Source organism: Panicum hallii, chromosome 5 (genome assembly GCF_002211085.1).
Source record: "Panicum hallii strain FIL2 chromosome 5, PHallii_v3.1, whole genome shotgun sequence".
Classification (NCBI taxonomy): Eukaryota; Viridiplantae; Streptophyta; class Magnoliopsida; order Poales; family Poaceae; genus Panicum; species Panicum hallii.
In genome coordinates, this window is record NC_038046.1 from 5847127 (window position 1) to 5968870 (window position 121744).

The 121744-nt window shown below is 48.2% G+C and overlaps 19 protein-coding genes, 1 long non-coding RNA gene and 2 other non-coding genes across 26 annotated transcripts; 11 read left to right on the forward strand and 11 right to left on the reverse strand.

Annotated features, from left to right (window-relative positions):
* The first annotated feature begins 4024 nt into the window (after positions 1–4024).
* Positions 4025–11050, forward strand: LOC112893817 (ribonuclease II, chloroplastic/mitochondrial). Of its 2 annotated transcripts, XR_003228916.1 has the most exons (15): positions 4025–4381; positions 5258–5417; positions 5565–5678; positions 5761–5838; positions 5919–6047; positions 6723–6941; positions 7200–7382; positions 7471–7533; positions 7649–7755; positions 7843–7992; positions 8138–8297; positions 8673–9068; positions 9329–9553; positions 10349–10681; positions 10770–11050. XR_003228916.1 is itself a non-coding variant. In XM_025961317.1 (14 exons), exons 1-14 carry the CDS (start codon positions 4158–4160, stop codon positions 10487–10489), a joined length of 2349 nt encoding a protein of 782 aa, XP_025817102.1. In that variant the 5' UTR covers positions 4025–4157; the 3' UTR covers positions 10490–11050. The 2 variants fall into 2 exon arrangements, 1 of the variants encoding a protein (XP_025817102.1); XM_025961317.1 differs by having other exon boundaries at positions 10349–11050.
* Positions 11051–11479: 429 nt separating this feature from the next.
* LOC112891697 (triosephosphate isomerase, cytosolic-like) lies at positions 11480–17750 on the reverse strand. The gene is made up of 14 exons (XM_025958627.1): positions 17548–17750; positions 17366–17441; positions 17105–17228; positions 16385–16469; positions 15574–15706; positions 15038–15132; positions 14810–14888; positions 14541–14623; positions 14292–14344; positions 14030–14072; positions 12515–12698; positions 12346–12411; positions 12113–12251; positions 11480–11983 (listed from the first exon to the last, which is right to left on the reverse strand). Exons 1-14 carry the CDS (start codon positions 17587–17589, stop codon positions 11683–11685), a joined length of 1503 nt encoding a protein of 500 aa, XP_025814412.1. The 5' UTR covers positions 17590–17750; the 3' UTR covers positions 11480–11682.
* Positions 17751–18160: 410 nt separating this feature from the next.
* LOC112893818 (transcription factor MYB3R-2-like) lies at positions 18161–25121 on the reverse strand. Its single transcript, XM_025961319.1, has 9 exons — positions 24871–25121; positions 24588–24774; positions 22856–22907; positions 22530–22587; positions 21673–21767; positions 21462–21565; positions 20737–20865; positions 18922–20060; positions 18161–18711 (listed from the first exon to the last, which is right to left on the reverse strand). Exons 2-8 carry the CDS (start codon positions 24749–24751, stop codon positions 18965–18967), a joined length of 1698 nt encoding a protein of 565 aa, XP_025817104.1. The 5' UTR covers positions 24752–24774; positions 24871–25121; the 3' UTR covers positions 18161–18711; positions 18922–18964.
* A 1018-nt stretch (positions 25122–26139) lies between these two features.
* On the reverse strand, positions 26140–30701 carry LOC112894358 (pentatricopeptide repeat-containing protein At4g11690-like). The gene is made up of 3 exons (XM_025962042.1): positions 30590–30701; positions 26445–28429; positions 26140–26336 (listed from the first exon to the last, which is right to left on the reverse strand). Exon 2 carries the CDS (start codon positions 27956–27958, stop codon positions 26690–26692), a length of 1269 nt encoding a protein of 422 aa, XP_025817827.1. The 5' UTR covers positions 27959–28429; positions 30590–30701; the 3' UTR covers positions 26140–26336; positions 26445–26689.
* Positions 29214–29286, reverse strand: TRNAK-CUU. Its single transcript has one exon. It is a non-coding gene; the product is annotated as a tRNA-Lys (tRNA).
* A 1028-nt stretch (positions 30702–31729) lies between the features above and the next one.
* LOC112893436 (protein ESMERALDA 1-like) lies at positions 31730–37748 on the forward strand. Of its 2 annotated transcripts, none has more exons than XM_025960762.1 (13): positions 31730–32461; positions 33718–33787; positions 34303–34370; positions 34485–34573; positions 34847–35044; positions 35153–35357; positions 35584–35751; positions 35870–36037; positions 36120–36310; positions 36429–37115; positions 37211–37293; positions 37383–37438; positions 37526–37748. In XM_025960762.1, exons 1-10 carry the CDS (start codon positions 32093–32095, stop codon positions 36589–36591), a joined length of 1689 nt encoding a protein of 562 aa, XP_025816547.1. In that variant the 5' UTR covers positions 31730–32092; the 3' UTR covers positions 36592–37115; positions 37211–37293; positions 37383–37438; positions 37526–37748. The 2 variants fall into 2 exon arrangements, with proteins under 2 accessions (XP_025816547.1, XP_025816546.1); XM_025960761.1 differs by having other exon boundaries at positions 37216–37293.
* Positions 37749–37900: 152 nt separating this feature from the next.
* Positions 37901–39942, forward strand: LOC112893437 (fasciclin-like arabinogalactan protein 4). Its single transcript, XM_025960764.1, has one exon. It carries the CDS (start codon positions 38403–38405, stop codon positions 39687–39689), a length of 1287 nt encoding a protein of 428 aa, XP_025816549.1. The 5' UTR covers positions 37901–38402; the 3' UTR covers positions 39690–39942.
* A 3382-nt stretch (positions 39943–43324) lies between these two features.
* Positions 43325–45304, reverse strand: LOC112894131 (epsin-3-like). The gene is made up of 3 exons (XM_025961747.1): positions 44523–45304; positions 44141–44425; positions 43325–44060 (listed from the first exon to the last, which is right to left on the reverse strand). Exons 1-3 carry the CDS (start codon positions 44627–44629, stop codon positions 43598–43600), a joined length of 855 nt encoding a protein of 284 aa, XP_025817532.1. The 5' UTR covers positions 44630–45304; the 3' UTR covers positions 43325–43597.
* Positions 45305–47791: 2487 nt separating this feature from the next.
* LOC112895872 lies at positions 47792–48739 on the forward strand. Its single transcript, XM_025963871.1, has 3 exons — positions 47792–47890; positions 48010–48156; positions 48285–48739. The coding sequence occupies exons 1-3, from the start codon at positions 47879–47881 to the stop codon at positions 48543–48545; spliced, it is 420 nt and encodes a 139-aa protein (XP_025819656.1). The 5' UTR covers positions 47792–47878; the 3' UTR covers positions 48546–48739.
* Positions 48740–51749: 3010 nt separating this feature from the next.
* Positions 51750–53993, forward strand: LOC112893836 (60S ribosomal protein L36-3). Its single transcript, XM_025961339.1, has 4 exons — positions 51750–51808; positions 51908–52036; positions 53042–53241; positions 53756–53993. The coding sequence occupies exons 2-4, from the start codon at positions 51935–51937 to the stop codon at positions 53784–53786; spliced, it is 333 nt and encodes a 110-aa protein (XP_025817124.1). The 5' UTR covers positions 51750–51808; positions 51908–51934; the 3' UTR covers positions 53787–53993.
* A 4291-nt stretch (positions 53994–58284) lies between these two features.
* LOC112891701 (WUSCHEL-related homeobox 5-like) lies at positions 58285–60535 on the forward strand. The gene is made up of 2 exons (XM_025958628.1): positions 58285–58792; positions 60051–60535. The coding sequence occupies exons 1-2, from the start codon at positions 58285–58287 to the stop codon at positions 60533–60535; spliced, it is 993 nt and encodes a 330-aa protein (XP_025814413.1).
* A 12827-nt stretch (positions 60536–73362) lies between these two features.
* Positions 73363–75691, forward strand: LOC112891619. Its single transcript, XM_025958525.1, has one exon. It carries the CDS (start codon positions 73854–73856, stop codon positions 75405–75407), a length of 1554 nt encoding a protein of 517 aa, XP_025814310.1. The 5' UTR covers positions 73363–73853; the 3' UTR covers positions 75408–75691.
* Positions 75692–76223: 532 nt separating this feature from the next.
* LOC112891618 (heat shock 70 kDa protein) lies at positions 76224–79126 on the reverse strand. The gene is made up of 2 exons (XM_025958524.1): positions 78776–79126; positions 76224–78238 (listed from the first exon to the last, which is right to left on the reverse strand). Exons 1-2 carry the CDS (start codon positions 78984–78986, stop codon positions 76503–76505), a joined length of 1947 nt encoding a protein of 648 aa, XP_025814309.1. The 5' UTR covers positions 78987–79126; the 3' UTR covers positions 76224–76502.
* A 2293-nt stretch (positions 79127–81419) lies between these two features.
* On the forward strand, positions 81420–82477 carry LOC112894540 (osmotin-like protein). Its single transcript, XM_025962287.1, has one exon. It carries the CDS (start codon positions 81460–81462, stop codon positions 82204–82206), a length of 747 nt encoding a protein of 248 aa, XP_025818072.1. The 5' UTR covers positions 81420–81459; the 3' UTR covers positions 82207–82477.
* Positions 82478–87505: 5028 nt separating this feature from the next.
* On the forward strand, positions 87506–91703 carry LOC112892077 (ubiquitin-conjugating enzyme E2 7-like). 2 transcript variants are annotated; one of them, XM_025959151.1, is made up of 6 exons: positions 87506–87754; positions 87870–87972; positions 89792–89889; positions 89983–90083; positions 90654–90731; positions 91255–91703. In XM_025959151.1, the coding sequence occupies exons 1-6, from the start codon at positions 87703–87705 to the stop codon at positions 91330–91332; spliced, it is 510 nt and encodes a 169-aa protein (XP_025814936.1). In that variant the 5' UTR covers positions 87506–87702; the 3' UTR covers positions 91333–91703. The 2 variants fall into 2 exon arrangements, with proteins under 2 accessions (XP_025814936.1, XP_025814937.1); XM_025959152.1 differs by lacking the exons at positions 87506–87754; positions 87870–87972 and adding an exon at positions 87979–88138.
* Positions 91704–95045: 3342 nt separating this feature from the next.
* Positions 95046–97241, reverse strand: LOC112892078. Its single transcript, XR_003228659.1, has 2 exons — positions 96930–97241; positions 95046–95460 (listed from the first exon to the last, which is right to left on the reverse strand). It is a non-coding gene; the product is annotated as an uncharacterized LOC112892078 (long non-coding RNA).
* Positions 95568–95640, reverse strand: TRNAR-CCG. The gene has a single exon. It is a non-coding gene; the product is annotated as a tRNA-Arg (tRNA).
* Positions 97242–100472: 3231 nt separating the features above from the next.
* On the forward strand, positions 100473–101127 carry LOC112895714 (histone H2B.11). The gene has a single exon (XM_025963708.1). The coding sequence runs from the start codon at positions 100569–100571 to the stop codon at positions 100986–100988; it is 420 nt and encodes a 139-aa protein (XP_025819493.1). The 5' UTR covers positions 100473–100568; the 3' UTR covers positions 100989–101127.
* Positions 101128–101271: 144 nt separating this feature from the next.
* On the reverse strand, positions 101272–103222 carry LOC112895712 (pentatricopeptide repeat-containing protein At5g42450, mitochondrial). The gene has a single exon (XM_025963707.1). The coding sequence runs from the start codon at positions 103220–103222 to the stop codon at positions 101843–101845; it is 1380 nt and encodes a 459-aa protein (XP_025819492.1). The 3' UTR covers positions 101272–101842.
* A 563-nt stretch (positions 103223–103785) lies between these two features.
* On the reverse strand, positions 103786–106310 carry LOC112893854 (50S ribosomal protein L17-like). 2 transcript variants are annotated; one of them, XM_025961371.1, is made up of 6 exons: positions 106155–106310; positions 106017–106071; positions 105842–105892; positions 105065–105150; positions 104638–104715; positions 103786–104084 (listed from the first exon to the last, which is right to left on the reverse strand). In XM_025961371.1, the coding sequence occupies exons 1-6, from the start codon at positions 106208–106210 to the stop codon at positions 103931–103933; spliced, it is 480 nt and encodes a 159-aa protein (XP_025817156.1). In that variant the 5' UTR covers positions 106211–106310; the 3' UTR covers positions 103786–103930. The 2 variants fall into 2 exon arrangements, with proteins under 2 accessions (XP_025817156.1, XP_025817155.1); XM_025961370.1 differs by having other exon boundaries at positions 105059–105150; positions 106155–106308.
* Positions 106311–108327: 2017 nt separating this feature from the next.
* Positions 108328–111347, forward strand: LOC112894057 (protein UPSTREAM OF FLC-like). Its single transcript, XM_025961630.1, has 4 exons — positions 108328–109018; positions 109130–109199; positions 109284–110081; positions 110928–111347. The coding sequence occupies exons 1-4, from the start codon at positions 108781–108783 to the stop codon at positions 111055–111057; spliced, it is 1236 nt and encodes a 411-aa protein (XP_025817415.1). The 5' UTR covers positions 108328–108780; the 3' UTR covers positions 111058–111347.
* Positions 111348–118379: 7032 nt separating this feature from the next.
* On the reverse strand, positions 118380–119846 carry LOC112893793 (oxygen-evolving enhancer protein 1, chloroplastic). Its single transcript, XM_025961290.1, has 2 exons — positions 119523–119846; positions 118380–119405 (listed from the first exon to the last, which is right to left on the reverse strand). The coding sequence occupies exons 1-2, from the start codon at positions 119760–119762 to the stop codon at positions 118647–118649; spliced, it is 999 nt and encodes a 332-aa protein (XP_025817075.1). The 5' UTR covers positions 119763–119846; the 3' UTR covers positions 118380–118646.
* Positions 119847–121744: the final 1898 nt, after the last annotated feature.

The window sequence follows — 121744 nt, forward strand, 5'->3', positions numbered from 1 at the left end:
TGACTCGCTTGACAGCCCGGCTACCTTGAAAATGATTTATGTTGGCATCGGTTTAGGATCAGTGACGGCGTGTGGGTCCCGCGGGTCAGCGTGTGGGATCGCTCGAATCGCACGTGCATTACTGCCCCCGCATCTCCATTCCACGGCTACCTCCCTCAGAAAATATAATCCCGACGACTCTGGCTCTCCGCGCGGAAATTTCATCGTTCCCGGAGCCGGCCGGAACTGGTGGGCATGGGCATCGTTAGCGTGCTTGCCGAGAAAGATCTGGCCCGATTCTTTTCACCTGTGTGATCGCCTGATTGGCGCGGGGTGCAGGCGGGGGGCCACCGGCGCAAGGACCGGGTCCGCCGGCGCGCGGACCCGGCTACCTTGGCCGCCAAGTTCTCGGCGGCCCGGCGAGCCACGTGGTGGTCCCGGGCTATCCACGCCGCCTCCACAGGCGGGCGCGGGGCCAGCGTGTGGCCGGGTGGCGGTCGACACGTCGGCGGGTGGGCGTGCGCCGCAGGGCCCTCGCCACGTCGTCCTACCCCCCTCATCGCTTGCGCAGCACCGGCAGCACGCTGGTGTCCGGAGACCAGCATAACGTGACAGCCTTTTGCTGCAGAAGAACGTGGCATGCAACATCCGGGGTACTAGCAGACAGAGAGAGGCAAGGATAAGGATAAGCCATGATTAGCAACTAGCAAGGGAGATACATGCATATATAATCTTCACGTATTAACATAGTATATGTTGAGGCTTTGACCCTTTCGTCGCGTAATCTTGCTAGAGATTGTGGTCACTTGATTAGTTGTACGATCCGAGCTGCACCACATGCATAAGCATGCAGGTGCAGGTGCGGTGGGCCCGCCAAGGATTCCGAGTTCTGAAGGTTCCAGTGCATTGGACACTGCTAGAAACGAGTCACACATCTGGCCTGGCTGGTGGAATCCTTTTCTGGTGAGCTGAGCTCCGCGATATGCGGTCGCCATGTATTCAACGATCTCGCTAATTGTGTTTATCGAAACAGGATCTGGCCTGAACATTTAGAGGTTCCATACAAAATCATCAGATTAAAATGCGAAGTTAATCTCGGTAATTCAATACAGTACATCCATGAACTAGCTGAGCCGGCAGAAGAGGGGAAAAGGACTCTTTAGCTACCTGGACCACTGGCTCCACTTCGCAAGATACAAAGTAGTTACAGTAGGGTAAATGGACAAGGAAAAGCACAGATAATGTTTTTCATCACAAACATGTCGAGGTTTTGTCGGGTCACTGCATCTCGCCGCGAAAAGAATTGCGTGGACAGCGACTGCGAGTGCCGATTGGCCAGTCGAATTAATATCGTGGAGCCGAGAAAGGTAAAGATCATGGTGCCCACTGCCAGCCATCGCCGTCGCAGTGCAGGGAGCAAAACGTCAATCTACATGCCTTCTCTAGCTGTACTCTTCTCACCCAGGCATCGGCCCACCGCGTAAAATACGTTGGGTTAATTAACGTGCATGATGGCAGGCCGAGGCGAATTGGCGATTTGGCGAGACGAATATATGTGATGGTCTGATGGAGCACACATCCCCCAAATGATCCTGCCCGGCGTGCCGTGTTTGTCGCCGTCTCACAAAGTGAAGCCCTCGTCGTCGCATCAGGTTGTATCATGCATGTCCCCTCTCGCCTTTTTCTGCCAACCTTTTCCGACCTCTGAGTTGTTTATTTGATGATCGTAACTATTGCAGCATCAGCCATGATAGCTAGGTTTGATCACCTGGAGCCAGAGTAGTACAGCTGTATATAGAGAAAATGAAATTGCTCAGACTTAATTATCTAATTGAATTTGCTCCCTGCAGTATTTTTTTTTTGTTTTTCCGAGTTTTCTCCCTGCAGTATCTCGTGGTCATCCTGAAGCTGCTACAACAGGTGCACACACAGCACGGAAGGAATCGAATATTGCGCGGCACGTGGCTAATAAGTTCATTCAGCTTGTTTTTGTTGGTAAATAAAAGTCGCTGTCATGGTCAGTGCAGTGCGAATGCATGGCTACTACTTTCCCAATTAACACACGTAATTAATTTACTCTTAGCAAACCTCGACTAGCACTCGTACAGCTTCCCGGTATCATGGTCAAAACAGTAGTCTCGTACCTCCACGCACGTCCCAGGAAACCTCCCGGACGGGTAAACAAACATTTCCAGCACCATTATGCAGTTATGCACCTAACCAAACGTCAGATCACCAGCGCTGCGCGCGTACCCGTTGTAATGATGACGCTAATAACCACTGACCGTCAAGCGACAAAGCACCCGTTCGGGAATTTGTCGTATATAATTGGAGGCACCAAACAGCGTCCAGGTTCATTGTATTCGTACGGCACAAGCATTTGAGGAGCACTGCGATCCTTTTTTGGTAGGGGTGAGTAGTAGCGCATTGACCCGAGAGCTGCGTGCACGCAGGTGTCGCGTTTGACTTGCTTCGCCTGCTGCCTCGAGTCTCCCCGGAGGAGTTGCCCAGCCCGTAGTCCGATCCTGATCCTAGTGGATAACCTAAAAATATTCTCTGCTGTCTCGATTTCACACATTGTTGGCCTTGACCATGTCACGCATACAAAGTAGATGAGGAGTACGTTCATCGGAACATGGCACCTGCAGCTAGCCTCACTTTCCTCCATGAGCTCGCTATTGAAGAAGGTGGTATCTGTTGGCGTGGTGATCTTTGTACAGTTTTTTTCCCTTTCTAGCCTTCCCTTTTTTTAATATAGCGGACAGCTCCTCTGCCGGGTCCTTGAAAAAAGAAAAGAAAATAAGGTAGCACACACAGCAAATTATGCATGCTTGTGGGCATCAATAAGCTGCCCAAAATTGCACTGTTCAGTGCATGCAGCCATCACGAAAGTACGGGGTTATTACAGACCAGAGTCCAAAGAGTGCAGAGAGTTAGAACTGGAAACAATTCATCTAGAACAACAAGAAGCTGGGCCGGTGCCCTCCCCTCCTGGACGCAATGGTACCATTAGACCACATGTTGGGCTTCTAGAATGTCGTCTGCGTGTTGCCCGGAACTGAAGCGAGTGAGCCCGTGCATAGCTCTCACATTAATTGCGCATGGCCATGCATGCAGTGAACAAGAGATCGATTCGGTATGTGCTGCCCCGAAGCGAGAGGGACATGTGCGTGTGCGTGCTTCGATCCAGAAGCAGCGGGCCACTGAAAGGGAACCGTTGCCTGAAAGCCAACCAACAGGCACTGTATTTCTATCAACGCATGGTTACACCCGAGGCTTCGAGATTTTGCTCTCGTTGTCGAGTGGAGTGGTGATTTTGTTTAGTAGAGTTCAAGTGAAGTTGTGTGGCCGTGTTGATATTCTAATCCAACCAGCCGGTGTTATCTTTATTGTTGTTTGTTGTACCCAGTCTAGATGTTATTTTTTCTTTTTAATATAATCAGCAGCTCTCCTAATTTTTTTTAAAAAAGGCACTGTATTCGTTCTGACACGGGAAATTTGACACGTCCGCGAAGCCAGAGCACGGCATGAAACGCTTGGCCAGTATCAATCTGAGCTTCATGGATGGAATTTAACTAGAGGATTAATAATATATTCATGTGATATTAACAGTTTAGCACTCCTCGTACTCGAGTGCCCGTCCATCCGCGAAACGGTGTGGTGGCACGGCACATAGACGCAAACTTTGTATTGTTCCTTTTCCTTCTTTCCTCCTGGCAGTCCTCTTTTTTTAAGGATTTTTGTATATATAAAGAAAGAGAAATGACTAAGGAGCAAATGATGTTTTTGACATTTTGTATGCGCGCCTCTCTGCGTTCCAAGCGTAATCGTATTTTTTAGGGGGGATGCCATCGTATGGCTAACGAGTTACAGCCCATATAAGGCCTAATTATCTCTCTTCATGTTAAGCCCAAACACAAGGCGATCATGCCGCACAACACTCCTCCAAAGGCTTCAGGCCCATGTGAAAAACCCAAGGCCCACATAGAAATCGCCTCGCGGTGTCGGGATTTTTCCGCCTCTCTTCCTCGCTGCCGTCGCTACCTCATCAGCACCTCTCCACCTCCCGGTTCATCCTCGCCTTCCACTAGCGGCCGCGGGGGCTCGTCGTCCCTTATCGCCAGCCAAAACCCCTCCCGGAGTTTTGCGCTCCACGAACTAAACCTCCCCGCGGGTCGATGGGGCCGTCGCCCATGGTGGCGCGGGCGGCGGGCGGGTGCTCATCGGCGGCGCTCGCGTTCTTCGGCTTCCGCCCCCTCCGCCGCGCCGTCCGCCCGGCCGCCGCTTTCTCCTGGAGCCAGTCCTCCCCTTACGGCGGCTGCAGGAGCCGCCTGGCGCACAGCCTGGTGGATTCTATCCTGGATGAGCTCCGCTCCCGGCGGCGCGTCCGGGTCTCGGCAAAGTAATGCACGCTTCACACTTGACCCTCCCATAAGTCGCTACTGTTATATTTTGAGCCAGTGCGTTGCTTAGACTGCTTGTGCCACTAGCAACTGAATTCCGCTGAACTTAGGAGCGAGGGCTTGCATTATTACTTATGACAAAACTTATGAGCGATCTATTCATTCAGTTTCTTATTACTTGAAAATGGGTAATGGAAATAACTTATTGAAATTTTTTTGTGGGGAAATAAAATGACTGTTGGACTTTGAACCCTTGAATTTCTGGAGCAAACAATCTTGAGCGACTGCACGAGATAGTCAGATAGACTCCTGATTTACCCCCTACGTAGGTGCATGTTGAACTCGTGGTCAACTGTTGCATCATGATATAATTACTCTTGGGTCTAATTCAAAAAATTATGCAGCAGCATGCCATTTTATAATTTATCCATGATCAGAAACATTTTTTTTAGATAATGGATGACCAAACAGCATATAAAGATGTGTGTCACTGAGCTTAAATGTTGCCATTTCTATATTTCTTGGGAATTAATACTACAGCAGTTTATGTAACGAACTAGAATAGCAGTGGATTGTTGCTCTATTGTACTGTGGTTGCAGCGGATGCTCTAGATAGATGTATTTTGCCCAATTCATACTGTATTTTTGGAATATGTTTAGTTGAACGTTCAGCTAGCTAATCCAATATCACTAGCATTTTTTGTGGGTAATACCATGATGCTACTCATTACATGGTGTTTTCATTCTGCAAGATGTTTATGATAATTTCTGAAATGGTGTATATGTCTATTAAATTTGTCACTACTACTAATCATTTCCTCTAATGATAAAAAGTGCATGGAAACTTACTGTTGGAATTCCTTATTTCTCTTCAGGATAGGATTGCAGGGCACAAAAGAACTGTCTGACAATAAGATAGATAAGAGAGCATTACAGAAAGGGTTGCTGCTTGAATTTCAGAAAGATTCAGAGAGATCTTTGCTTGCAGTTGTTGAACGGCCTGATGGAAAGAAAAACTGGATGGTGACTGATCAGGTCCTTTATGAATGGAGAACTATAATTTATCCAGTTGATTAACCAGTCTAGTTTATTTATACCTGGGCATACATCCTTCAATATTTTTCTTCAAACAGAGAGATATTATGGATTCTCCAGTGACATGTCTGTTTTACTTTTGTACAGAACGGTATCTTGTCTTCGATAAAGCCCCAGCAGGTTACATATGTTGTCCCTGGTATCATGAATTTTGACTCTTCAAGAATTGATGAATTTCTTAAAAAAGCGCAAGATCTTTTGGTAAGTACTGCTGCATGAGCTGAACACATTGCTGCGTACTATCTGTAGTGTTCATCAGGATGATCATACTATTTGTTAACAGGACCCAACGGTTTTGGAGTGTGCTTGGATGGAGCTTTCTGAGAAGGATAAATCAATAACGGTCGAGGAGTTTGCTGAGGTGAGGTTTCTAATTTCTATTTTTTCAGCTTCCTATTTTCCCTATTGCTATTCATATTTGATTCTTTGTGATTTTCTCAGATAGTGTATGGTAACAAGGAGTCTCTGGAAAGCTACTGTGCACATTTCTTGTTATCAAGGGATATAGTCTATTTTTTCAAGGTAGAGAGCAGAGATTATTCCATGTACCAACCTCGCTCACCTCCTCAGGTATATTTTCTAGCTACTTACATCATGTCAACATTTAGATGACTTGGCAAGTAAGATGGTGCATATTCTTTAGTAGCACCATCTCAGAGTGCTGTGACCAATTGATCTTTTGTGATCAGTTGCAGCTCCGGATTTTTAAGTCTGTTGGGCCACCTATAGTGCAGTCAATTTCTATATAGAGTTTAGTTCTTTTTTTTGTTTATCTAGTTACTTTATGCAATGGGTCTTTCTTTTGTTTTTTGCAAAAACATTGTGGGGTCAATTTGACCCCAGAATGCTCTACTCTGGCTGAATAAAGTGGACAAGTCCTTTTACCCTTGCCAGTTCCCTTCCACTTTTTAACTTACTATATGTGTTCATATGTTGAGTACCATGGTTTGTACGAGTACAATAAGGCTGTGTGACTAGCATTTTGGTCTCTTTATATTGTTTATATTGGTTTTGCCCATCTGTTTCCAGTAATACTCCTTGGAAGAACATATTTTGCTGCCAATGTGTTTGTTCTCATCTTTTTCATCTGGATTCACAAGTAACAGCCATGTGACGTTTGACATTGTAATCGGGCATGTTTTATCAGATATCTATTTTGTTTATGTGTATTTAGATTACTCTTATCGATTAATTTCTCCATCATTATATTGGATGGTAGACTTATTTTCTTTTATCTGGTAGTAGGTAGAGGAACTTCTACGACGGAAACATGCTAAAGAGGAAGCCGAGAAGGAACTGGAAGAATTTGTCCACTTACTCAAGTCTGCCAAAGCATTGCCTATGGAGTCCAAGCCTCCTAAAAGTTCATGGTTGGTTGATGAGAAAGTCAGGCAAAAAATCGAGGCTCTTCAAGCATACACAGTTGATGCATGCGACGATGAACAAAGAAGACTAGCAGGAAATGTAATATATCATATTCCACTTTCCAATTTTTCCATACGCAAGTATCGTATTTATGTCTGCAATTCGTTTACACTACCCATTGTTCTGTTGGGTGTCCCTTAGCCTTATTTATTATAATATTAGCTTAAATATTTGTTCCTTCATAAAAATTCGTACTCCGAATATTTTTTTTAATTTAACACCATTTTTCATTGAAGGAAATTGTTAAGTTTCCCTTCTTGCTGAAGTTTGTAAGTGTGGTTTCTAATGTAATGGCAGATTCTCAAAGCTATGGGGTTCACAAGGACGTCATCAGCTGCTTTAAAGCTCCTTATAAATGTCGGTTACTTCCCTGTGCATGTCAACCTTGATCTTTTTAAGTACGATGTTCGTATCACGTACACCGAGGAAGTTTTGTCTGCTGCGGAGGAGCTTTTGGTGGACAGACCTGATTCAGACATGGTATATTTAGTTTAATGCCGGATGCCGTGCTCTTTGTCTGCATATATACATATATACATGCCTACATCTCTGGTGTTTTATCTTCCAGAATATCAGGAAGGATCTTTCGACTTTGAAGGTGTACGCCATTGATGTAGATGAGGCTGATGAAGTATGTTTCTATTTGTTTTGCCATTGAATCTTTCACAGAGAATGAATGATACCTATATTTATTGTTAGTTCCCACAAATAAATCCATTAAACAATCAGAATTCTTGGTGATTCAGCTTGATGACGCATTGAGCGCAATCAGGCTCCCTGATGGTAGGATAAAGGTCTGGATACATGTTGCTGATCCAACGTGCTTGATCAAACCTCGGAGCATCATTGATAGGTCATTGTCGCCATGTCAAGTCTCCTGTTCTTTCCTTTGTATCATTGCATCTGTTATTTATTAGAAAATCATGTTTATTCTTCACAGGGAGGCAATGCACAGAGGAACCTCAATCTTTCTACCAACTGCTACGTTTCCGATGTTCCCAGAGAGGCTTGCCATGAATGCTATGAGCTTGCAGCAGGGTAAACAATGCAAATCTGTAAGCGTATCTGTGACTTTGCACCCAGATGGGAGGTAATATTCCACTATTTTCCCTTGCTGATTTCTGAGCCAATTCTTTCTTTTCTTGTTTTGTTTGAGATTGGATTTTCTTTGTTTTGTAAAGAATTTCATAAGAGCGTAGCACGTTCATTCACATTCCTGTTTGTTTGGTGCATAGTATTGCAGAATATACTCTAGAGAATTCAGTCATCAAACCTACCTACATGTTGACATACGAGAGTGCAACTGAATTGCTTTACATGAACCTGGAAGAAGAGGAAGAACTAAGGATTCTCCAAGAAGCTGCTTCCATCCGTGCACAGTGGCGTCGTAGCCAGGTACATCCAAAATCAGTTTTTTCTATTTGCTCTCTATATTCACCATGGCACAAGTCACGTGTGATATGCAAATGAAAACCCATTTAACATGACGTCAATAATGTTTACACAACCTCCTCGATACATGTTTTTTTTTGGGGGTGGGGGGGAGCAAACAAAAATTTACTCTTATGCATTTCATCAGCTGACAATAAGGTATATTGGAAAGTAAATCCCTAAAAATTGGGCCGACATCTTCCATTGTCCATTGATGGTATTTATGTTCTTATTTTGTTTCTCACTTCAGCTTGCATGCCACTCTTATCAAAAGTATGTTTTTTTGGGAGACCACCTCCTGCATTTCCCTTCCAAAATTTGACAGTCTTAAGTCTGCAGGGTTCAATAGACACTGCAATGATAGAGCCACGTATCAAGGTGTCAAATCCTGATGATCCTGAACCGAATATTAATCTATATGTTGAAGACCAAGCCAATCCGGCAATGCAGCTTGTATCTGAAATGATGATACTTTGTGGCGAGGCAGTGGCTGCTTTTGGTGCTGATAACAATCTCCCTTTGCCATACAGAGGTCACCCCCAGTCTAACACGGCAGTGTCAGCATTTTCTCATCTACCAGATGGGCCTGCAAGGAGCTTTGCCAATATCAGTGCGCTCCGCGCTGCAGAAATGGATTATCAAAAACCTGTACCACATGGTGTACTTGGTATTCCAGGCTACGTGCAGTTCACCTCTCCTATTCGAAGATATGTTGATTTGCTAGCTCATTACCAGGTAAATACGCTAATACTATTCTTATGGGTCAAAGAAAAGTTGCATAGTACACAAGAAATTTGGAAATTGTCCATTTATATTTTCATGTCGCCAGATTTCTTAGTGTGTTTTTAATTTCTCATTGTTTAATTATGTTTTGGTGTTGCCAGATTTTTTAATGTGTTCTCAATTTTTCATTATTTAATCATTGTACCTTCATCAGAAGAAGAATATGTCTACGTCAACTTGATTTCAAATACTGACAAGGAGTTACACTGTAGGTAAAAGCTTTTCTTAGAGGTGATTCTCCACCATATTCAGCTGGTGACCTAGAAGGAATGACATTTATTGCGAGCATGCATGTTAAAGTAGCTAGGAGGCTTCATAGCAACAGCTTACGGTACTGGTTGTTGGAATACTTGAGGAGACAGCCAAAGGGGAGGAAGTACAAAGCACTGATTCTTAAGTTTGTTAAGGATCGTATGGCAGCTCTGCTTTTGGTGGAGGTAGATCAACATTCTCCCTACGATAAAATTTTATTCATTGGTTCAGATTTTCATATAGTTAGCTTTCGCTGTGATAGTATATGTAGTAGTAGCTTTGGTATGTGTGCATATGTTCCAAATAACTCGTATAAGTCCTAAATTACTCCAATTATTTACCGGTCTAGCCGATCCCAGATGATATATGTTGCTTCTACCCGATTCATGACATTTACTTAGTTCCAAAAACCTGGTTCCTGACTGGTCTGGGACAAATCGGTATGGGTTACAAGCCATGGGACAAAAACACATGCTGTGGAATAGGAAAAGGTCATGGTGTATCCGTTGGTAGTATTCAGTCAGTGTACTCAGTACAGAGTTGAACCAATACTACTGTTATTTAGTCCATTCTGATTTTGACGGTATGGATTTTTTATCTTCACTGTTTCTTACAACTACTTAAGCAAGCTAGTCAAACTTATCCAAACTGGCTAAAGGGAAGGAAATGACACCTTCTCCTGATAGAACTAAATGAAGATAGCCAGTTTGAGTAGCTCTAGAGAGATCCAACTTGTGAGTTCTAGAGGTTCATCTCCTTTTCGGAGTCCTAGATGTTCTGGGCAGCTATTGAGAGAATAAGGTTTTACTTGCAGTGGCAGTTACTGGATCCCTTTGCTAGCCTAATAAGCCATCAATTGTGTTCCTTAGACTTGTAATGCGAATCATTGGTAACATCTGCTTCTATTTGCTTTCCATCTCCCTCTTTAAGTATCTTTCTCATATCATTCTTCCAATGCTGATGGCTAATGCCACCAACAGGTTGGGATGCAAGTTACAACAATAGTCTCGCGTGGGAAAGTGGGAGATGAAGTTAGTGTTGCTGTGGACACGGCTCATCCGCGTGACGATATCTTATCAATCAGAGAGGTTATTGAGGATACCGATGATACTGAGGAGTAAATGCAGGCAAATCTCAATCCTCGCACTCCGGATTTGCAGCAACCTGCAGGTACTGAGATGCAATGTTACAGTCGTCTGTTCCTCTGCTGTGACTGCAGTTACATTTTGGTGCCGGTAATCCTCCGAAAGACCATACCCTTGAGCTCGTCGGTCCAGTTAGTGTAGCATGGATACAAATGGTAAATTGCAAGGGTATGGTATCAGTACCAGTAGTAATTCATTTCAAGCATAGATGGACAGCATTGATAAAGAGGCTAACAGTTCGTTTCTCTCGAGCTAGGTTCTGTGACACCCAGGGTCCCAAATGCTGATAAATAGGGAATTTTGTATAGCTGCAATGTCGGCAACTTCATTTCTTGCGGGATTTCTACTGATATCTCTAAACCACTGAGATGTATACTCGATGTATAGGATAGTAATAAAATTTCCTTAGATCAGCTCTGAAGTATTTAATTGCAATGTACTCTCAAACACTGTACGCCATTGTGTTAAGATGATCGAACTGATGTTTCAATTTATCTAGGAGTATTGGTGTAATCAACGGTCAGATTTTTTTTCCTCTCCAGGATTCTTCCTCCGCGGAGTTATGTTCTGAGTGTAGGCGTTGTAAATCTTTGCTGCATTTTGATTCCGGTGCTATCGCTGCCGATGATTCCGGCGATGTGGTCTGGTAATTCGGTGGTTCTAGAGCATCAGTGCTGGAAACGTTCTTGAAGTTGGGTTGGACTTCGGAGAAGTTCCGGGCAGCTACAGCCGGCCGAGGCGCGCGAGGCGTGATGCTTCGCTTCGGTCCGCCGCGCTCAACGTCGCTGGTGGATCTGTTTGTCCGAGATGGAACGACCGGGCGGCACGGGGCACACCTGCCGCGTGAGCAGCGCTGGACAGATCGAAATCACGGTAAAAAAAAAAGTGAGAGGTTGGGCGGTTAACTGATCACCCCAACCTAACAGTTGGTCCATCACCCCCATCGAATCAATTAAACACACAAAAAGAAAGAATTGGTCAATCAACAACGGCTAATCTCAAGAGTCATACAGACTTGACGGCTTGAAGCATACTTGATTACACATACGTCTAACCAGCCAATGATAATGCGCGCATGAACCCCATCACAATCTTGGGCACAAACTTCTGCCAGTATAGACAAAAACTACACCCGACCTGAATTACTACAAACCAACCAAAGAACTTCCTCAGAGTTCACCGCACCTACTCGTTGAAGCTTCTGTGCCTCCAGCCTCCAATCTCCTCATCATCTTCCTCAACCTGAAACCAGGCATCGGCTTGCATGTAAAATCCACGGGGCGAAGCCCAAACCAATGACGCCACGATGCGTGATACTGTGTAGTACGTACCTGGGCGGCGGTGAAGGTGATGCCGACCTTGATCTCGCCGTGGTACGTGCTGTCGGCGAGGACCACGGTGTGCTTCGCCGCGTTCATGTGGTACGAGCCGTGCTCCGCGCCCAGGCTGATGATGTCCGTCACGTCAATCCTGCAACGCGGAGGGTCATCAGATCATCGGTTAGTGCGGCTGCGGTCAACTGTTCTGTTCCGGCTGGCGGAGCAGTTTGTTGGGAGGACGATCGGTGGTTGACAGGGCAGCAGAGCAGCAGGCACTCACGTCGCCTCGCCGAGGAAGTCGTCGCTGGAGAAGTGGTCGTGGTCCATGATCCGGAGGATGAGCTTGTGCTGCGCACTGGACGCGGAGGAGTTGATCTGGAACTTGAACACCTCGTTCCAGCACGGGTTCCTCCCCTGGTCTGCAATACGTACCATACTCGTGAGCAACTAAGCATGCTCTGAAAGGGGGAAAATTTAGCAGGAACAAAAAAAGAATCTGTAGCAGGAGCCGACCTCGGGCGACGCTGCTCTTGCGCTCCTGGCTCCGGTACTGCACGATCACGTAGGGGTCGATCTTCCCTGCAGGCAGGAGCGGCGACGCCAACACTACACACCGTCAGACCAGATCACTCGCCGTGAAATTCGCCGAAAAACACAAGGACGAAGTGACCCCTGCACGCACCTAAGAAATCGCTGCCGGAGAGGCCCCTGGCGTCGACGAGGTGCACCTCCAGGACGCCCTTCCCCATGCTCCCTCCCTCCGCCTTGTTCCGCTTGGCCTCAGCCCAAGCAGGGTCTCTTCTTCCTCTAGGGGAGTTGCGGCCAAGACGTCCTCTTCGTAATTTCCCTTCCGGCGTTGGCGAGGGCTACAGATACCTGACCGGTGGCGTGCGCGCGCGCGTATTTATCTACCGGCGCCTCGCTCCCGCTGCGTTGGCTGGCTGAGTCCAGGTCAGACCTCTGAACCGGTCGCCGGGGCCAAGAGAATAGAGAACGCACGCCTTTAACTATTTTTCTTCCGGTCTCCTTCCTCCGTCCCAGTCTCATCCCACGCAAAGACGCCTCCTCGCCCGTTTGCTATGCCAGCTCGGCGGCCTCTTCCGCACGAGCAAAATCGCCGCGCCTTGTCGTCTTCGTGGAAGCGGCGCGACGGCTCCCCCAACTACCCACGAGTAAGTACAGCGGGCCAGCGTGGGCCCGCGCCATGTGGTCCCTCAATGTGTTACACTTTTTTTTGTCTTTTTTTTAAAAGTTTTTTTTTTGTCTTTCAGTTGATGTTGCGTTGATCCCCTCCCCTGTGGGCTTGTGATCACAAGCTGCTGACTTTTTCAGATGATTCCTCTCGCGTCGCCCTCCTGTGAGCTCGTGATCACTGCTGACTTGTCAGACGACGCCTTCTCTGATCTGCAAAACGCGGCCCGTACCAAGTACGCGCACACAGGAGAGCTGATCGACGAAGACCTCTACTTTGGTTTGTACTTCGGGTTTGGGATTCTGGAGCGGTTTGATCGTTTCTACACGGGCAACTCGTGTGCTCCTTCCTATGCGTCTCTTGATCTTTTGGCTACTTGCTAGCTATGGACGCCCATCAACTCCCAGCGCGTCTAGATCTTTTTCTTTTGAGATCCCCAGTGTAAACTACCGCCTCCGTGCACAAAAGAATGCAACCTTCATTTCCCGAAGATATATTTATGGTGCAAAATAAGTATTATTAGATTAATCATGAAATATATTTTCATACTAAATCTATTTAAAAATATAAATATTTATAAATTTATTGTGGACCGAGGGAGTAGATCAAAGAGTGATCAATGGGACCGTCTGGGAAGACTCCAGTTAACGGAGACTGACCGGACCAGTGGCTCTCAAGTCTCAGGTCATGGATTTCAGCATTTCAGATTCTCCGGTGTGGCGTTTGCGTCCGACTTCAGCCTGATTTGCTTTTTTTTTTTGTCGCTGGTTTCGTGCCTTACGGTTTACCAGCAACTGACGAGGACCTGTGGAGATCAAGCACATACTAATATATCCCAGTGCCAAGTTTAAAAATCTTTGTTTCAGATCGGAATACCAGTCGCTAGCAGGTAGTGCGTAGTAGCCGGTTGCTGACTTTATTCGTGACTAGGTATTGAAATTGCTTACTCACAACTCGGTACTGGATATATTTACAACTTGGTACCGGATATATTTAGACGCATACTTGGAGCAGTGATGTAGAGTTGAAGGTGATAGCATGAAAGATGCTTTTGTAATAGACAAACATGAAGTTTAGTAACAGACGTCTTCCATTTTGTGCATAGACGCACGGGTTCCGTTTATCCAATTATCATCGGAGACGAGGAAAGGCAAGAGTAGGCATGCTACACAAACGACGCAAACTGGAGCTAGAATAACAGAACAAGCTGGTAAAATGGCATCAGCAGCATTCACTCATTACAGAATCTGGCAACGTTCAGAAACACTAAGCAGATGAAGACTTGACAGTCGCAGCCTTGATGATGTCCACGAACTCGGGCTGCAAAAGGGAAAAAATAGGGGTCAGAATTGTGAAGCTATATCAAGATATATAGCATGATGCCTCGGTGAACTCTATGACCAAAATATTTCGAATCCTAGCAGTAACAAGAATAGGTATAGCCACGGGTTTGTTTTGTATAACTACTTGGATTTCGTTATATATATTTTTCACTAAGAAGGCACGGGGATAGTACCTTCAGTGAGGCTCCGCCAACAAGGAATCCATCAACATCTGGTTGAGCTGCAAGCTCTTTGCAGTTAGCTCCATTCACAGACCCTGGACACATACAAGATACAGAAAGGGGTTAGCCCTATTTCGGAGCAATAAGAAGCTAATTTGATTTGTATACACCATAAATCAACAAATATTCATTTTCCCAGTTATAATCAAAAGTCTTTATAGAACTTCCAACATATTGTAGCAGTAGGTATGGAAGATAACAAGTGGTTCCTGTGGTGCTACCTCCATAAATTATCCTGGTCGACTCAGCAACTGCAGGACTAACATTAGAGTGGAGCCACTTTCTCAGACCATCATGAACCTACAATATCATGCGCATTTTAAAGTTTATCAAGGCAGAATAAAGTATCATTGAAATTGATTTGTCAAGCAACAATAATTATCAGGTACAAATGGGAGACACTGTTGTCAAGCAACAGCATATCAACGATCTTGTTTAAGAAGTTATACCTCCTGAGCCTGGGCAGGGGTTGCAACCTTGCCGGTCCCAATAGCCCAAACTGGCTCATAGGCCAATACAACGTTTGTCCAATCCGATATCTTCTCTGAAAAACAGAGAAACACAGTAAACAGTGAGATAGGAGAAAACAGAAGGCCTTTGTTTTTGTATGATGACATAAAATTCAAAGCAGCAACCTAAAAGACCATATGATGCTCAAAAAGGATTCAACTAATAATGGTAATCTGTGTTTACTTAGGTAAAAAACAAGCATAGAAGTAATTTAACATATGTGTCTTGTACAAGACAGTTCCGTTTGAAAATGACAATAGCTTTCAGACTTACCCTATTTCATTTCTATTTCACAAGATTTTCTGGCTATACAATGTAAAAGCAATAAAAAAATGGAGGAGCATTTGCATACTGGAACCTAAATTGAACAGCAACAGGAGTTGATGGAAAACATAAAATGTTCTGAAAGCAGGGAGGCAAATGCTTGTTTCATATAATGTGCTTAAATAATATAATAGTAGAAGGTAAAAGTTACCAGCAATAGCCTTTGTTTGTGCAGCAACAACATCCATTGTTGTTCCTGCTTCCCTCTGCTCAAGGGTCTCGCCTATGCAAGCAATTACCTTGAGACCTTGGGAGAGTGCATATGCAACTTTATCGGCGACGAGCTGTCATGATTCGAAGAAAGTTGATATTACTAAAGATAAAATGTCGGTTTAGATAGCTTGATGAAGGAACACAATTAATAAGCCTAATAGCAAGAAAACTCAAATTCTGTAATATTGCAACTGGTTGGTTAGCAACCCAGCTATTATGATAGTTTAGGAGATCCACAGAGTTAGTGAATTATCAGAATATAATCACATGATTTCGCAACATTGCACAATGGTAAAAGGAATAATTAAACTTGACTCCTACGGCCTATGATATCAAAATATAACAAGTTGGGAATTTAACAATGCATGGCCCTAACAACAGCCACTGTCTCACCAAACACAAATCTGGTAGACTTATCAATAAGTTTTGGGACCTAAATGTTGTTATGTATGCAAACTAATTTCAACTGTTAAGTGAGACAATCAAATCTGGCATGAAATGCTAACATCTTTCTAACACAATTCCAGTATTTTTTTTTCTATGAAACAATGCCACTAATTTCCAATACAACTTTTTCCTAGCATATAGTAAAATAACACAGGAATGTTGCAACAAATGTATCAGACCACAGTCTTTTCCAAGCAGCCAGCAGAATAACAAAGGAATGTGGGTTGCCAGTACAAGAGATAAATCAGACCAGATCAACTAAATAAATTCAACAGCAGACTTAGAATTCAAAATGCACTCACATCATTGGATTCACCCATCAGAGCTCTTCGCTCAGAGTGCCCCAAGATGACCCACGGCACCTGCAGGTTTACCAGCATCTCAGCACTGCATCAAGAAAACTGACACATATTAGCAAATTGGAAGCAATACTTCACTGACAATTCATTTGGTTAGTTGGATTAATGAAATGGGTGACTCCAACACACTATCATGATAGCACTGCAAACCTCAATGATAACCACAGAGACTTCTATTTGCCTTAGCAGCAGCCTTTTTAGTACTCGACATTGCTAAATATTCCAGGATCCAATCGATGACCAAAAGTACAGAGACTCCGTGCAATTACTAGTATCAAATTTGAAACCACTGAAGATCCATCACTCAAAGGAATACATATGTTTGATTAAGCATACCATCCTTATCCCTAGTGAGGTTTGCAGGTTTACAGACTATCATGATAGCACTGCAACACATGATAGTGTGTTGGAGTCACCCATCCTTGTCACTCAAACGGTAGCCCATTTCTGCCATAATCAGGCCACATTTACAGAAACTGAAACCAAACGAGCTACAAGGACTGAAAGGTGAGACCTGTACCTCTATACTCCGGAATTACACCCCCACACTAATATAGATGCTCCTGACCCAATCTGTCAGAGCAGACAAGCGCTTCATTCTACCGAATCTACCACAACGCTAACCATAACACATCAAAATTCAAAACAAGAGGGAGAAGCAACCTGATCTCGCCGGTGAAGGCACCGCCCTTGCGCACCCAACAGTTCTGCGCGGCGACGGCGAAGTCCAGGCGCAGCAGCCCCTTGACCTGGGGCAGGAACACGAACGGCGGGCTCACCACCACTTCTGCGGGCGTCACCGGAAACCAACCAAACCCGGAGATCAGCACACAGATCGATCCAGCCAAAACCAAACCCCCAGTCGAAACGGCCCCGCGGTTGCAGGCGCGGGGAGCTGGGATCACGAGAACTGAGACGACTCACCGACGACGTCCTCCGAGGGCACCTCAGCTTCGTTGAGCACGGTCACGATCTTCTTCACGTCCTCGCCGGTGCCGTTCTGCGCGCGGGGGAGCGGATGCCGTCCGAGATCAAACCAAAAGCCAAGCCAAGCCAAGCTCCGGCGTAACGAGACGTCGGATTCGAATCGAGAGGCGGGTACTTACGCATTTCCAGTTGCCGCCGACGAAGAACTTCCTGGGAGCCATGGCCCGTCGTGCGCGAGGCGTAGCAGCGGCGATGGGGACAGTGGAGTTTGGTTTGGTGTTGGTGCGTGCGTGAGGCGAACTGATTCGAGACGGGGCGGTTATATCGAGGGTGGCGGCGAACAACAGGTGGCAGTGGCTGGGCTTCTTGCGGCGGAAGAAAGAAAGAAGCTTTGGGCTTTGCGGCGTTTTCTTGCTGGACGATGCTGCGGGCGCCTATGGGTTAGAGCAGAAGCCGCGGAGCCAATCAGCCAACCCGGTTTGGAGCACGCGCAGCCGGGGTTTCGGCTCGAACCACACGGCCCCTGTGACCAAAGACTCGAGTCCAAGAGGCAGGCGCCTCCGTTTTACAGAGTAGCACACAAATCCATCCAGAGGATACGAGTATAGATGTGTCAAATTTTCAATTGACGTCACACGAAGTAAAACGCAGATCAAAATTCGATATGCACTCAAGTAAACCAACTGAAATCGTGTTTACATAACTATAATCTTATTACCAAACTAGGCATGGTAGATTCAGAGATAAGTAGCAAACAGTTCGCAGCAGAGAACCACGGAATAAGATGCTGTCAACCATGAAACAAAGCCTGCTGCCTGTCATAAATAGTTTCTTGACAAACCCTTGCCAGAATTCCAGAATTTAGCCCACAAATCAGGCTTTATTATTACAAAGAGCAGACCCTTGCTGTTTCGCAACAAGCGGAACGCACAGTTTGAAAGAAACAAACAAAAAGGATTTGACATTCCAATGGGGAAGCTCTTATTCAGCTATATGTTTTTTTTTTCCTAAAGCTATGTTTTCTTGTTTGTACACAGCTGTGGGCTTCTACAAACTGAACTCCTAGCTGTTAAGTTCACAAAATGCTGCAAACAACGTAATCTTCTATGGAGTGTGTCGTTTCAATTTAGACAGTATTTTGTACACCCTGGTTACAAGAGATGACAGGGTAATCGATGGCCCTTGTGTACTCAGTACGTCATTTCGATTGTTGGAGGCTCTTTTCTCCACTGGTGATGTTTGATTTGCATTTTGGCTTGAACTGGGACATTTTTGTGAAGCATGTTAGTTCGGAAAGCAACTTCCATATGTCCAATCGTGCCTTGTAAGATTGAGATTGGTTCCTGAAAGGCAAAGATGAATCAATCATGGAAAAAATGTGGTAGTTCTATGCGGAACTAGGTATCTTTATTTCAAAGAAGCAAAACACCCATTTTCGAGTTGGGGAGAACTAAAGCTGAGTGCCTGGACACTTGATCAGGAAAATGAATTCTACATGCTGAATAGAAAACACACCAAATCAAACAGACAAAAAGATGTTCAAGATAGCATACCTGCAAATTAAGGAATTAGGTTACATCCAAATCGCTGTATGTGCTACGTCCTATTAGAATTTGCGCCTTGAGAATTATGGCAAGGAGAGTTCAGGATTTCAGAACCAGAAGTATCCAATCCATCTGCTGAAAAATCTAGCTGTTTCTCAACTGATTTTATGGCAACCATTCTTTTTGATCTGATCTGATACGGCGGTGAAGCATCAGAGGTCCTTACAGATGTCAATAACCCATCATCAAGAGGGCCCAATGACAAAAATGATGCAGTTTTAAATGACCGTGGAGTATTTGCAGTAGCTCCCTTCCCATTAGGAGTGAAAAAGTTGTCTGAAGTAGGTGTTGATTTATCACGTTTTCTTTTCCTTAATATTGAAGGAGTGCATGGAAAGCTGTCAGCAGCAGTTTTCAAAATTGAATCGACAGTAAGTGGACTTGATACTTTGCCGATAGTTGGAGATGGGGAAGTATAACCATCAGGTGACATAAGCCCATCCCTGCTATGCTGTGTTGTTTGATGTGCACCATGATGTTCAGAATGGAGTGAGGCACTGATTGGGGCAACTTCTTCCACATTAGGAATCTGATAACAAAGAGGACCAAGGGTAGAATACAACTCATTCTTCAAAGATGGTTTGGTACCACTTTTGGCTGGAGCAGATTCTGATTGAATGGTACAGCCCTCCCCCACAGGATCAGGTATGGAGCTAACCTCAGTACCCTTCTCATGCTTCTCATGAATGGAATTAATTTCTAGGCCCTTGTCACGGACAGAGTCACTTTCCAGACCTTGTACCGCTAAAGTAACAGCAGAACCATCAACTAGTGATGAGTATGAAGCCTGCACAGTTGGTATAGAAAGAGAAAGGAGACCACCAGAGGAGTCCTCAACAGATTTCAAATTGTATGCCTGCAAAAGTGGTCCCATAATGGAGCGATGAGCTCTTCCAGGGACATCTTTTGAACCGATGTTGGGCATTTTGTTCAGATCAAGATGGCTGCCAATAGCTACAGGCCTCATTTGATCCTTGAAATCATCATGGGCAAGCAGGTTTGGAGCTGCGAGAACACTGTTGGCACCGTAGACATCTAGCTTCTTTCTCAAAGAACTGTTCCAATGATTCTTTATAGAATTATCAGTCCTGGAAGGAAAGAAATAATATCATCAGTACGGTTCCAGAATCCAGAGACCCGGATTCGGACAAAGTGCAGAGGGGGGAAAGAGAGCAAAGGTTCTGTAGAACTTTGAAAATCAAATAATGGATATGGCAATAGTGGATTGACGACAGAAAGCAATAATGCCTAAAATTCCAAGAAATATAATGGAATTCACATGACTCTCGGAGCATCCTGATATCTTCATAGCACGCTATTCATTATTCAAATCTAGCATCACATGGTACTTATAGTATGATGATGATTTCATAACTCATTTCCTTTTGATCTAAACAAACAGGAACCAACAAGCAATGCTTGTGAACGTCGAACTCAAAAAAAGGAGACCTCTTTGGGCTCATTTATACTGTGCAACTCCACTAAAATGATCCAGTGGTTTACAATTTATACGACTAATAAAATTCAGAGTACACTCCAAAAATAAGCTACCATGGCACTGTTATGTCTTCTTTAAAGTAAAAAACTGATGACTCATGAAGTTATTCCACGTTTTAACAAGTTAGGTATCTAAACTATTGCAAAAACAGCAATTATAAGTATTCAACATCATTCACAAGGTCTACTGACAGGAGCAAAGTGTTTTTGTATAAGCTAAACGGATGAAGAAGGAAATTTTCAAGAGGGAAGTAAGCTGTCAAGTACCTTCCAGGAAGAGCTTTTGCTATTTCTGCCCACTTATTTCCATACACTCGATGAGCATTAATGAGTGCCCTTTCCTCCTCAGGAGTCCATGCATCTTTCCTTATTTCAGGATTCAGATGATTATGCCACCTACAATTTCAATAGTTTAGAACAAGGCTCATAAGCATGTTATGCATCGTACCGTATCAAGCTTGGGTACAAACATGCAATGTATGAAACAGGCAATAGGACTTTTTAACAAAAGGGGACTGCCTGACCTATGTTTGTAAGCCAATGATCACAGATAAAGGGGGAGGGTGCTAATAGCAACCTGTTCCAGACAACGACCATAGAACAACTAAAGCTAAAAGAAAAGGGAGCACAACATAACAGAAAGACAGACAGATTACGAGGACCAATTTCGCTATCATTTTTCACACTGCACCAATTTTACCCAACATTATGACAAACACTCCTTAAATCATCCAGAACCTTGCATAGAAGTAACCAGGCTACAAAACTGACTATTTCAATTTACTCCTTCCAATCAAACATCTGACATTCTCAGAGGTATGCAGTTAAATTTTAAAACTTCAAGCATAGGTATTTATATGAACATTTTTATTGGGCATATGAATGACGAAAGCGCATCTGTTTCGATAAGCACCTCTATATATCTATTGGAAGGTGTATTAAGAATGATACATATAACCTTGCGAACAGTATGTACATGATCGGATGAATACCTCTCTCGGCATTGCTTGCCTATGCGGCCAGGCAGTGACTTCGCTATGATAGACCATTTTGTTGGTCCATACTTGCGCACAAGGTCGATGATTTTGTCATCTTCCTGTAGAAAAGGACAGATATAACATCTTCTTCTAGAAATTTGGCGTGGATAAAAAATGCAGCAGTTTCTTTTTCTCTGAAAGTGAAATCAAAACTGCAGTTACAAACCTCTTGAGTCCAAGGGCCTTTGATAAGCTCAGGATTAAGAACCTTTTGCCAGCGATGCAAACATTGTACCTCTGTCCTATCATGGAAGAATTCAGCTGCATAAATAGAAATAGATAACTTTTGTGAGTTCACGATCCAGCAAAGAACATATAATAGAAAACTTCTAGAAAAGTTTGACATTTGTTTGTCTAGGCAAACAAGACATGCGCACGCATACCAGCTACCACCCATGGAAAATGGAAAATAGAGATACTGCCATTGTTCAGCATTGCTAGGCCTAATACAAGAGCACCAACAAATGCTCTTACTTCTTATTAACCCTTTTTTCCTCAGTTGTTATTTGTAGACACACAGATATATATATATATATATATATATATGCAAAAATTGGGCTAAATTTAATCAACAATATGCTCAATCAAATTTAGCTCCTTAGTGCAAGTGCCTGTGGAGTTTCAACATGGCAGGAGAGCACCTTTGCCGTACCACACATATCCTCAGGTCTCCACGAGAACTGTTCACATTCCCAGTTTTTCCATGTCTAAAGTCACTGCAGCATTTCATGATTCATGCTCATTTCTAGATTCAAGGTTTGAAGTCTAAAGCCATGTAAACAGCTAGCAGTTATTCCACCTGACCACCTCTACTAGTAGAAAGGTACAAAAGCATAGGCTGCAGTGTTTGATACAAATGTTTCTTCAATAGGAAATAGACAGCTAATTAGAGAACGAGACATGCCTCCCTATTTGATGGGCACTTGGCTTAAAGATATATCATAGAATTATACAACACTACAGCAGACAATGCCAAGACAAATAAGAATAAATATTGATTGTACAGTGGAAAGAAGAGGCAACCTATTTTTTTCCAGTTTCTACCCTTGAAAGTTTCGACTGCCTTCCGCAATGTTTCATCCTGTTGGCATATGTGAAGTCAATTAGTAACAGTTCATAACTATGTAAATAAAGAAAAGAGAAACGTCTAGCAAAAGAAATATCAACAGATCAGGACACGGACAATGAGGAAAATACAAATGATAAATAGAACAGCAAAAGGAACTCTTGCATGGTGCATTATGACACCAATGTGTATGTTCATGACATTCGTATGACCTTCAGCATATTAGCAGGTCAATATGTCATAGACTCTTTAATCTTTACAACAAAGAATGTAAGATATAGACCTCTTCTGGTGTCCAGCCACCCTTAGCTCTTCTTATCGGCCCACTTGTTCGCCTAACATATTGAAGAATTTATATTAGCTAAAAGAGGAGTACATTTATCAACCAGAAGTTACTGATAAAGCGCAGATATAAAAAACTAGCTGACTAGCATAAATACAGGTTTTTCTCTTTCTTTACCGGAAACAGGGGCATATATCAGGAATAATTAGAAACACTAACTAGTCTGTGAGGCATTTAATTCTCACAAAAGATGTACTCAAATACACGAAAATTCACACCTAAATGGTCAACCTTAATGTGCCATAATTTGTGTCACCACTAGTTAAACACCAAAGAGCGGAAAAATCCCAACATAGTACGTGTATGCTGCAATTACTGAAAAGTACTGCAGCATGCAACACATTTCACTCAGGAAAAGATCGGCAACAAGGTACTGCTAACAAAACAAGTAAACCCCCACAGATTTGTTAAGTACAGCTACTAACACCCAACCAATAAGATTTACACCAATGAAACGGCTCACTTATTACACAAACAACTGTCAAGTCCAGCCACTGTTCGTCACTAAAAAATGCTCATTCACTCTTCCTGGCACCATCCCTCATAAAGGGAATGTTTGAGCGGAGCAGCCATAGCCATTCCCAATTCTTTTAGGTTGGATTTGAGACATCCAAACAAGCAATAAAGGAAAAGGTAATAATATTGAGGAACAACTGACTGAGCAAACAAGGAACAAAATTTCACATAGCAGATAGTGGGCCATAGTGGATTAGCTTCAGTGCAGGGACAGTGTTCAGCATGACCCAAAGAATCAGTACAGTATGCATTCGGAATATCAACATTTAACATAACAACTATGTAGAATTATATATTTAGGAGAAAAAGTTGAAATACTGCTGCTGCCACAAACTCAGCCATTGCAAATGTTACATCATACACTACCATCACTACAGTATCCCCCATTTTTAACCACTTTGCTGCTCAGTACACCACTCAGACCCCACTAGCACTACAGTAGGTGCTCTACTAATAGTACCTTAAAAAGGACCAAATTTATACAATGCAGAAGTTATGAAAACAATGACTTGACCATGTCTCTATCTCCAACACTGCAAAATGACCATACTAAGCTGCTAAACCCTCAATAATAATGAAATAGCATGACAAACACCACCTTTGACATCAATACAACTTCTACTGCACGCACACAAAAAACTGAGCACATCAATCACAGCAGTTCAAATACCATAAACAACTAAGCACTGCAATCAACAGCAGCCTATGACATTGAACTAACCATCAGAGCACACTGAAACATCATCAGCACTACAAATTCAACACGCAGTTTATTTATGTTCCATAAACTCGTATAAATTTAGCATGCCACTCATCACAAATTTCACAAGGCAAGCAAACTGTAACGCCTCCGATAAGACAAAGGCCCACTTTTCTCATCTCAACAACCACAACAACACAAGTCCCATGCTCCAATAAGACAACATTCTTTTCCGAATTACAAGCCAAACGCTCATCACATCATGGACCCGGCAAATCACCACAGAGAGAACCAAAAAACCACCGATCCATCCATAAATAAAAGGTCTCCATAACACCCACCACTATAGGGCACAACCAGAGCAAGCATCCAAAGAAGGTAAGGTAAACGGTACTACCCAACGGCTAAGAGCCCAGATCCCTCCCCGGATATGACCAACTAAGGGCAAGGCCTCACCTCAGACCGGAGATGGAATTCCCCGAGCTTGATACCGGCGGCGACGCCCCGGCCTGGCCTCCGCCGCCACAGCTGCTGCCATCCGACACAGAAGAGCTCGACGCCGCCAGGGGCTGCCGATTCTCCACGCACCCCTCCTGCACCACCTCCGCCATCGCCCCCATCACCTCCTCATCACCGGGACAACCTAAAACCGGAAAATCACCACCAGAATAACCAGACTTCAGATCAAATCCCCCAGGGCAACCACCCCCCAAACAGATCGAACGAAACGCCGACTCACGAATCTAGCGGATCCCAGATCGAGCGACCAGGGGATCGAATTGGGGCTCCGGGCGGCGAATCGATCGGCGGCGAGGGGAGGCGGGAGATGGCGCGAAGCGAGGGAGGCGAGGCCCGAAACCCTAGGAGGGTATAAAAGAGCAAGCTTTTCGCTGCCTCTCTCTACGGCTTCGGTTGGGTGTCGGGGGAGTTGAAGGGGAGACGCCAGAGGATGCTTTCAAAAAACCTCGCCCGTTGAAGGCCAGGGGAAGAGGAGGAGGAACAGGGGAAATAAATTACTACCCGCCTCCTTTTCCGAATCGGCCCCCAAAGTGTGAGGTTATTACCAATCCATTTCGGCGATGAAAGGGGGGAGAGGCATGTCCAACTTAATAAACGTCATAACTGCTGGTTAAAAAATCAGCTGAGTCGCTTTCACGGTTTCACTAGATCAACAGGGGTTTAAAACGTGCGATCACATTTCGTCTGCGACGCCCGCTTGCGCTCTCCTTTCATGCAATTTGTCTGAGCAAGGGGGTGGAATATGTAAACGGGGGCAAAGCGGCTCGGGGACGGAACGAAACGTATGACGGACGCCACGGCCGTGTGACGGAGGGGCTGACGGCGGCGTCGGGCGCCGAGCCAGCCTGTATCACGGAAACCCGCGGTTTGTTGCGCTCGCTAACGCCGCCCGGTTACCGTTGCGGGCCGGGAGTTTGAACCCCTAACGGCTCCCCATCTCCTGTGCGCTGGTGCGGCGGGACGAGCGGGGCCCGCCGCATCCGGCCGTCCTGATCCTTTCTCGGTTCTCCTGCGCCGTCCGATCTCGATCTAGGGTGCGCGGTAGTTGCGCGGTCGTCGTCCCAAAACCAAACTACGGTAGCTTCTCCGGAACCGGAATACATCCGGTCTCGTCAAGATCTTCCGTCAGCACGACATGAATGATAGTAAACTGTGATAAAGAATCATACTACTAACAACTTTTTCACCAATGAATGAACTGTTACATGATACTGTATCCATCGATCAGACGTGGACACGTGGTGGAGTCGTCTCTCGTTTCTTGAAACAGATGAAGCACCGGAGCATTCAGCAACTGGCAACTGCAAACATGAAGAACAAACTAAAGACAAACCTAGTACTACATTTGCTTGAAGTAACACGAATGTTTTTAAGAACCGTACGCAAATGAATAATCTTGTGCTAGACATGCCGCTGCTCAATTTTTTTTTATTTGCTTGTTTTGTTAGACCTGTTTGAGCAAACTCATATCACGCAACACACAGCAATCTGAAAGGCTATATATTCTAGTTAATCACATGGATAGTAGGAGTTCCATTAAGGTGAAAATACTGTATGTACAGGAAATAGTTGCGTTTTCTGTTGTCCCGAGGGAATGACATGCAGTTAACAAAAACTGAAAGATGGTTGGCAGCCATTGACTATAGCAGGAACTCATCCAGCATATCCGTGGACCATGCTTGACCTCTGATGAACAAGGGGGAAATCAGAGTTGACTAACTTGGTACTTCCAGAACGAATCAACAGACTGTACATGAACAATATTGACTTTTGAAAGGGGAAAAAGGTACTGACCTTTGTCTTGCAGGGAAATGTCTCAGCACGTGGATCTTCATCTTTCACGGCTGTACAAATAGAGCCAACCACTCTCCCCCGTCGTGAAGGAGCTGTTCAATAAAGGACCAAAATGTTGCTAGAAGAAAGATTTCAGTACACCTTCCCATGTAGGGGGTGCTCTTTTGGGTATCACCTTTCCCACTGCATGATAACTATAGTAACATATGACCTGGCAGATAACAGAAACTGCGTGCCTGACTACTTTAAGTAAAAGGGACATCTGTAGAATCGCCCAATCTTGCCTTAGCATCCAATAATGCTCTGTGGATGGATTCACTTGTTTGCAGACCAGCGCTCGCCATGTCATCAATCAAAGCCTCCGCCTCCTGGCACTTTCCTTCATTGCAGAGAAGACGGATCGTCAGGCAATAGCTAGCAACATTTGGAACCAAGCCAATCCTCCTCATTTCCATGATCAGCCTCAGGGCTTTATATGAGCTTCCTTCACGCCCATAGCCATAGATCATCATGTCATATATCACATTATTTGGCTTGACACCTTTCAAGTCCATTGACTGGAACAGCTTCCTGGCTTCCATCATCTTCCCTTCCATGCAGAGTGCATGCAAGATAACACCATAACTCTGCACATCCACCTCCAAACCAGTCCTCTCCATCTCTGAAAGCATCTCGAATGCACTCGTCATTTCATTTTCCTTGGCAAATGCATCAATGAGTATGGTGTACGTCACTTTTGTAGGCGCTAAACCACGCTCCTTCATGTCCGAGAAAGCTCTGATCGCCCGGGCCATATCTCTAACACGACAGAAACCAGCAATGAGCGCATTGTATGTCACTGCACTAGGTAGGAACCCTGCTGCCTTCATCTGGTTGAAGAAATGCAAAGCATTGGACATCTTCCCAGCTTTTCCATAGCCATCGACAAGAAGGTTGAACGTCACCATGCTTGGACGGATACCCTCCCTTCTCATCGCTTCCAGTAGCTGGACGGCATCCTTCAGCTTGCCGTGCCTGCATAACCCAGCAATGAGGGTGTTGTAGCTGACAACATTGCGCACGACGTCCTTCACAGGCATTTCATCGAACAGGAGACGGGCGCGCTCGAACTCCCCGGTCCTGCACCACTCCCCGATCAAGCAGTTGTAGGTGTAGAGGTTGGGTTCGACTCCGCCTCTCCTCATCTCCTCAAACAAGGCGAAACCCAATTCTCTGTGCCCGTGAACGAAGTAGCCGTGGATCAGCGCGGTGTACGTGACCTCGTTAGGGGTCACGCCCAGGCGCGGCATTACGTCGAACACCCTCCGGGCCTCCACCACGTCGCCGCTCCTGCAGCAGCCGTGGACGAGCGCGGTGCACGCGGCCACGTCCAACGCCGCGTCGCCTAACTTCGCCCCGCGGGCGAGCACCGCCAGGGCCGACCGCAGCTCGGCGGCGGCGCAGAGCCGGCGCACGGCCACGGCCGTGGTCGCCGCCATCAGAGTCCGCGTGAAACCTTCAAAGCCTTTTCTCATCCTTTCCCTGCCGTTTTCCGGGGTCAGGACTATTCACCGGCCACGAGCTGGGGTCACGAATTCCGCGAAACCGTCGACGGTAGACAAGCCAACCCCAATCGCGTTGGCCGAAGAAACAAGAAAGGTAGAGCTTGTGACGTGAAGTTCAGCATAGTTTCGCCCTTGGCTTGTATGGTGCGGCGAGTGGCCTTTGTTTGGAATTGCCGAATTGGGAATCAAGCTTTGTACGTCCCTCGCTCAGCACACCAGAAGAGCCATACTACACGATGACACGAGCATCTCTTTCCCGCCCCCGCCGTGCAGCAGCAGTGCCCAGTTGAAGCAGCCTGATGCACTCTAGCCTGTCCTTGCCAAGATCCTGCTTTCTTTCAGTTTGTTTTCTCGATTTCAGTGTGTTCCTCTGTATGACCCACCAGGCACCAGTTCGCCAACCGGGATTTCAGCGTGTCGGTGCCTCGCATTCCCCTGTACCTGACGCCAAAGAACCTGCATTAGTTTCGAATGTTTCTCGTCAGTCATCGGCGGTCAGCTTCAATTCAACAATTGACCACTTCGGTTCAGATGATCGTCGGTAAGTAGTGAAATCAGTCACTGACTTACCTAGTTAGCGCGAGGTTACAGTTACAGTCTTACAGAAGACAAAAAAGATGTCGGCAGTGCCTCCGGCTACTGCTTAACAAGCTTGTGCAGTTGCAAAGCAGTGCTAAAATGGAAAGGACACCTGCTGGCATCACCAGAACTCCAATCATGTCAATGACGGTGATTCAGAGTAGCACATCGCCATCGCCTGGACCCGGGAAGCCGGTCCCAGGTCATACCAGTAAACAGGAGTGCCCTCCTGTGCCGTTCATCTGCAGACGCGTCCAGTCAGTCCAGCTCCTTCACCCTCACCTATCCCTGTCGATCTTGGTCGCTGCATCAGAACCTCGGCTTACCTGCAATCTCACTCTCACTCCAGAACTCAAGTTCCAGAAGCTGTGAGTGCGCTCGTTGGCAATGGCGGGCAGGTGAGTGCGCTTAACCTTTTTTGCTAAATGCGCTTTTGTATCTCTCCGATGATTGCTAGATTCAGCCATTCAGGTGTCATGTCCGGTGCTAATGTGCTATCCGAGTAAAGTCTGTAATTATAGCCTTTAAAAAAGAAGTTGGGCCTAGCGTGATCCACTTACTTTGATAACAGTCATTAGTAATTTATCTGGTACATACTATAAACAGGAAAAAAAGAAAAAGAAAAGAAAGACAAAAAAAATTGAATCGCCCACCGTGGGGCTCGAACCCACGACCACAAGGTTAAGAGCCTTGCGCTCTACCGACTGAGCTAGACGGGCCTGCATTTCCATGTCCCGAGATATCTTTTAACACTTGTACTATACTGACTGAGCTCGACAGGCTTATAGTTCCACGTTCCAATATAGCTTATATACCAGAAATAAAACCGCGTTTGCCGAATTAACTAATTCCTTGATCATCATCAGCTCATCTAAAGGAACAAAAATGACTGAGCTAGTGAGCTCCATAATAATACTTTTAGTTTACCACTGAACGACCGTGAAATTGAAATGGCTACTAGCGCCGGCCCGGACATCCGATCATCGGATGCTCCGTTGTAATATCAAAACAAAATATCTAAAATATAAAAATTATAAGATTGCAATATTAAAAAAATACGAAAAAATAGTTCAATGTAAACATTGTATCCTGAGGAAAAAAATTTCCGGCGCAACATTGAAAGCATGTTTCATGCAATATTTTCAAACAAAATCATCATATGATAGATTGAGATTAAGCACGATGAAATATTAAAACACAAATGCTGCAACATCAAATATTTAATAGATGAAAAACCAAAAGCGATCTGTTGCAATATTCGCACACACATATATAGTGTTTTGCAACATCAAAAAATATGCTGCTGCAACACTATAGGTGCCTAATGCAACATGGATGTCGAGAAGTACAGAGCCTTTCTTCCAACTTGAGACCGCGGCTGTCCTCGCGCACCGCTTCCCCAAGCTCCTGCGCCTCCATGGAGGTCCTCCCTGCCGTCCCCGCGCCCCTGCCCCCGCCGTACGACCGTCGCGCACTGCCCAGGGCCGGGCTTGCCGCCGCCGGCCTCGGGCTGACGTGCCGCATGAGGCTCATCCGAGGAGAGCTAGACACGGAGGGGCGGCGTAGCTAGGCAGGGCTTCGGATGAGGACAACGTGGACAGATAGACGAGCGTGGGAAGAAGCGGCGGACAGAGCTGCCGGCAGCAGCAGCGAGGTGAGTGCTGCACGGGGAGCGCCGCCTACCTCGCACCGCCTCCAAGCTCACCATCCTCCTGGCAGCTCACCGGAGCACCGCCACCGCTACATTGCCTCCGCATACCTCCGAGCTTGCAGGAGCGAGGCTGCGTGCCGCCCTCCCGCCAGCTCGCCGGAGCGCCGCCACCCTCCAATTCTCCATGGCAGGGGGAGGGAGAGAGAGAGAGAGGGGTAGAGAGAATAGGATCGGAGTGGATAAGGTGGTGGATGTATAAGCCTGACGTTGCGGGATCTGTATCCGATTTTTTCACTAGACATCTATCGTACGAGTTCTAGCATTATCGAAATTGAAAACGATGAACCGAGTATAAGTCGCCACGCACTGACCTGAATATGGCGAAATGGAAGATAGAAAGAGTAAAAAAGATCTATTTGCTTCACCCTTGTACACGAAAGCACATTCTGGAAAAAAATGTGATGCTGGTCAGGACAAACTAGCACATCCACGAAACTTCGACACGAGGAAAGAGATCAATCCAAGAACCTTACCTGCCTGAAGTGTTCTCCACGGCATTCAGAACGAAGGAAAAAGCGCGCCTTTTGGCTGCTCGGGCACTACACGTTACACGCTCCACGTGTGCCATTTGACTTCCAGACCTACGTGGCAGGCCCAAATCCCATCTTTTTATATCCGTGTTAAGTACAGTCCATATGCTGCACTGCTGCAGCAAGTATCTTTACACGACGTCAGGTCGTCATCACGCTACACAGATTTGCGAGATACCATGGCGCTTTTTAAGAGCTAAATTTTAGTCTCGTCACATCAAAGAGAATATCGCTATTTAGAAGTATTAAATAAATTCTGTATATAAAACTTTTTCACAAATGGATGCTAATTCGCGAGATGAATTTAACGAGTCTAATTAATTTATAATTTGCAACGGTGATACTATAGTAACCATCCAACATATCTTATTAGATTCGTCTCGCGAATTAGTCATGAAATTCTACAATTAGTTTTATAATTAAATTTTATTTCATACTTCTAAATAATAAGATATTTTTTATGTGACATGACTACCCCTATATTAGTACATTGCATCGTGAGCACATGTGGCGGCGTGACGTGATGAACCAGTTACCAGTCACCATCAAACCATCAATGAGTGAGGAATGATCGCCCATGGCGAGCCATCAACGTGGACGGAGAGTCGAAGACGAACGACCATTCCAACTTCCATCTTCCATGCCGTCTCTCACCTGCCAACTATCGGCTATCGCATTCAGCATCTATGAGTCTATGACCGCGATACCGCGGGTGTTCCCATCACGCACGTCCAGAGGCGAGCGAGATCGCAGCGCATCTACTCCCAGACCCAACTGTCCGCCACCCACGCGAGAGTAGGCGGCTCCCCAAACCCAAACGCTAAACCCTTCCAAATCCACATCATTCTGTCCACGCTACCCGAACCAGCAGACCAAAAGGCCAAATCCCCGGTCAGCGCCGCACCCACGCCTCAAAAGCACAAAATTTGAGAAATCAAACGCACCGAAACCACCCCCAGTCCACCACCCCACCCGCACTAGCCAGCACGGAGCCACCACCCCACGGGCCACGGTCCACCCGAGAGCGATCGAGTCGAGCCCTGAGCCCGCACGGCGCACGCGGACGCGGTCACGCGCCGCGCACATGCGCCCCCGCCCTCCCTCCGCACAAGCGCAGCGCCGCCGCCCCACCGCCGCCGCCGGTTCCCTTAGTTTCTCGCGCTCCACGGCGCCGCGGAAGCGCGATCACGCGGGGGAAGCCCCGGCTCGAGCTCTGGACTGCAGCTCCGAGCCTGAAAGGCGCGCGCTCACTCGTACCAGGAGGTCCCGGGCCCGGAGGCTTCGATGCAGAACCACGCGTACAGCCGGCTGGGCAGCTCCGGGGGCGGCGCGGCCGTGCCGTCGCCGCCGTCTTCGCCGTGGCGGGCGCTGGGGAGGAGGGCCTCGGCGAAGGGAGGATGGTCCGCGCGGGCCGGCGCGGGCGCCGCGCGGAGGGCGGCGCGGGCGGTGCTCGCGGCGCTGCTGCGGCGGCAGGCGGTGTTCCTCTTCGCGCCGCTGCTGTACGTCGCGGCGATGCTGCTCTACATGGGGTCCATCTCGCTCGACAGCGTGCCCCGCATCATCTCGCGGCCCGCGCCCGGGTCGATGTACCGCAGCCCGCAGCTCTACGCCCGCCTCCGCGCCGACATGGACGCCGATAACGCCACCGACGCGGTAAGTGGCTCCTCCTGCACATCTGCATCCCAGTCTATTGGACTGGGAATTATGTGTCTGATGGAAGTATTTGGTCGTTCTGGGTGATTGGCGGGTTTAACGCGTGCTCTGGTTTCCTTAGTTCTGGTGTTCCGTACTTGGATCATTTGGTGCCGTTTAAGATTCAGTGTGTCAGCTGATCGAGCAGGGACAGTGAATGCGTGGTGGTGGATGGTGGTCAGTACATGTTCAGATTATTTTAGTGACGTCCGATTTGGTCGAAGTTTTGGGTTAAGTTATCTTCTAGTTGTTAGAGAATGGCAGTAAACTCATAGAAATATGTGTGGTGTACCGATTTTATATTTAGCGAGCTAGTTCATGCATGTGTGTAGCGAATGACAGGACCAAATTGACGGCGTTTCACCAGTTAATACCTGCTTCAGCTTGTGGGAGTCATGGAATATTATTCAGTCAGCAGACAATGGTTGGCCTGGTCAGAATCAGATAGGTGGATTTGGGGAATTTTGTCAGATCAACTTGTGTCACCATTAATGTGTGAGGGGTGTTCACATATTGCCTAGTGAGTGTCTGTTCTTCAAATCGTAAGATATGTATGTTTTCTGTTTACATATTACTTGAGTGGAGTTTGTGCAGTACATCCATTTGCATTTTATTAGTCCATACTTTTTTTCAAGTTATAACACCCTCAATGCATGACTTTGTTCTCAATGAATTGCCAACTTCATTCTACTGGAAAACAGAACAAGTTTTCTGAGATGACTGTTCAAATAAATCGAATAACCTCCTGTCCTTCTCAACATGGTATCTTAGGATAACTCTATGATAAACATAGACTAATTTCCCAGTGCTCAAGGTGGCCTATGTCTATAGCTGGTAATAACATATGCATCTTCCTGGCCTGTTATATCAATACTTTTGCGCCTAACTCTCTCGGTAAGATGGTATATGCAACCTACATACAGCATGTACAATATAGATAATTGTGTCTGCCCTTGTGGAATAGTTTAGTGTTGGGGCACTGGAATTTACTACCTGTTTGATTTGTTTTCATTACATATCTGGTTTTACAATGTTGTATATTAGAATTACATAATCATATTCTCTGTGGTAGAAAATTGTTGTTTGTTCCATTGGTTGAAATGTACCATTTTAACTTATCCTGTCCTTATTTGCATGGCTTCGTCTTAACTCGTAAGTTCAGTTATACACATTTGTATGCGTGGTTCATTCATAGTGATGTTCCTAACTTTTTGTAGCTAGCAACTGTATGGCGGCATGCTTACAAAGGTGGCATTTGGAGACCTTGCATCAGCAATAACACCAACGGTATGCTGTTTGTATTTTTTTTTCCGTCTTGCATCACAAGTTGCGAATGATTGTGGATATTTGTTATTTCTTATTGTAGTTTAGTCCTACTATCTATGGCTTCGATTTCGGAAGAAGCTAACTTGTTCCATTCCATTTTGAAGTTTTCTGGTTTGGGGTACCCAACTATTTTATTTCATGATGACTCAATTTGACAGATGTTATGTGTATTGTGAAGCGCCGAAGGGCATATGCATATGACACCTTTTACTAGCTTAGTTGCAGGCTTTATGGTTCCTAAAATTTCTTTTCACAAAAACATTCTCACCCCTAACTTCTGTATTACTAGTAGACATGGGCATTCCGGTCTAGGAATGGCCCGATGCCCAGGCTTCAGTTTCCTATCCTGTAATCTTGAGCATGGATTGGCCTTGGTATAGTTTATGATATATTTTGTGTACTTTAGGTTGCCACTTTTGTGTCATGCATTTTTATCTTGAGGGGAGTATCTAATGATTTTTTATTAATCATGGTAGGTTTGCCTGAATCAAATGGCTACATTTACGTTGAGGCAAATGGCGGTTTGAATCAACAACGAACATCGGTATATTTACCTTTCATCAGTGGTTCTTCATCACTATTACCCCTCTGTGGTTCAGGTTGTAATGTTTGCTGAATTCCTTCATATTTTTTTGAACTTTCAATTTTTTTTTTGCAGATCTGCAATGCAGTTGCTGTTGCTGGCTTTCTAAATGCAACTCTTGTAATCCCAAACTTCCACTATCACAGCATTTGGAGGGATCCTAGGTCTCTCTCGCTCCAATTTTTATGTGTCCATTTATTATCTCTATATATTTTTCATTGCATCAAGACCTTTGGTTAGTCTTGAATTTATCATCAAACAAGTCTATGTACTTATTGTTACATCTTGTATCTTAGGTATTTTCCTAAAAAGTCAGAATTCAACTGCATTAACACTAATTGTAGCAATTCAAATGACTAAAATCTCTAATTAATGCCACGTTTTTTTTGTGTGTACTACACCACAAATGAAGCTATTTACAATTTTTTTTTGTACAGCAAGTTTAGTGAGATTTATGATGAGGATCACTTTATCCAACGTTTGAAAAATGATGTCCGGGTGGTTGATAAGGTGCCTGCTTTCATAATGGAAAGGTTTGGTCACAATTTGAGTAATGCATTTAATTTCAAGATAAAGGCTTGGTCTCCTATCCAGTTCTACGAAGATGCTGTTCTCCCCAAGTTGATTGAAGAAAGGTGGGTTGAAGCCAATGCTGATTGCAGTTCTGAAGAACATCTGCTATTTTGTGATATTGCTAAGTAATATTTACTTATATGAGCTTTGAGTTTGTTTCTGAATTTCAGGCTCATAAGGATATCGCCTTTTGCGAATCGGCTGTCATTTGATGCCCCTCTGGCTGTTCAACGTCTCAGATGTGTAGCAAATTTTGAAGCCTTAAAATTTTCTAAACCAATCACAGCTATATCTAACACCTTAGTTTCTCGAATGAGAGAAAAAAGTGCTGAAAACAATGGGAAATACGTAGCAGTGCATCTCCGCTTTGAAGAGGTTAGTTTTCTATCCAATATTTATTCTCAGTTTGTTCCTGAACAACAAAACATCCCAATGTTGTTGAATAACCACCAGGAGTTTTCAGAACTGCTAGGTCCCAGACCCCTGGTTATCAGAAGTATAGCAAACAAACAAGTTCGCTTTTCTGTTTGTTTTCCTCATCCGTTGATATGCACATGGTGATTAGACAGGAGAATTCTCAGCAATTATAGTTCCTTTTCAGGATATGGTTGCCTTCTCTTGTTGTGTATTTGATGGAGGTGACAATGAGAAGAAGGAATTGGATGCAGCCAGAGAAAAAGGTTGGAGAGGGAAGTTTACAAGGCCAGGACGTGTAATAAGGCCTGGAGCAATCAGGATGAATGGGAAATGTCCACTGACACCTTTGGAGGTATGTCTGGTGTTTCTGCTTGGAAAGAAGCCTCAGGAATTCTACTATCGAGCAAATACAACAGTCATTGCTGAATAAATATGTCCTGAACCATTACATGCTTATGCTATTGATGCAGGTTGGATTAATGCTGCGTGGAATGGGTTTCAGCAATAATACTGCGATATATTTGGCTTCTGGAAGGATATATAAAGCAGAAAAGAACATGGCTCCTCTCCTTGAAATGTTCCCTCTCTTACAGACAAAAGAAACATTAGCATCGGATGAAGAACTTGCTCCATTCAAGGTATGTTATGTAGGATGGTTGTAATTTTTCTTATTTCCTGTCTTTTTAGGTATCTACTCTTTAAAATAGCTCCTGTCTGCAGAACTTCTCGTCAAGGATGGCAGCTATTGACTACAGTGTCTGTGTTCATAGTGAGGTTTTTGTGACTACCCAAGGCGGCAATTTTCCTCATTTTCTTATTGGCCATAGGAGATACTTGTATGGCGGCCATGCCAAAACGATTAAGCCTGATAAAAGAAGATTGGCCATACTCTTTGACAATCCACGTATCGGGTATGCCGTTACTGACATTTATTAGATATGTTTGATTGTCTTTTTTTCGATGCCCTTAATTCTTCACTTTTAAACATATATTTTTCATCTTGTCAAAGTTCTGATTTGGTTTGTGCAGGTGGAAGTCACTGAAACGACAATTGTTCAATATGAGAGCACATAGTGATGCCAAGGGCATTGAGATAAAAAGAGCAAATGAATCTGTTTACACCTTTCCATGCCCTGATTGCATGTGCCGTTCAAACAAATCAGAACATCCCAAATCTATCCAGGCCAGATAGCATCTAGTTGTATCTTGACATGATTGACTTACCCCAAGTTGTTCTTGGTGCCATGGCATCCTTGATTCCTTATTCTTTGCATGCCTTCTGGTGGTGAGATGTTCCGTATCCTCCAAGCATCCCTACTGAACCGTTGCTCATCCATTCCATCCTCCCTGGTGGCTTCTTGCTTGTATAGCCTTGAGCGACTGAGATATATCAGATTCTCTACATCTAATCCCTGGTGCTAACAATACACACTGATTCACTACAACAGATGTATGTAACAATGTCTAGGGCTACGTTAACTTAGTGCTAAACCACTCAGTGTAGTAGTAGTTCCCTTGTACAATGCTTAGGTGGGAAGCAATTGTCATACAAAATTTTGTAGCAAATATGATATTGTTCCTTTTGGTTAAATTTGTTGACCATTTCTCAGAATTCAGCTCTTGTCTCTTTGCTGCATCTTTCTAATGTATTCTTTGCGGTAACTTAGTTGGACACTAAGCAACTACTACCAGTTTAAAGATGGAAACAGCCTAAAGGTAAACTGTACTCTCAGATTCTAATTCTTGATGTTGCCACTCGAGAAGCAAGCAGGATGTGCTTACTGACCGCATTGTGCCCATGTTGCCCCTAGAGCAGCAAGCAGGATCTGTATAGTGACTGCATTGCTTCTCAGGCTGAGGGATTGTCTGAATGATTAAGCATATCACGGAAAAGGTATTGTGTTCCTCTTCATTTCTTTGTGCTTGTTAGTTGAGTTAATTGTGTGGAGAGACAAACCTTTTCACTGTAATGATCTGAAGCAGGGTTTACGATCGGGACTCTTCGCGTTTGCGTCACCCAGTACTTGGAAAGGAAGTTGGTGAGTAGCGAACAACTGCCTCGCGCCAACCTAGGTTTGTTTCTTGCTTGTTTTATTTTTTCTTGCGCTGATCCAATTTTTTGGCAGGTGCTTTTGCTACTGATAATCTCTCTCAAACCGAGCTCGATGTTACCGGTCATCCCAAAGCTGCAGACCCTGGAAAACCAGCTCGCAGGAGAAAAGGCTCTTGGGTCCCTGCTTTTTTGGACTCTAAGTTTCACCCTCTAAAGTAACCCTGCTCTAGCTATACTCACTGCCATGTTACTGTTCACGTGCTCCATTTCACAATTTGAAACCTATGGCATGGCAATGGGTCTCCTCTGTCCTTGGCATACACGACAGAGCGAACATATAGATATCAACGAGAACGTCAGAAATTCCTATAGATGGGATCAAAGCATTATTTTCTAGGTAAATGGGATATGGGGTCCCCATGCTTTAAGCTGGGTTCATTCTATGTAGTAGTGACATTTTGCTTTTTAGGTTGTATCACCAAATCTAGGGATGATATAAGCAATGAAAAATAGCGTTGCATAGTACTGGTACCACCGGCTTTAGAGCCTAGAATGACGACTCGGTGAGCGCCAATTTGTCGAAGAGAAGAACCAAGGCACACGTGACGCGACCAGCATATCATGGTACAAACTTTGCAAAAGCGCCTGGCGGGACGCGAGCTGGCGTAGCTGCTATAGTCCAAGCCACCTACTCACCCACGCCATCAATTCTCGCCGCTCCACGCAAAGGTCACGGTCACCCCATTCAGACACCAAAGAAGGCCGCAAGCAAGCTTAGCTAAACCGAAACCCACCGAACAGGAAAGGTGGGGACTGGGGAGGAAGAAGAAAACACCAAATTATTCCCCTCTCATCAGGGCAGGCAACCGCAGCGCCCCCCGTCCCTCTCCTCCCGTCGTCATCTATCTCCCACTCACTCCCCACTCTACCACTGCTCCTCCACTGGCGAGATGGGGAGAGGCTCGGGCGCCGCTCCCGTCTCGCCGCGCCTCGCGCTCGAGGTCGCGGTGCTGGCGCTGCTCGCGGCGGCGGCGGCGCTGCCTTCCCCGGCGGCCGGGGTCAACGTGACGGCCGTGCTCTCGGCGTTCCCCAACTTCGCCGACTTCGCGCGCCTGCTGGCGTCCACCCCCGTGGCCGGGGAGCTGACCGGGAGGTCGTCGCTGACGCTGCTGGCCGTGCCGAATGCCAACCTGCCGCAGTCGCCCTCGGCATTCGCGGCCGGCGCCGGCGCCGACATCGCCGACGTGCTGCGGTACCACGTCCTGCTCGAGTACCTCTCCCCTTCCGACCTCGCTCGCCTCCCCGCGTCCGGGAAGCTCGTGACGACGCTGTTCCAGACCACGGGCCGCGCGCCCTCCGACCTCGGCGCCGTCAACCTCACCGCGGGGGCAAACTCCACCGTCGTGGTCCGCTCGCCGGCGCCGTCCCCGGGCTCGAACGCCACCGTCCTCGGCGCCGTGACCGCGGTGCCCTACAACCTCAGCGTGCTCGCGGTGGGTGGCCTCATCGTCCCCTCCGGATTCGACCTCGCGGCCTCCGAGAGCCGTCCGCCGCCGCCGGTGAACATCACCCGGGTCCTCACCGATGCGCGGGGATTCAACGTGGCGGCCTCCATGCTGCAGGCTTCCGGTGTGGCGAGCGAGTTTGAGGCCGACGAGCACGGCGCTGGCATCACCGTCTTCGTCCCCACCGACGACGCCTTTGCCGGCCTCCCCGCCACCGACCGCCTCCAGTCCCTCCCCGCAGAGCGCAAGGCCGTTGTGCTCCGCTTCCACGTCCTGCACTCCTACTACCCGCTCGGCTCCCTCGAGTCCATCGTGAACCCCGTCCAGCCCACTCTCGCGACCGAGTACACCGAGGCTGGCCGCTTCACCCTAAACATAACCCGTGTCAATGGCTCCATCGCCATTGACACCGGCGTCGTGCAGGCATCCATCACCCGAACAGTGTTCGACCAAAACCCTGTGTCAGTCTTTGCCGTCTCCAAGGTTCTACTGCCCAAGGAAATGTTCAGCCGGGGGGATTCTGACAGCACTACCATGGCACCACCTTCAGCCGCGATGGCACCTGGCGACGCCGGGAATGAACAGACACCGCCGACAAGGCTTTCATCCCCGCCTGACCTGCACGGCGAGGATAGTGAGTCGTTAGCTGCTTTGATGACAGCAAAGGGGGCTTCTTGGTGGTGTATAGGATTGATGTATCTACAGCTGCATCTGTTACTCTCTCTGGTATGAGATCCAGGTGTGCTTGTTGCTTGCTTCGTTGTGCTCAGATTTTGTTCTTCTTACTGTCTAGAACGTCTACACCGGAAAATGGATGGGTTGGGGAGAGAATTCCGTAGCTGCAAAGTAGCAAACAGATTAGTTGCTTCACTTGATTATTCCCTTTTCTTTTCCTTCTGTCGTGTGGCAAAAGGGAAATAATATCATGTGTAGGAATCTATGCAGTCATTCTGTTCCACAATGAAATAGTATTTTCTATTCAGCATCTTCTCTTTTTGCTTGGGTTTGAACTCTACTTTGGAGGTTCAAATGGGGTGGCATTGTGGGGAATTTAGCATCTGGATTCGATCTGAGCGAGTGAATTCAATAGAACTGGCTGAGGGGATATACCACTATCATATAGATAAGTGGTTGTGGTGTCTCCTGCTCTGCCCAGGCTGAGGGTTCATGATCTCGCAATGTCATTGTTGTATGAAAACACATGATAGAACTATGGTACTCTGCCATGTTAGGTCATTTGACTCTAGTGGTAGAACTGAGGTCTCATGACTGACAAGTTAGTTGCAAGCTGAGGACCAAAGTGCCAAAGCTCCCTATGGAAACTTATTGGCAGCGGACAGTCTCTGATAGCAAAGAAATTTGGTGGGATAAATTTTGCATACACTTGTGGAAACACTTTAGGTGGATTTACTGAATCTCATCTCAAGATCAAGTACCTTGTTTGTGCCTTGGTTATTACTGATTTGCGTTTTATAGTAGAATATCATATATTTAGCAGCACGTTCCTCAAGTTGGAAAAAACATTTTTCTTTCTTTGTGGAGATTATAGACATTAAGTGGCTGAGCATAAAATATCCATTAGGCCGTAGTACCAACCAAATGGCTGTAGTACACACGGAGGGAGAGCATATCAGAATGAGAATTACTTGTTGATATGTCGTCACTACATGTAGTTCTTATGCTGATATTCCTGGAATTCTATGGTGCTGCAGTGTTCAGCATGAGCAGTTGTTTTCTTTGCAGGACCACTTGCTATGCATGATAATTCGTTTGTAGTTTCCCTGGAGAGGTGGCCCATGTTTTAGTTGATTAGTTACCAGGCTTGTTCCGTCATGTGCAGCTCATGCGTACTTTGCAGGAGTCATGACCTCAATGGGACCCATGGAATTATTACCCTGAGATAAGCAGATGTTGGTGATGCCTATGATTTTTTTTCTTTTCTCGAATATGCAGGAGAGGTGATGCCTATGATAGCTGACCACATTTGGTTCGTTCTTTGCAAACATGGGTCTGATCAATCAAGCATTGTTGCGTAATGAGATATGTTGTATACATGCCTTTGAAATAGTTGAAAACTGACTAAAACCTGACATCTGTAGCCAAAATCCCAAAAATATAGCATCTTTACTCAAGCAAATATTACAGAATCCTTTGGATCGTTTGATAAATTAACCTACCAGCTTGATTGCTACTATTCTGTGAGTGCACACCCTCTTTGCCACTCATAAAGGAGAGCAGAATAGCAGCTCTTTTCTGAGGTATTGGGATCACATTTGTCATTTAAGTGTTCCCTATGAACAGTAGAGTTTGGGTTGTTTTAACCAAAGAAATAGAATGAGGCACCTCTTTGAGACATGCAGAAAAAATAGCACCGGGGTGTTCGGGGCATCTAGGGTGTGTTCTGGAGCTTTAAGGCTTATTCATGTCAATGGTAGGTATAGATATATGATGAACAAGTGACAGATAATAACTGGCTTATGTTGGGGCTGCTCATTCAGAGCCTGCAGAAACGAAAAGGTCTACGCAAGAACTGTTTGTTGCATTTGCATCTATGTCATTCACACTCATAGGTCTTATCAGAAAGGGCTGCCTTACTGCAGCACGCTGTTAAAACCACCATTGTGATCTACTGCATGCACTGCACTGCACTGCTCATGTCAACTATTGTTGTACAGCGTACTGTTCAAATATAAATGATCTTCGTTAATACTGAAAAAGGAACTGGAATTTACCACTTGTTTTTTTTTCAGTATTTACATCTTCAGAATCTGACCATTTTCCCCATGTCTCTGTTGTAAGGCCTAGTCTCTCTCAAGTCTCAATCTGTTGTATTAATGCTAGATTAGCCGTGATTCTTCATCTGCTTTACGATATGCACATTGCACAATTTTGCATATGACATTAGTCTAGAATGTGAGCAAGGTCAATCTTCTGGAGATGAGAGTATGATACTTAACACAGTAGACTCAGTTAAAGGAGGCTAAATTTTGCATTAACATTTCTGTAAAATTGTATTTTCAAAGGACTTGGAAGATGTGAAAGGAGACATGCCACATGCTTAAAAATCTTGGGTAAAGCAACAGACTGGAGCAACTTCAAGTGATCCAAACTGGTAGGACAGGTTTGATGTCAGTGGAGACTTTTTGTTCGATGCAACTGTGGAAGTTAGCCTGTGGCTTTGTGATCACATGTTAGCCCTTCATGTATATTATTGTACTTTCTGTTTTCTGATATTATTAGCTACGTAAGAAGGTAAAAATAAAGAGGTACTAGTGAAGTACATAGCCATATGCTGCAATAACATAGGTAGCACCACCAGCTAGCTTCAGAGATTTGAGTTATTCCTTGCTATATGTATTGATCTGATAACCGGAGGAGGGAAATTTGACTAGCAGAAGCTGACAAGATAATTCTAGGATTTCTGGTTATTTTGACAGGTGAGTTACCCACTAGCCACTGGTTTTGAGGTCTCATCTATGGGCCCTTCCAGCACATCCCTTTTATTAACTTGTTATCTTTTTTCCCCCCTAGTGGAGACCGTGCTCTTTATAGGCTTGCTGGTACTAGATGTCGGATTATGCCAGTAATTCTGCTTTGATTCTGCTGTTAATTTGTATCTAGCAGACTAGCACCATCAGTGGTAGTTTGTACTCTGTACACAGCTTGGTCTAGAAAGAACTTGGTGCATGATTAGTTCTGCAGGCAATTATGCTATGCTCTGGTAGGAGACAGATGATTATAACCATAATAACAGGGTCAAAAAGAGGGTGCTCCACTGCCCACTGGTCCACTACCCCACGGTAGTAGTTTTTATGCTGCCTGAGGGATCTACTCATACGCCCTGCTATGCTACGCATGTGCATGTCCTTAGACCGCAGCTGGAGAGCCTTTGTGCTACAGCAAGGGCCCATCGTGTTTTTACTCACCATGATGACGGCCATGTGGTATGATCTGGTAGAGCGTATAGTTTACAACGCGTGGCTTAGGCAGTGTCTCTCGTACAGTTTAGGGATTGTGCTTTCGTTTAGGGATTGTGCTTTCGATGTGTTAATTCTGGAATACTGGCTCGACAGGGGCTGTGAAAGTGAAATGTGAACTGTTCCTGTTCCTGTATAGTTTCCCTTGCTTTCGTGAAAATAGATAGATTGGTCAACTAGGAACTGGGTCGGTGATACTTCTCCCTTGCTTTTCCTTCAGTGCGAACTGATCAGCAGGCTAGCTGCCTGATTGGACTCCAGCCAGCATATGGTTCAGACTTCAGTTTAGCCCAACTGCACTTGGGCAGGTCGCAGGAGGATTTCATTATCTCATTCTTGGAATCATCATAGACGTGGTCAATATTGCTGACTAATTAGATCTTTGTAATCACACAAAAACTAAGTGAAAGTTTTATAGAGCTTTGCTGGGGACTTGTCTGTATGTTCTCTCGTAGTACATCTTGGCATCAGAATTCAGAACTGGAAGGGTAGAAATTTACAAGGCTGGACAGCATCTCGTAGTACATATGAACATAAACCATGAGAACATAAACATCCAGGAGTAGTTCAGACAGACTTCAGAGTGCCCAAGCATTAAGCCGTGCCAGCAAACCACTGACAGAAGGGAGAAAGCCTAGTGCTCAGTTCAGCACACAGTTCGTTTCACTGGCTCAGGAGCAGCATCGCCTCTGGCGGTTGCTTGCCCAACCCGTGGAAGGGGTGGCGGTGGTGCGGCTCCTCCGGCTCCACTTCCCGTGCGACCCGCGGCGGCTCCGGCCTTGTCACCAGGTTCTCCTTGTCGCCCTCGTCGCCGTCCTCTCGCCTCCACCGCTCCTCGAACCGCGAGTTTCTCCGGGCGTAGCCGCGGCCGCCGTCGCAATCGCCGTCGTCGTGCCGCCACCGCTCCTCGTACTGCGAGTTGCTCCGGCCGTACCCGCGGCCGCCGTCGTCACCTGGCGGCTGCGCCACGGCGCGCGAGGCGCTGCTGAGGTTGAAGCTGCCGAAGCCCTTGATCTCACGCGCGATCTTGCGCGCCCGCTCCCGCTCCTCCTCCAGGAACGGGCCCCGCTCCAGCAGCCTGAGCACGCGCTCCGACTTGCTCTTCACCGTCAGGCCCCAGTTGAAGCTGCGGTGAGTTAGTTCGCGGATCGCTTCAGCGTCACAACGACAGCTACGAACGTGAGTGAGATTTGAGAAGACGGGTACCCTTTCTCGTCGATGTGCTGGAAGGTGGCCATCCGGGCGATGGCGTCCCTGTCCTTCTGGAACTCCGCCGCGACGCTCCGGGGCCCGTGCGTGAGGAGGTGCTCCAGGAGGAGGAGCGCCTTGTAGGCCTCCCGCCATTGGCACCGGTCGAAGCCCGCGAAGCGCCTGTGCAGGATGTCCGCGATCCTGACGTACTCGTCGATCTCGAACGCCTGCCGGGCGATGAGCCCCATCGTCTTGACGTTGGGCGGCGACGCGTCCCCGTTCGTCGCCTCCTCCGTCATCCTACACGCGCGCGCACAGGCGAAAGCGGTCATCAGACATCAGGGGAGAACGCCACGGATCGCGGGACACGGAGAGGGGGCTAAGGGAGCAAACTCACAGCTGCGTCGGGGTAACGTCGGTGAGCGCGAGCCGTGCGGAGCGGATCTTGCCGGTGAGGTAGGAGGACGCCTGCCGCCTGAGCTCGTGGAAGAAGGGCGCGTCCATGGCGCCGCGCTTCTCCTCTTGCCCCCCGATCGATTTCTGCCGCCGGGTTGGCGAGAAGAGACAAGGAGCGACGGAAAGACAAAGAGGTCGTCGTCGCCACCTATATCGGTGCGCGCGCCCGCCCGCCACCGCCGCGGCCGGCCAGCAACCACTCCGCGCAATCCCGCAAGCCAACAAGCGGTACGATGCCGGCGGAGCCGTTGGGTGCGCAACCAATCCACCGGGGTGACGCACGCTCAGGCGGGAGCGGGGCCGGGGGCGGAGCAGCCAGAGCAAGGAGGTGCCGCCGTGGACGCGCGCTCACTGGACGATGGATGGGCCAGCCGGGAGCGGGGCACTGGGCGGAGCAGCCAGAGCAAGGAGGTGCCGCCGTGGACCACGGTGTGCGCCTGTGCTGCTGCGCTCTGACTCCGATCCTCCTTTGAAACGTTCAAAAGGGGGGACGGGACGGGACGGATGGGCGATGGATGGGCCAGCCGGCCAGGGACGGCGGCGACCGTGACAGAACGTCAGCAGGGAGGACGGAGGACTGGATCACTGGAGGAGAGGCCGTGCGTTTGAATTTTGAATCCGCATTCCGTGGTGCCGCCGGACGGACAGGCAAGGACAGACACGGGGAGTAGGAGGGCTGCTGCCGCGATGGGGCGCGGCTGAGGTCACGTGGTGCGGCCTGCCGGCGCGTGGCGCCTCCGCCGTGTGCCGGCGGCTTCGATCGATGGGGCAGGTGGTGCTGCTGGCTCAATATATATTTGTTAGATCGTTCTGCGGCTGTCCGGCTTTGCCCGGCCCGCCGTATCTCGGCCGTATCGCATCGGCGACGTTGCGCATGTATTCCCCCCCCCCCCCCCTCACCCCACCACCACCACACACACACACCCATTTTTTTTAGGAAAAAAAGAATGTGCTGACGCTACGTTGCAGGATGATGACTACCATTTCCGTAGCGAGAGTGCGTGATTGCAATTGATGAATTGGCATCTAGAAGAACTTGCGGCGAGAGCCGTGGCGACGTGGTGGGCTCCGGACGTATCTAGGCCATGCCACGCAGGAACTCATCAGCACGTAGAAATGCAGGTCGACCTTTTGGACTCTTTGGTTTGGCGGTCAGGATCAGGACTCGTTCTCGCGTGCGGAAGTTAAGGTCGCCTTTGGAGCTTCCAAAGCATGCTGAATTCAGAAAAAGTTCCGCTAAACAGTTTTTTTGAGAGAAGTGATTCTATATTGATTCTATAAAATAATTTTATAAAATAAATTAAGAAGCTAAGAGCTGAAAAAAATAGTTTCTCCTGATTCACGTTTTCATATTGAATCTGTTTTTTATAAAGTTAAGATAAAATAGACATTTTAATTCTTGAACTGAGAGTCAAGTTCATCTTTCAATTTTCAGATCGGCCAATATAGTCCCTCAACTTTTATTTTTGACCAAACTCATTCTTATACAGATATTATACTCTATAATAACATAATATTTATGCAAAAAGTTCTCTCTGCTCTTGACTCCTTTCCTCTTCTAAATTTATTTAGGAGCTGAACATCACAAGTGTTTAATTTAAAACATAAAATAATTTTTTTACTAATGCAACATATTGTATTGTGAACGTATGGAGAGTAAAATTAAACCTACTTATTGCATAAATATGTACCATCATATAAAATATTATGGAAAGTTGAGCGAACAATGACATAAACAGTGAAAATTGAGGAGAGAAAAAAATCAAGGGTAAAAAGAATCTTTTGGATTTATCTAATATTATTATAAAGTATAATATCAGCATAAGCATGAGTTTGATTTCAAAATAAAAGTTTAGAGACTATATTTACCAATTTAAAAATTGAAGGACAAATTTAATCCTCAGAACAAAATTGAGGAATTAAAATATCTATTTTATCTAAAGTTAATTTAGAGAATTACAAAAGACATTTTCCTCGTAAAGAATCAGCAAAGAATCAGCTTCTATAAAATTAGAATAAGCTCTATCAAACTAGCGCTAACTGGGGTTGGCACCGCTGCGGACGGACGGGCTGCTAGCGGAATTCAATACAGTGCCCGCATAGGACGCCGTCCGGCCCAGAGATTTGCCGAGGTGAAGTTGATTAGCGACGAGGCGACGACGCTGTGCCGCCAGGCCGCAAAGGGGTACGGTGGCCGTGGCCCGTGCGGGTGGCAGGCAGAAATGACTCGGCGGCTTGCTCGAGCAGCGATGTGGCCTGATGGCCATCGTTCACCTTTACCAAGGGTGCGTTTGTTTTCGAATGGTTAAACAGTTATATTAAAGAAAATTTTATTATTCAGAAATATTGAATTAAATCTAATTATAAAGCTAATTGTAAAATCTTTGAGCTAATTTGCGAGACGAATCTAATAAGGTCTACTAATTCATAATTAGCGGATGTTTACTATAGTATTACTGTTACAAATTACGGATTAATTAGGCTTATTAAATTCGGCTCGTGAATTAGCACTTATATATGAAAAAGTTTTGTAAACATATTTTATTTAATATTTCTAAATATTAAGATTTTTTACGTGACGGGGTAAAGTTTAACCCTCTTGAACCAAAATGTATGTTTGTTTTGTTTCTACGGTTTTGCAAGAAAGCAAAGAGCTCGAGGTGGAAAAACATGCAAACCTGACTGACTGACTGACTGACTGCTCGCAAGCAGTCAAGCACACGATGCGATGCAGATGCAGCACAACGGCCTCCTCGCCATCTTTTCCCTTTCCGTGGTCTCCGTCTTGATCTCGAGCGCCCATTTGTCCGATTACGCCGTCAATGATTCCTACCGCCTTTCTAGGCTTTCCCCGGATTATCTTAACCCACGGGGGCCTCTCCAGTTTGGCTTCGTCCACGCCATGCTGTGCCGATGCGGCTTGCACGGAGCTCAGTGGCTCACCAGCCAGACGCCGAGTCGCCAGCACTGGTATGCAATGGTGCAAGCATACGACCGTCTCATCTCATGGGCTGGAGTCCATGTAGCAGCGGCCATTTCTATATCTCCCCGCACCTTTTAAGCCTCGGACAGATGCAAAAGGGGTCAATAATATTAGCTGAGCGATCAGTAGCTTTCTCACGTGATCTCCCCTTTCTCTTCTAGTTTTTTTTTACCCCGAAGGAAACAGCAGGAGCACTGCTATATCACTCTTCTAGCCTTCTCCATAAAACGGAACCTCCGGACATCTCTCCAGTCCTGTTCGGTTTACACACCTGCTCCATCCTGTGTTTCTCGGAGTCGGAACAGGGCCCAGTAATGGCGCATGAGGTGCGGTTGTCTAAGCTTTCTTGCGACCCCAATTTCTATCGATTTTTATGGTAGCATGTCCCATTTTTGCTTCGAATTGGTCACACAAGCTTGTGGTTATCTGCTGGGGGATATGACAGGACGGCTGGCCTCTCGGGCTGGGCGCTCTAAATGCACGAGCTGGAGCGCTCAGGGGCGTCGATCTGTCTGGCTCGGCCTCCTTCAGCACCACCTTCACCTCCTCTCACTCCGCGTCGTCCTTGCCTTCGACGGATTTCGACACAGAGGTCAGAAGCAACAACCAACAGTGGCGTCATAGGCGATTTTGGTATTGCACGCATGGCAGAGAATTGCAACATCTCCTCGCTTAACGATTCTTACGTTGTCTCTTGATTTTACTGTCTGTCGAGCGCAGTCGGCCTGGTCCTTGTCGCGCCGCCGCGGCGGCGGCGGCGGCGGCATGACGCTGGCGAGCCTGATCGGCCTCGTGGACGCCATGGAGAGCCGGCGCCGCCCGAGCGCGAGGGCGGGCAGGAGCGGCAGGCTCAGGGCGCTGCTGCTCTCGCTCTGCCTCCGGAGCCACCTGGACAACGGCAGCGGGGCGCCGTCGCTCCGCGAGTTCCTCGAGATGGAGAGGCGAGCCAGTGGCGCCACCAGCCATGCCCACGGGCTCTGACTGAAGTTGATTCACTTCGCTGGCACAATGCATAGCAAATGGCAGTAGCAACGGCGCGGGAATAAAATTTTCCTTTTTCTAACGGGAGTGTTGTTTTTCTTTCCGAGGATTCTGATGAGAGTGGATTGGTACTCCATCAGACGTTAGTGATTAGTGAACTGGTATTTCTTTGTGCAGAGACCAAACAGAACGAAAATTCACATGATTTGGATTGCTGTCTCCGTTAAAATCAGATCATCATTCTAGTGTTGTCTCTACACGGCTACAGGCATACTTCCTCACTTAAAAGATACTCCCTCCATCTCAAATTACAACAGTTCGTTTTAGCTTTTTAATATATAATTTTTGTTATGTAGCTAGATATATTGTACATCTAAATGCATAATTATAAAGATCCACAATAATTGAAAATCTCCCCACTTGAAAAATTCACACGTACCCCTCACACAAGGGCTCACTTGCCAGGCCGGTAGAAAAATTCCCGCGTACCCCTCACAGAAGGGTCCGCTTGCTATGCCGATAGATGCAAAAGTTTTTAGGCGTTGATGAAAACAGCTATTTCTAAAATCTTTCAGCCTTTTTGGCGCTTCTTTTTTCACCAGCGATTTCACTTACCCGCCCACCTATACCCAAGCTTATTTCCATATTTTGCTCCCCAAAATAGTTTCCATGTTGTCTCAAGCTTTCCCAAATATGTGCCAAGTTGGTCAGCAGGCGACGCTGCCGCTCCTTTCCATCTTTGCTGGCAGTCCTTTCCATTGAGATTGAAAGATTATACGTGATTGTTTAGCACATGGCCATAACCTCCGCCTCGCACTCACACTCCAGAGCTGTCCCCGCGCGCCGCCGTCGGTCTAGCCCTCTTCTTCGACGACCTCCTCACGCTGGCCCAGGCGCGGAGCTGGATCACTACGACAAGGCCGACGACGGCGTCGCGCTCGCCCTGCCCGAGCTGTCCATGTGCGCCGCCGCCGGTCTAGCCCTCTTCTTCGACGACCTCCCCATGCTAGCCCAGGCGCGGAGCTGGATCACTACGACAAGACCGATGACGGCGCCTCGGGGGTTCGGAATGCCCGCCCAGCCAAAATGGTTGCCATATTTGCGCGTTGGTTTCCCTTGTTGTGCGTTAATTTGCCTTGTCAAGCTTTCCCAAAATATTTTACAGCAGTCCTTTTCATTGAACAGGTAGCGACAATGGCGTCTCTTCGTTAGGTTCTGATTTCTCTGCCAAGTTGGTTAGGGTTTCCAGCTGGACGTTCGTGGACTGGTCATCCTCTGCAGAGCCTGGTATGGTCTTCTGATGGAAGTTTTCATTTAGAGTCCTCTTGCCAATGTTACTAACCAATCGAAGACGTGTAATGCAGCCGATCAAATACTGATCAAATCGGTAATGTGTAGCTATGAGTTTAATTTCTGAAGTTCATCTATTTCAAAAGCTTACTCATTTTTCATTTATAATGCGCCAAGTGAACAAAATATCGATCCATCTGAACAAAATCGTCTGAAGAGGCGTCAGAAATACACGAGCTTACCTGAGAAGGAAAAGGAAAGGAGACATGCCATGGCAAGAGAAAAATATAAATGTCGGAAGGCCAAAACTCAAAGTTTAGACTCTTCCGGGCCTAATACGAATGGTAATAATAGTAATGTTTTTTTTGTGATATATAATTCTATACTAATTGTAAAAGTAGGTGTTTATATTTTATTTTAAAAACTTGTTGCCAATCCTGGAAGTTGCTTGGCCTCCACGCCTGCCTCCGTTGCCATTAAAAATGATGACACCATTGCACAGACGGGTAACAACATATTTTAAAGAACCGAATATTTTAAAAACTGATTTTAACATGCTATCTATATGGGAGTGCAAGCTGTCTGTTGCTATATGGTGATTTCCAAAGTGTACTCTGTTTAAAATGTTCTCTAGATTATGTCTATTTATTACTTATAGTGAGGGTTTCCTCTACAATGAATTGATTACTCATGGGGAGTATTATTTTCCCTTTTAGTGACTTTTACCCCACCGTGCAGTCTTCTTCACCTTTATAAAGAGTATGCATTATGAGTGAGAAATTATTGTCATTGAAACGCAAGCATTGAGTTAATGCAATGTCTGTAAAGGTGATCTTGGACTATCTTTGCTGTGTATATATAAGTTCGTATTTTTATTTTATTTAAATAATATTTATTAATGATGGATTGGCACCGTTCAAAAGTGAAAAATATGCCACAATTGTGGTTTTTATATCATAAATGTTTTTACACATGTACATGTCGTACGTGCACCCTACTAGTAAAATATACGTATATAGAAAAGTTAAAATGAATTGCAATTTGGGACATGGGGAGTATAATGTGTCCTAAGTCCAACTACAGTGGCTGACAAAGATTATTAAAAATACACTAACACCTACAACATCAAATTAGTTCCATTCAAGCTACCAAAATATTTTGGATTGGAGGTATGCTAATTTATTAAAACAGAAAAAAAAAGTCAGCTCGTCTTGCGTTGATCGAGTGTCTAGGAAAATACACCGACACTTAGAATATCAATTAGTTTAATCACATCAATCATAAAATATTCCTTAATAGTGCATTTATTTTGATATTCTAGATCTTAATGTGTTTTTTAGAGACTCGATCAAGTTCGAAAAAATAGATTTCCAACTGATTAAAACGTCTTAAAATTTTCGAACGAAGGGTGGTGCACTATAAACCGTTATAGTTGCAAGTCATCAACAAATAAAAAGGTAAAAACTAGATTTTGGAGGCTATCTCTAGTCCTAGTTAGAACATCCAATGTATTATTTTCAGCTGAGAGCTTCCCTACTGCTAATGCTAGTTTACAGCTGTAGTTGAGAATCCTCCAACTGAATATTTTAAATTTTATATGGAAACTATAGTTCCTATTTACACATTTTAAACATTTTTGAAATTCAAACTAACTTCTCCTGTGAACTCCCCGCTGAGTTGAATGAAAGTGTATGAATTCCTAACTGATGGTTGCCCCTAGACTCTGTTTCAAAGAAATAAAATCTTTTTGGAAAAGACAAATCTCCACAAAGGAAAGTTCAAGCAAAAAAAGCAACATGCCAACATGGGCATATGCGAAACGAGCCCACCAAGCCCGGTCTGGCCCATTATTGCCCCAAGATGAAATCTCACCGCAAGGTTGCGCGCATATATAACACCACCCCTCTTGCCCTAGGATTTCTCGACGGACTCAGCCGGCGGCGTAGGGTTTTGCTTGCTCGCACCCATTCAAGGTTTCCTCATCTAGCGCCGCCTCCCATCCCAAGTCCCATTCCAAAACTACAAATCTCTCACCTCGTCTGATTTGGTTTGTTCCATCGCGTTCGTTGCAGGTCAGCGGAGCGAGCGCGAAGGCGGCCATGGCGCCGACGCTGGCCAAGTCAGGTCTCTTCGTCGGCATCAACAAGGGGCACATCGTCACCAAGCGCGAGCTGCCGCTTCGTCCGTCCGACCGCAAGGGAGTAAGAATCTCCGCTCCTAAAGTTCCGATCTCTCACTACTTTCGCTTGTGTAGATCTGTGTTGAATTACCCGTTATTACTGTGGCTTTTACGTTTGATTTGGTTGAGTACGTATCATAGCGATTTACTTGGTTTTGCTCGTTTGAAGCGAATGTTACTGTAGGCCTAACATCAATGGTTAGATTTTGAGCTGTTATGTCAGTGTGCATTGTGTGATCAATCGTTAGGTCAAATGGGAGTGTTGCTTTTGTGGATAAATGAAAAGATATAAGATTACCTTACTGTTACAAGTAATCCTCCTTTTTGAAAACAGTTTTGCTGTTTGTGTTTGTTGATCATCATGCCTCATCTCACCTTTGGCAATCTGGAGGTTTCATTACTCCAAGTTGCTAGTCCTGGAGGCAGATATTAAATCGGTGAGACATAACGTGGAAGCTTAATCACATTTTGATTTTGTTTCTAAAACTTCTCACTAAATGCATCTTTTCAGTTCATTGTCTTTGACACATGACAGAAGAACAACAAAAACCTTAGCTTACCATTATGGGCTATACAACTGAGGCATAATGCGAGTATACTGTTTAATGATCAGAATTTGTTGGTCTAATACATGTGTTGCTTTAGGCATGATAAAGCTATGGGTTTGAAACATTTCTAGACTTGTGGAAAAGATATCAGCATTGTTGTACAGTAACAAGCAGACCCACCATATATTGATTTTCATGCCTCATCTCACCTTTGGCAATCTAGGGATTTTATTACTTCAAGTTGCTAGTCCTGGAGGCAGATATCTATTGGTGAGACATAATGTTCAAGCTAAATCTCATTTTGGTTTTGTTTCTAAAACATCTCGCTGAATGCACCTTACTGCTTCAGTTGATGCTATTTTGATGAAATTTTTGAGGCCTTGCTGTTTTATTCTCCTATGTGCTGTTAAAGACTTCTTCCTGTTTTTATTTGTTTTGCATCCTGTTCTTATACATTTGTCTTGGTCCAATTATTTCAGAAAGCTACTAAGAGGGTGTCTTTCGTCAGAAGCTTGATTAGGGAGGTTGCTGGATTTGCCCCCTATGAGAAACGTATCACTGAGCTTCTGAAGGTTGGGAAGGACAAGCGTGCACTTAAGGTGGCCAAGAGAAAGCTTGGTACTCACAAGAGAGCAAAGAAGAAGAGAGAGGAGATGGCTGGTGTCATTAGGAAGATGAGGTGCGGCACATTCTCTTTGCCATTTTATACTGTGCTTCTATTTCATTCTGTTGTGTCATGAGTCTCCGATGAATTGTTTAGCACTTTTTAGGTAGCACACCAGTGACATGTTCTGTAGGCAATACCAATATATAAGACTGAGCATGCCATGGCATTCAAGCTGATAGCTGACTAACCACAGATTTATGTTTGAACTTTCAATTTCAGTTGTTTCCACCAATTATTTTTCAGTAAATGTTTTTATGTAAAGCAAAGTGAAGTGATTAAGTTTATTTTGTTTCTGGTGCTGTGGTGACTAAACACATTTGCTTTTCATGCAATGGTTAGATTTCCATATTGCAGTAACAAGGGGATATGCATACAGCTGTACTGGCTTGTTTACTTGTTATTGGCTCTTTTATACTTAATTATTGAATGCTGCTGAATTTTGCGATTGGAAATATGAAGATTCTCAAGATTCTTTCCATTTTCTCAATGGACATAAATAAGTTGAACCTCTTCTAATGGTTTGCAGGTCTGGTGGTGTTGCGGACAAGAAGAAATAGATTTTGCACAATCATGAACCTGTGGAATCCTTTGTTACGTGCTTCTTTAGTCCCAGCGAATAGAAATTTTCTAGCTTCGGCAACTGTTTTGGCCTCTAGAACAACCCAGGCTTGTTCTGAGTGTACCTATGAATCAGAAACTATTATCGCCACAAGGATTATTTGTTGAGTGCTCATATCAGTTTGGTGGAATTTCAGTTTATTCTATTGCTCGTGCATGCCAAATTGGTTGGAATTTACCGGCCACCCATTTGCCTGTTGCAATGTGGCACTTGTTGGTTGGCTAACTGCTGAATCATCTTGTGGTGCCGCTTGGTCATGTTTGTGCGGATCGCTTAGATGTCTGTCACTAGTACTAAGTGGTTTTCATACACGTATGTGCTAGACTTGTGGTTGGTTTCTTGGCCTAAGGTTGGCCGGGATCGAACTCAACCTAGGCTGACTCATGACTGTTCAAGCAATGCAATAGGGTCATGTTTGGTTTGCTTAATTGCTTGTATTAGTGAAGCCTGCTTGGGATTGATATTGTTTGCCTGCTCAGATTACTCACGCTAACTGCTCTTTCCTGTGGCCTAGCCGTGGGCCGTGGTTGCATATGAATGTGATCGTGTCCTATGCCCCGAGGCCCAGTTCGCGCAAAATCATCCCCCAAACTGTTGGGGCAAAATCGAATTCCCATGTCCCCAGGCCCAATTTGTATGGGTTTAGGTGGACCAAGGGCTTGATGATCTGGACCAAAATTTGAGCTGAGACTGGGAGAGGTGCCACTCTGGAAGTTACGTGGTTTTGGATATTCAAAATTTAAATACGGACCCTGAAAACTTGGTTGTACGTACGCTTCTCGTGTCCCTCCTCTCACCCATTCAGAATGTCTGCCCCAAGAGGCCCCCCTGTTCCACTGTGTTGTTTGATCCGACCGAGCCGTTCCTGGCCACGGGCCGGCCGCGGCACACGCACCATCGGCGCTCGCTGCACGCGTGTCCGGAATTTTAGGGTGTTGACCCGGACGCCTCTATCCTGTCATGTCGCCTCCCACCGTCGTCTAGCACACGGGCTTTGGATCTTACTGTTCCTGTCGCATACTACTCCTGAGCTGCAGGCGAATGGCTCGCCTGTTTACCTGGCCCGTGCTGTTCACGCCCGCCTAATCACACGGCGTCGCGTTTCCCAACCGGGGCAGGCAGGCACGCAGCGCAGGCAGCGTTTTCAATTCGGGTCGGCGAGGGCGATCCGATCCTTCCCTCCGTTCCTCGCCGCAAACCAGCAAATCTTTTGCTCGGATCTTGCCGTGACCCTGAGCAAAAAAGTCAATCCAATCCATGCCCTCTCCGGTCAGATCGGTGCGATGCATTGCGCACAGAAATTTTCGCTGCCCGGTGGCGATTGGCGTAGGCGCGGGTAGCCTCTAGCCCTCTACGGCAAGGCTAGGGCACGCCCACGCCATGGCACTTCCCAACGCGGCAAGCGACATTTTGCAGCGGCCACGGCCGCGGCTTGCGAGTTCTGAGGAGTAAATGGCATGGCGCGGCGCGGCGTCCTCCCGGCTCCCCTCGCTCAGATTACGGGGAAACGCGAAGCGAGATTCTCAATATCCGCCTGCCGAACCCCGTCTGGTCTGCCTCGCCGCGCATGCATGTCCCCAGCAAAACACAGGGCATGCAATGGCAATGCGACGCGAGGGGTCGCGTTTACTCCCAATCTGTGGCGCGTCTCCGTTTCCCGATGCGCCTTGCCGTTTCGATCCCTGCCTATGGCAGCCTGCCGAGCTAGCTCTGCCCCTACGGCTACGGGGGTTAAAGCCATGGGCGTCGCCTTGGCTCTGCCCCGGTGTAAATCGGCTGCTTGTCCCTGCTCCTCTGTTTCACTGTTTCTAAGCTGATTACCATGCGTACAGCGTGCAGACACGATCAATACGAGAGGATGGGATCTTTATGATGGGTTAACAGCGGAAGAAGAGTTTCCAAGGTCACCTGTCTCGGAGTGGTGAAAGTATTAGAAAACTTTTCTAGAATTGCATGTTTGCCATCAAATAGACTAAATATCTATGGTTATACTCCAAGGGAGTCTTTTACAAAGTAGTTCAAGCCCTTTTTTGGAATGCAGGAAAATATTTCAAATCCTTTGGAGTTCTTTCATCAAGATGATAGATAAGACACTCTAATAAGACCACAATTTGAAATCATGCTCAAAAAATTATCTTTCACATTTGTTGAGAATTCTGACTCCAAATTGCTGCATGATTTCAAAATTTTGGTAGCGTGGGTGGAAGTATTTTTTAATATATAAAGGACAAACTTCCATGAAAGATATTTCCATCTTTTCTGCGAACATTGATGTTAGTTGTTTCTGTTCAAGTTGTTGGCTTTTGCGGATCATTTTTCTTTGTGTATGGATCGGTGCAGGGGTTCCTTTTTGGTAGCTTGGTGAGGCCGTACCCTCGTCTTTTTTTCAGTTTTAGTGTGTAACCGATAACTCGACAATATAGCGTCGGTATCTAACTCTTATACTTTTCCATAAAAGCTGGCTGACTCTTTTTCAAAAAAAAACATGCCGCACATGTAAACCTTTTTTTAATAGAAACCATATAAGAAACGACAATTTAACCATATTTGTGAGAAAGGTCATGTGTGCTATACCGTTAGTTGAGTCTTTGTAGTAATATTGTTAAACTTTATAATCTATACACTAGAAATGTGTAAAAGTGGAGGCCTCCGGAATTGGGGTTCCTAGGCAGCTGCCCTCTTGCCCGCCGACCCGGATCTAAGGAGGATGGATCATCCTTGCGCCAGGATACTAGCACCACGTGGCTAACTAGAGTTTCGTAGGAAGGTCAAGTAGAGTTGGAGACCTAGTTTTTCTAAGTGGTGAGACTAAATTGTCTTTAAAACTTACGCCCCCATCAACATATAGCATACTAGTCGAACGACACATTGGAGAAGTATTAAGCTCTAATCTTTCACGGATCATTATTCGTGTGAAACCCGTTACGTGGAGCTACCGTTGTTTCAATAGTCATCATACCCAGGATGCATCAAAGATTAGTACAAAGTTGGGTTGCTCTTGTTCTTAATAGGTAAATGTAGTCTTGATCACATTCAGATCGAAGTATTTTGCGGGAACCGTAAGAGTCTTCACAAGCAGGGGCGGACCCAGGGGGCTAGAGCCCCTCTGGAGCTGCTGCACCAACAGAGATATCGGAAGGATAAGAGAGAGGAAAGAAGAAAAATTGAGAGATAGAGAAGGAAGAAGGAGCTCACCCCCCCCCCCTCCAAAAAAAAATGATTTGCTGCATCCGCCACTGTTCACAAGGATGTATTATTATATTATGTATGGTCTTGATTCATAATCAAGCGTCACAGTTGTAGCAAAACCATAGGTTTCAGTCGACGAGCGAGGAACAGCTAGCGTCCAGGCCATCGAACATAAGCCCATGTCTTTTTTTTGTTTGAAACACATATCTCGATCTCTACCGTGCACTGCAAATACGTTACGGTTAAAAAGGAATGCGACGGAACAACGCACACCAGTCAGCTCTTATTTAGCAAAAGCTGTACAGCGCCAGCAGCATGCTGGCTAGCGCGAGCGATCCATACACAAAACTGGCGCACGTCCTGGTGCCTGATGCGATTCATACTAGCTACCACGATCCCTTTGCCAAAACTGGCCGGGCACGCGAAGTCCCCGTACAAGCGAAACGCCCGGCGCTGGCACAAGCAAAGAATTTCCTTTCATTCCCGAGGCGCGCGCGGCGCGTCGAGCCATCGAGCACGACACTCGCCGCCGTCTCCGTCTCCCCCCGTCCAAGGCAGACGCTCCGGCGCGTGCATGCGCAGCCACCCCGGCCGGCCGGCTGCCATTGTTTTCAGTGCCCGCGCATCGAGGGCTCGAGGCCAGTCGAGCCACAAACACACACACGCACACGCCCCATCACTGCTCATTTCACGACGGGAAGTTCGTCGGGAACCGATCGACACGGGCCACGCCTGCCCCGTGCACCGTTACACATCCTCTCCTTGCTGGCAGGCTAGGGTTACCAGTTAAAAGCTGGGAAACGTGTACGCTCCGCTCGGCCGGTGGTGGCTGGCCGCGCGCGGCGGCGTGCACGCTTCCGTTCCGTGCACCGCCAGCCGGTCACACGACACCCCCGGATCGCCGCTGCGTGCGTCACCGCCCACGCACAGGGCGTAGCGGCCGGCCGGGGCGAGTACGCGCCTGATGGGCGTGCCGCCAGTGCTTATCGCGACATGGCTGCACGCCGGCACACGAGAGGGCTCCCGGCCCCACCGGCTTTGACCTGCAAGGCGACAGCCCACACCGAAACGCGGGTGCCGTTACAGCGCACGAGCACGCGCTCCGGCACACCCTCCCCTCGCGCTCTCATACTCTCATGCACGCTTTAAAACCCCCAGCACACCCCACGCAGCGCGGCCGCGCACACTCCTCCTCCTCCCCGAGAGCCGGCAGGTCTAGAGAGACAGTGAGAGAGAGATCCCTGGAGATGGAGGCGCCACAGCAAGGCGGCGGCGGCGCCCTCGGCCTGGAGGGCCCCGGCGGCGCGGGCGCGCCGCTCTCGCCGCCGCTGTCCCCGGCCTCCGCCGCGGCGGCGGCGCTGGCGAACTCGAGGTGGAACCCGACCAAGGAGCAGGTGGCGGTGCTGGAGGGGCTGTACGAGCACGGCCTGCGCACCCCCAGCGCGGAGCAGATCAAGCAGATCACGGCCCGGCTGCGGGAGCACGGCCACATCGAGGGCAAGAACGTCTTCTACTGGTTCCAGAACCACAAGGCCCGCCAGCGCCAGAAGCAGAAGCAGGACAGCTTCGCCTACTTCACCAGGCTCCTCCGCCGCCCGCCGCCGCTGCCCGTTCTCGTCAGCCCCCCCGGCCCGCCGTACCCTCACGGCCGCCTCCCCGTCCCGGCCGCGCCGGCGATGACGATGGCCCCCTCACCCGCGGCCGCCGCCGCCGCCGCCGCCGCTGCATGCAACACCAGCAACGGTGGCACGCATGGTACGTGCCACACACATCTTCATCGCCTCATGATTGATCTCTGCACTTCCTTGTACTTGCTCGCGTCGTACATCTCGATCCGATCGATCGATCTATTCGATTATTGCCTGAATGTTCGTGAGTCCTCCTAGTAGCTTTTTACCCATCGAGTTTAGCATCGGGATAGGATTAAAGGCTTGCCATTTCTTTCATGCCCGATTCATGGCTTTCACGCGAGAGTGGGGGGGTCAACGCTGACGTGGTGGCGTTCCACTGCTTCGTACCATGCTTACACCAACAGCAGTCCTTTTCTGGCTCTTTCCTTGTCAAAGGTTTTGTGAGCCTGCGTGGGTCGCATGACATGACACACCGGGCAATTGACGTGCATGCTCCTGCTGTGTGGGCCCACGGGTGCTGCAGGGCAACGATGCGAACAAAAAGGTCTACTAGCCACTGTACATGCCTTTCACTCTATCGTGTGCTGATCCACGGTGTACGTGCACGCGTTGCACGCACACGCGCTCGCCTCTTGTGCTCACGATACACAGCAGGCGTGCGCGTGACCTGTGACGAACTGTGCGCCTGTATGCTCACGATGTTAACGTTCCAGCCTCCCGCTGGTGTTCTCTTGCATGCTTGTTTCCTCTTCCCCCCTCTCTCGTACTCGTAGGACCTGTCCCTTAGTTTCTCCTCGCGATCCGAGCAGTGTGTGGTCAGTGGAGCACAGGGCGAAACCCTCGTAGTCAAGGACTCATGGTCACGCGATTTAACGTTGCCGGCCTGCCTATGGTAGCTTCCGCTGCTGCTACCCTTTTGTAGCTAGCTCCTTTCCATCCCGTGTCCCCTCGCCCGTGCTGCGCATGCTTGCCCCAGGTTTGAAGGAATTGAAGGCGTCCCTGGCCGCGCAGGCGCAGCGGCGGCCACCGAAGCGGCCAGACACGGCCTTCCACATCATTCTCCGTGGCTGCTCCCTTTCCCAACCCATCGATGCCTGTCAGCGAAACCCGTAATGGCCAGCATGCATTTCCCCGTAAAAGAAGTGATTGTGTATCTGCGCGTCTGGTTGCGTCTAGTCTGTTCTGTTCTGTTCATCACCTCGAATGATTTCGTGTAGGATCGCGTTGCTTTAAAATGGCAGCAATTAATTCCTTCTTTTTTCAGATTTTTACTGGTACCGATCAGATTTCGTGTAGCACGCCATGCCATTTCTTTTAAACGGCAAGGATTAACATGTTTGCTAATCTGTTGTCGGGTGGACCGACGTGCCGCTTTGCTGCAGTGATGTACAGGGCTCCATTCTACATGGCAGCTCCGCAGGCGCCCGCGGCGAACGCTGCCTACTACCACACGGTGCAGGAGCAGCAGCAGCAGCAGCCGTGGCCAGTCATGTACCCGAGGATGGCGGTCGCCCAGGACAAGATGATCCCTGCCGCGGCGATGCAGCACCAGCAGCCGCCGAGCCACCCGGGCGGCGCCGCGTACCAGGCCGCCGCGGCACCGGGCAACGCCCCGCTGCACGTGGTCCACCTCCCGGCGGCGGACGCCGGGGGCCCCAGCCGCGAGACGCTGCAGCTGTTCCCGCTGCAGCCCACCTTCCTGCTGCCCGACAAAGGGCGCCCCCCCACCGCCGCCGGCACGCCGGCGTCGACGGCGTCCGCTTCGTTCTCGGGGGAGTCCGAGAGCCCGGGGAGCCCGGACTCGAACGGCGACGCGCCCGCGGTGCCCTTCTACGACTTCTTCGGCCTCCAGTCCGGAGGCCGCTGATCTGGGAGGGAGACAGTGATCGGGGCTGAGGTCGAGCGAGAGATGCTGCACTGATCTTGGGTGGATGGAACCCGTTGCCTTTCGTTTTAAGTTTTACCAACTAGCGCGTGCTTCACCAACTTGAAGCCTCTCTCTCTCTCTCTCTCTCTCTCTCTCTCTCTCTCTCTCTCTCTCTGCGCTGTGGTGAACCAGAACAGCGTATTCTGTTAAGTTCCGTTAAAATTACAACTTATGCGTATCAAGTTGCCTCCATCGAACTAGAATGCGGTGTTACAATGCTGCTGCTCTCTCTCTCTCTCTCGCGCGCGCGCGCGCTCGCGTGTTGAGCTCCCTTTGATTTCGTGAGCTTGATATTGCTGTGAACATTGCTTCATTTTGCCTCTCGAAAACGATGGTGCATGCCACAGTGCTTGCTATTATGTCTGGTGCAGCCGTGCAGTCGAAAATGTTGACATTGCCATTCCGCCATTTGCCAAGGTGCTACCAGAGTACTAGTATATGACAAGCGAAAGAAAAAAAAGGAAGGTGAACTGTGGAACGATCTCAAGCCGTTGCTTTGTAATGGGCTAGGTTGGCGTGCCCAGCACAAGAAGCCCACCAGATCCCGCATTCCACGGCCCAGTCTCGCGCACCAGCCCGCAAGCCGCAACTGGAAGCCCACCAGATCCCGCATTCCACGGCCCAGGGCTAGCAGAAAAGCGTCAAAATGAATGCCCGTTTTGCAGGATTTTTTTTGAAAAAAGAGTTAAAAAATTAAATTCGAAAAAGGGGTGCCATTTTGGAAATTTTTGAAAAATGGGTACCTCCCGCCCGTTGAACGGGCGGGAGGCGTGGGGCCGGAAACATCCCGCCCATCCAACGGGCGGGAGGTTCCAAATTTTTTCTCAGGCCCCTCTCGAGAGCCTCTTCGCGAATAAGAAACTTTTCTTATTCGCGAAGAGGCCCCTAAGGCATCCCGCCTAGCCAACGGGCGGGAGGTGCTATTTTTTTTGAATTTATATTTTAGAAACTATTTAAAATTCATACTTTTTAAATACAAGATTTATTCGCCATACTCTTTTGTATACTTAAAAAATTTTAGTTCAATTTTACGAAGAAGATTACGGTATCTAAAACTTGTACGAAGATGGTTAAGCGATAATATTTTGCAACGTAGAATCCAAATATTACGATAGTACGATACATCAAGCCATTAAAAATAAAATAGTATGATAAAAAAACAGTTTATCAGGAGTCCACCGAATCAGGAGTATCTACTCCGCCTGTCCCGGTCCTCGTGCTCTCTTGGTCCTCCCTCCCCTAGTCCTAGGCCGTCGGCGTATGTGCCCCTCCGAGTACGTGAGTGCATCTGGAGCATGGTGAGGACGAGGCGCTGGCGTGAACGGGTCATCTTGGGACTGTGGAGGTGGAGCGTCATACGTCTGGGAGGGGCCAATGATGTCTGGCCCGGCGCCGCCGCCCTCCAACTCCGACAAACTGACGGAGCCGCCGTCCCAGTCCGGCACACTGAACAAACCACCGTGTGCAGGAGCTCCCATCGACCACGCATGTTGAGTATAGCCCATCTACCCCATTCGGCCCATAAATCACATTTCCTTCTCCGTAATATATACTAAAACTACCCTTCTCGGAAGATATATCTGTCAATTATTAATAAACTAGTTATACTATATATTAATACACAGCGACGCTAAGTTTCAGCGATTCCTAGATTATATTTTCCAGATTCTAAACTATTCACAATATAAATTATAATAAAAACTATTCAAAATATAACTACCCTAAGAAATATTTCTAAAAACAATTGAAAATACTAAAAACTATTCAAAATATAACTACCCTAAAAAATATTTCCTAGATTATAGCTATTTTCAAGTAATTATATGACTAGAACGAGAATATACCTCCAAACCGACGTGTGAACAGGGCTTCGCCGCTTCCTCTCCTCCCTTTCTTTTTTTTTCTAATTTTTGTTGAATAAAATAGGAATTTGGGAGGAGGGGGGCTTATATAGGGGCTTTTTTTTTCTGATTTTTGCTGAATAAAATAGGAATTTGGGGGCAGAGGGCTTATATAGGGGCTGCGGAACCTCCCGTCGGCCCAACAGGCGGGATGCCCCTCCGCAGTGTACGTGCCCTGGACCTCCCGCCCGTTGGGCGGGCGGGATGCCCCCGCGGCCGCATCAAGGGTCTTTTCGCGAATAAGAAACTTTTCTTATTCGCGAAGAGGCTCTCGGGAGGGGTCTGGGAAAAAATTTGGAACCTCCCGCCCGTTGGGTGGGCGGGAGGTTTCCGGCACCACGCCTCCCGCCCGTTGATCGGGCGGGAGGTACACATTTTTCGAAAATTTTCAAAACGGCACCCTTTTTCGAATTTAATTTTTTAACCCTTTTTTTTAAAAAACCGTTTTGCAGCCAAGGTAAAAGTTTATTCCAAGCACGAATGCACGATGGACGGACCGAACTAGCCCAGTAGCCTATTTTTAGGGCATTTTTTTGCAGCCGAGCCGAGGATAATTTCCTTCGGAGCCAAGAAGATTCTCCACGGCACGATAAGACCAAGAACAATAGTTTAGCCCGCTGCCGACTACAAGAGTTTGCTATGTCATCTAAAGTTAATATTGTAGTCAACAAATATAATAGATTGGCTATTATATTGGCTAAAAGAGTGTTACGTAATTAATATTAGACCCACTTGCATACTCTCATTCTCTCACCTCAGTCTGGGAATTTGTGCTGTAGCCAGTTATGAGCTGGCTACTATCTTACAGCCAGCTCCTTCTCTCTCTTCTCTCTTCTCTCCTCCACCTCAGCATAAATATAATAAAATAAGGCTTATAGCCAGCTGACTAGATCTTATAGATCTTATTGTACCTGCTCTAAGCGTATGGAGCATGGACAGAACGAGGTGGGTGAAAATGAAATCGTGGTAAAAGTGAGTAGTTACCAACATGGCAGTTGGTGAAGGCTCCAATGGAGGCGGCACCTGCTGTATGCGTCGTCTGATCTGCTACGTGCTGGACTCCCCAAGAGCCAGATTGACCCATGAGGTTCATGCTTGGTCCTGACCTCAAGAGGCTCCATGGGGCACGCTGCAATTCGCGAGACGTAGTAAACCACTTACTGGCAGATATCTTAGAATAGAGGCGGTTAAGGGCTCATCTTTGCAATCATGCAGGAATTTGTGGTCACAAACAAAACACTGTCATGATTGCAGGCACGCCGGCCTCAGCGTTTCTGCAAAGGCAAAGCCATGCAGAAACTACTGGGTTACCCGCTCAAAAAAAAAAGAGAAGAGAAACTACTGGGTTACTTGGATGCTAATCAGCGACGAATTATTTCTAGCGCAATTGCTAAATGAAAAGGTTACGGAAAAGTAAACGCTAAAACGAAAAAGGGAAACAGGTGATGCATGCAGAAAAGTAGCAGTATCACTTTCTTAAGCGTATCTTTCAGAACGTGCTGGGTTCCATACTTGATACTTGGCCCGTCCTTCATCCACTTCTCACAAGAAAAAAGATGGCACTCGCACCAGCCTATTTTGACGCGTTGCCGCGCGAGTTGTTGCCGCCTGCCGCCACCGATCGACCTGCTGCTAGCATCATCTATCACGTGTTTGTCAATGGTTTGGAGGTCATGTACATCCAAAACCAAAAGAATCAAAGCCTAGGCTTCAATGCTTCTTCACTGTGGTCATGGATCTGTCAAAACGGCTAGAGGAGGTAGCAGAGCTTTTGGGGACGGCGATGGGAACCTAACCATCCGTAATTGCTGCCCCTGACACGCAGGCTCAAAGTGACGCTAAACTAAGGCAAAGCAGAAAGGTCCCATCTTTCTCATCTGAAAGATTCAAAATGTAACATGCGTGGCCATTGTCTATTGGTTTACTCTTCACCATCTGTCAGACTGTCAGGTCATCTTTGAGGTGCCATGAAATTAGGCTTCTGTCTTTGAGGTTTAGGAGGGGAAGAAAGACTGAACTGAAGTCAGGTGCTTTTGAGCCTTTTCAGGATCAGGAGATGTACTGGACTAATAACTCACAACAAGCCAAAAGCAACTTCCTCTTTTCTTGCCACTTCTTTTTGCTAAGTCACTACATGAACTTTCTCGACAATTTTACCAAAACGCAAACAGGACTGAAGGTGTGTTTACATGGATCTAAGAAGATCCACATCAGGAAGAGGGCCGAGTGGACAGGTGGCCATCAGCTTTACTGAATTGCTGATAAAGTACCATCAGAGATTCCATCAGATCTCCATCATTTCTGGAGCTTTTGCACGCTAGGGCACTCCTTAATCATGTTACCAGATTAAAGGTTACCGGCTCAAGTTTGAACAAAATATACTATAATGTTTTATGTGCAATTCAGTGCTGCTATATTCTTGTGCTTTTCCTATTACAGCAAAACCGACCGTACACATCATTAGCATAGTTTTTCCTTGAAGCTGTCAGGAGTTAGTACTACAGAGTTGGGTAATAATATATCCGAACACTTTAAAAATACTTGCAAGGAAACTCAAGCGTGGTACGAACAGTCCTGCTAGCCATAGCACCAGCATATCAGATACCGAAATCCTCTCACATCGAGGAGCAGTTGATTTTCTAATCTGAAAAAGCCCAGTCTTATCAAGAGAAAAGGAAGAGCAGCGACAAGAGACGATCAGAGACTCCAGTAGGGGGATCACAAACCCTATCAGATCCAGAGGTTGTGATTATAGAACCGCAATAATTGTAGCCTAGCTAGCAGCCTACTAAATACCAGAGGCTGTTCTAATTCGCGGCACCTGAATGATGCAGAGAGGAGCAAAAGCAAAGCACGGGACAGCACCTGGAAATGGGAGGTGCTGTGCAAAAGAAAAGAATCTTTCCATGGCCACAACCGTGTGCAATGGCCCCCAATAATTCATGCTAAAAAAAACTACTCCCACCAGGAGCGCAAAGGCGAAAGATGGAGCGTGATCGCAACGAGACCTGGCCGTTCGTTTCCGATTTGGAAGTACGTGCGTTTCAGTATCAGCTTTTCCCGCGAAATCGTGTGGCATTTTAGCTCCTCGTTTGTTCCAAAATCCCAAGTGTGGTCGTGTCTGCTATTGATCTACTTGTGCAGCCTGGTTGGTCTGTGGTCTCTTTTTTTTTTTACCAAAAAGGAGAGGGCTAGCTATACGTGGGATCTGGTGATGGAATCTGATGCTGCTCGCATCAAACAAGCACACGGGATCTGAAACGCATCATGGAAGTGGCTCGCACATCAGTAGGCAGTAGTTGGCGCAGCTGTTCGAAAACGCGAAGTCGTCTTCCTCTTTCGTGCACAAACCAGTGCTCGGAAACTGCTCCGAACGCAGACAAATCGCAAGTGCAGCTGCCAGTGGCATTGAGAGAACCTATCACCAGCGTCGACCACCAGATCTGCACCGAAGGAAGAGCAGAAAACGAGCGCCAGATCACGGCGCCCCCGCTCGTATCCGGGGGAGCTCGCTTCTGAAGCTTCCATGCAGGAGGACCCATGCATCACGCTCGCACTTGGGCCGCCTCGGTGCTCCTCTCCTCGCGCAGGCAGGCACTGACAACCCCCACCACCCGGCCACCACCAATAATGCAGCTAGATTTCTATACCCTGCCTCGCCAGCACAGCGCGCGGGCCGGGAGCTCAGCGAGCCCGAGGAGAAGGAAGAAAAAGAGTAGGCGCGCCCGCGCACCGCGCTGCAGCCTCTCTGCGCCTGGCGGCGACGGCGAGGTCGCAGTCGCGACCGCATTTTCCTGACTGCCTCTTTCCCTTCGTTCGGTGCGGCGATCTGTATGGCCAGGAACGGGATATAAGGGGAGAAATTTGCATTTGCTCGCGCTTTCCGGCAACCACGATCAAGTGGACGGCGCGTGACTTCTCCTTCTCCGGCCATCATCCCCGTGGTGGAGGAATTGCTCGCCCCAGTTTGTTTCTCCAGCGAGCCCGTTGGTTTGGACTTGGGACGCACGCACGGATGGTCGTGCGCAGCTGCGAGTCGAGACGTGGAACTCGATTGGGAGGAGAGCTGGTTGGTCGCTTGATCGTTGGTAGCTCGACACGTTGGAACTTGGAAGCAAGCAAGCGCTCCACTTGCCGGCGCCAGTATCGGCGACCTCCGCTTTGTGCGTGTGATCCGAGAGTGAGCGCAGCGTGCCGTCCACTTGCGCGGCGGAACCGAGAATCTCGAGACATGCCGCTGTAAACAAGAGCAAGGTGCCAATTCTGTATGGGCAGGCTCACTGTCACTTTTTTTTTTCTACCGCTGGCCGCCGCCCCAAGTCTTAGACAATAACACGAGCTGTGATCGAGTAGTTTACATCTCGGCAACATGGTGAGCACTCGTCTTTAGAGGAGCACAAACCTTTTTTTTTTGGCTCACTGAACCCAAATGGCGCGCCTCCCCTAGATCCACCGTTCTGCCGAAGAACTGAAGAAGAAGTGTATTTGCTGTTCAGCTTGCAGTTGAAACCGCTTCAGCTCCTTGCATAATCACGCGTCTGGTATTGGTATGTTTAGCTGCCGTATTGACTGCATCACTGTATTGCTATTTGCACGCTACTATACTGTTTCCAAACCAGCCAGGAGAATCAATTGTCATACTGTCAACGTCCTTCCTTTTTTTCGCTGCCAAACATGATAACTACTGCTTCAGCCAGTAGTGCTTGTTTCCTTGCACCATCAGTGGAGGCATGATTATTTTCCTCTAGACACCTAGTAAAAAGCTTTGCCTCCAACCACTGGTTTTTATAGACACCTACTGGATGGATAGAGCGAGATCGATTCTTCAACCCCGGCCGGCATAATGCGCTCAATTATGAGCTTAAAATAATACTAGTCTCAGTACTAACTACATGGGGGTGATGAGCTCACTCACAGTACTTTTCCAATCCTGATTGGACGGTGAAAAGGCCTAACAGGGACCATCAAATCTTATTTAATTTGCTCATAAAAAGGTTTTTTAGTCTTTTTAGCATGATAATTGAAATGACTAATGATTTATCCCCGGTCGCACCACAAACGATCCAACCGCGCCGAGGCATCATGGAGCGACAGTTCACTCAGCTTGAGATGACATGCATAGTATTAAGAAGGTGCATGATTATTCTTATCATCTCCATAAAAAAACAAAGTACACATGAGGAGAACAAAAGGCATCATTATTCAGAAGAAAAATACTGGCAGGTGACGAAAGTCTGAAGCAAATTCGAAGCATCTTTTCCTACGTGACACATGTCCGCCTCTTGCTGAGCACACATCACACCACCTTTGTGTGTTTGGAATGGAAGACGTCGCCATCCAATCCAAGTGACATGCTCGAGTCTTTGGGGGCCATCATGCCCCCGGTAGTGCACCACGAGGAAGACTTTAAACCGTTCTCTACCCTGTATACAGAGAAGATTCCGTTCTGTACATGCTCTAGCAGCGTTCTCTGAATGGTTCTCTAAAATAGTTTTAGAGAACGCTACAAGTTTTCTCTATATATAGAGATTCTCTCTCCTCTTCACTATTTTTTCTTTACGTTTTAAACACTGGATTAAATAAAAATAAAATATATCCATAGCATTTGAGGTATGATAAATACGTACGTACAAAAATTTGGAACAAAATACGTTTCTAATATAGGGTTTAATGTATAGAGAACGAGATTTAGAGAACGTTGTTGGAGAGAAATGAGATATAGAGGAGAGAATCTTGTAGAAAAGTCTGTAAATGACGGATTCAGAGAACGACGGTCGGAGATAGCCTTATACTTGGCTAAACAAATGGCGTCCTTGGAATCTTGGGGGAGCAATAATGTAATCCAAAGTGTCATAAATTAATTGTGTTGTTAGCAAGGTCAGGGCCCGTCGCTGCCGTATATAGTTTCTACCAACCGCCATGATAAGAGAGGAGGAGAGGGCGCGATAGGTCGCTTTAGTTTTCCTCTGCTTGATAAATAAACCGGTAACGTGTAGCATCGGCTAAAGAGATAAGAGAAGGACCATACCGTGGGCTAGGTCAAAGATGGCACCTTCGGATCACACTGTTTTCAAACTTTGGTACCGGCCGGTGTACTATGGCCATGAGAGATCTTAACAACCGAGCAGCTTTTTTTTTTCTTTTTTAAGTTTGTTTCTTTACTGTAAAACCTGGCTTCGAAATACACGACTTCAATGAGCTTTATCATCAGGGGCTGAAGAATGGCCTGATCTCCGAATAAATAGATGGTTTTTTTTTCTCAGTTTCCAATATCTACCGTCTGAAGCTGCCATCAGTCTGGAGAATGGCCTGATTTCTCAGTTTCCGAATAAACAAATCACAAGTGCAGCTGCCATCTGCGTCGCGCCTAGGTCTCGCCAGAAACAAAGAAAACTGAAAAGCCTATGCCAGATCTGCACTGGAGGGAATAACAAAACCAGGAAGCCCAGATCAGAGATCACGGCGCCGCGCGCGCTCGTATCCGGGGGAGCTCCCACCTGACCTGAAGCTCCCGTCCAGCTGCAGGAGCACGACACCTCACGGTCGCGCTCCTGCCCGGTGCATGCGGTGCCCTGCAACCTCCCAGCATCCCAGGCACTGACAAAAACAACCACCACCCAATAATGCAGGTTTCTATACTAGTACTTTTTTTTTATTTCCCTGTCTCGGCAACAGATCGCGCACACTCGGCGAAAGTTCAGAGAAGGAAACACGCCGCCGGGCAGGCGGGCACCGGAGCGCACTGCCTTCGTCTGGTCGCGGTCGCGCTTGGCCGCGCCGTCGTCCGGCGGATCTGTTTGGACAGGACAGGAGGCACTTGCTCGCGCTCCGTCCAACGTGCTTCTTCGCTGATAGCTAGACCGGCACGTTGGGAGCAAAGCGTTCTAGTATATACGGCTAGCAGTACGTAATCTTTACACCTTTGGCTACGTGCTAATCAGTAATCAGGTAGTAGTATAAAAAAAAAATCTTATTTGCTCGATAATGTTCTTGCAAACTATTTCTAGGCATGACAATCGAGACGACTGCTAGCGATTTAAGCCCGGCCGCACGATAAACCATATCCAATCGTACCGTGACACGGACGAGCTAATAATTCACTCAACTTGAGATGACATGTAAGAAAGTTGCATGATTCCGATCTCCATCGACGAAGACTGCTCCACACAGCAAAGGGACAAAGAACAGTGGACAAGAAAAAGGGCATGCTACATTATTACTAGAAAAATAGTGGCAGCAATTGACCAAGCCTCAGGGGGATAAATCCAAGTGGTCTTTTCGTGACATGACACGTTGCCAATGCGCCTCCTTTCGGTGCCCACACCTCAACGTTTTAGTGCTGGAAATTGGAATGGAATGGAAACCATCCCCATCCAACTGATTCAAAGTGCCATGCCTGAATCAATGGGTGCCATGCACATAGTCCCAGCTGGTAATCCACCATCAGTACTTGTGAACTTGTGATAAAAAAAACTGTGCTTTGAAGCTTAGAAGAGCCATGATAAGCACGGTACATAATAAATTGTGTTGTTGGCTAGGTCAAGGACCAGCCCGTCCTGCATGCCATTCTTGATGTACCAACCACCTTGCATTGATAAGAGAGGGGCGGAGAGGCGATATAGGTTGGTTTAGTTTTGTTCTCTATTTGATAAAAGAAACCAAAACTGCCAGCTCTGCAGGCTGTAGAGACGAGAGAATGGCCTCCAGGTCAAATATGGACGCTTCTTTGTCACGCTGCTTCCAAACTTTGGCACGAGGGTTTGACCAAGAGAGATCCTCAGCTCGATCAACAACCGAGCAATTCCTTTCGTCTTCCTTGTACTGTCTTTTTTATATTTGTATACAAGATGGTTTATTGTCTTTTTTTTTTTGCAGTTACTTGCGTGATTGGGTGGAACACACTGACGTTGAAGAATAGTTTAGGAGCTAGCTAATAGCCGACTGAATCCATCACCCGTGGGCTTGGCACATAGGTTGCAACGGAAACCTTGGGCAGCCATCACATGAACCTGCGAGCTTATTATCATGGGGTAAAAAAAATATAATCTGCGGTCTTCATAAGAACGAGCCAACAATTCAGTGCAAAACTTTTGTGCAGATGCAGGCAACGCACAATGCGTGTTCAGCTTGGTGCCACCGGAGGTCCAGAGCAACCACACGGGGAATCCAGAGAAAAGGAGGAACGGTCCAGGCGGATTCACAACGATGTTTCGATCGCGGTGATTCGGTGACCAAGGCTAGACCGACGAGACGAGACACGCAGCTCGGCCGGGCGCGGCAAGCCGGAAAGTGATGGGTCGCGGCCGGAGTCACACGCTTCGCTTTGCTCTGCTCAAACAAAGCGACGCGGGGAGGGAGGGAGCGGGAGACAAGTATCGCGCACCTGACCCTCGAAATAGAAGCGGCGGGGGTGCGAGGGCCAGGCCCCGCTCGCAGCCTTGCACCAGAAAAAAAAAAGGGCACCTTCCAACGGCGGGCGACGCAAAGCTGTGCTTCTGTCTCGCCTTCCGGGCTTTTTTGCTTGGTGACGCCGTCCTCTCGGTCTCAGCCTCGAGCACAGCAGATACAATTGCTTCAGTTTAAAACCAAAAAACCGTAGGGAAAATGAAGGGCCAAAAGCAGCTGGATAATGCGACTGATCGCTTTTAGAATTAACCTCCGTTTAGGCTTGTCTTATCGATGCAGTTCGTTCGATGGCAAATGGCATGAGCCAGGCAGGACGATTCTCATTCTCCCAGCACTGGGATTGCTTTGATTTTTTACTAACAGTGGAGTTACTTGCATCTTAGGCTATCTCCAGCGATATCCTCTAAATCCCATCCCCTATTTCCATCCTCCATATCAATTTCATTCTCTATACCAAATTTAACTCCAACAACATCCTCTATTTTCATCCTCTATACCCCACAATCCTATTTTTCTATCATTTGTTCCAACGGCCGCTTTCCCCCAAGCGCAACGCCCGCGCCCTGCCCCTGCCGCCGCGCCTCCGCGCCCTTCCCGCGCCGCCCCTGCCCCGCCGCCCGCGCCCTGCCCCTGCCCGCCGCCCTCCGCGCCCTTCCCGCGCCGCCCTGCCCCCGCCCGCCGCGCCTCCGCGCGCCCCGCCGCCGCCCTCCGCGCCTCCTCCTCCACCGCCCGCCGCCGCCCTCTGCCCTCCGCCCTCCGCGCCTCCTCCTCCACCGCCTCCACCCTCCGCGCCTCCTCCTCCACCGCCGCCCGCCCTCCGCCGCCCTCCGCCCTCCGCGCCTCCTCCTCCACCGCCCGCCGCCGCCGCCCGCCGCCCTCTGCCCTCCGCCCTCCGCGCCTCCTCCTCCACCGCCCCCCGCCCTCCGCGCCTCCTCCTCCACCGCCGCCCGCCCTCCGCCGCCCGCCGCGCCTCCTCCTCCACCGCCGCCCGCCCTCCACCGCCCTCCGCTGCCCTCCTCCACTGCCGCCCGCCCTCCACCGCCCGCCCTCCGCCGCCCTCCGCGCCTCCTCCTCCACCGCCGCCCGCCCTCCGCCCCTCCTCCTCCACCGCCGCCCGCCCTCCGCCCCTCCTCCTCCCCCGCCCGCCGCCCGTGCTCCTGCCCCGCCGCCCGCGCTCCTGCCCCGCCGCGTCCGTCCCCCCGCCGCCGCTCCTCCGCGCCCCTCCTCCGCCCCTGCCGCGCGCCGTCCCGCCGCCCCGCCCCGCCGGCCGCTCCTCCGCCCCTGCCGCGCGCCCCGAGCCGCCGTCCCGCGCCGCCGTCCCGAGCCGCCGTCCCTGCGCCGCGATGGAGGACGCCGGTCCTTTCTCCCTCTGTGCGGGACGCAGACGGCTTCCTCTATTTTACCGCACGCTTTGGAGAACATCGTTGGAGCGTTCCCGTGCTACATTATCCCCCACTGTTACAGGACAGAACCATTTAGCGGTCCTCGCTGGAGACAGCCTTAGACAGTGCATGACGTACAGTTTGATTCCAGAACCATTTGCTTGTCCATTGAAGCCGGTGGAGAGCTTGCTGTGTTGAGCTGGGGCTAGGAGGAGGATAACTATCTTGCCAAAAAAAAAGATATACTAAAAGAATTGAGAGCTTGCTGATGTTATCATTTATCAAGTCATTGACGCACGCCTCGAGCAGATCCACTTGCCCCAGTTGAAACCCAAAAACCGTAGAGAAAATGAAGGGCCATATTAAAGCAGCTGGATAATGCTGGTCACTTTTTATAGGAACCGCTGAAACGTGAGAGATCAATTCATTCCATGGCATCTACTCCCATCATCGGAATTATTTGCATCTTAAAAGTTAAATGGCCTCTCTCTCTCTCTCTCTCTCTCTCTCTCTCTCTCTCTCTCTCGTTGATGCGTTCTGCTGGAACAGGCAGTAAACAGTACGTGCAAGTTTTATACCAGCAGTCCAGCACCATCCATTGGTAGTTTGAGATGCCTGGCCATTGCCTCCGGCGAAGAGCTTATACTGAGCTACGAGGATAACTGGATAACCATCTCGCCCAAAAAAGAAATATAAAAGAATTGATAGCTTACTGATGATATCAAGCCATCGCAAAGTCATCGACAGTGTGCCCCTTCTGTTTTTTATAGAACAGACAGTCTTATGACTTATTAGCACTTGCTGGCAGCCTGGCACTAGTGAACATGTTGGTTGATTTTTTTTTTTTTAGATCATCAGGTTCGATGTGTGATTCGCCGATTTTTTTTTTCCCACAAAAGAAAAATGCCAAAACGGGCGGACGGCGCACGGCGTGGTCGGCTTGGAGTTGGAGGCCGCGTGGCCTGCGTGTGCCCTAACGCCGTGGCCGTCCGTCAAAACGAACGGCGCCAGCGCAGCCCGGCCGGTCCTATCCGGTGGAGGGCTCGTCCGCGTCCCAGAGGCCATTAAAATCGGCCGCCCCCCGCAACCATCCCTTCCCCTTTCCCAACCTCCCGTCCCCCCCACCCCACCTCATGTCGTCGCCTTCCTCCCCGCGCTCCTGCACCCGCATCTCCTCCTCGCTCCCCGCCACGCCCAAGCATTGATGGCGAAGGCTGCTCTCTGATGGAGGTAACAGTTGGCTAGCCCACCACCGCGTTCCTTGGCCAGTTTAGAGGAGTCTAGTTCCGGTTCCTTCATCCCGACCCTGTGCGGCATTCTGTGCGTCGTGGATTTCGTGGGGGGCTGGGGGGGGGGGGGGGTGGCTGGGTGAAGATTTGAGGTGGAATCTGCGGGGGAATTGATGGTGGGGTTCATGGAATGGGTGCATGACTGGTTGCTGTGGGACGCCTTCTTGGAGTGCGGAGGGATCATGAGGCCGCCGATCAGATAGCGGCGGGAGAAGACAGGGAGGAGAGCAGGCGGAGGCCGCCATTAGCACCAACCACCCCGAGGCGCGAGTCACCAGCCATGGGGGAAGACCTCGTCACCACCCTGTCCATGGAGAACGGCGTGGGCGGCGGCCACCACGGCCCCTGCACGCTCCTCTCCATGGACCCGTCCGGCCACCTCGCCGCGCCGGACGACCGCGCCGTCGGCGTCATGGTACAGGCGCTCATCGGAGGGGGGGCCGCCGTCGGCGGGCGCGCCCACGCCGTGTCGCCCTCCGGCGCGCCTCCGCCGGACATCAACCAGCCGTGGCAGACGGACCTCTGCGGCATGCTCGACGTCAGCCTCGGCCCTCAGCTGTACAGCGCCGAGGCTATGCTCAGCTGCGTCGCTCCCAAAGCCGGGAGCCGGAAGGCCGCCAAGCGCGGGGACAGCATCTGGGGCGCCTGGTTCTTCTTCACCTTCTATTTCAAGCCCCTCCTGTCGGACAAGTGCAAGGACAAGGTCGTCCGGGACTCAAACGGCGTCTCGGGATTCGACAAATCTGACCTCCGACTAGATATGTTCCTGGTGCAGCACGACATGGAGAACATGTACATGTGGGTGTTCAAGGAGCGGCCGGAGAATGCCCTCGGGAAGATGCAACTGAGGAGCTACATGAACGGGCACTCCCGGCCTGGTGAGCCACAGTTCCCCTTCAGTGTCGACAGGGGATTTGTCCGGTCACACCGGATGCAGCGTAAGCACTACAGGGGCCTCTCAAACCCGCAATGTATTCATGGGATTGAGGTGGTCAGGTCACCAAATCTTGCAGGGCTCACCGAGGCAGACCTGAGGAGGTGGGCAGAGCTTACAGGGAGGGAGCTCAATTTCATAATCCCGCAGGAGGCCAGTGATTTTGGGACATGGAGGACCATGCCAAACTCAGAGCTTGAGCTTGAGAGGCCACACCCTGTGGTGAAGAGCAATGGTGCCCAAAACGCAAAGAAATCAGGCTTGAATTTGTCATCGCCGTCCAATCATTCAGGCGAAGATGGTATGGATCTGTCCCCAGTTAGCAGCAAGCGCAGGAAGGAATTATCCCCACAAGCCATGGATGAGGAGGTATTCTTGCCAGTGAATTCTTGCACTCAGAAGACACAACAAGATGTGGAGATGCATTCAGCAGTGCAATCTTCATGGCTCCACGAGTTCGCTGGGGTAATGAGAAATGCTTGTGGGCCAGTGACTGCTGCCAAGTCCATCTATGAGGATGATCAGGGCTACATGATAATGGTTAGCTTGCCATTTGTTGATCAGCAGAGGGTGAAGGTTTCGTGGAGGAACACACTGACTCGTGGCATTGTGAAGATCGTTTGTGTTAGTACTGCAAGGATGCAACACATAAGAAGACATGGTAGGATTTTCAAGCTTGCTGATCCATCTCCCGAGCATTGCCCTCCTGGGGATTTCATCCGTGAAATACCTCTTGCTACTCGCATTCCTGAAGATGCTAAATTGGAGGCATACTTCGATGAGGCTGCTTCAGTGCTTGAGATCATGGTCCCAAAACAAGGAAATGAACCTGAAGAGCATGAAGTTAGGGTCTCTCTGCGACCTCCTCACTTTGGAGCTAATGATCTACTTTTGACCTAAGCTGAGTAAGGTCTCTGCACATGTGGCACCTTGTTTGTAACCCCAGATTAATGCTGAATTGAGCTGAGAATCAAGGTTTCAGTATCCTGGTTCTCTGCCTATTCATTTTAGTGCCTGTGCTTTGTAAGTCTCTTCAGTAACAAAGACTTGGCTGAAGATTAGTTTGTTCTAGTTGTGTTATGGGTGTATTTTTAACCCTCATGTTTACAGTTGTGCTGGGATTGCTGATTTAGATTTTGTACTAAGTTCAGTTAAAATAAAATAAAATACCGAGTTGTTACCTATTTGCCTGTATCTCGGATTGTGACTTCCTGTTTGTACCAATCTCTACATCCAAATTTCACTACGTAGATTTCACATAAATTATGAAGGAAAAACACGGGCATTTTAGATTTGAATCAAACAGCTTAAACAGGGCATTCATTTTGGAAACTAGGGAGAGTCATTCAATCAAGCGCATGTAGAGGATATAGGACAGAGATACAAGACAGATTGTTGCTCTGACACTATTCGAGTGAGCAGTTCATATTCAGATTTCAAAAAAGAAAACGCTCATCTTGCAACTAGAACCCAGAGTTTACGAAATACTCTTCTACTATAATGATGAAGTGAACGAAAGAGTAGCCAGAAGTTAGCTGTAAGCTGAGCATGCGACGATCTGCACTGATGTCATAAAACATCAATTTTATCCTCAAATATTCACGATGGTTGAAATCCGTATTGGCTCTTCTGATCATGGCGATTGATAACTGTCACGCTTGCTGAAACAGCGCGAGAACTGAGGCAGACGGAGTACATGAGCACAGCGTTCTAATGTAAGGAAGAACGATTGCAGGGGATCTTACATTGCCAGCACAAAATTACAAAAAGAAAAGAAACGCTATGGAAGATTATGTAAAATGATTTAACCGAAGTTTAAAACCACATCACATCACTTCCAAAGGTTCTCCATCTCAAGACTTGACAAAACAAAGCTAAAAGACACGACGACATGACACCAGCATCGGGGATTCAGAGTTCAAGACTCCCTGAACACTCCTGCACCATCAGAGTTCAGACTTCCGGCCCTCCCGCGGGAAACACAAGCGACGTCACTTAGTCGACCTCCTCAATCTTAGGACCAGCACCGCTACCACCGGCCGGGGCATCCTCATCCATGCCAGCGGCACCGCCCATGCCCGCGCCAGCGCCCTGGTACATCTTCGCGATGATGGGATTGCAGATGCCCTCCAGCTCCTTCATTTTGTCCTCAAACTCGTCCACCTCAGCAAGCTGGTTGCTGTCCAGCCAGCTGATGGCACCATCGACGGCGTCCTCAATCTTCTTCTTGTCCTCCGGCGAGAGCTTGGAGGCGATCTTGTCGTCCTTGATGGTGTTCCTCATGTTGTAGGCGTAGTTCTCGAGGGAGTTCTTCGCGTCCACCTTCTTCTTGACTTCCTCGTCCTCCGCCTTGTACTTCTCAGCCTCTTGCACCATCTTCTCGATCTCCTCCTTGCTCAGCCGGCCCTTGTCGTTGGTGATCGTGATCTTGTTCTTCTGCCCTGTGGTCTTGTCCTCAGCAGAGACGTTGAGGATGCCGTTGGCGTCGATGTCGAAGGTGACAGTGATCTGGGGCACGCCGCGGGGAGCAGGAGGGATGCCGGAGAGCTCGAACTTGCCGAGGAGGTTGTTGTCCTTGGTCCTTGCGCGCTCGCCCTCGTACACCTGGATGAGGACGCCCGGCTGGTTGTCGGAGTAGGTGGAGAAGACCTGCTCCTTCTTGGTTGGGATGGTGGTGTTCCTCGGGATGAGCACAGTCATGACGCCACCGGCAGTCTCGAGGCCGAGGGACAGCGGCGTGACGTCGAGCAGGAGCAGGTCCTGCACCTTCTCGTTGCCCTCGCCGCTGAGGATGGCGGCCTGGACAGCGGCGCCGTACGCCACGGCCTCGTCGGGATTGATGCTCTTGCACAGCTCCTTGCCGTTGAAGAAGTCCTGCAGCAGCTGCTGTACCTTGGGGATGCGGGTAGAGCCACCAACGAGCACGACGTCGTGCACAGTGCTCTTGTCCATCTTGGCGTCGCGCAGGCACTTCTCCACGGGCTCCATGCACTTCCTGAACAAATCCATGTTCAGCTCCTCAAAGCGAGCCCTGGTGATGGTGGAGTAGAAGTCGATGCCCTCGAATAGGGAGTCGATCTCAATGGTAGTTTGGGCGGTTGACGACAGCGTGCGCTTGGCGCGCTCACACGCCGTGCGCAGCCGGCGCAGTGCACGGGGGTTTCCGCTGATGTCCTTCTTGTGCTTGCGCTTAAACTCTTGGACGAAGTGGTTCACCATGCGGTTGTCGAAGTCCTCACCTCCAAGGTGAGTGTCACCAGCAGTAGCCTTCACCTCGAAGATGCCCTCCTCAATGGTGAGCAGCGACACATCAAACGTGCCACCACCAAGGTCGAAGATAAGCACGTTCTTCTCGCCAGCGCTGCTGGCCTTCTTATCAAGACCGTAGGCAATAGCAGCAGCGGTGGGCTCGTTGATGATACGCATGACATTGAGGCCGGCAATGACACCGGCGTCCTTGGTGGCCTGCCTCTGCGAGTCGTTGAAGTAGGCCGGCACTGTCACCACAGCATTCTTGATTGTGGAGCCGAGATAGGCTTCAGCAATCTCCCTCATCTTGATGAGCACCATGGAGGAGATCTCCTCGGCGGCGAACTGCTTCTCCTCGCCCTTGTAGTTGACAACAATCATGGGCTTGTCACCGGGGCCAGGGATGACCTTGAACGGCCACAGCTTCATGTCACTCTGCACTGACGGGTCAGAGAACCTCCTGCCAATCAACCGCTTCGCGTCTGCATTACAAATAATTAACAAGATTGTGAGTTAAAGAGTGTCATTATTCAAAATATTGACAGAAAGCATAGGGCTACAACATGCTATCAGACTATCAGTTCACAGTGTTTCGATTACAGCAGAGAAAGAATAGCAACAAAAATGTACAAGAAGACGCAACAAAAATGTACATCAAAATAAGCTGAACAGACCAACCGACTATACTATTCACCTGGAGCATGAATTCCTACGGCTAAATTTAGCAGAAAATTTCTGAATCTGAATTTAACAGATGCTGAACATACTATTGAGCACCAAACTACATCTTAGCAGTGTATCTCCAAATTCTGCAATCCATTCGATAACCACAATTGTCGTGTGCCTATGTTGGTATCTATAAAGCACGGTATAATCAACACAGAGATAATACGAATCCAACTTCAGAGGTTAAACTAGATCGAACTAAACTAGTGACGCATGCTAGAGTTCGTAAGCATTCACAGAAACGCAGCACCAACAGATTAAAGGTGGCAGGAGCCGGAGCAGCGAGCACGTACCGAAGACGGTGTTGGTGGGGTTCATGGCGACCTGGTTCTTGGCGGCGTCGCCGATGAGCCGCTCGGTGTCGGTGAAGGCGACATAGGACGGCGTGGTGCGGTTCCCCTGGTCGTTGGCGATGATCTCCACCCGGTCGTGCTGCCACACGCCGACGCACGAGTAGGTGGTGCCGAGATCGATCCCGATCGCCGGACCCTCGCCCTTGGCCATTGCCACCGGATTCGCTTTGCTCGAACGGAGAAGAAAAGGAAGAAGGAATCGAAACTAGCAGACGAACTCGAGATCTACGAAAATCTCAAGGGAATTTGGATCGCTTGCTCTGCTCTCGCAACTAGCTGCTGGGGGAGAACAGGGGGGGACGCGGGGCGTGGAGTTTTATGGGGGGTGACGTGGTTTCGAGAACGTTCGGGCGCCGCTGACGCCGGCCGTTGGATTCAGATCGGAGGGGCGTTCGAGAAGGCTCTGGATGGTGCGGGTCGGGAGCCGAACTAATAGGGGCGCGCCAAGTGGCCACGTCGGCATGCGACCCGGGCTGGGGGGAAGACTCCGGTCTCCGGTCATCCTGGTCGCGTTGTGGAACTGCCTAGTCTGGTGCCTTCCACAGTTCGCCACGGCGTTCTAGGCGACGTGGCTCGACGGCGGTTCGGCGGTCACGGCAGGTTTCCGAGTATGGGCGGCTGTTTATCGGGGAAAAGTTGGAAACTCTGCAAGTGGGCCCGGGCGCCCTACGCCTGTCACGTCACCATCGAATAACCTGTGTTATCTTCGAAGGCGAGCCAGACAGGCAACATGTCTACGAGCCTAGGAAAAGGCAGTCACTGTTCACGTCCAAAAGCTACTGATATTTTCCTTCTAGAGGCAGTCGGGTTTGCTTTTGGAGATGCTTTTTGTAGTATACTCCTACTGACGAATTGCGCACGGTCTCACGCATGTCTCACTATGTATTTAATTAACAAAATTATAATTCCGACTCCTCCGAGCTTTTTTCATTAGGAAACTGCGAGGTCCGAGCTGAGCTCAGCCCAAATAAATATTGGCTGGGCAAGCCAGAACTTTGGAGAATAGAAATTTGGGCTGAAGCATGCGACCATGCTGGGAATTGGGCTAAGGCCCACGGTCTTACTGCCTAGGTAGGATTCAGCCCGTAATGGCAGAGCAAGCATGCGGACCGGTGGCACAGGCTTTAATTCGTCGGGGCGTAACCATTCTTTATCCACGCCTTTGCAGGTCCGCAGGGACATGAACGTCTTGGCGCCGCGGAGGAACGCACGAGGACGCGACCTCTGGACCTGGAGGAGGGCAGCGAGCCACTGAGCCAGCGACGGCTGAACTATGCATACGCCTTGTCTGACCAAAGCAGGCATGGACACATGGTAAGCATGCTGATCAGTAGGGGGATCATGGAGGACAGGAGGACCAAAGTGAGCTCCACAGATAACATTTACAGCATGAGTAGCTTAGCGAAAACTGAAAAGGTAAAGCGAAGGCATTCGCGATGCAGGCCTCACGCACGTCATGATACCATCCGTGAAGCTACAAGAGCGGGCCTCGGCGGGGTGGCCGGAAGGATTCGCCTGCCCGCTGCAGGAAACTGCCGCGCCGGGGCCGCCAGGCTCTCATCAGCGATCCAACGATGCTGAAAGTACCTAAAAGCCGCCGCTGCTGTGCCGCACCAGCGACCACAGGAACCGTGCCCCGTGCGCCCTCTGCCGAGAAAGCTGCCGCCCATCTCTCCCGGCCTCTCCCGCTCCCAGCCCTCCGATTCCTGACCTGCTCGGCTGCGCCTCCTCTGCGGAGCTCGTGCTATGTCTGGGCCTCTGGCGGCATGTGCTTATCCACAGCCCACAGGCCAGGTTTGCTGCTTTGTGGCTTGTGGCTTTGTGCTTTCCACGATCAGATTCAGGAGAAATGCAGGACGCAGGAGAAGGGGCCGAGAACCTTGAATGCATTGCCAAGAAAGCATGGGTACATGGCAGCCAACCGCCACCGTCGGAATTTGAGAGCCCCATCCTGGCATCCTTGCTTCTGAAGGATCAAGGATTGCCGTTTCTGCTACAGACAGACATAGCTACGCTAGCAGGTTTCATTCTGGGGAAATGGGAGTATCGTTTGTGTCTACACCCAATTGATAAATCCAAAAGCAGAACTATAAAATGGTGCGAGGCCAGCTTTGGATACCCTTCTGCTTGCTTTCTGAAGCTGCTTTGAGAAAGTGAGTTCACGGTAGTAGTAACTTTTGAGAGCTGACGTGACGTTAGGCCCCCAGGTAACAAGGCCGAGAAGATAAGCTCGGTGTCATCGGGACAATTGTCAACAATGATTGCAGAGGCTATCATTTAGGTCTCTACTGCAATGTTCACGTGATACGAAATATTCGAAAACGTAATATTGCAGTGAAAACAAGCGCCGTTCATCCTTGTCGGCGGGTGCGGTCTGAGTCTGACGGAAGCTGAAGTGAGATTTCTCGTTGTTGGCACGTTGCAAGATGCAAAGGCAGACGATGCGTCGAGACACGGACACGCCCGCACCAGTTCGCCACGGCCCGAGCCAAAACCCACGACGCCCACTCGAGACTCGCCCACCCCCACGCCCACGTCCTATAAAACCACCTAAAACCCCTGTCCTCACTTGTCACGGCCACAAAGCCACAACCTTCTCGTGCTCAGGTCCCCAACCAACAGCCATGGCTTCTCCCAAGCTGCTCCTCGTGCTCGCCACCTCCCTCCTGGGCTGCGGCCTCCTGGCCGCCGCCGACTACGCCCCGATGACCCTGACCGTGGTGAACAACTGCCCCTTCCCCGTGTGGCCGGGCATCCAGGCCAACTCCGGGCACGACGTGCTGGAGGGCGGCGGCTTCTTCCTCCCGGCCCTCTCCCACAAGTCCTTCCCGGCGCCGGCGCACCCCTGGTCGGGCCGCATCTGGGCGCGCACGGGCTGCGCGGGCGCCGGCGCGCAGCTCCGCTGCGCCACGGGCGACTGCGGCGGGCGGCTCCAGTGCGGCGGGCTCGGCGGCGCGGCGCCCGCGACGCTGGCGCAGGTGAGCCTCCACCACGGCGGCGACCAGACCTCGTACGGCGTGAGCGTGGTGGACGGCTTCAACGTGGGCCTGTCCGTGACCCCGCACGAGGGCCGCGGCAACTGCCCCGTCCTCGGCTGCCGCAGCAACCTCACCGCGACCTGCCCCGGGGAGCTCCAGCTGCGGTCCCCCGCCGGGAGCGTGCTCGCGTGCCGGAGCGGCTGCGAGGCGTTCCGCACCGACGAGCTGTGCTGCCGCAACATGTACAACAGCCCGCGCACCTGCCGCGCCTCCAAGTACTCGGAGTTCTTCAAGCGCGAGTGCCCGCAGGCCTTCACCTACGCGCACGACAGCCCGTCGCTCACACACGAGTGCGCCGCGCCGCGCGAGCTCAAGGTCATCTTCTGCCACTAGATAGAGCTCCGAGGGCTCCGGCGCGCGCCGTCGCTGTCCGTCATCAACAAGTGTCGCTAGTAGGATTTGTGCGGTGCGCGTGTTGTCTAGTCTAGTGCGTGCTTCTGTGCCCGGTTGGCAGTGGTCTGGTCGTGCTCTGTAGGTAGGTACTGTGCCCGTTGGATGTGTGTTAGCGTTCTGGCCGTAAGACTGATGTAATGGTGTCGCTGCTCAGGTTGCAGTCTGAAATAAAACTTCGTTTAGGCGACTGATGGTCGTTCGCGCTTGTTCAGATTTGAATCATTCGTCTAATGCACTGGGTTCTTTTGAAATGAGGTGGATTTGATCCAAAACCATGTGGATTGGATTCGTCTAATGCAAGGCAAACGAAAACCTAAAGTGGTCGAACGAACTCGGAATCTCCGATCGGGTGCATTAGGCCAGTCTCACTCTCAGCGGGGTTTTATGGTTTTGGGCCTGTTTAGATCGGCGCGTAAAGGCAAAATTTTTTTTTGCCTTTACAGCGTTTTTGTCTTTATGCATCTAAACGGACCGGCGCATTTTTTTTTGGCATTTGGACCCTGTAAACGCAAAAATTTTTTGCGACGGAATCTTGCCAATTTGAAGTACTAAATGAAGTCTATTTATAAAACTTTTTGCACAGATGGGCTGTAAATCGCGAGACGAATCTAATGGTGCTAACTAATCCATGATTAAGCAATAATTAGCGGATGGTTACTGTAGCATCGCTGTTGCAAAACATGGATTAAGTAGGCTCATTAGATTCGTCTCGCGATTTACAGCCCATCCATACAAAAAGTTTTGTAAATTGACTTCATTTAGTACTTCAAATTGGCAAGATTTCTTCAAAAATTTTGCGTTTACGGTTTTTTTACGTTTACAGCTTTTTTGCGTTTACAGACGCTATTTTGCGTTTACATATTTTTATCTTTACATGGGATCTAAACAGGCCCTTTATGAAAGTTTCAATGTGAATTTCTCGGCGCCTCCTTTGCTCATGAACTCGACGCTCGAGCGCCAATGTCTCTTGGCCCTTCCGCTGCTTCGGCTGTCCTGTCTCTCGATCAGTCTCTGATTTGTAACTGGTGTCGTCTTGTCGCTTTCCCGTTCCATTTTTTCCGCAGCTTTATCGGCTGCCTTTTGGATCATGGGATTGGTTTGTTTCTCTGCGGCTTGTCGCCCGCCGCGTCGCTGCTCCGAGTCTATAGCACAGGCTTGGGTTCCAGTAGATCAACAGACAGTGCAGTGAGAGATTGGCAGCTTTGCCGTCTGTGCTCCGCCTGTTTACTTGAAGTTCGAACTATCATCCACCTGATGGCAGTGGCAGGTCCTGCATTAGTTTGAGGTTTAGCAGCCCTAAACGCGTGGTTTAGTTTGAGGACGAAGTGCTGCATGCATGTTCTTTCTTTGACACGTCTTCTGGTGGATCGGTAAGGGGTGGACATGTGAGACTCGCTAAGCACATGAGCCGGCGCAGTAAGCTTGGTCCATCCTCCCCCGTGGCTGACGGTAGAACAAAGCTTTAGGAGGCCGAGCATCGGAAGCGGTGAAAGGCCGGAGCGGCGGTGATTGCACGCAGAGCCTGCTATAGGTAGTAGCACCGCTAAATGTGGGTGGTCCCCAAGGAAGAGGATAAGAGCAGAGCACACGATGATAGCAAACCAACAGTGTCAGCTGTGTGGCAGGAGCGCCTTGAATTGAAACTGTTGGGGTTACGAGATTTACCTAACAAACAAGGCTAGGAATGAAGTGCTAGCTCTCCCTCTACATCCTTCCCATTTTCCCTCCCTGCACTTTGAACTTGCGTTTTGAATTACAGAACATGTGGACATCTCATGTCATGATGGAAATTTCGAATCGACATGTGAATTTTGAAATAAACGGAAACTTTCGAATCGAGGCAGGAAGTTAAAAAGAATTGGGGTGAAAGTTGTATACATTCTTTTAGATTAGGAGCTTTGTACTTTAGTTATTGGAATGTGCAGTGGTTGCTGCTGTTTTCGAGATCGGTAACGGTAAGGAAACAGATTCCAACCATTGAACCTAACAGGCCGATCGACGTTGTGCTGTGGGCTCAGATGGGCCCCTTTTAGGTGGGCTAAACAAATTGAAGGTGGTGATCCTTTCGGCGGCATTCACGTTTGCTGTTGAGTTTTTTCCTATGGGCTCATAGCTGACATCTCCTATGGGGCATTTTCGAAAGAAAAAAAATCTCCTATGGGCCCATTTTTTCCGTCTCCATGGGAAAATCTGGACCTCTGGACCTTTCTTTGCAGTATCCCTTCCAGTAATCCCCCCCCCCCTCTCTCTCTCTCTCTGAAATAGACTCTTTCTTTGCTCTCTTCGACGTGAACATTTCTCGAGACACCACGGACCACTGGGATTCTTTCCAGGTAGTCCGCCAAGTAACTACTAGCATATGCAGATGCCTTCTCATTCACCAGCACTGACAAACCGATGCGGTCAGGACGTCAGGTCAGAGGCTGCAGATTAAAGAGAACTCAAAGATACGATCCGAGCGCCTTTACCCCTTGACGCCCGGCAAGATTCGGCGTGCGTGAACGACCAAGAAAGGCTCGCTGGGGGCAGAGGATCTCTGCCTCTGCGGCATCCCCCGATCTCCACCGCACTATTGGTGGCCCGAAGCGTGCGACTTTGCTCGTACGATCTGGCGGGGGCTGAACCCGCATGTTCCCATCGCTATCTATCGCGCTCTGGGGCCGGCCGGCGAAACCGACGGCTGTCCTGTCGTCGCTCGCCGGGGGAAAGTGGCCGTGGCTCTGCCGAAATTGTAGTTTTTGGTAACGTGCAGTGGCTCACGTTTTGGGCTGCGAAAAGCGGCGTCCTTTTCTGTGCTACTGCTAGATATCATTCGCGCTACGCGTAGGCTGCTGGATCCGTCTGATATGTGCAAAACGCATGGAGGTGGTAGGCTTTGGCCGGCCGGTGACTGTAGTATGAGAACAACCCTATTTAAGTCGCTTCAGAAAGAACCAAACGAAAATCGGACGTAGGCGTTCGTCCAGGCCAGAATGATGAATTGATGATACGTGCAAGCTTAACCGTGAAGGGACATCCTGATCACCAGGCCAGCTAGCCGAGGTCACGCAACGAGGAGGAGGAGGAGGAGGAGCACGACGTGGTGGGCTCCTCCCGGGCGAGCAACTTGCCGGTTCCCGACCCCGAAGCTTCCGTTCCCCGTACGCGTCTGCCGCGAGGGGGGAACGGAACGCACGGCACGGTGCGGCGGTCGGCGGCTCATCATTCCGCGCTGGCCGGCGTGGGCAAAGCAGCGGGGACGGGGTGGGGGGAGCCCTGCCCTGCCGCCGTTGGCGCGTCGCCGTCGGCGGCGTCTGCGCCCACGCGGAGGAGGGCACCGCCCGGCGCCCGTCGGCGCGATTGCGGTGGCCCGGCCGTGCTGCCCTCCTGCCTGGCCGGGCGATGATGTGCTGCGCAGACGCTTGGCCGCTGGCTGGCCACTTGGCCGGGGGCAACGCAATGTCCAAGTGAGGCTCCTCCGATCCGGATTTAAAAACAAGTCCTCGATCGCGGGGGATGGCCGAAGCCCCAAGCATGCAGGTTCAATGGCCGAATGCGACGATGCGTTGGTCGACTGCATCCTTTTCTTTATTCCGCGTTCATGAGGCAGAAACAGCATGTCGGCCATTCCGCGGAGGCGGCTCCGGGGCGGTGATTCCGAGCTTCCAATCGGTCAGCCACTCGGCCCTTTTCCACGAAGCGTTACCGTTTGCCAATTTAGGCTGTCTCCAGCGATATTTTTCAAATCCCATCCTCTGCATCCTTCATTTACAGATTTCTCTACAAGATTCTCTCCTCTATATCTCATTTCTCTCCAACAACGTTCTCTAAATCTCGTTCTCTATACATTAAACCCTATATTAGAAACGTATTTTGTTCCAAATTTTTGTACGTACGTATTTATCATACCTCAAACGCTATGGACATATTTTATTTTTATTTAATTAAGTGTTTGAAATGTAAAGAAAAATAGAGAAGAGGAGAGAGAATCTCTATATATAGAGGAAACCTGTAGCGTTCTCTATTTTAGAGGACCATTTAGAGAACGCTGCTGGAGCAATAGAGAACGGAATCTTCCTCTATATACAGAGTACAGAACGCTTTACAGTTCCCCGCTGGAGACAGTCTACAGAGCCTGTTCAGTTCCCAGGCCGTAAACGCAAAAAAACCGTAAACGCAAAATGTTTTAAGAAATCTTGCTAATTTGAAGTACTAAATGAAGCCTATTTACAAAACTTTTTGCATGGATGGGCTGTAAATCGCGAGACGAATCTAATGAGCCTATTTAATCCATGATTTGCAACAGTGATGCTGCAGTAACCATCCGCTAATTATTGCTTAATCATGGATTAATTAGCATCATTAGATTCGTCTCGTGATTTACAACCCATCCATAAAAAAGTTTTGTAAATAGACTTCATTTAGTACTTCAAATTGGTAAGATTTCTTTGCAAAAAGCTTTTACAGCACGCAAACTAAACAGGCCCACGATTCCTCCTTGGTTAGACTGGAAGCAACCGTTCCCACCTGTCAACATGGGCTAGTTGCCATAGAATGCTTATGGTTTCTCTTCTTCTCCCCCTATTATAAGATGATCGGGCTTACTGATCGTTTGACGGAAAAATTAGATTGGCTTACTTATTATTAATACCATCTGGCATCTGCTATGCTCCATGCTCACGTGGGCAAGCGTATTCATGTCGCCATAGGTCCTTTTAGATAGAGACACCGATTCTTTCCTCTCCGTATTTTGTTGAAAACCAGCACAGTGGAACATTTGCGCTCGCTAGAGTTCCAGTGAGCCAAATCCAAATGGGAGTCCTCATCTTTTCATGGCGTTGTTTGCTTTCGCGTCTTTCTAACTTCGTGACATCAAAAGTACTTTCTTCCAGAAAACACTACTTCATTTGCGTTTCGTGTTCCTTGTTGAAAACCCTACGTTGCTCTCCTAAAACACGATACGAAAACACACGGACGACGTGCCTTATTTCACGATTATTTTTTCCGCTTCTCTCAAATGACAAGAGATGCGGACACTGTTCCGAAAAAACTTTATGTAAATGAGAAATATGATAGTGAACCATGTTGAAGGTTAAAATGAAAATGTTGAAATTTCCGAGCTCGTAGTCAGTAGTTTCCATCAATACTTGTATCTGCTTACGAAAAAATTAGAGTTATAAACCAAAAACGTTACAATTCACCATAATAAATAGGATATCCCACGGGGTAGGAGAGCAGAGAAAGAGCGAGAGGCAGAGAGCGGCCAGCGTTCCAGTCAACCACCGCTTCGTTCTCCCCCACCCCCACACGGCTCGCCCCCTTCCCGATTCCCATCTTCTCCGAGCTTCTCACCTCACGTCTATAAATAAGGCGCCCGCGGCGCCCATCAATTTGCGTCACCGCGTCCCGAGAGCTCCGCGCGCCGCAAAACCCTAGCCCCGCCACCGATCTCCTCTCATGGCGGCTACCACCAGCCAGGCGAGCCTCCTCCTCCAGAAGCAGCTCAGAGGTGCGGCCCGCTTTAGTACCCGTGCATCCGTTTCCGCTCGATTTTTTTTTTGCTTCCTCTGCAGATTGATTGGTTGATCGATTTGTGGTTTTTTTGTGGTATGTGTTTGGCGCAGATCTCGCCAAGCATCCGGTGGATGGGTTCTCGGCTGGGCTGGTCGACGACAGCAATGTTTTCGAGTGGCAGGTCACCATCATCGGCCCGCCTGACACCCTGTAGTGAGTCCGATTCTCTCCGTTTCGCGCGCGCTTCCATGCCTTATCGCGATGAATTTGCTTGTCTGCTGTGTTGGTGCCATGCCGGATTATGGTTTTTAGTGTGCATCTGTGCCCCGGAAGCAGCGACGGAGAACCTTACCCCGGGATTCGTTTTAGCAGAGACACCGTGCGCGGCTGAATTTGCTTTGCTTGTTGATTTTTGTAGCGGGTGGCATACAACATTTTTCTAGTATTATGGCAATTTGGCAACATGGCCGGCGCCCAGTTCCATCGAGTTTGTTTGGTTCTGATTCCATGAGCGGATCTGTTTATCGGTTAATATTTCTGGTTTTCTGAATTTGTGGCCGTATCAATATTTAGAATCGAGTTTGTAGAAGATTTATGGTTTTCTGAAATGGAATTGAACGTATATTTTGGAGTTTGTAGAAGATAGATAGGAGAAATTCTTCAGGAACACTTAGTTTTCTGTTATTTAATATTGAATAAGTTTGTGGGACTTGCGTCATGTAGTGCCACCTGAATTTACACTTGCTTTTCGAGCCATTTGGTGCCTGAGCAGATTTTTTTTATAGGCAGACACTCTTCCTGTTCACCGCTCAGGATTCAAATTTCAGCTGGAAGTAGAGAATAAACACAAGAATTCTAAGCGAATTCACTGACTACTAATTACCAAAATGCAGTATGGACTAGAATGGTCGTCACATATTGCAATTATGCCTATTATTTTGTGGAGTGCGGCACAAACAAACAAACTTGAGTAACTGATAGTGATAAATTTGAAGGAACACTAGAGGTAGATGACTTCAGTGTATGTGTGCTGCTGTTAACATTGGCTATGTTCGATAATTGTTATCTTGTTCATAAGGATCAGTTGGTTTTTATGGAGAGAGCATGCAGAATAGTACGAAGTTGCTTGAATAGCCTGCCAAGTAGCAAGTCATCCTAGCATTTATAATGGCACATTTTACTATACAATATGAAGTAGTGTGCCTGTTGGTTGTTTTGATCTGTCAGTTTCTTTTTCTACTGCATATTTGAAATCGGTTATACGGAACTGGACATTTGTTATGTTAGTTAAAACATTTGTTACAAGACATGCTAGTTAATTTTGGGTACATTTTATGAAGATTAAAATCAAGTCATATTGATAACAAAGTCACAGAACTAGTGTGCAGTTATGCTGATGACTTTTAGTACACCTAAAGGGGTGAAAGGCGAGCCTGTAATCAAATAAACATAAATATTAGACTGGAATGATTATCACAAATTGGTTGGTTGGTCAGCATCATCAACAGTCATAGAATGTGCTTGTTGGTTTTTTTTGCTTGCTGGCTACTCACCAAAGGCAGCATCATTCTATATTGACCTAATGGACTAGCAAACAATGAAGCTATTTGGTGTTTGTTTCTTGTACTGCTGAAATATTTATGTTCACTTTGTTGCAAAGAAAACAGAGTACTAACAGGAAAGTTGAAGTGGAACCTAAAAAAAATCTTAGGAGTTTGAATACTTGTGATAAATATATTTCCAACTTTAATGCAATCCTTGATGTATTGATGGCTTCAAAGAACATGTATTTTTTCAGTGACGGGCTTGTCAATTGCCTGGTTACTCCAGTCGGTCACATATCAATCTGAAATTAAACATGTGATCTGATCTGAGTTGTGACTCAGCTACTGCCGATTGAACTACTAACAGACCTTAAAAAAGTAAACTGTTGATTTGCTGGCGTTGTATTTGTCTTTGAATTGTTTTCTTGGCAGTCATGTAATTAGTTTCTATCTTCTGAGTAACAGTAATATTAACCTTCATTTTGCAGTGATGGAGGGTACTTTAACGCGATAATGAGCTTCCCACAAAATTACCCAAACAGCCCGCCATCAGTCAGATTTACCTCTGAAATGTGGCATCCAAATGGTCAGAATTTAATTCCTTTAAAATTCGCATCTATTTATACTTGATCCACAATTCTGATATCTGACATATGCATAATATTTGGGCATTTGACAGTGTATCCAGATGGCCGGGTGTGTATCTCTATTCTTCATCCACCTGGTGAAGATCCCAATGGCTATGAGCTCGCGAGCGAGCGTTGGACACCTGTGCACACAGTAGGGCTTCGTACAATGTCTACATTACTAGCATTTTCCTTTTCCATTTTCAATTTTTGTTCTGCACTGGTACCATCCCATTAATTTATTCCGTATCAAAGTCTTTACTAGCTAAATTTATTCCTCCCCACATCATCAACACTATTCAGAAGTTCACTGATATGTCTGTAAAATCTTGAATCTAGTTATTACATGATGCATTTTGACTGGTAATTGCTAGTGAATCATATTGAAATATTGCCATATAGCCTAATCATATTGAATTATTGTTATATAGTTTGATATGTTTCCCTGCAACTAAGCAATTAGGAATCCTGATCAACTTTAGGGAGAGCTCTCCTATTCAACGAATTCCTGATTTTTGTATGCATCAAGAGTTTGTTGCATTTGCTGATTGCCTTGCACTCAGATAGCATTTATTCTAGAATTGTTGCTAGCTTCCACTGGATAGATAGAGAATACTCTGTTTTGGTCTAAAGATAGAACGATAAGGGGCTGGCTTCCTTCAGTGGTGAATAGTTCTGTATGCTTTCACTAGTTGTCAAGTTGATGATTGTTTTCCATTTGCAGGTTGAAAGTATAGTTCTGAGCATTATTTCAATGCTCTCTAGTCCAAATGACGAGTCTCCAGCAAATATTGAGGCAGCTGTAAGTTCTGACAATTTACTTTATACTGTTTTGATTACTGACCTATACTTGTGGGACTCTACAATATCAAAATACTTCATGTTTGTATCCTACTATCCGTTTTGCCAGTATTAAAAAGAAATCAATGCTGAGAGGTCTTAATCGAAGTTTGTCTTGGTGTCCAGCATTCTCATCGTCGCTAAGAGGTCTCAACAAAATTTGTCCTAGTGTCCTCACTGTTCTCTGATCTAACGTCCGGTATTGGAAAATTCACTGCTGAGTATTCTCAAACAACTTTTGCACTACAGTCCAGAAACATCATGGATTTATTATTAGCATAATTCCATTGGATATCTCATGCGTTGACGCATCATTCACTCCTTCATCTAGATAACCACCTATTGTTAAGGTCAGGAACAAGTCACAAGTGCCAAACCTGAGTATTTATCTTTGTTGCATGGGGATTTCTTCTGGATAGCCACAATTATGCAGAGTGTACCTCTTTTTGTTTCTGAAGTTAATACCTGTTATATTTCTCATGCAGAAGGAATGGAGGGAGAAGAGGGATGACTTCAAGAAAAAGGTTAGGCGCATTGTCCGTAAATCACAGGAAATGCTCTGAAGAAAGTAAGAGAACCGTGGAAGCTAACCATGCCATGCCAGGCTGCAAGATTTTGCTGTCGAGCTCCCAAATGTTCATTTGATACCAGCGTCTTGTATATTTTCCATTTAGCATCTGACCATTGGTGATGGTGGTTTTGTCACCAGAAATGCACTGGGACGTGTCGCCTACTCTAAAGGGTTCGGTTGTATCGTGTGGCTTGGGCTACCAATGTTGATAAACTTGAAATGCTGCCATTTATCATAACTTTGGTGGTAAACCTGTTATAAACAGACGCCATTCATGTCACCTTAATGTCGAGTGTAGAACATACCTATCGAACTGTGCAATTGTTAGTGTAATGAAATTTTCTATTCCAGAGGATTAATTTCTGCGATATTGTCCCAAATTTCTCGTATCCTGGTGAAGTGCCTGTTACTTTGCAAGTTTTCCTTAACTATACCTGGTGCTGTGGTGCAAGTTTTTTTGCTCGTACGTCGCGGCCCCCGTCGAGCGTCGTCCTGCCGCTAAAAACTCCCGGCCGCGTGATGATCCGGGATCACCGCTCGCTAAAATCACCCGTCCTGACCATCGTGCCGCCCCCCTCCTCCGCCGCGAGCTGCGGCCCCCAGCGCCTCCCACCCCCGCCCCGCCGCCCGCCGCGGTGCTGCCGTTCTCCACGCGCAGCCCAACCTCTCCACCTCGCTCCGCCCCCACGCTCGAGAAACGCCGTGCCGCCGCCCCTGCCTCCCCTTGCGGCGCCGCGCCGGCCTCCGGCGCGCTCGGCCCCCACGCTCCACGCCCGCTGCGACCCCGCGTCCCAGAACTGCCGCGGTTGCCCTGCATCCACCTCGCTCGCCGACTCCGCCCAAGCGTTCATCCGAGAGGATCTCACCGGATTAGTGCAGGAGGGCGTGTGGCGATGGAGTGCACTCGCCGAGAAGTTTGCCATGTGTAATGTGGCTAGAGCCAGGAGGCTAGGATCGTCCCAGCATTGGTAGTGCAGATGCCAACAAGGTGAGGTCCTGCCCTCAAGATCCGCCTATTCTTTTGGAACAGTCATTGCTATACATTTGACCGCTCTCATTGAACTTAATCTATCAGACAATTAACAACGCTCCCAGTATAATTATAACTTGTTTTCCTCACTGAGGTAATGTCTGGTTTAACAAATTTCGGTATATAGTGCCAATCAACTTTGAGATCATGGGTAATTGAGTGGTTTGGCTAATTTAGAAAGCTCATGTCTTGATCTCAGATGATATAAAGGGGCCCTAGCCGGTAGCACCAACTGGCGTGACTGATCCGAATTTTATTGACATATAAATGTTAAACTAATTCCTATGCAAAATATTCTCAAGTTTAGATCTTTTAAGATTTGAATGGTAACCACTTCATTGAATGTTGCTTTCCGTGGAGGATATGGGATTCCAGTATAGATGATGAATGGAGTCTTCAGTAGAATGCTATAAAATACTTTCATGACTGGCCTGAATCCTGATGCTCTCACATGTCTTTCAAATTTCAGCCCAAGCGACCCAGAGGAGGCTAGACTTGCTGAGTTGTACAGATCAGATCACCTTTACATGCCTTCAACATAAATAATTAATGTTGGATGCAGATATTCAGTTATATTCGCACAACATCTATCACACGCTTAATGCCATCAGTGAGCCAGCTTCCAATTGTGAAATCTGGGACTCTAGGGGTAATTTTCTCCTGGCATTTTCCAATTCTTTTTAAATGCCACATTAACTTGCATTTTGAATGAGTGTTTTGGTATTTTGTCTTAAATAGCGAATAGCAATGACCAGTGACGATGGGCCCAGAGGGTCACTCAGAGTCCAATTTGATGGCGGTAAGCTCTAGCTGCATATTTAATTAAGTTAAGACTTTTCCCTCCAAAGGGTTCAGAACAGAGAAATAATATTATAACTTCAAAATATTCTTCTGATTTTTCTCAGTAATAGTATATGTGTTTTCCTTGTAATTAATTCTAAGAATATTCTAGAAAATTAAACTCTAAGCTGCTATAGATGCCAGGCATGCTAGACTGATTTGACTCGTGGATATGTGATGCATTTTATAGCAATGCTACCATGGTAGGAGTGAAAGAAGGATCACAGAGGTATGATGAGATGGTTTCTCTCTTAAGTTGGAAATGTGGGAGTAAATGAATATGGTTTTCATGCTTTAAGAATATCCTAACTATGGCCGCGAATCTATAGCTAATATATTATTTGTAATTTATGAACCCTTTATTGTTTATGATTCAAATTTATTTTGCTGTGGAATATTAAATATTAATCACTGGAGCTGCTAAAATGGACTCTGCACTTGTTGCATCAGCTCCTCATGTTCCTATCTACAAACAATAACGGAGCTCCAAGTCATGCTGCAGAATGCATCTGACTTGAGTGGCGGTACTACTTTGTTCTTTTTGGTTCTGCAAACTTGTCGGGTGTGATCCCTATATTTGATTTACGATCTGCATTTATCTGTTATTTGTTGCTTGTCCATTCCAACGATGTGGTTGTGGGGGCTTTTAGAATGGAAAGGTTTGTGGAGTAGAGCTTGCTAACGAGTTGGATGGTAAGAAAGTTATCATACGAGTAATTGCACTTTGATTTGGCTATGCTATACTTGTTTTGAAGGGATAATAACATTAATGCTTGCAGCTGGGGAAGGAGTTAAAAGATTATCGTAATAAGTCATGGCTACAATAAGTAAGCCTGATCAATCTTTAGCCTTGCTGGTGCCTGATGTATGTCATCAAGCAAGCACTTCGTTGGTTCTGAAGTGAACCTTTCACCTTTTTCATCCTTCTCGGTTCATTTTCCGGTATCTAATGATAGTTCTTCACTTTTCCACTTGTTATCTGAAATTAACGATATGGATGATTGGACTGGCAAGGTGTGCTGACCTTGTTCTCCATTTAATCTGCCAAGGAGTATCGTCTAGCATCGATCCTTTTAATGATGAATCATGCCTAAATATCAGGCTGTTGATTAAAATAATACTGGAAACTTTTATTCGTTGAGTTTAGTATTTGGCACATTTCTAACCACTTTCAAACTGTTGGACAACTATATGTAAGTTTGGATTACTCAAGGTACTTGTGGTATTGTTCAAAATTGTGATGCCGGTTCTCTTTCTTTTCCCATAATTTCTGAACTTGTAAAGTTCCTAAGTGGATTTAACTTACTGCCAGTGCTTCCATATAATCTTAACATGTGGACATTTATACATACACAATGATAAGTGGCACTTTTTCTATTGAACTAGGTTTTTTGATGATCTAGTTGGCAATGAAGTTTTTATCTACCCCCACATACTGATGATGAGAGTAGCTACACGTGAGTGTAGAAAACTCATCATACTTGATGATTGGCTTACATACAGAAATACATACATACTTGAAGATTGGCTTATGGAAGAAATCTGCTGTTATTTTCCGTTACTATTCGTTATAAATACTTTCTATGATGAAGATTGATGCTTACGAAGAGAATTTGTTTCGTCCGTAACACACTTACGGGAACGGAGCTAGTAAACCTAAATTGCAATATCGATTCAGTTTTACCCGTTACTTTACCGCAGTGGGAAACACACACTTCATGCAGTTTAACCACATCCTGTAAGAAGCCAAGCTCCAGCGCATTTGGTGTCAAGTCACGGATGACTTCAGCAGCGATCATGAAACTGACTGCGCAGTCTGAATCATATCTGGCCAGTGTAAATATCATGTAAACATTGATTTACTGACTGTTCTCATTTGAGGACTGTTTTTACAATCACATGTACAATACAGAATTACAATGCTGCACCAGCCACAAGATTCAGATAATGATGGGTCATCGTGAAGCAAGCTTTTCTGTGATGGAATGCTCCCATCTTCCATAGTCCAGAAAAAGTAACACCGTTAGCCCACCCTTACAAACAGGCAGCAGGCTACATAGGTGAGATGTCAAATGAATACTCTACTCCGTGACATAGTAGTATCATGCAAGCCTGTATTTACAATTTTACATACAAGTTGAGGCAGATGCGGTCCACAAAAGGTGAGCATGGGCAACAGCCAACACTGGCACCCCGTGACAATTCTCAATGAAGAGTGAAGACAGCAAGCTTATCTGCTTATGGGACCACCTGTTCACAAGAGAGAATGGACACTTTTCTGGTGGTTAATGCCAAAATATCACTGTCTATAGGGGGCAGAAAATACAGATAAAAGAAACGAAAAAAGGCGAAGACAATGATCATAGTGGGATTCGAACCCACGACTTTTAGATTCGGAATCTAACGCGATATCCACTTCGCTATATGACCATTATTGTCTTCCAACACATCATTATTTTGATATCTTAAGGTACCAGCATTCAGGCACGAGCCAAAAGACAAAATGTTTAGCTATACTACAAATATGGTTGGCATGAAGGGCACATATATAAACATCAGAACTAATCTCACCAGAAAGAAAAGAACATATGAATTACCATTTACCAATCAGCCACAAGTTTAAAATTGTAGTCTGCGAACTAGAGTTGCTTAAGGTACCAGCATTCAGGCACGAGCCAAAAGACAAAATGTTTAGCTATACAACAAATATGGTTGGCATGAAGGGCACATATATAAACATCAGAACTAATCTCACCAGAAAGAAAAGAACATATGAATTACCATTTACCAATCAGCCACAAGTTTAAAATTGTAGTCTGCGAACTAGAGTAGATAAGCAACGCATGACAGCAGAGCTTTTTTTTTTTTTGAAAAAAGCAGCAGAGCTTTGCAACAGATAAAACTCTTATGAGTGGAGATGCATGGTTCCAAATGACATTACCTCTTAGCATTATGCAGAGACTCCTGCATTCAGGGTAGGCATGTCTAGATCATAAACAAGTGGATGCGAAAATGAATGGCACTGCAGACAAAAGACCTATCTAGTGGTGTAAAGAACTTAGAAGTATGCGCAAATTCGCGCCCAGAAACAGATCACAAAGCACATACGCGACATTCAGTCATGCTTGCCTCAAACTGAGGTAGAACTTTGCTCGTTTGTCGAGGGTGAACTACCCAAACCACCAAAGCCAGGCACAGACAGACAACCCAGATCACCTAGTAGTAGTATAAGATCTATGATGTGCAGTGCAAATAGGATGTGCCAGTCTTCCCGTCGGGGAAGAAAAAGGGAGATGTGCAAGCCAAGGAAGTGCCGGGGCCGTGCGAGTAAACATGATGTTTTATTCAAAGGCTATAGTTCCCATGATTTTATCGCTCCAAATCTCCAACCTCCAAGTCCCAAATCCAAATCTGATAAAAACGAATCCCAATCGGGAGGAGATAGCCATCAAAGTAACCAAGGCCACCAGATGAGTACTGAAGATGTAGCTTACTCTGACATTACCTTCACTGCGATCTGCAGCCGAGTCAGATCTGCGGAAGGGGATCCCGTGATAGATCGAACGGGTTAACAAGCATATGGCAGATCAGATGGCGGCAAAAGCGAGAAGATCACTACATAGGGAGATCCTTCGTTGGGCGCAGGCGTTATTAGTGTAGACCGGATGGCAGCTGGACGAGGTGAAGAGAGGGACATGGGAAGCTCGAGAGGATCGCACCTGTGAGAACGGATGGAGAAGAACGGCTAGGCAGGCTGCTGGTGGGCGCCGGTGACTTGGTTCCATCCGCCGGGTGAGCGCCGGTACGATCTATATCAGACCCCGGACGCCTATCGCCGTTTGGGGTGCTGGAACCACCATCCGTGCGGCCGTGCGGGGGAGCGAGGCTGCCGAGGCGAGCGGAGAGGCTGTGCCGCCGTGGGTTCTTCAGCGCGCCACCAGCCCTAGCCACCGGCGTGGTCTTCGGGGCGGATGAGTCTCTTCTGCAGTACTGGACTCACCCGCTGACCCTTTCCGCCGCACGGCGTCTGGTTTGACTCGGTGCTCGCTTGCAAAAGGAAAATTTCTTGATGTGAAAAAGAAACTACCAAGTATAACGGTTTCCTTCATGATCCATATGTTTATGCTATAAGATACTAAAATATGTATGTAAATTACCAATTTAAAAGTTTCAAGCTCCATACTCCCTTCCAATAAACTTGTTGAATTTATCGTAACAGGTTCATGCTCTCTACCGTAACCGGAAAGGCGTGCCGCTGTTGTGTAGAGCCTGTATTTCGTATCGTCGGATTGTAGTTGATATAAACTTTAGTTCATTCACGGAGTAGTAATTATTGTATGTGTAGATGTTATGATCTGCAACCCGTTATTATACTTGGTGTATTATACACTACTATTTAAGTAGAATATTATTTTGGTATGGAAATGGAACTGTAGTTTTGTTATATTTAGTGTTTTTGGTTGTCATTTATTTTAAAATTTTGTTATGTAGCAAAGTTTTTTGTTTTAAAATTTTGAGCAAATTTTGTATTTAAAACTTTTTGACATAAAGATGTTTTGGTGTCCGAATCATAGGTAGAATGGATCTTACGTAAATATTTATGCGGTTGAATTGTAAAATCTCTTTGAATTTAAAATTGTACAATACAATAAAGCTATAGATTTTGAATTTTTGAGCAACTTTTGTATTTAACACTTTTAAATTTGAAGATATTTTGGTGTCCATATTGTAGGTACGATGGATCGCATGCAAGTATTTGTGCAAACGAATTGTGAAAGTGTTTTGAATTTTAAAATTTGCTCTATAATAAAGTTGTAGTTTTTGAATTTTTATATTGAACAACTTTTGATTTTAACATGTTTTGGTGTTCAAATTGTATGTATAATGTTACTCGTGCAGAAGTAACGGATGGAACGAGTCGTGATTTAATTTAATTAAAATGTGAGGGTTTTTCTAAAAATATTTTTGAGAGAGGATCAGGACGGCGGGTTGATTTTCTGAAAACTTAAGATTTCTTTGCAAGTTTCCCTGAACCGAGAAGGTTGGACCGCGTATTGATTATGAGAAAAGTTATGAATTTTTTCGTAAAATTATCTGAGAGAGAAGGTTGAACTGCGGGTTGATTTAACTAAAGTCCAAGAGCTTTTTTACAAAATGACGTAGACTCGCAAAATATGGACCATCCGCCCGGCCGATAAGAGATCATATATAACGGATTGAAATAGAAAACTGTCTCCATTTAAATAGCGTTAGGCACGATCAAAACTTTGTTGCAATTGATTAGATTACATGAAAAAAATATAAGTTACTCTAAATATATAATATATGAGTACAAATGTGTTAAAGAAATTATAACGTTCATGAGAAATGTTAGAAATTTACATATTAACCCAAAAAATAAAAAAGTATACGTTGTCAATTTCCATGAAGAACTTAAGGTCTAGATCAATCAAAAAAATCTTTGTCGAATAGATTTGATAAACAACTAAATGTAGAATTGCAATAAGAAAATTTCAAATCGATATTGTTTAATGGTTGAAATCCTTTTGTTGAAATCATGCAAATTCGAATAGAATGGGATAACCTTCTTGAAAATCCTTTTCCATGCATAGTAAGTTTCTATAAACCAAACTCCATTCCATTGAAAATAAGGACCATTTTCCTATCTCTTCTTTTACTACGTCATGGCTACATTGGCACGCATGGTCGCGTACGAAAGATGTTTTTTGTTCTAGTTTTTACGGTTCTGAATGCGAGGAACCAAATACGTCTATAGTTGCACACTCGAGACTATCTAGTCCACTCAATCCAAAAAAAAGCACCCCTTCTAGCTGCACCAGATGGGTTAAATGGATCATGGTTATTATGTCCCATTCACAATACAGGTCAACCTTTAATCATTCTTAACTTAGAAATTTATACAATACAAGTACAACCCTTTTTAAACCCGAATTTTCAAATTCCTAAGCTAAATTTGTAAGTCCTTTAATTACCACTCCTAGATGCGATGTACTTGTGCACAGGCTGCAAGGATGAAAAACGATGGTGCCGCAGCACATCCTTCCTCCACTCCAACCAAGAAGAAGCAAAACTTATGCGTGTTAATTAACTTTGCTCGTCGTTTTCTTTCATTTTTTAGGGGACAATGAGGTCAGTTAACTTCCAAATAGCCTAAAAAATTAAATCGTAGGTTTCTATATTTTTATTTTTTTATCTAAGTATATGTACATCGTACTCGTGTCAACTTGGATATCTAAGTGCTCACAAGGAACCTATAGGCAAAGACTTGAGAGACACATAATGGACCATGCAAATGAGATTTTATTTTTTGCAAAACCTAAGATTACTTCAATTTTTCTCAAAGAGCTAGAAACTTTCAAAGGGGTTTGGAAATATAATTCACGTGCATCTTTCACCTGTGATTGCTAATCCTGCTGGAATAGCCTATTTACCCATTCCGTAGGCGACATCTCAAATTTCTTACGAAGCATCTATGAAAGATATAAGATTTCATATGGAAACTAACAAAATAAGACTGCCTTTTTTTTACTTCTCGAATGAATTCAACGATATTCCACCTATCAACGCTAACAAACTAAGATCAATCCCACTACACCAAAACACCTAAATTTTCACATCAGCCAAAACCATGACACTAGTCAACATGGCCATTAGAGTTTGTGCATTTTCCTATAAATTGGGTCAGTTAAAAAGTTTGACTACATCCTACATTTTGAAACAAATGGTGTACTTTTTGAAAAAAATATTATTCATCTGTCCAGATCGTCGCCCCCGCACTTCTGCAGTGAAACGTGTTGCACCATGAAGCTACGAGTACGATTGACCTCTAGGTTCGATTTCTTTCAATCGTCTGGATTTAAACGTGTCCTCTCGAAAAAGTGAAGCCCCTCTGCGGCCCGATAGAGGCCCAAGCTGCCCTCGAAATGCAAACACCATGTGCCGCCGCCGCAAACCTGCTCGTAGGCCCACGCGCGAAAAGGCCAAGTCGTTTTTTCGCATGGCGCTCGTGTTTTCGGCGCCCAAAGTCTGGGTTACCGCCTAAACCAATCCGAATCCGCGGCATCACGTGTCCCCACGCCAAATCCCTCCTCCGCGCCTCAATCCTGGCCGTCCAGCGCATCCGACGTCGCACATACCGCCAACTCATCGATCCGCACCGCCGCCCCCTCCACCAATCACAGCTCGCTCCACCTCCCTATATAACCCCACCGCACCCTTCCCCCGGAAACCCACAGGCCACAGCCAAAAGACAACAGCAACCGCCGCCGCCCCCACCACCAAATTCCCAATCCGCCGCTTCCCAAGCTCCGCCGCCGACTCCACCCGCTCGATCAGCAATGGCGCCCAAGGCCGAGAAGAAGCCCGCCGAGAAGAAGCCGGCTGAGGAGAAGGCCGAGAAGAAGCCGAAGGCGGAGAAGCGCGTGCCGGGCTCCGGTAAGGAGGGCGGCGAGAAGAAGGGGAAGAAGAAGGCCAAGAAGAGCGTCGAGACCTACAAGATCTATATCTTCAAGGTCCTCAAGCAGGTGCACCCGGACATTGGTATCTCCTCCAAGGCCATGTCCATCATGAACTCGTTCATCAACGACATCTTCGAGAAGCTCGCCCAGGAGGCCGCCCGCCTCGCGCGCTACAACAAGAAGCCCACCATCACCTCCCGGGAGATCCAGACCTCGGTGCGACTCGTCCTCCCCGGCGAGCTCGCCAAGCACGCCGTCTCTGAGGGCACCAAGGCCGTCACCAAGTTCACCTCCTCTTAGATTTCCGCGTGGTGTTGCGGTCGTGTTTCTTTTCCTCGGATATTTAGCGCAGTGTTAGGTTGCTCGTGGAACAATGTAGAATTGTTTACGTTTGCTGAATGAAACGATGGCTCTTGTGGAAGTTCAGAATATAACAGAATTATCCCAATATTTTGAGGTTGTCATTTATATTTTTGATGATAGTTTGCTGTTTGAATGTGCGGCGCAGATTTTTTACATCTGTTCACGCAGAGTTTTCCCATGCCACTTTCGCTTGTATAATGTTTGTGAGGATGACTATGGTGAAGGACATTTAGGTGAATTGTGTTGTTGACAATCAAAATACAATTCGTAAATGGACTCATTTAATCTATTTAACATTGCAAATCACAAGCTTCAACATCGAGTGGTCCTCAAAAGAAGACGATGACAAACAAACACCTTCTGGATGACATGTCATCATCACACGGGTGTTCATGTTCGTCATCTTATTCAGACGCTTCAAACATCGAGGAAATTTCATCACTCTGTTGATGCCTACAGTCTACGTTGAAGAAGACATGGACTTTGTCCTGGACCTCAATCCAACTTTAGCCGGTAATCCTCTTCAGCCCCTTCTCCTTGATCTCCATCCTGATCGTGGACACACCTGCCAGTTTTCCTTTGCTATTGGTGTTATGAGGGAGCACAGCTTTCATGAAGAACATTTCTTGCTGCTAACGCAACACATGTTCATTCGACACCTGAAACCTGATTATTCGTCCTTCCAGCATGTGGCGCTGCAATCTGCTGAGGTCTTGAAGGAACAACATATCCGCATTGAAGATAGTGACAAGCAAGCAACTTGCTTTCATTTTTTGGATGATTTGTCATGATCACTCAGTTGATTGTTCATGTTGATCATCTTCCCTGGTGTACAGGCATGCTTCAAGCATCGCGCAAATTTCTTCACTCTGAGGATGTCTAAAGTCTCCATTGAAGAAGACATGGACCTTATCCTGGACTTCAATCCAACTGCAGCCGGTAATCCTCTTCAGCCCCTTCTCCTTGATCTCTCTCCTAATCCTAGAAACACTTTGCCAGCTTCCTGCTGCAGAATAAACATTTGACAGAAGAATGTAGGAAGACGTGTCCTTTGGATCCAATGCATGAATTCGCTCGGCAACACTCTCAGCTAGCTCCCTGTTCCAGTGAATCTGACAACCCCCTATCAGTGCCTTCCAGAACCCGATGCCCGGCTCAAAGGGAAGATCCTCGAGAAACCTCTTGGCGTCATCAAACCGCTTCGCCCGAGATAGAAGATCAACCACACAAGCATAATGCTCAGGCTTCAGTATGCCGGGTTGTTCCCTCTCAGCAGCCTTGAATAGTGCATACCCCTCGTCAACCAGACCGGCATGGTTGCATCCAAACAGCAAGCCGAGAAGAGTGACATTATTCGGCTTCAGGCCCGTTGCTCTCATCGCCTTGTAAGCATTCAAAGCCTCCTCTCCCTTCCCATTCTGTGCATACCCGCAGATCAGTGCATTCCATGAGACCAAGTTCTTTTGCTTCATCCTTTTGAACGCCAGGACACTGTCCTCCAAGCTACCGCACCTTGCATAGAAGCTCACGAGAGAATTGCCCACATAGACGTCAAGCTTGCCCAGGAACTTGATGGCCGATGCGTGGACACTTCTACCAACGCCTAGTGCCCCTGCATTGGCAACAGAAGTGAGCACGCAGGGGAAGGTGCTTTCGTTCGGCGTGACGCCTTCTCGACACATCTCCAGGAACAGATTAACAGCGTCCTCGCTGAGCCCGGCTTGGCTACACCCGCCGATCATCGCGTTCCAAGAGATCAGGTTCCTCTCCGGCATGCGCCGGAACAAACGGTCTGCTTCATCGAACATCCCGTTCTTCAGCAAGCCGGCAATGAGGGCGGTGTTGGAGACCACGTTCGGCTCACGGGTATCCTCAAGCGCGCCCTGGGCCTCCCTCATGGCGCCCATCTTGGCGTAGTGGTCAAGGAGGGCGCTGCCGACGAAGACGTTGGAGCAGAGGCCGAGCTTGGCGGCGCAGGCGTGGAGCTGCGCGCCGACGCGCGGGGCGCGCAGCACGGTGGCCGAGCGGAGGACGGTGCCGAAGGTGAACTCGTTGGGCGCGACGCCGTGGGCGAGCACCCGGGAGAACATGGCGAGGGCGTCGCGGTGGCGGCCGCGGCGGGTGAGCGCGCCGATGGCCGCAGTGGCCGAGACCACGTCCCGGTGCGGCATTCCGTCGAGCACGCTGCGCGCGACTGCCAGTGCGGCGCGCCGTGGATGAGCCGAGTCAGGAGACCGCCCGGGTCCGGGGGTCCCCCGACTTGAGGAGTTCGGTGTCCGGTTTCTGGTCTTTTGTAGTGCGGAGTAGCAAGACTTTTCCGTGCCGACGAGAACTGGTGTTGTTTTAGATTTGGGTGGGGTAGCTGAGGATTTCGGCTCGTCAGGGCGCTTAAGCTAAATGTGCACCCTAGATTTGTCGATGTTTTGCGTGGACAAACGGGGTATGTAAATGATTTTGTAGGTGAGATCCGATCTGGTAATGCTTCAACGGTATGGATCCAATCTGGCATCCAGTAAATCAGCTTTACGATAGGTGAAAACACAGCGTCTACTTCCTACGTGCCCCACAGGCCACAGCAAAACCAGCAACACAGGACGCATGAAGGTGAAGCCTGGATTTGTCAGGGCAGCTCTTTGGATCGGTGATACATCGGCGATAAGCAAAGGAACAAAAAAAAACATCTGTTGGGTCAAATTCTTGCGTGGACAGCCTTGCAATTTTCTGTTGGTGAATCAGAAGCATTCATCTCATGAGTATACAGTATAACAGTACAAGTTCGAATTATTCTATTGCCAGTTATTTCTAGAGAAAAATTCCATATGCATATCAAGCAAATAAATGAAGCCTTCTTCAAACTATGGATACACTTGCTATTGTTCTCATAGGCCATCTGATGCGGAGTTCTTGGTGAGCTTAGGTCCTGCCCACTGTTGGCTAGCACGAGACTTCGTCCATGGATCAAGAGGGGCTCGTTGGGGCGGTTGTGGGGTTGCAGGTTTGGCCTCTCGAAGCTCGTTCTCCCTGTCCACGAACCTGCATATGTAACCAATAAATACCGCATCTCTACAATGCTTTAAAAAACTGGAATACGACATGCTGCTAATAAATTCAAATCAAACTGTTCATCATGGTATAGCTTTGCTTAGAACAAATTTGTTGTCACTGTTACTATATTGAACTCTATGCTGCAGGAGCAAAGAAAATTTTAACAGTGCCCTACAGAAAATGCAAGAAATAGACGACAAAGTTGCCTACTTGGTCTTTGATGTACACTGTCAAGAAAAGCAAAGCCACATACTTGGAGGGGAACATATTGGTTTCTAAAAGTAATTTGAGATTCAATAACTTTTATGTGGTGTTAAATCGTGACCAGATTTCTAAAACATGTTAATGAATTAGTAACAGACACTGTAAAACCTAATTGGTTAACCAACTAGCAGCAATGATCAGTAAAGTCAAAAAATAAACATTGCACTTTCAACATGCACGAGCAGCACCATGTGGAAGCGCTATCCTAGAAATTATTTCTCATAGAAATATCAACAACAAACATTTTTCTGACAGAAATATAGAGAAAGCAAATTACTCGATGTATGCCATTTCTGCAGCATCACCAACACGTATCCTGGTGCGTAAGAGTCTTGTGTATCCACCAGCCCGATCTCTGAAGATAAAAAGAGCATATAATTAGTTCCAATCTGCTCTGTTAGAAACATATGGCATTCTATTTCTACTTTTCTTATTTGTCTTATCATACAAATCATCATGCAACGTTTTAGATAAATGTTAAGAGTTTTCACTGCATACTGGTTCACTGAATGAAGTTTAGAACTAAGGGCCCGGAAAAATACCCAAATACTGCTATCATACATTCTACTTTATGCCTTATTGCATACTTTAGGCATCAACACAAGACCTATTTTGAAACAGAGGAGGTAACAAATCAAATGTAGAAATGCCAGATTACAGTAAATCGAGCAGATCCATGGGTAGGAAAGATAGATTACTTGTACCGGTAGGCCAGCTCTGTGAATAGCTTATGAACAACATCATCACCTCGAACAAAGGCAGCAGCACGTCTTGCCGCATCCAGAGTACCCTACATGTTTGTGCCAATATATGTGATGAGTTTCTGCATTGTTAACTTCAAGACAGAGTTAACAAAATAAACGCGAAACTCAGGTTGGATAAAGAGGGTTGCAGATAAGCTTCAATATAACAGCATATCAGGAAAAAGGTAAGGTACGACTGGATGGTAGGGTTCTTCTATCCTATAATTAAATTAGTATTCAGCCATTCACAAACAAAAGATACCCGACTAACTTCTAGGCCAGCAATCAAACATAACTGTCATCGATCAGTTCTCTGACGAAGGACTTCAACATTTGAATTTACTTAAAAATAAACTAATTCTAAGCATCTCGCTGAGATTTGATTAAAGCAGAATGTGAAAAAACTACACAGGCAATGCTACTTCTAAAGTGCTAATCGGCAGCTAATGATGTCCACCTCCAATTTAGGCAACAATGCATACCAACCCCTCTCATGGAGACACACCCCTGAATCTGAATTCTACACTGGTAAGAGAGAAGCAGTTAAGTTCAGAAATAGCAACACTAGGTGATTCCATGCTTACAATCATTGGCAACCTACGTGCAGTTGTGCACACTATCGAAATGATTTTTAGGTTGTTTTACGCGCACTCCTTCGTATAGATTCTTCGATACCACGAAATGGCATGATATTTCAGGATGGGATTCACTTAGAACCAGAGGAATAGTATCGTTTACCTCCTTCCCGAGCTGCACCATCTGATCCGCCTTCCGCCGCACCTCCTTCGCCTGAAACCAACCACGGCAAAGGAAGGGCATTCAATTCCACAATCACACATATCCCGGAACACAAATCCCGCCCGCGCACCACGAGCGCCCGCTCGAAGGAACGCCAAGACGCGGAAGGAAGTACCTTGGCGACGGTGGTCTCGATGCGCTCGTGCTTCACCAGCTGCGACACCATCGTCCTGCCGACGAGACAAATCCAGAGGTCAGCGGCGAGGCGGCGTGGAGCCACAGATAGGGGCGTCGAGGTGGGAGAAAGGGAGACCTGAGCATGGAGACGCGGTGGGCGGCGGGGCGGTTGAGCTTGCGGAAGTTGCCCATGGCGACGGCGGGGCGGAGCGGCCGGCGGCGGCGAGGGTTGTGAGGGGGTTTGCGAGCGGGCTCAGGGCGGACCTGTGAGCTCCTCTCTCTAGCTAGGTTTCTGGGCTCGCCATGAGTCGAACACGAACAGGCCTACGAGGCTACGACCGGTAAGACAGGCCTTCATGGGCCTGCACGTACTTTCTTCACCCAGTTTTAGTCCATCTCGGCCTTTGGGCTTTGTGATCTCTCTTCTTGCAAGAACGAACGAGAGCCGGATCGCATCGAAGAAAACCGACCCGGGTCCCGCCCTCTCCATTCACGGCGTGCGCTGGACCGACGGGGTACGTCCTGATAAGGGAGTAGCGCAGTACTAGTAGCAAACAGCTAACGTGACGGTGGCAGGAGCTCCGTGATTCCGGCGAAAGGTCGAGCTCCATGCCTCCATCACGGCGCACGGCCACTGCTCCGTTCCTTACTTACCTCAGGCGGTCAGGCCTCGCCGGTCTTGGACTCTTTAAAAATCCTCGCAGGACCGGACGACACGTTGCGCTTGCACGCCTCTTCCTCCAGCGCGTGCGCTGCTCCGTCGCAGGCTCGCAGCAGACGTGCCGCGCGTGCACCAGCTCCGCGAGACCGCGACGCCAACACCCACGACACACAAGCTTGCACCACCAAGCTCCGAGTCTCGCGTACGGACGCACGCACTAAAGAAGAGCTATGGTGTTTTGCTGCACCTGGAGACCTGTGCGGCGCGACGGATGCGGACTTTCTTGGCAGCTCTAAATCACATGCCAGGTAGTGTAGCGTACCTGTATTTTTTTTCTTTCTGCTAGCTCCTACCACCAAGCATGCATGCATGATGCATCTCGTTGGCTCCGCCAAATCTGCATCTACCCGAGATAAAGAGAAGGTAAAAACCCTGCGGTACGATGAGCTAGCTTCTGGGCCCCTGACATCGATACCCGGCTGCGCGAACGCGATCCATCGATTGCTCGCCTGACAGAAAGCTCGGCCGGCCGGCCACAGCGGTTAATCAGTGCGCTTACCGGGGCGCGGTAAAGACGGGCCGTGAAAAGGAGAAAACAACTCCACACGAGGGAGGGGGGGAGAGGGGCTCAGGGTCGGCGCCCGAACGGCCCGGCGCCGGCGGTGCGGTGGCGCGTCCGCGACGCCCCCGCCACCGTCCCGTCCACCTCCACCGTGAGTCAAACGCAGTCTCGATCCCCCGCGCGCCCCGGGAGCTCCCTCCCTTCCCTCCCCCGGCGTCGCCGCCCGCCCGTCGTGCGCTCTCGCTTTCCGCACCCGCCGTCTCGCCACCCCGTAGCCGGTGGAGCCTCCCGCTTGGGCTCACCCCCTGCCCACCCTCCCCTGCTCTCGAACCAGTAAACACCCGCCCGCCTGGCGGTTAATTCCTGGCGCGATCACAGGCAGCTGCTCCCGGAGCCACTGACCAGTGGACCGACCCTAGACGGATTTGATTATCCATCTGGTATACTACTCGTCTTAGCGTGGTCCCTGTCACGTGGCTCGGATTAGCATACTTGTCCCGTCTGCCCCCATACACGTCACGTACGCACCGCAGGCTCGCAGCGGGTTGGAACTCGGAGGCGGCCCGGCCCAAGTGGGCGGGGACAGGGATTGCAGCCTTCGCCTGCACGCAAGTGCTTCCAAATGTTACCAACACCGGCGCGGCATACCCGTGCTCGAACGGCTCACATGATGCACAGGTTAATTTTTTTTAAATGGCGCAGCAGGCACGCCACGGGGCACCAGACAGACATGAAGAAACCTCAGAGCCATTCGAAACTTGGAAGGAGGGAGTCGTCTTGGCTCCTGAGAAACGATAGAGACTGGAGACTGGAGAGGCCTTGGACTTGGACTAGGGAGTGGTGGCCATCTGGAATTCTGGACTCGCCGGCTCGCGTCTGGTCAGCGTCGATTCGCCGTGCCCCAGGCGTGTGTTTGAGACTTTGAGTGTGGGCCTCGTGAGTCAAAGGGGAGAGCATAAAACAACTGCTTCGGCAGCGCCAAACCAGCTGCCATTTTTCACCGTCCTCTAGACGACTGGGGTCTCGCGAGCCGGCAAGCCTCATTTAGCCCCCAGTCAACACAACACCGACAGCAATTAAGCTCCTGTTAACTGGTACTCCTAGTACTATTAGAAGCTTATTACTATACTTAACCAGTAGGACAGTCTGCCATATACAAAAACGCAGCGCTCCGGCGTCTAGTTGACCTCATCAAGGACCAAATCATCAAACAGAGAGGAACCAAGGAGAAAACAACAAGGCCACAAAGAGTTCTTTCCTACCAATCTTTCCCAGCTCCTTTTCCCTCACAGGCTCCACAGTTTCACTGCGGGTATTGGTGTGCACCAAGCCACGCAGAAGCGCCGCCGGTCCTCGCACGATTTGAATGCCTGCAGCGCAGTAGCGAGTGTGTGCGCTGCGCGTCTGAGCCCTTTTTCTCTCGCACCACTTCCCCTCGTGTCGCACTCGCGCCATTTAAGCGCTACGAGCTCAGCTCGGTAGCGGAAGGGAGACGCCAGCTGCCGCGCACCGATTTGTCCGGCGGCGGGTCGGCGGAGCATGGCGGCGGTGGCGGCGGGCGGCGGCGACAGGGCGAGAGCGGCGGAGCAGGCGAGGCTGCCGTGGCGGGAGCAGGAGCCGAGGAGCCCCGACATAGCCGCGCCGCCGAGGCCGACGCCGCGGCGTTCGCGGCCGGCGAGGGCGGCGGTCGTGTACTACCTGTCGAGGAACGGGCACCTCGAGCACCCGCACTTCATGGAGGTCGCGCTCTCCAGCCCCGACGGCCTCTACCTCCGAGGTACCAACGATGCTCTGCCTGCACATGCTTCGTTCTCGTGGTGTTTTGCCTTCCGTTTTCATGGTGTTGAGCGCGTTCTGTGCTGTGTTGCCGTTGCTGCTGTGCGCGCAGACGTGATCGACCGGCTCGACGCGCTGAGGGGCAAGGGCATGGCGCGCATGTACTCGTGGGCGTCCAAGAGGTAGGGGTTTTGCTTGCGCTGCGAGTTTGGTGCACCGCGCCGTGGCATGACATTGTCATGTGTTCATTGCTGCCTGCAATGCAGGAGCTACCGGAACGGGTTCGTGTGGCACGACCTGGCGGACGACGACTACATACATCCGGTGATCGGCCGGGAGTACGTGCTCAAGGGCACCGAGCGCCTGCACCCGGCGGCGCCGCCGCCCCCGCTGCTCGACGCGACCGCCGCGTCCTCGTCGTCGTCGGGCTCGCAGGAGACGCCCACCTCGTCATCCTCGGCCAGGTGGGAAGCGCGCGGCGGGCCGGCGCACCGGAAGAAGGGCGCCAGCACGGCCGATGAGCTCGGCGAGTACGTGGTGTACAAGGGCGAGGAGCGCGCCGCGGACGCCGCGACGCAGACCGAGGACGTCGGCCGCAGCGGCCGGTGCCACGGCCACCCGAGGCGCGTCAAGGCTCCCGCGGCGCAGGACGAGCTTAACCGGGCGGACACGTCGCCGCCGACGGCTTCGACGAGCCCCGAGACGCTGGAGGCGCTGATCAAGGCGGACGGGCGCGTCGTGACGGCCGTCAGCGGCAGCGGCCGGGCCCGGGCGTCGTCCGTGCTCATGCAGCTCATCTCGTGCGGGTCTGTGTCCGTAGAGGAGGCACACGCCTCCCCTGTGATGCCGCGCGCGCACCGCCACCACCACCACCACCGCGCGCGCCCGCCCCGCCCGCCGGCGTCCGCGGCCGCGGAGGTGATCCCGTCCTACCGCGCGAAGATCGTGGAGGACAAGGAGTACTTCAGCGGCAGCATCATCGAGACCGCGAAGCGCTCGCCGGACGACGACGCGTCCCAGGACATGGCCGTCCTCCGTCGCTCGTCGTCGTACAACGCGGACAGGTAATTCCGAAAAAAAATCCCCCATCCCATCCCTCTCGCAATCATTAACGCCACGACGCAAGCCGCCGCAAGCGCCCGGATCACCGTTCCGTCACTTACGCGAGACGCCTCCCATGGCATCCAGTAGTAGTTAGGGTGAGCTGCCACTGTTGCATTGAACCACCCCGTCGTAATCGGCAGTAATGGCTCTGAAGTCTGGCCTCTGGCTCGCTCATCGCCGCAGCGCAGCTGAACCCGCCGCGCCATTGCCGTACGCGCACGATACGCTCCGCTCCACCAGCGTCCTCCTCCATAAATGGAAGTAGGTCTCGCGGAGCTGTCGCGCCCCAGGCGTCACGGCGTTGATCGCGGGGACGGGAGGGGGTGGAGAATTTCGTCAGGGACGGCAGAACGGGGGCTTCCGGGGGACCTGGCGACCTGCCCTGTTCCGTGCGAGCCGGGCAGGGTCGATCGGTGGCTCAATGCTCGGGAGCACCGAATCCTCAAGCTGCTTTTTGGCGCGCGTACGCTCCAAGTTTCAGGTCTGAAGCTACTCGCAGAACTGTGGTACTTCGCAGTTCTTGAAAGGGGAACCTGACGCCATGATGTGAGCCTGTGACAGCAAGCAGCCTTTGTCAGGAATTTCAAACCTTGCCTTTAATCAGTGGTCCAGAGAGCCCTAATCCGGGGGAGTGAGCACCAACCTGCATTCACTAGCGCTTAGAAATAAGAGACCGTGTAGAGTAGAGCAGGAGCACTGCTCTACTGCCATGGGAGTGACGGCGTACGAGAACAGTGATGATGAGATGGTGATACGATGATGATTATGATCTGAGCCCGTGCTGAAATTCTGCTACCGTGTGGCAGGGTGATAAAGCTGGAGCTGGCCAAGGAGGCCGGGGACCTGCATGACCGCTGCATCCCCCGGAAGCCCAAGGCCAAGAAGGAGGGGTACCTGGTCATCTCCTGCACCGCGCAGGGGAATAACAAGGGATGATGACGAGGGCGGCGTCGTCGCCGTCGTCGGCGGCATGTGGCCGTCATGCGGCGAGCTGGCTACTGGCGCCTGTGTTGTGTTGTGGACTGTCCGGTAGTCCAGCTCAATTTGGTGCCGTCTGCTTGTTTAGATCCTGCCTGTGATTTCCGAGTGAAGTGAGCTCTGTTGATATGTGTGCTGCCTCGTTGTCTGAACTTCGTACTGTCTACTAGTAATCTGATTCTGCTCTGTAAACGGGGTTTCAGTGTTAACGTGCTATTTGGCCTAAAAAAATGAGAAATGTTAACGTACTAGTACGTGCTTGATGAATTGAATCCGTCCTACTGCGCGATCGGTGGTGCACGGTGGCACGGTGCCAATGCGTTATGCTACCATCATTGCTTCTCGTCCTCTGATTCCTCCCAAGTCGTGAGATATGTAGAATCTCGGCAAAGCAGCACTCGACTGTACCTGCGTCCCTTTTCCTTCACCAGTTCATATCTTACCCCAGCGGTGAGATGGCTCCTCTGGGAAGAGGCGCTGTAGTCGAGCTGTAAACTTGAGGAGCTTGGCAAACGCAGGAGCCTAATGATTAGACGATTTTGCCCCTACTGGTACTTCATCTTACCATCTGTCTGCCTACACAGCAGCACCGGTCCCCATGGTCAGCTCTCTACTCTCTGCTCTCCGTCCTCCTGAATCCTGGTCCATTTCCTCCCACAAGTCACAACAGTCTCTTTCCTGACTACGAGATTGGGGTGGTGGTAGTAGTGTGCCCAGCGTGAGTAGCTTGCAACAGTGGCAAGCTTGGGGAAGCTGTGGAGCATTGAGCGACAATCGTCACCGGTGCTGATGGAGGCGCCGACGAGATGCTGTGGGTCTCTTTGGGAACCGGTGGTTAAAGAGGCTTCTGACGAGTTCCCAACAAGTGGGCCGGAATAGACTCTCTGAAAAGCTCCAAGCAGAACGTGAACGGCCCAATTGTTTTTTCAAGTAGCAGCGGCAGGCACCGTGCTGCACCAGCACCGGAGGCCGGTGCCACGCAACATGCTGCACCAGCACCGGGGCTCCCAGCTCCTCTACCCAGCACGGACTCTTGCAGACCAAGAGCAGGCCGGCGCTACAGGATCTCTTCATGATGCAGGCCAAGGCACTGCAAGAGGTTGCTCAGGGAGCACTCCGGGGCACGACGACGCAGGTAAAACGGCGGCTGCGGCGTTCGAGCTACTCAGCGACTACATCAGCTAGGCCTGTGCTTTGGCGGCCAAGCTGGGGATCTTAGAGGCCTCGGTACGCGGGAATGAAGCCTCGTCCGCAGCATTCCGCATCGCACCTGCTGGGGTTGCCTCTGAAATCCCGATGAGTGCAGCGTTCGTCCGAATCATTGAAGCTTTACCGGTAACCGAGGCAACTCCTAGACCGGCAGAAGACACCTCCATTGCAGCGGTGGAGCTCGCCCTTCGCCGTTTTGAGCTCGCAACTGCGGCGGGCGTCACTGGCTCCGAGCCTCGGCCTGCTTCACCTACCGACATGCCTCAGGTTCTGGAAGCCCAACAATTGCAGGGAAACGGGATGACACAAGATGTGGAGATGGAAGAAGTGGAGATGGGTGGAGAAAAATAGGGCACTGTTGCTGATTTCTTTGCTGTGCCGATGCCGACTCTAGCAGCGTCCCCATCACCAACTCTGGCTCCACCACCACGTCGGCGCCCACGCCGTGTCTTCGATATGCCTACGGTACGACGTAGTGCAAGATTATCAAATGCACCTCGCTTCCCTGCAGTCCAAAAAGCGCAACATAATCTTTGCCGCAAGCTGGGACTTCTCAATAATGATATGCCGCAAATTGAGAGCGCTCTGAAGTAGTATATTGCGATGTTTCATAGCCCTTTGCCGCAAGACATCATCACCGCACTCACAGCAATACTCAACATCGACGACGATGACGACACGCTCGACGACATGTTTCATAGCCCTTTGCTGCAGGCTGATGTCTAGGAACTTCAAGTGGCGGCAGGAGCGGCACAGCTTGATGGAGCACCGCCGACGGCGACCTAAGGACAGAAGTGAAGCACCCGCCACAATATCCGATCGAGCTATCAACTTTTACTATCATGTTTAGCTTTCATCTGCATGTTCAGCGGTGCCACCATGCTTTCAAACTCCGGCTGCCTCATCCAGCCTATCAATTAAAGCGCAAACTTGTCGGCGCATTTTCAGACTCTACAAACTATTGTGCCGCTGGCGTTGTTCTTCTGCGGTTATCATTGGCCACGCCTGTGCTCTCTGTTTGGGCCTGCCTGCCTGTTATGTGCCTCTGCATGTTTCAAAATGACAGCATCAAAGATCAATATTTTGTGCTGGAATGTCAGAGGATTGAATCGGCCTGCACGCCGTGATGCTATTCATGAATTGCTAGCTGCAACACTCTGCCACGTTGCATGTCTTCAAGAAACAAAGTTGAACACCATCGATCAGTTCACAGCATCATACCTGGGAGGGCATCGTCTTAAAAACTTTGCGTACAAACCAGCTGGTGGACCGAGTGAAACACGAGGAGGAATTTTGTTGTTGTGGAATGACAACTATGTAGACCCGAGGGACATAGTCATTCAGGAGTTCCACATCTCGGCAACGGTTATCTCACGAGAAAATTCAAATTCCTTCCTCCTTACTGTTGTTTATTGGCCGTCAAGGTACACAAGAAAATAAGTTTTCCTCCAGGAGCTTACCAATACCAAACTGGGGGGGGGGGGATACAGTGGCTTATCCTAGGTGACTTTAACATGATCTATAAGGCGAGCGACAAGAACAATTGCAACCTAAATCGCAGGCTAATCGGAGAATTTCGTGACGCTCTTGAGGAGTGTGATCTTAGGGAAATCAGATTACAAAACCGAAAATTCACTTGGAGCAACGAGAGGAGAAATTCCACCTTGGCAAAGTTGGATCGTGTCTTCTGCAATGCCGAGTTGGACACAATTTTCGACACGCATGTGCTTCACGCTATGTCCACCTCCCTATCAAATCATTGCCCAATTCTCCTATCTAACCAAAGTGGACCGCGCCGGCCTCGTTCTTTCAAGTTTGAAAACTTCTGGACCAAGTTGCTAGGCTTCTGCAAAGTCGTTGCTGCTGCATGGGACAAAAGCTCGAAACACCATGAGCCCTTCCACAAGCTTTATCATAAACTTGGAGAAACAGCTAAGACCCTAAGAAAGTGGAGTAACTCTATTATTTCAGATGCAAAGCTGCAGCTGCACATGGCACTTGAGATCATTCTAAGACTAGACTTAGTGCAAGAATGCTGGTAATTGTCCGAAGGAGAATTACACTTGAGAAAGAAACTGAAGACCCGCATTCTAGGCTTGGCAGCAGTTGAAAGAGCTCGGAAAAAGCAAGTGTCCAAAATAACTAATCTCAAACTGGGAGATGCAAACACTAGTCTTTTCCATAGGAGGGAAGACACCGGAAGAAGGAAAAATCATATACAAAGGCTAAAAAATGGAAGAGGCTGGGTGGTCACACATGAGGAAAAGGTGTCGATAATCCAAACATATTTTGATAAAATCATGGGACGTCCGCCGCAACGGACCACCGACCTCAACCGGGATTCCCTCGGCATTACACAACATGATCTAAGGGGATTAGACGTGCCTTTTACGGAAGATGAGCTAAAAAATATGATCAACCAAATGCCATCGGACAAAGCACCAGGGCCGGATGGATTCACGGGGGCCTTTATCAAGTCATGCAGGGACATCATAAAAGATGCTGCAAACTCTTTCTACTCCCTCAGCTATTCCAGCTTACCAATTATCAATTCAGCCAACATTGTCCTGCTGCCAAAGAAAGAGGGTGCTGCTGCGATAACAGAGTTTTGACCAATCAGCTTAATTCACTCCTTTGTCAAGATAATCACAAAGGCACTTGCTCTCCATCTTGCCGCGTACATGAACAGGATTGTCTCAACGAATCAAAGCGCGTTTTTCAAGAAGAGAAGTATCCATGATAATTTTTTATCAGTTAGGAACACGGCAAGACGCTTCCATAGACATCGAACCCCAACCTTTTTCTTCAAGCTGGATATCATCAAGGCTTTTGATTCTGTGAGATAGGACTACCTACTAACTCTAATGCAAAAGTTGAGTTTTTCTGACCGATGGAGGGAGATGATCGCCCGCCTCCTCTCAACTTCTCACTCACGATTACTGTTAAACGGAGTTTCAACACGGTCAATCCGTCATGGCCGCAGTCTGCGTCAAGGCGATCCTCTCTCACCAGTGTTATTAGTCATTGCCATGGACCCGCTGCAAAAGCTCCTCAACTTGGCAACAGAAAGGGGAATTTTCAGTAAAATCAGAGGTTGGACAACGGGTATCCGAATTTTCATGTATGCTAATGATGTTGCACTTTTCCTAGCACCAATTAAAGAAGAAGTGTCCGCCCTTGCAGAGCTGCTGAAGCTGTTTGGTGAGACAATAGGGCTGAAGACAAACTTTCTGAAATCAACAGTGGTGCCTATGTGTTGCAATGGCTTCAACATCACGTCTGTTCTTAAGGATTTGCCGGCAAAAAGGATACAATTCCCAATCAAGTACTTGGTCCTCCCCCTTACCAATGTTCGCCTGCGAAGGGTGGCTTTTCAACCGCTCATCGATAAAACGGTGGCAAAGTTTAATAGTTGGAATGGCCGGAACCTAAAGTACGTTGGACGGCTCACATTGGTCAAAGCAGTCTTCACATCACATGTTGTTTACTTCCTAACAGCGCTGCGAGCACCAAAGGCAACCTTGCAAGACATCAACGCAAAGCGCAAAAAATTTCTTTGAGCCGGCACGGAAAGAATTATAGGGGCCAAATGCAAGGTGAATTGGACACGGGCTGTGAGATCAAAGAAAAATGGAGATTTGAGCATTTTACATCTAGGTAAATTCACGAGAGCACTTCACCTTAGGTGGCTATGGTGAGCTTGGAATCAGGAGGACAAGCCTTGGGTCGGCGACGAGCTTCCTTGCAATGAAACGGACCACCACCTTTTTGTGGCAGCAACAACCATCACAATTGAAAATGGAGAGAAAATATCTTTTTGGAACAGCGCATGGATTCAGGACCTCCGTCCAAAGGATGACACCATCCGTCTACACAATCTCAAAGAAAAAGAATAGAACCTACATGAGGCATTAATCAACACATGGATCAAGGATTTAGACCTCCTGCACCCATCTTTCTCCGCACGGCTATTTGAGGAATTCATGCAACTGTGGAAGAATGTTCAACAGGTGAATTTGAGACCGCACATCCAGGATGAAATCTCATGGAATTTTAACGAGTCCAGTCAATTCTCGACAAGCTCAGCTTACCATGCGCAATTCATAGGGGCAATCAGCACAAACCTCAATGAAATCATCTAGTCGGTTTGGGCACCTCCAAATGCAAATTCTTCGGTTGGCTAGCGGTTCGAGATAGAATCTGGACTGCGGACAGACTACAGGCAAGAGGCTGGACGCATAATCCGGCTTGTGTTCTTTGCCGTAGGGTTACTGAGACTGGAATGCACCTCTTCTCCGAGTGTAGGTTTACCGGATATATTTGGGCTGATATTTCTACTTGGTTGGCGGAACTGTCGCTGCACCCAACAAACTGGAAACAAACAGCATCAGTCCATGAGTGGTGATCAGTATTGACCGAGACACGAGGAGTTTTGCGTAAAGGTTTGAAATCCCTGGTCATCCTTGTATGCTGAGAAGTTTGGCTGGAGCGCAACGCTCGCATTTTCAATGGTACAGAAGCGCCCCTTTCGTGGTGGCCACAAAAATCAGAGATGAGGCATCGTTGTGGACTATGGCAGGCGCAATGCATCTTGCACGACTTATTGATAGAGTGTGAGTCCACGTGTTTTAAATGCACCGCATTTTTCTTATTTTATGCTAACATTTGTACAGTACTTGAAGCCTCTTGGCTTTCCCTCTTCTCATTAATACAACAAGCGGCTCTCCTGGTTGGAATTCAAAAAATTGTTTTTCCAAGTAATTGGTCTTTTCGGCTTGGTCGGTTTAGGCCGATCAGGTTGCAGATATTGACATAATGTGTCCACTCAAAAAAAAAAATTGCAGATATTGTTGAGGTTTGCTGTAGTTTGTTGTAGCTCCAACAATCTCTGCAAGACTATACTAAAAAAAAACAATCTCTGTTATCATGCTTTCATACCTGCGTGCGGCTGCTAGCCGGGATCGCGCCTAATGTCTGATTACCATCTCCTTCAGCTGCTCGCTGGTGACTGGTGAGGATTAAATCTGTGCTTGATGTGTTTTGGTTCTCATGAGAGGATGAAATTTATGCTTTGATTTAGTGGTTGATCTGGGGATTATTGAGCTCATGATACTAGTCAAAAATCGATCAAACATTTCTTTCAAAAAGAAAAATCGATCAAACATTTCAGGTCACATGTATCTCCCCTGTTATGGATTGTTCAGTTTGCCGGCTTTGGCTAGCACCCCGCTGACTCAGCTATTGAATTACAGCAGATCATTACAAAAACTTAAGTAGAGAATATGCTGGTTCAAACACACTGGTTTTCAAACCTGCACGTTTTTTCCAGTGTATGCCATCAATAGGTATGACGTCGATAATTCAGAGTTATATCATGACAAATATAAATGTATTTCGATGTTGAATCCACGCGAGTACAACTTTGGCTCTAGAATTTTACATGTAACATCATGCTTATGTCTGCAGCGGTGCAGCTCTTGTCATATGTTAACTTTTGTACTCAATGGTCTTCTACCATGGTGTCTTGATCAATGTAACAATAATCTAGCTACAAAATTTTTGTGTCAATTATTCTTTTTACTCTGTGAAAATACCACCTACTAATTTACGTAACATGTAATTTATTTGGTGGTGGTTTGGTCCAGCCGCCAGGGTCTTTCACGGAGACTTGGTGGCGGTTTGGCCCTGGCACCAGTAGCAACGGCATGCAGCGGGAGATATGGGCCCTAGGGGTGGTAAAGTTTTAAATTTTAGTCTAAGTAATCTGAGGCTGGGTTCTAAAAGGATCAGGCTCTAATTTTATATAATATTATAATCTTATATAATATTGAGCTAAAAATATATAAATGTCAAGTTAGATTGTAAAGAAAGCACCGGTACCATGATCGGTTACCACCCCTGGATATGGCGTTGGCTGCTGGGATGAAAAAAATAGGCTAGGCTGAACAAAATTGGGCCAAGAAAGTGAACTTTTAATTGAAATAAGAAGGCTATTAAGTGGGCCTCCTGAAGAATGCAGCCCCCTATTTGTCTCTTAATTATTTCTGCAAGATGTAAAGAGACACAGCATGGGAAGAATATATGTAGGGCGGCAAACTAAGGCACACATATACACTGATACACACATATATACTAGGCAGCCGTCCCCTCTCTCCTCTTGTCCAAATGCAAAGCAAGCATTACATGGGAGTTCATGAGAGAACACAAGAAAGAAGAAACGCATGCTAAAATAAAAAATCAACAGCCAGTATTTGCATTAATAGGTACACAATGCCGCCTCCTTTGCTCTCAAAAGTTTTTTCATCGTACACCTTGCCCATGGATCACGGTCGCGTCGTCTAAGATTCGAGCTGCGCGTACCAGATCCCCTGGATCTTCACATCCTTGGGCGCCTTGGCCCCGAGGTCGGTGTCCGACGGCTGCACGCTCTCGAAGACGCCGATGACCTCGCCGGTCTCCGGATTGCTCTTGGTCACGCTCAATGTGATGTTGCCTGTCGACGACGCGGCGTTCTTGATGTTCTCCTTCACGAGCTCCTCCTCGTCTCCTCTGCCTCCGGCGGGGAGCGCCACGGCGTTGTCGTACCCGGTGGAGCCACCACGGCCCTTGGGGTCCAGGAAGGAGGAGCCACGGTAGCTCGGCACGAGGAAGGGCCCGCCGAAGCTCTCGGGCTTGCCGGTGGCGACGAGCTGCTTGACGGTGAAGAGGAAGGGCACGCGCTCGCCTCCCGGGAGCTGCACGGTGACGGCGGCGTAGTCGATGCCGTCCTTCTCCTCGAACTTGAGGGTGCCGTCGGAGCCGACCTCGAGCGGGCCCTCGATCTCATCGAGGGTGTAGGTGAGGCGGGTCATGAGCTTGGTCTTCTGGAACTCGGGCGGCGCGTTCTTGGCGATGCCCTCGGCCTTGACGGTGAAGGACGTCGGCTCCAGGCAGAACTTCTTCATCTGGTACTTGCCGGCCTTGAAGGGGAAGGAGTCGACGCCGCCGTCGATGGTCGGGCACTGGTTCGCCGTGCCGGTCCCCTTCACCTCCATGTACGTCTTGCTCTGGATCTCGTCGTAGGTCAGCCTCTTGGGCGTGCCCTCCGCGCTCGCGCCCTGCAACCACGTACGCACACGTCATCAATCACCTCATCTCTCTCCACCTTGAGCGGCCAGCAGCGGCTGCGCCTGCTAGTACATAACAAATCGGAAGAATCAGCCATGGTTGCTTACTGAGACGAGGAGCGCCGAGGTCGCGAGCGCGAAGCCGGCGAGCTTGGCGGCGTCGACGCACTTGCTCGCGACCTCCCTGATGTCGGACTGCAGGGAGCACGTGATCCTGGCCGCGCCGGTGTCGACGCCGAACGCCCTGGCGACGTGGGACGGCTGGCGGGACGGCAGCGAGGCGGAGGCCCGGCCGCCGATCTTGGCCGGCTGCATCAGGGTGGCCGCGGCTTGGAGTGACGCTGCCATTTCCGTCGCTGCGATCTGCGCTCTCCTCGGACCTTGCCTCTGGTGGGTGTGTGTCGTGAAGGGACTCCGATCCGTCGTGAAGGGGCGGGCGAGCGTTATCTATGCGCAGCTAAGAGGAGCGGATAAGGCGTGGCCTCCGATTGGTGGCTTGGGGCTGTGGCGATGCCGCGACGTGGACGCGGAGCGATAAGGTGTGGCCTCCCATTGGTGGCTTGGGGCTATGGTGACGCCGACGTGGAAGCACACGTGGCATGTTTTGCGGCGGGGACTGGCAGGGCAAGGATCTCTGTCTACAGGTTTCAGCCAACTCGTGGCTCCGGCGCATCTTCTTCTTCTCGGATCACTTCCGTATATATAGTAATTAGATTCTTAATAGTGGCTTGCGCACGTCCATGACGGAATATGACACAAGATGCAGTGATGCACTTCAGAATGTTTTTTTTATGGACACTTCAGAATGTTGTGCCATGATCAGCCATCAAGAATTACCGTTTGGTAAAACCGGTATAGATGTGGCGTCTTCTGAATGCAAATTCAGATCACATGAACCTGAATTTCTGAATTTTCAACACATTCCAGATAGCAGATCCATTCACATACACGTGAAGAAGTGATTGCAGACCTCTTGCACATATGGTCCGAAGATTCCAATCAACATCTTCTAACTTGATTCGGCATTTCTAATCAGCAGCCAATTTTATGCTCTGAACTGTGCAGAGTTTCAGCTCTGTTTGAGGAAGATGATGTCTTCATTTTAGCGTGTGAAATCAATGCTTACTTTTTGTATCCTCTTTATGTGCCTTGCAGCTTGATTCATTTGCATATGCACACATGCATCAACAGGCACCGTGTTGCTAGTACGAGTGGAGGAGTGGGATCTTCAGGTTCAAAGAGGCACTGCATTTTGCAACTCTTACGTGCGGAGCAGATTTCAGAATTGCAGTGAGAACTGAGAGCTCACCTGAATCAGAGGCTGCCGAGGCCTTAAATTTTAGGCCTGAATGCTGTAATTGTGCTAACTGTCAGTGGCCATCTTCAAGCCCAGTTTATCTTTTGAGACCCTATCCTACTCATCAGCCGGGCGCCGTGAAGGAGTGGAGGGAGTTTAAGGACGCCATTAGCCCTCTCTCGCGCCCTCCGCTTCCTGCAGCCCGAGGAGACTGCGGCAGCGGCGCGGATGGGGACGGCCGTGGCGCCTGGGCCGCGGAGCAGGAGTGGTAGGTTCTCCACACCGACGACATGCGACTCGTCGCCTACCAGTTCCTCGTCGACCATGGGTGGTCGCCAACGTCGGCAAATGCGAAAACATCCGCCCAACAAGTGAGCCTGGGGCGAGCAGCAGGCAGGCTCTGGGTCATGCTCATGCACATTCCAGGGTATCGCTCCCTTGCAGGCAAAGCAGCGAACACCTGGTGCGCACCCACCGGCGGCATGCCGACACGCTAGAACACAGAAAGTGAAACGGCAATGGCGGGCACGGTGGCGAATGAGCGGAGCCGGAGACGATGGCAGTGTTGGCTGGAACATGCATACCTCGCAATAAGAATGAGCAGCGCGTGATCCTGACGAGGCAGGTACGAGATACGGACAGGGGCGGCCCGCGCCGGCGGTGCGCCGCGACCTCGCCATCTTCCACATTGCCGGCCCGAAATATTTGCAAAACGGCCCCTAACTCTTTTCAAATACACCCCTAATTCGGATCACGATTAGTAATCGCGAATATTTTCATATTAACCCCCTGAAATTTATATTTAACCCTCTATTTTGGATCGCTATTAACCATCGCGATCCGATTATTTTTATTTAACCACCTATTTATTTCAAATTAGCCCCTGGTTGTGGTCCGCTCCTCCTCCGCCCGTCCGCCATCGTCCTCCACGCCGGGATTGCCAAAGCCCGCCTCGTCCACCGATCCCTGGCTCAGTTCCTGGCATCGTCCCCAACTCCCCATTAATCTCACCCCTTGCTGCAAGACCTGTGGG

Excerpts from the sequence above, each read along its gene's own strand:
- LOC112893437 (XM_025960764.1), top strand. The coding sequence starts at position 38,403 with ATGGGGAGAGGCTCGGGCGCCGCTCCCGTCTCGCCGCGCCTCGCGCTC.
- LOC112893793 (XM_025961290.1), bottom strand. The coding sequence starts at position 119,762 with ATGGCAGCGTCACTCCAAGCCGCGGCCACCCTGATGCAGCCGGCCAAG. Across the intron at positions 119,406-119,522 it reads CCTCGGCGCTCCTCGTCTCA|GGCGCGAGCGCGGAGGGCAC; the intron begins GTAAGCAACCAT and ends ACGTGGTTGCAG.
- LOC112893436 (XM_025960762.1), top strand. The coding sequence starts at position 32,093 with ATGCAGAACCACGCGTACAGCCGGCTGGGCAGCTCCGGGGGCGGCGCG. Across the intron at positions 32,462-33,717 it reads CCGATAACGCCACCGACGCG|CTAGCAACTGTATGGCGGCA; the intron begins GTAAGTGGCTCC and ends AACTTTTTGTAG. Across the intron at positions 36,311-36,428 it reads TTTGACAATCCACGTATCGG|GTGGAAGTCACTGAAACGAC; the intron begins GTATGCCGTTAC and ends TGGTTTGTGCAG.
- LOC112895712 (XM_025963707.1), bottom strand. The coding sequence starts at position 103,222 with ATGCCGCACCGGGACGTGGTCTCGGCCACTGCGGCCATCGGCGCGCTC.
- LOC112894540 (XM_025962287.1), top strand. The coding sequence starts at position 81,460 with ATGGCTTCTCCCAAGCTGCTCCTCGTGCTCGCCACCTCCCTCCTGGGC.
- LOC112891697 (XM_025958627.1), bottom strand. The coding sequence starts at position 17,589 with ATGGCTCCCAGGAAGTTCTTCGTCGGCGGCAACTGGAAATGC. Across the intron at positions 16,470-17,104 it reads GCCTTCACCGGCGAGATCAG|TGCTGAGATGCTGGTAAACC; the intron begins GTTGCTTCTCCC and ends TTCTTGATGCAG. Across the intron at positions 11,984-12,112 it reads GACTTCCTCGGCGAGGCGAC|GATTGACGTGACGGACATCA; the intron begins GTGAGTGCCTGC and ends TCCGCGTTGCAG.
- LOC112891619 (XM_025958525.1), top strand. The coding sequence starts at position 73,854 with ATGGGGGAAGACCTCGTCACCACCCTGTCCATGGAGAACGGCGTGGGC.
- LOC112894358 (XM_025962042.1), bottom strand. The coding sequence starts at position 27,958 with ATGAGAAAAGGCTTTGAAGGTTTCACGCGGACTCTGATGGCGGCGACC.
- LOC112895714 (XM_025963708.1), top strand. The coding sequence starts at position 100,569 with ATGGCGCCCAAGGCCGAGAAGAAGCCCGCCGAGAAGAAGCCGGCTGAG.
- LOC112893817 (XM_025961317.1), top strand. The coding sequence starts at position 4,158 with ATGGGGCCGTCGCCCATGGTGGCGCGGGCGGCGGGCGGGTGCTCATCG. Across the intron at positions 4,382-5,257 it reads CGCGTCCGGGTCTCGGCAAA|GATAGGATTGCAGGGCACAA; the intron begins GTAATGCACGCT and ends ATTTCTCTTCAG. Across the intron at positions 9,554-10,348 it reads CAGCTCTGCTTTTGGTGGAG|GTTGGGATGCAAGTTACAAC; the intron begins GTAGATCAACAT and ends TGCCACCAACAG.
- LOC112893854 (XM_025961370.1), bottom strand. The coding sequence starts at position 106,210 with ATGGGCAACTTCCGCAAGCTCAACCGCCCCGCCGCCCACCGCGTCTCC. Across the intron at positions 106,072-106,154 it reads CACCGCGTCTCCATGCTCAG|GACGATGGTGTCGCAGCTGG; the intron begins GTCTCCCTTTCT and ends TCTCGTCGGCAG. Across the intron at positions 104,085-104,637 it reads GCAGAAATGGCATACATCGA|GTTCGTGGACAGGGAGAACG; the intron begins GTAATTTGCTTT and ends TTACATATGCAG.
- LOC112894131 (XM_025961747.1), bottom strand. The coding sequence starts at position 44,629 with ATGGACGCGCCCTTCTTCCACGAGCTCAGGCGGCAGGCGTCCTCCTAC. Across the intron at positions 44,426-44,522 it reads GACGTTACCCCGACGCAGCT|GATGACGGAGGAGGCGACGA; the intron begins GTGAGTTTGCTC and ends GCGCGCGTGTAG. Across the intron at positions 44,061-44,140 it reads CAGCACATCGACGAGAAAGG|CTTCAACTGGGGCCTGACGG; the intron begins GTACCCGTCTTC and ends AACTCACCGCAG.
- LOC112894057 (XM_025961630.1), top strand. The coding sequence starts at position 108,781 with ATGGCGGCGGTGGCGGCGGGCGGCGGCGACAGGGCGAGAGCGGCGGAG. Across the intron at positions 109,019-109,129 it reads CGACGGCCTCTACCTCCGAG|ACGTGATCGACCGGCTCGAC; the intron begins GTACCAACGATG and ends CTGTGCGCGCAG. Across the intron at positions 109,200-109,283 it reads TACTCGTGGGCGTCCAAGAG|GAGCTACCGGAACGGGTTCG; the intron begins GTAGGGGTTTTG and ends CCTGCAATGCAG.
- LOC112895872 (XM_025963871.1), top strand. Across the intron at positions 48,157-48,284 it reads CGACGGATTTCGACACAGAG|TCGGCCTGGTCCTTGTCGCG; the intron begins GTCAGAAGCAAC and ends TGTCGAGCGCAG.
- LOC112893836 (XM_025961339.1), top strand. The coding sequence starts at position 51,935 with ATGGCGCCGACGCTGGCCAAGTCAGGTCTCTTCGTCGGCATCAACAAG. Across the intron at positions 52,037-53,041 it reads GTCCGTCCGACCGCAAGGGA|AAAGCTACTAAGAGGGTGTC; the intron begins GTAAGAATCTCC and ends CAATTATTTCAG. Across the intron at positions 53,242-53,755 it reads GGTGTCATTAGGAAGATGAG|GTCTGGTGGTGTTGCGGACA; the intron begins GTGCGGCACATT and ends AATGGTTTGCAG.
- LOC112892077 (XM_025959151.1), top strand. The coding sequence starts at position 87,703 with ATGGCGGCTACCACCAGCCAGGCGAGCCTCCTCCTCCAGAAGCAGCTC. Across the intron at positions 87,973-89,791 it reads GGCCCGCCTGACACCCTGTA|TGATGGAGGGTACTTTAACG; the intron begins GTGAGTCCGATT and ends TTCATTTTGCAG. Across the intron at positions 90,084-90,653 it reads GTTGGACACCTGTGCACACA|GTTGAAAGTATAGTTCTGAG; the intron begins GTAGGGCTTCGT and ends TTCCATTTGCAG.
- LOC112893818 (XM_025961319.1), bottom strand. The coding sequence starts at position 24,751 with ATGGGGGCGATGGCGGAGGTGGTGCAGGAGGGGTGCGTGGAGAATCGG. Across the intron at positions 22,908-24,587 it reads AATTCCATCTCCGGTCTGAG|GCGAACAAGTGGGCCGATAA; the intron begins GTGAGGCCTTGC and ends TCAATATGTTAG. Across the intron at positions 22,588-22,855 it reads GTGGCTGGACACCAGAAGAG|GATGAAACATTGCGGAAGGC; the intron begins GTCTATATCTTA and ends ATATGCCAACAG.
- LOC112891618 (XM_025958524.1), bottom strand. The coding sequence starts at position 78,986 with ATGGCCAAGGGCGAGGGTCCGGCGATCGGGATCGATCTCGGCACCACC. Across the intron at positions 78,239-78,775 it reads CCCCACCAACACCGTCTTCG|ACGCGAAGCGGTTGATTGGC; the intron begins GTACGTGCTCGC and ends TTTGTAATGCAG.
- LOC112891701 (XM_025958628.1), top strand. The coding sequence starts at position 58,285 with ATGGAGGCGCCACAGCAAGGCGGCGGCGGCGCCCTCGGCCTGGAGGGC. Across the intron at positions 58,793-60,050 it reads CAGCAACGGTGGCACGCATG|TGATGTACAGGGCTCCATTC; the intron begins GTACGTGCCACA and ends GCTTTGCTGCAG.